Genomic DNA, 144,179 nt, shown 5'->3' on the forward strand with positions numbered 1-144,179 from the left:
GGGGAGGTATACCTGGGATATTGGTTGTGGGGAACATGCACTGGTTGAGGGATGGGTGTTTGATCATTGTGAGATTGTAACTCAAACATGAAAGCTTGTAACTATCTCACAGTGATTCAATAAAATTTAAAAAACTAAAAAAAAATCACTCTCCCTCCAGCCTGCCTCTATGGCAGGCGTCTTTCTTCTTTCTCTCTCTTTCTCTCTTTCTCTCTCTCTCTTTCAGGAATTGTGGTTTTCCAAACAGATTGGATAGTCATTTTAATAATGTTGATCTTCCAATTCACAATCCTGGGGTATTTTCCCATTTACTAAGGTTTTCTTCTCATCATTATGTGTTTTATTTATTCTTTTATAAAAATTATTGAATATCCATGATAGAGACCATTACAAAGCTGTTCATGATTGGGTTTCAGTCATACAATGATCCAACACCCATCCTTCCACCAGTGTAAATTACCCATCATTATTGTCCCCCATTTCCCCGCCACCATCCCCCCAACACCTCACCCCAGCCTTCCTCTATGGCAGGCACTTTACTTCGTTGTCTCTCTCTCCTTTTGTGAATTATGGTTTGAAATACAGATATTAAGAGGCCACCATGTTTTTTCAGGATGTTCAGTATTTTTATAGGGAAGATAAGTCTGGAGAAGCTTTTTAAACTGGTGCAGCTTTGGGATGTGTGTGTGTGTGTGACTGTTGAGGTTTATGGAAGTAAAGGGACATAGGGGGAGGTAGCCAAAGAAAGCCCAAAGATTTCAGTCACAAAATTCACATACCGAAATTTTAATCAAATTATATCTTGGTGCAGTTTATCCCGAGACATGGAATCCGTCCTGGGTAATGGTGGTAATTTTGTATTGTGGAAGTAAGTGACTGTCAGAAACTCTTCTTTTGCAGGGTACTGGCTGACCAAAGCCCCTCCAATTTACCTGTCTGTTCAGCTTTGTGGGGGTCCAAGATTTATTGCAGCTTTTGATCTCTTAGATGATTTATTTATGGGCCTTCGAAGCAGGGCTGATAAATGAGTCTCTCTCTTTCTGACTCATTTCACTCAGCATGAAACTTTTCATGCCCATCCACTTAACTACAAAATTCTTGACTTCCTTTTTTCTAACAGCTGCATAGTATTCCATTGTATAGATGTACCAAAGTTTCCTCAACCAGTCAAACCATTCATTCGGGGCTTTTTTTTAGGGGGGGTCACACCTGACGATGCACAGGGGCTACTCCTGGCTTTGCACTCAGGAATTACTCCTGGTGGTGCTTGGGGACCATATGGGATGCTGGGAATGCCCTGCCACAGTGGCAGGGTGGGTTGGGGGGGAGATGGGATTGGGGAGGGTGGGAGGGACGCTGGGTTTACGGGTGGTGGAGAATGGGCACTGGTGAAGGCATGGGTTCCCGAACTTTGTATGAGGGAAGTATAAGCACAAAAGTGTATAAATCTGTAACTGTACCCTCACGGTGATTCTCTAATTAAAAATAAATAAATTATTAAAAAAAAGAAAGTATAGACAGTCATTTTAGTTCGTCCCCGAGATTTTATCAGCCTCTCCTTCTCATCCTTCTTAAGGCTGCTGTATTGGGGGCTCTTTCTGTGTCAGGAGAATGAGGCCCATTATTGTTACTATTTTTGGCATATCAAATATGCCACGGGTAGCTTGCCAGGCTCTGCAGTGGGGGCAGGGTACTCTCGGTAGCTTGCTTGGCTCTCCGAAAGGGATGAGGCTTTTAAGGTGGCCTCCAATCGCCCTTACAGGTATCCCCATGGTTCACACCATATTTGATCCCCATCAAATATGGTGCAGAAATTATGGAAAATGGGTATTAAGTGTCTTATGTTATGTTGCGGCCATGCAGTCCGGAAAGTGTCCTGGAGGGTGGAGGTGGCTGGGTAGTGGAGGTAGTGGAGGTCGGCTTGTGAGGTATTTATCTGGAGCTGGCAGAGTGGGGCATGTGGGTTTGATCCCTGGGGCACCAGAAATTGGAAAAGTCAGTGGATCTTGTTTCCGGGTCTCGTTGAGCCTGGAATCCAAGGTCACAAATTTCTGTTTTACCTGGTTCTGTGGAGACATGCATGAGGTTCGGCCCGAGTGTCCAGAAAGCAGCTTGGAGTGTGGCAGTAGCTGGGTAGTGGAGATCAAACAGAGAAGAATCCTATAGAAAGTGAGTCATGCTGATGTTTAGTCTGTAAAAATTCTATTAGTCAGTTGCTATAGAACATTTAAATTATATTTTTGTTTGAATAAACTGGTTTTGAATCCAGCAATTAAAACTTGTGAGAGTTAAAGAACTGAGACAAAAAATTACTTATCTCTATCTAGTGTTATTGCCAGTAATCCATGATACAATTTCTCTTTTCAACTTCTCATTGAAAGGACATCAAGGAAAAATCAAATAATAATGATCATTTCCATTAATTTTCTTATTTCATATACCGAGCACTAGAAAATATTTTAGGCTCACACCTGACTGTGTTCATGGCTAATTCCCGGATATGCTCTTAAGGATCATTGCTGGTGGGGTATTGGGAATAAATTTTGGTGCCATGGATCAAATCTAGGTCCGTCTTATGCAAGGCAACCTGGATACTATCCTTCTAAACCCACAAATATTAGAACCCTATATATGAACAATCTCAATTATTTTCAATTTTCCTATTCAAATGCATTTGTCTCTTGATATGAGTGACTTCTCATAAGCTTTAATTTGAAATGAAAACTTCCTGAGGTTAAAATGATATACTTGCAAGATATTGCATTATCTCATTTACTGCTCATAATTCCCCTGAAAATCAGTAGTAAGTTCCTTTAAGATATAAGGAAAATATTAGGTTGTAATTGTGACACTGAATCTCAAATGATAGAATTTGCACTCAATTAAGTTGACTGTACAGGATGTGCTAATGCTATCATAACACTTTGCCCAACTGAGGGAATATAATTCTATAGATATCTTACAAGAGTTGCCTTAAATTAGAAATGATTAAAGAAAGATAATGGAAGTCTCAAAAATAAGACAAGAAAATTGATAAAGTGCTTATCTTTGAGAGCTTATTGTCATATCTACAAATCTAACTGAATGAATCAGAGGCGATTTTATTATGTTTTTCCTGTTAGTAACCATATACTTTTAATTAAAGACAATACCTTTCTAAGAAAAAATACAACGTGTTTATGATTATGGAGTATTTGGTAGATGATCATTACACAAATGAATAATGGCTTTGTCACAACATTGACCAAATCTGACTCTATGTCTTAAATTTGGCCTTGGCTCTCCATTGAAATGGTCATTGTAAAGAGTTTCTACCTATGGGCATAGCCCAAATTTCTTTTTTCTTTTTGTTATAGTTTACATAATCACATGTTTACAGTAGTGGTAACTTTTTTATTGCTTTTTATGGGGGGGGTCACACCCAGCAATGCATAGGGGTTACTTCTGACTCATGCACCCAGGAATTACTCCCGACAATGCTCTGGGGTCCATGTGGGATGCTGGGAATCAAACCCAGGTAGGCTGAGTGCATGGCAAATGCCATACCTGCTGTGCCATTGCTCCAGCCCCAGGGGTGATAACTTCTGTGATCCTGATATCTGCATCTTCATCACTACAAATATCTTGCACCACTGTTCTTATGTCCTTTTCCTATGACCTCTCCCCTCACTTCTTGTTAACCATAGTTTTGTAGTTAAAAGTCATAGTTTTTGATCATTTTGTATTATTACCTCATTTTACTTCTCTACAAACTGCAGAAGAATGAGATTGTTGATTGTTATTCCTCTATATATTTTACTTAATATGTTGTGTTCTAATTCCATCTAAGTTGCAACAAATTGAAAGATTTAATTTTTAAATTACTTTGATATCTCATTATATGTAAATATCACTTGTATCACTTGTCATCCCTTTGCTCATCAATTTGCTCAAGTGTGCGCCAATAACATCTCCATTCGTCCCTGTCACGTGCTAGTGTAGCCGAATGGCATCTGCTTGCTCCAGGAACACCAAGAGCCTTAAGCTATTCATTCAGGGTCTTGATGAAGAAGTCTGACCATGTCATAGGTGGGCAGTCAGGCGTTCTTTTGATGTCCTGTGCAATCCAGTCAGTGACGGCTCTAGTACAGCGGTCATCTCTAAATCACATTAAGTGTCCAGTCCATCTGATTTTCAACGCCTTGGCAAATGAGGCAGCATACTTGATCCTCAATCATACACAGAGGTGGGAATTCCAGATTCCTTCTCTCACTTGAGAGAAATGTGATGCTCCAAGCAGAGCTTTTTGATTCCTCTTTGGGAGACCCGAATAGCGTTCTCATCCTGTTTTTGTAGGGCCCAGGTCTCTGAGGCATCTGATAGTGCAGGAAGAACAGTGGAGTCAAAAATATGCGCCCAGAGCCGGAGATTCCTCGTCCTCTTAATAACTTCTTTAATGCTCTTGAAGGCATTCCACACCGCTCTCTTCCTCCTGCACAGTTCTGGTGCCAAGTTGTTAGTCATGTTGAGTTGTCAAATGAGGTATACAAAAATGCTGCATTTGAAGCTATTTGTTCCATTGAAAGCAAATGGTAAGTCAGAAACTAGTTCATTTTTCATTAACATTGTCTTCATGAGATTCAGCTGCAGTCCAACCTTCCCACAGTCACGGTCGAAGTCAGCCAGAATTCGTGCTGCTTGGCTGATATTTGATGTTATTTGAATTATGTCATCAGCAAAGCGGAGTTGGTGTCATTGCTGACTTTCTATCTTCACTTCCATTTCTTCCTATTCCAGTTGTCACATGACGTTCCCAAGAGTGACACTGAAGAGTTTCGACGAAATGGTATCATCCTGTTGAACCCCTCTTTTTACGTTGATGATCACTTCCTTGTATAATGGTGAGGTTGTAGTGGTGAATCCTGAAATACGTCTCATGGAGGATCCTGATGTACTGAGTTTGAACATCCTGTTTGGCTAGGGCTTCGATGACTACTTCAGTCTCAACAGAATCAAAGGCCTTCTTTAAATTGATGAACATTAGACAGATGGCATCTTTAACACTCAAGAAACCTCAATGATCTTGATCATCGTGTGGATATGGCTGATAGTGCTGAATTCTTTACGGAACCCAGTTTGCTCATATGGTTGTCCTTCGTCTAGTGTTCTGCCTATTCTATTCAGTATGGCTCAAGTGAACAACTTGTGACGATGGACAACAGGCAGATTGGGCTACAGTTGCCAGTGTCATGGATGTCTCACATCCTGCACAATCTGAATGGTCCTGCTGGTTTTCCATTGTGACAGAGCCTTGCATTCAGACAGGTAGTATGTGAAGAGGTGAGCCAGTGAATTGAAGAGTACTGGCAGCAGATTCTTCAGGTGTTCTTGTCTGACCTTATCTGGACCGGGTGCTGTACACTTCTTTACTCACGATTTTGAGGATTTTGGAATGGATAATGCTGGAAATGACATCTATCATTTGGAATTTGGTATGTGGCCAGGTGGATGTGGCTATCGAACGTGGCTTCTGTGCAAGCACAGATCAAGTACGATGTCATTGGACTGACCGAGATGAGAAGGCATCAATCACATCACACCGTTTTTGACACTGGAGAAGAAATGTTCCTCAGAACATGCGACAGTAGAGGCATTGGTGGTGTTGGTGTCCTCGTCAACAGGAACTTGGCCATGAACATCAATTCATTCGAATGCCTAACAACCCAAAATCGATGTTTACATTTGTATAGATGTGGCTCATTGCTTGCAGTTTCTTTCTTTGTTGTCTATGCACCAACATTCAACTATGACAAAGAAGAAACTTAGAAGTTCTACATGGAGCTAGAGAAATTCTATAAAGAAAACTATACCTTTTACAAGGTCATTGTCAGTGACTTTAATGCCAAGATAAGACCGAGAATGTTTCCTGAAGAACCTCACATGGGACCCACGGTCTAGAGTGAGAGACTGTCAGAGTTCATCATGTCGACCAATAACTTTCATGGTAACTTGCAGTTCCAGAAGGCCAAATCTAAACGTTGAACATGGGAGTTCCCCGATGGACAGTTCGACAATGAAATTGATCACATATATTCAATCAATAGTTTTTCCTGACTGATGTGCTATTGTCCCAAAATTCCAAATGGGATCAGGCCACTGTCTACTTCATACAAAGTTCTACTTCACAGAACAGAAAGAAAGGGCTGCAAAGTTTAAGAAAAGAACTCCCAGAACTGGGAACTCATTGGAACTATTGTGGCAAGATGGGAAGATGCCGTCATTGACAACATTGAGGAGGAATACGATCAACTGGAGGTTCAGTACCTCCATGACTGTGGGAGGAATGCCGAGAGTGAGAAAGCCACAAAAAGTCACCTGTCTTCTGAAACTCTTGAGCTCACTCGCCAACATGGTTTGGCACGAGCCTCAGGCAATCACAGGCTAATGTCCAAACTCGAAAAGCTGTGCAGAGAAGCGATAAAGGAAGACCTCAAAGAGAGAAGAACAACAGTGTTGGCTGATGCAGCAGAAGCTGGGAAAAGAATTCACAACACCTGCCTGTCCTTCACCAACTATAAGACCAAGATGATTGCCCTTTGACATCCTGATGGATGTCATCTTCCAGAAGGGCAATGGAGAAGTTTATCCATAACTTCTACTCAGATCTCTTCGATGTTTATATCTATGTATATAATATATATATATATATAACATCTTTATTCATATGTCACAGTACATGTGTTTCTACGCTTTAACTATCCTATTTAGAACTAGAATGGACATAGGTATGCGTATATCTTTTTGAGTTAATTTTTTTTATGTGTACTTTGTGTAGATGCCAAGAGATGGAGTTGCTGAGTCATATGGAAACTCTATTATTACTTTTTGAGGTATCATCAAACTGTTTTCCACAGATAAACCAGAAAACATTCCCTTAACAGTGAATGTGGGTTCCTTTTTCACAATGTATTTATGACCACTGTTTTTTTCACAGTTTTTTTTGTTTGGGTTTGTTGATTATTTTTTGGTTTTGTGGCTATATCTGGTGGTTTTCGGGGTTTTCTCCTAATTTTATGCTGAGGGGTGACTCAATTATATATTTTTTACTGTTCTAGGCACTGGGAATGAATATAACTGGTTGATTTTCTGCTGTTGCTCATGGGACCATATGGGGTACATACAGGGGATCAAACTCAGGCCAGTTGCATGCAAGTACTCTATCCACTATACAGTATTTTTAATATATATGTATATGCCATTCTAACAAGTGTGAGAAAATAACTCATTATCAATTATATTTGCATTTCCTTGGTAACAAATTAAGATGAACACTTTTTTTATATACCTACTTGCCAGCCATATGTAATTTTAAGGGAAATATCTCTTAATATCATATCCCATTTTTAGGAGGGGCCAAGGACAGACCTGGCTATACATAGGCTTTACTCCTGGCTCTGCACTCAGAGAATACTTCTGGTGGGCTTGCAGGACAATATGTGGTTCTGTGATTGTGCCCAGCTCAATCGATTGCTAGGCAAGACATCTTGAAGTTCCTTTGTGGGGACTAGTTTTATATATAGTAGTTTAGTGTCAGCTATTTTCCCAGAGGAATATAAAACATTTGGAATTTTTGACCACATAAAATTTTCAATGATTGTCAGGAAAATATAAATCAAAATAATTATTAGATTTGATCTCCCACCAGTGAAAGTGGCATATATAAAAAAGTCCAAAAACAATCCATGCTGGCCAGGAAATAGTGAAAAAGGAGGTCTCATTTATCATTTCAGGGCATTTTATATGGTAAAACCTCTATGATAAAAGAATTGAGACATCTAAAATTTAAAATAGACTACAATACTACCCATTAACTCTACTCCTTGATGTCTATCCCAAGAGCAAAAGAACACAAATTCAGAATATACGTTCATGGCTATGTTTCTTACTGCACTATTTACAATAGCCACTATATGTAAATAGTCCAAATATCCAATTGTAGGTGAGTAAAGTAATTGTAGCATATATACACAATCAAATGCTACCTCTTTCTAAAAAACAATAAATTGAAGCCTTTGGGTACAACTTGGATGAACTAAAGGGTGCTCTTAAGTAAAATTCATCAGAGAAGAACAAATACTGTATGAGCTCACATATGTTTAGTATAGAAAGAAAGCAGGGGGATGTATAGTGACTAATGAAAGTAAATGCATGGACTCTGCCAACAGAACTGAAGTTAACAAGTAGATACTGGGCGTTGGGGCCGGAGCGATAGCACAGCGGGTAGGGCGTTTGCCTTGCACGTGGCCGACCCGGGTTCGATCCCCGGCATCCCATATGGTCCCCCAAGCACTGCCAGGAGTAATTTCTGAGTGCAAAGCCAGGAGTAACCCCTGAGCATCGCTGGGTGTGACCCAAAAAGCAAAAAAAAAAAAAAAACCAAGTAGATACTGGGCGTGGGGAGGGATAAGATATACAAGAAGTGCATAAGGACATTAGTAGAGATGTTTAGGTGCTTTGTTCATTGTGGAGGTACAATAAATTTGTATGCCAAACAAACACACTATTTTGAGTCATTGTTAAGCCAGTTCGAAAGAAATAGATAGATAGAGTGATTTCAGTCATAAGTGGGACCTAAAGTTCCAAGCAAGGTAGCAATAAAGTGTCCAAAGGCAACAAAACAGAAGAACATATCCATAAAATCGATTTTGTGTGGGGTGTTGGAAAACAGGGCCACTTGGTTCCTTGCAGGAGAGAGAACAGTAACTAGCGATGGGTATGGTCTTGGAATTATATGAATGGAAACCACCAGTATTATAAATCACAATCCTATTGTACATCTCAAGAAAGAAAAACAAGAAGCATTTCCAAGAAACTTCAAAATATTCTACAAAGGTATAATAATCAGAATATTTTAGTTGGAGAATAAAAGAGACACTCAGGTCAATTGAATGAAATCAAGATCTCAGAATTAAATTGTCAGATATATGAGCAGCTAACATATGACAATGGAACAAAGAGAAAAACTGAAGTAAGTTTCTGAAATAAATGGTACTGATGAAACTCTATAGCCATTTGAAATAAATGAAATTTGATCACTACTATACACAATAGTAAAATGGATTTAAACATAATAGTAAAATAAATTACATAAATATTAAAAGCTAAACTCCTAAAATACAATTGAAGAAAATATATGAAGATATGCCATTATTTTGGCTTCCTTGATCTGTATGGAAACTTGAAACAAGGGAAACAAAAGCCAGAATAAGCAAACAGGATCAGATCAAATAAGAAAAAAGTCTTATGAAAATGTTTGCTTACAGTACATATGACAAAGGGCTGCTTTCTAAGATACAATGTGAAAACAAGAAGAAAAAACCTCATCAAAAATTGCAAGAATCACTGAAAAGAAACTTGACAGAACAAGATTTACAGATGGTTAATACCTGTACTAAAAGTGATCATCAGCATTGATATCTGGGAAATACTAATCAAGATTATAATAATGTCTATGACAAACATAAATAATGTTTTATGTATGTGAAGAAAAAGAAGCCTTTATTGTCTATTAGAACCTAAATTGGCTCATTCTCTGAAGGAAAATATGGATATTTTCCAAACTATTAAAAATATATTTACTGCATGATCTAGCAATTCTACTCCTATATATTTATCTAAAGAATCCCCAAATATCCAATTTGGAAAATATATGCATACCTATGTTCAATGTAGCACTATTTGAAGTAGTCAAGATACAAAAATAAACCTCATGCCCAACACCAGATGAATGAATAAGGAAAATATGCTGTATATTCACAACAAAATGCTACTCAGCTATAATAAAATATAAATGCTTGCCTTTTCTATGCCATGGATGAAACTGGAGTGGCTAATAATAAGTGAACTAAATCAGGAGACATAAAAGGTACCAGATGATCCCTCCTATAAGTGGAATATATCAAAAGCAAGGGAACAGACAAAACCAAACAAAAATGTACTCATGGAATCACACACAGAACAAAGGTTATAAGATAGAAAGGAGGTGATTACTCCGGAAGGCTGGAGGGGGCCCAATGAACTGCAGTGAATGAATCTGATACTTTGCTGTTAGGTATGCTATGGTAATACATATTTTGAAGATATGTGACATTGTATTCTTAAAAGATATAATTATGTAGTTACATCAATGCATAATTTTAAAAAGACAAATTAATAATAAATATTTCCGTAGTTTAGAGTTTATATTTATGTATGTTAATATCTGTTTTATTAGGTATTTTATACAGTTTCCAGATCCTGTTTTATATAAGTACTGATGGAATTGATAAATATGATCAATTCATTTTGTAATGTGTTTATTTCTAAAATAATGAAATTATTGAATTTGTGGAACATGGAAGTTAAGCAAAATCTGGTGAAAACTTCTATTCTTTACGTTCTTTCTCATCTTGCTAAGTGTGCTATTATTCACTGAAATTTTCTGCCTAAAGGCAGAAATAAAATACAATATATGAAAATGATTTACAAAGTGACTGATGATTCTAGCATTTGGATTTATAACATTTAGCTTTGTTGTAGAAACACTTTATATTTGTCAATGATGCTTCAAAAGAAAATTTAGCTATTTTAAATATTATTTAGGAAGACATTCTTCTGTAATCACACTTAAGCAGTTCCTTCAAAAAATAGAAAAGAAAGAAAAAAGCTCTGGATGAATAGAAACAGCTGTCTTTTTATACAAAGGCTGAAACAAAATCTTTATAAAAAAATTTACTTGGCATGTAATACCCCTCATATTAGGCTGCATAGTGTTTGAATTTCTTTGTGTATCTTCTGTGTGCTCGAAATAATTCATTTGCATGTAAATGAAAGAAAGTAAAATTATATTCTAAGGTTCATGAAAAGAAATCACTGATTTGCTCTTTAATTGGGCAAACACCATCTGAACTACTTTTTATTTAGTTTTTGCCTTGACATTAACTGAAACCTTCAGTAAAAATTGTGTTTGTGAATGTTTTCTGGTTCATTTTGGCTGACCCAGGTTCAATAGCCAGCACATAATATGTTGCTTGAGTCCCACCAGGACCAATCCCCATTCACCTAGAGTGGGCCCAGAAAACTATTGTGTATGGATACCCCAAAGGAAGTGTTGTATGTTCTAGTTAGTCTAAATATTATATCATGGTTTATAAAAGAAAATAATATCTTACCACTTGCTACTATGGTTATCCCTTTAAAGGGTGACCACTGCTCATCGATTTGTTCGAGCAGGCACCAGTAACATCTCTCATTGAGAGACTTATTGTTACTGTTTTTGGCATATCCGATATGCATGGGTAGCTTGCCAGGCTCTGCCATGTGGGCTCCATACTCTCAGTAGCTTGCCGGGCTCTCCGAGAGGGGCGGAGGAATCAAACATGGGTTGGCCGCGTGAAAGGCGAAAGCCCAACCGCTGTGCTATAGCATTACTAATTTCTGAAAGATTTTAAGTATCCTCATAAGGTCCTCACTTTAGTTCTTATTCACTCATCTTTTTCTAATTAACTGACTAGCCTCTTCCTTAATTTATAACTTCATTAGAAAACATACATGTATCTTCTTCCTTTGGTATGTAATATAAAATATTTATATTGTCTAGGAATCTAACATCAAGAAATATAATAAAAGGAAAAATAAGAACCTACTTATGGAGAGCAGTATGATAGCTACATTGACCTGTTATCTATATATCTAGTTTATATTTATTATCACCATCTATCTTACAAATTCCTAAGAAAAAAATATATAATACATCACCCTGATTCAAGTCAAATATATATATGTATATATATAAAATACATGACCATGATTCTCCTTCCTAGCAGACAATTTATAAAAATTCTGTTATGAGTTTGAGGTTGGGGAGGTGATGCCTCCCATTGCCTTTTTGCCAAGAATTGCTTTAGCTATTCATGGACATTTGTTGTTCCATATGAATTTCAGGAGTTCTTGATCCATTTCTGAGAAGAATTTCATGGGTATTTTTATAGGGATAGCGTTGAATCTGTATAATGCTTTGGAAAGTATTGCCATTCTGACAATGTTGATTCTCCTATCCATGAGAAGGCATATGTTTGCATTTAATCATGTCCTCTTATATTTTGTGGAGCAGCATTTTATAATTTACTTTGTAGAAGTCCTTTACCTCCTTAGTTAAGCTGATTCTGAGGTACTTGATTTTCTGGGGCATGATTGTGAACGGAATTGCTTGTTTCATGTCGCTTTCCTCTGTTTCACTATTTGCATATAGGAAGACAACTACAAATCAGTAACAATTAAAACAACATGGTACTGGAACAAAGGCAGACCCGCAGACCAATGGAACAGGGTAGAATATCCCTATACACAACACTATTTCACGGATAAACAACAGCTCACGAACTTCATAGACTCAAAACCAAACTTAAAACAGGGACTAAAGGGGCTACTGTAAGACAAGGAAAACCCCTACAAGAACAACAAACCCTATAGAAAAATGGCACAAAAACCTTTGACAATAATCTCTCTCAATGTCAATGGTCTAAATGCACCAGTCAAGAGACACAGAGTAGCAAAATGTTTAGAAACTAAAGCCAACATTCTGCTGCCTACAAGAAATACACCTGAAAAGTCAGGGCAAACACAGACTCAATGTCAAAGGATGGAAAACAATCATGCAAGCAAACAACTCCCTCAAAAAAGCTGGGGTGGCCATACTAGTATCCGACAACATAGATTTCAGGTTGAAAAAGATTACAAGGGATAGCAAAGGTCACTTTCTATTTATCAAGGGATATGTACAATAGGTAGAAATCACACACTTTAACGTATATGCACCTAATGTGTGACCAGCTAAATACTTAAAACAGCTGCTAAAAGACTTTAAGGAGGACGTTGCAAGCAGCACAATAATAGTCAGAGATTTCAACACCGCCTTATAACCTCTGAATAGATAAACAAGAACAACACTCAGCAAGGAAATACTGGCTCTGAAGGAAGAAATGGAAGAGAAAGTGCTAATAGACCTATACAGGGCTATACACCCCCAGAAGAAAGAATACACATTCTTTTCCAGTGCACATGGAACATATTCCAAAATAGACCATGTGCTGTGTCACAAAATATAACACAATAGAATTGAAAGATAGAAATTGTATCAACTAACTTTTCAGACCACAGTGTGATGAAGATAGAAGCTAATCACACACAGACACGGAGAACCAAATCAAACACCTGGAAATTAAACAACTCAGTGTTGAACAATGAGTGGGTCAGGAAGGAAATCAAGGAAGAAATCAAAAGATAACTCAAAATAAATGAGAATGAAGACATGAGCTACCAGAACCTATGGGACTCAGCTAAAGAGGTGTAGGGGAAAATTTATAGTTCTTCAAGCATTCCTCAGGAAGGAAGAAAGGGCCTACATAGATAGCTTGACATCACAGCTCAAGATCTTAGAAAAGGACCAGAAAAGGGAACCCAAACCAGATCCAAGGAAAGAAATAATAAAACTTAGAGCAGAAAATAACAACATGGAAACCTAAAAAATAATCCGAAATGTCAATGAAACCAAGAGCTGGTTCTTTGAGAAAATAAACAAGAATGATAATCTACTAGTACAAGTCACAAAGAAAGAGAGAGAACCCTAATAAACACAATCAGAAATGAAAAGGGGAGATCATAACAGAAACCAATGAAGTTCCAAATATCATCAGAGACTGCTTAGAAAGTCTGTATGCCATGAAACAAGAGAACCCAAAGAAATGGATAAATTCCTTGATTCCTACAATCTCCCAAGACTGAACCAAGAAGACTTAGAATACCTGAATAGACCCATTAATATCAAGGAAATTGAAACTGTAATCAAAAGTCTCCCGCAAAACAAAAGCCCAGGCTCAGAAGGATTCACTTGTGAATTCTTTCAAACATTTAAAGAGGACCTATTGCTAGTTCTTCTCAAGCTTTTTCATGAAATTGAAGAAACAGGAACTCTCCGAAACAGTTTCTATAAGGCACGTATCTCCCTAATACCAAAAGCAAACAAAAACACCACTAACACAGAAAATTATAAACTAATATCCCTGATGAACACTGATGCAAAGATCCTCAACACAATATTAGCAAATAGAATCCGAGGACTCATCATAAAGATCATATACCATGACCAAGTGGGATTCATCCCGGGGATGCAAGGATGGTTTAACATTCAGAAATCAATCAACATCATATGAACAAAAGTAAAGATAAAAATCATCTGATCATATCAATAGATGCAGAGAAAGCATTTGACAAGATCCAAAACTAGTTTATGATGAAAACTCTCACCAAAAAGGGTTTTGGAGGAACTTTCCTCAAGATAGTCAAAGCCATCTTCCACAAACCCATGCCAAGCATAATCCTCAATGGGGAAAAACTAAAGGCATTTACTCTAAGATAACAGACAAGACAAGGATGCCCACTCTCACCACTTCTCTTCAATATAATACTGGAAGTACATGCAATAGCAGTTAGGCAAGAAAAAGATATTAAGTGCATCCAGATAGAAAAGAAAGAAATCAAACTTTCACTATTCGTAGATGATATGATACTGTATCTAGAGAATCCTAAAGCCTCTACCAAGAAACTCTTAGAAACCATAGACTTGCGCAGTTAAGTCGCAGGCTACAAAATCAATACCCAAAAATCCATGGCCTTCCTATATGCAAATAATGAAACAGGGGAAAGCGATAGGAAAAGACAATACGGTTCACAATCGTTTTCCAGAAAATCTCACGTACCTCAGAATAAGATTAACTAAGGAAGTAAAGGACTTCTACAAAGTAAACTATAAAACAATACTCCACGAAATAAAAGAGGACATAAGAAATGGAAACATATCCCCTGCTCATGGATAGGGAGAATCAAAATTTTCAAAATGTCAATAATCCCCAAAGCATTATAAATATTCAATGTGATCCATATAAGGATACCCATGAAATTATTCAAAGAAATTGATCAAGCAATCCTGAAATTCATTTGGAAAAACAAAAACCCACAAATAGCTATAGCAATTATTGGAAAAAGATGATGGGAGTCATCACCCTCCCCAACCTTAAACTCTACTACATAGTAGTAATAATTAAAACAGCATGGTACTAGAACAAAGGTAGGACTTCAGTCCAATGGAACAGGGTGCAATATCCCTACACACAACCCCAAATGTATAATCATCTAATCTTTGATAAGGGAGTAAGTAATGTGAAGTGGGACAAAGAAAGCCTCTTTAACAAATGAAGCTGGCATAACTGAACAACCACATGCAAAAGAATGGTCTTAGACCTTGACCTAACACCATACACAAAAGTCAGATCAAAATGGATTTAAGACCTCAATATCAGACCAGAATCCACAAGTTACATTGAAGAGAAGGTTGGCAACCCCCCCCCCCCACGATACTGAAGCTAAAGGTATCTTCAAAGATGACACACAACTGACCAAACAAGTGGAACCAGAGAAAAACAAATGTGACTATATTAAACTTAGAAGCTTCTGAATAGCAAAAGATACAGTGACCAGAATATAAAGACAATCTACAGAATGGGAAAGGATATTCACCCAATACCCATCTGATAAGGGGTTGATATCAAGTGTATATAAGACACTGGTTGAACTCTACAAGAAGAAAACATCCAACCCCATCGGAAAATGTGGCAAAGAAGTGAACAGAAACTTTCTCAAAGAAGAAATACGAATGGCCAAAAGGCACATGAAAAAATGCTCTTCATCACTAAACATCAGGGAGATGCAGATCAAAACAACTATGAGATACCACCTCATGCCACAGAGACTGGCACACATCCAAAAGAACAAAGACAACCACTGTTGGCATGGATGTGGAGAGAAAGGGACCCTCCTACACTGCTGTTGGGAATGGTGACTGGTTCAGCACTTTTGGAAAACAATGCGTACGCTTCTCAAAAATTTAGAAATTCAGTTCCCATTTGACCCAGCAATATTACTTCTGGGAATATATCCTGGAGAGGCAAAAATGTATAGTCGAAATTACATCTGCACTTGTATGTTCATCACAGCACTGTTTACAATAGTCAGAATCTGGAAAAAACCCGAGTCCCCGAGAACAGATGACTAGTTAAAGAATCTTTGGTACATCTACACAATGGAATACTATGCAGCTGTTAGAAAAGATGAATTCATGACCTTTGCATTTAAGTGTATCAACATGGAAAGTATCATGCTAAGTGAAATGAGTTGGAAAGAGAGGGTCAGGGATAGAAAAATTGCACTCATCTTTGGAATATAAAATAACAGACTAGGAGACTAAAACCCAAGAATAGTAGAAATAAGTACCAGGAGGTTTCCTCCACAGCTTGAAAGCTGGCCTCACATGCTGGGACATAAGGTAGCTCAGATAGAGAAATTTACACCAAGTAAAGTGTGGATGCAGGACCCGCTCGGGACGGGAGATGCATGCTGAAAATATAGATTGAACACGATAGCCACTCAATACCTCTATTGCAAACCACAACACCCAAAAGGAGAAAGAGAACAAAATGGAATGTCCTGCCACAGAGACGGGATATAGTGGGGGGGTTGGGATGTTGGGTTGGAGGGATACTGTGATCATCAGTGGTGGAGAATGGGCACTGGTGGAGGGATGCGTACTCAAGAATTTTATGACTGAAACACAAGCACAAAATTATATAAATTTTTAACTGTACCTCATGGTGATTCATTAATAAAAACTTTAAAAAATTATTTTATGGACTACTGGTATGAGACACAAAGATCATCTAAAGCTACATGTAACGTAAAACTCCATCACTTATAACTACTGTGTAAAGGCTTTAACTCTACTTTGGGTAATATTTACTTATAAATACATTTTTGTTAAATTTAAGTCACGCCTTTATCATTACAAACTTTTTCAACTAAAGTTTTATAAGTTATATATGAACAAAATATTTATTATAAGGTAATAGTAGATTTTTGTTACTGCTCTAGGCACGGGGAAGGAACACAACTGGTTGCTTTTCCCAACATCCTTGCTGCAGCATGATAATTGTTATTAAGAGAGAGACGCTATGTAATGGTAAAAAAATAAGATATATAACTAACTTTCTTGGTTAAATAGAGCCTCTTCAATATTTAAATGACTATCTGTTCAGTAGATGTCTGAGAGGAGAGAGTAATGGAATAATATTCAGACCAGCTAATATATACTGGTGGGGGAGATATTTGAGAAAGTACTCCTTCTAATTCCTTATAAATAGAACGTTTATCATTTAGCATTTTAAAAGATGATACTTTGATTTAATTCTTTGACATCTATCTAGAGTTGTTTCTAAAATGAAATTCTCAAAAGATTCATAGATTCTTTTTGTATTACTTTCACTAGTGTCAAAAATTTCAATCATATAATTTGTTACTCAGAAAAAATACCTTGATAAATTCAGAGATAATTGTTTTGGTGGCAAGCTACTCAGGAGATATGTCTACTTCTTCTCATAATAGAGATGCTTACAATTAAGGGGCTAGGTTGAATAATATAACTTTGTATGAAACATAAGTAACTAAATGAAAGAAATCTAAGTGAAATTTTGACACGGTTCCAAATAAAAGTTAAATCTCTGAGAAATGTCAAAATTCCAGTTTACTGCAAGAGCAGATCACGCAGATGAAAGATAAGAGTACCCAGTAAACAAGAAGTTTTTTGTATAGCAATAAAAAATGATAAAATCAAAAGTCTTGACTGATGTATAGAAAGTAGTAGTCTACTTTTTCATTGATGTTACATTTTATGGGACGTTTGACAAAACTTACCCTGCCAATTCACTCAAGTGAGAACAAGTAAATTTACTGAAATTGTCTATTTGGAATTTGTTTATACAACTTTAAAGGAGATTTAGTATTATTTTCTGAGTCATTTGCAAAAGAACCCTACAATAGCGCTAAGATTAATATTTATTGGAGGTTAAAATGTGATAAATGTATCCTTAACAACCAGCAAGAGCTAGAGAATGTGCAAAAATAAAACTTGTCCTACCATTACATAAACAAAAGCCGTTGCAATTCACAAAGACCTCTGCAGAACAAAATCAATTTAATAACTATGATTGATTAATATTACTAAAATGTAACTATTGTATTAATACAGTATAGAGTTTACAGAAAATTATTATAAAAATCTATATTATCATATAAGATTTACTGAATTTTAATATAGGTTTTATTATTAAGTTAATCTCAAAGGTAGTTTTCTCTAAGTTGTTAGACGTGGGTATATTTCATTTTACCTCTCTTGCCATATCAGCTCTTTCAAAATTATACAGAAAATTTTTAATTGATTGAGGCAATATAATTTATAATGCTTTTAATAATGAGCTATTGTGTACATAATTACAAAACCTAACTCATTGGTACTATCACACTTCCTGCCCTAAAAGACCCTATGTCCCTCCTTTCAAACTCCCCTACTCAAAATTCAATTCTGTGGATCATTCTCCCAATGCTGCATTTGGTCTTGTAGTGTAAGATTGCAGTGTATAAATGAGATCGTTATGTATATGACTTAAATATTCATGATATCCTCTAGTTCTATTCATATCACAGCAATTCACATGAGTTTTTCTTTCTTCGAGCTGAATTCTATTGTGTGTATGTATTGAATCTTTTTTTTTTCTTTTTGGGTCACACCCAGCGATGCTCAGGGGTTACTCCTGGCTTTGCACTCAGGAACTACTCCTGGAGGTGCTTGGGGGACCATATGGGATGCAGGGGATTGAACCCGGGGCGGCTGCGTTCAAGGCAAACGCCCTACCCGCTGTGCTATCGCTCCGGCCCCACAAATCGTTTTTTTTAAAATTGATTCACTATGAGATATAGTTACAAATTTGTTCATGATTGAGTGTACCAACACCTATCACTTCACTACATAAAATTTCCTGCCATCCTAGAGACTGAGCACAGCGGCCACTCAACACCTTTATTGCAAACCACAACAGCTAATTAGAGAGAGAGAACAGAACAGAATGCCTTGCCACAGTGGCAGGGTGGGGTGGGGGGGAGATGGGATTGGGGAGGGTGGGAGGGACGCTGGGTTTACGGGTGGTGGAGAATGGGCACTGGTGAAGGGATGGGTTCCTGAACTTTGTATGAGGGAAGTATAAGCACAAAAGTGTATAAATCTGTAACTGTATCCTCACGGTGATTCTCTAATTAAAAATAAATAAATTTTAAAAAAAAATTTCCTGCCATCAACGTCCCAGTTTTCCTTGGACCTCCCTGCCCCACACGTGCAAACACTTTTTTCCTTTTCTCTCTCTCTCTTTCTTTCTTTCTTTCTTTCTTTCTTTCTTTCTTTCTTTCTTTCTTTCTTTCTTTCTTTCTTTCTTTCTTTCTCTCTTTCTTTCTTTCTCTCTTTCTCTCTCTCTTTCTCTCTTTCTTTCTTTCTTACTTTCTCTCTTTCTTTCTTTCTCTCTTTCTCTCTCTCTTTCTCTCTTTCTTTCTTTCTTTCTTTCTCTCTTTCTTTCTCTCTCTCTTTCTCTCTTTCTTTCTTTCTTTCTTTCTTTCTCTCTCTTTCTTTCTCTATCTCTCTTTCTTTCTTTCTTTCTCTCTCTTTCTTTCTCTCTCTTTCTTTCTCTCTCTTTCTTTCTTTCTTTCTTTCTTTCTTTCTTTCTTTCTTTCTTTCTCTCTCTCTTTCTTTCTTTCTTTCTCCCTTTCTTTCTTTCTTTCTCTCTTTCTCTCTCTTCCTTCCTTCCTTCCTTCCTTCCTTCCTTCCTTCCTTCCTTCCTTCCTTCCTTCCTTTCTTTCTTTCTTTCTCTCTCTTTCTTTCTTCCATGTGTTATTTCTTTCTTTCTTTCTTTCTCTCTTTTTCTCTTTCTTTCTTTCTCTCTTTCTCTCTCTTTCTTTCTTTTTTTCTTTCATTCTCTTTCTTTCTCTTTCTTTCTCTCTTTCTCTCTCTTTCTCTCTCTTTCTCTCTTTCCGTCTCTCTTTCTCTCTCTTTCTTTCTCTCTCTCTTTTTTCTTTCTTTCTCTCTATTTCTTTCTCTCTTTCTTTTGCTTTCTTTCTTTCTTTATCTCTTTCTCTCTCTTTCTTTCTTTCTTTCTTTCTTTCTTTCTTTCTTTCTTTCTTTCTTTCTTTCTCTCTTTCTTTCTTTCTCTCTCTTTCTTTCTTTATCTCTCTTTCTCTCTTCCTTCCTTCCTTCCTTCCTTCCTTCCTTCCTTCCTTCCTTCCTTCCTTCCTTCCTTCCTTCCTTCCTTCCTTCCTTCCTTCCTTCCTTCCTTCCTTCCTTCCTTCCTTTCTTTCTTTCTTTCTTTCTTTCTTTCTTTCTTTCTTTCTCTCTCTCTCTCTTATTTTCCTGTTAGATACTGTGTTTTGCAATACTGTTTCTGAAGGGGTACAATGACTATCATTTTACCTCCTCTCAGAACTCAGTTGTCCAGAGTGATCAAAGTTTCTTGATCCGTTTATCTATAGTTAGGCATTTGGGTACTTTCCACATCTTGACTATTAAACTAAATGCCATAATGTACACAGGAGTGCATATATATTCTGTCAAATTAATACTTCTATACTTGTTGGGTAGAAAATCAAGAAGTGATATGATATTTCTGGGTTTTATGGGAATTCTGTATCTATTTTTGAGATATCTCCATATTCCCTCATATCAAGGTTGAAACCGAAATTTCCATTAATAGTGGAAGAGAATTTCTTTCTCACCGCAACCCCACCAACAATGGCTATTTCCAGGCATTCTGATATATGCCATTCTTAAAGCCATAATATAATATCTCACTGTTGTTTCGCCCCAATCATGAATGACCATGAGCACGTTTTCATTTACCTGTTGGCCATCCATATGTCTTCTTTGGGAAAATGTTTATCCACTCTCACCTTCTTTTGGATAGGGTCATTGAATTTCAGTTTTTTTATTGAGTTTTGTGAGTACTGTATAGCTCTTGGATGTTAGAACTTTAATAATGGTATACGTATGTTTCATTCCATTTACTAGAGGGTCTTTTTACTATAGCTTTTATTTCTTTTGCTGTGAAGAAGTTATGAAATTTGATTTAGTTTAATTCATTTGTTTTAGTTTTTGTTGTCTTTGCCACCTCCTGTCTTGACCATGTCATCTCATTGAAGGCAGCTCAGTAGTCATTTTCTTCAAGAGTTCTGCTCATGTTTTCTTTAATATATTTTATGTGGTCTGGTTTAATTTTAAGGTTACTAATGCACTCTCACTTTACTTTTGTGAATGGTGTAAGGTACAATTCTAATTCCACACTTTCCTTTGTGGCTATTCAGTTTGCCCATCATCATTTGTTTAAATTATTTCCTTCATATGACAGTGATACAGTGTTCCAGTGATTTCCTTCATATATATTTAGCTTCTTTTACATAGTTGTCCATGAATCTGGGATTTAAGCTCAGAGTCCTCAATTAATTTTCATGATTTGCTGTTCTATTTTTAGTCCAGGACCACACAGTTTTGATTATTACAGCTTTGCAGTATACTTCAATATTGGGAAATGCAGTTTCTCCTATTTTATTAAGATTTCTTTGGCTATTTGGAAAGTTTTATGAATACAGGAAAATTTTAGTATAGTTACTACAAGTTTATTTTTAATGTCTTTGGAATTTTAATGGGTACTGTACTTAATAAGTATACCACATTGTTCAAAATCACCATTTTGAAAGTGTTGATTCTTCCAATCCATGGGTAGGGAATAACTTTCTATTTATTGGGCTCTTCTATTTATGTTAACAGTGACTTATAGTTTACAATGTAAAAATACTTCAGCTTGCTTGATAAGTTGATTTCTAGGTATTTGGTATTTTGGAAAATTATTTTGTAAAGGATATTCTTAATATTTTTATTATTTGTATAAAGAAATGCTTCATATTTTGTGTATTAATTTTGTATCTTGCTACTCTACTGTTTTGATTTATTATTGCTAAGATATTTCATGGAGTCATTAAAGCTTTCAATATATAGTATTATGTCATCTACCAATAGTGATAATTTTATCTCTTTTCCAATTTGGACTAGTTTGCTATTATATTCTTATTGCTGTGACACGGACTTCTAAAACTTTGTAGAATAAGAGTCTTGACAAAGAACTTTCTTTGTTTATTTCTGATCTCAGAGGAAGGCTTTCATTTTTTTTTACCATTGAGTATGACATTGGTTGTGAGTTTGTTGTAGATGGCCATTATTGTCCTGAGGTATATTCCTTCTACCCCTAATTTTTGTTTTTTTAAAATCATAAACGAACATGAACTATCAAGGGTATTTTATGAATATTTGATTTTACCATATGCTTTATCATTCATTTTTTGATATGGTATATTCATTAATTGGTTTGTGTATATTGGACCATTCTCAAATCCCTGGAATGAACCCACTTGATCATAGTGTATAGTTTTTTTGATGTATTGCTGGATTAGTTTGATAGGAATTTGTTGAAGATATTTTAATCTATGTTCATAAGGTACAGTGGTCTATAATATTTTTGGTAGTGTCTCTGTTTTATGAATCAGTGTGTTTAGGCTACATAGAACCTGTTAGGGAGGATTCTTATTTTCTCAATATTTAGAACAACTATGAGGGGTAAGCACATGAAATCTTCTTTAAAGTTTTGGAAGAACTCACTGGTGAATTATCTGGACCTAACCTTTGTTCTTGAGGAGAAGCCCTTTCTTCCTTGAGTGCTCGTAAGTAGCTATGAACATTGCCCTTAGCACTTCTTTTTCTTTTGCTGTAATTCAAGTTCCCCATTTGGGGTTCTTGCTTCTTTATTGACATTTTGCCTGGTTAATCTGTCAAATAATAAGAATGTTATATATATCTCCCACTAATAATGTGCTGTCATTGACATTTTTCCTTTGTTCTTTTAGCATTTGCTTTGTAAACTTCACTGCCATTTTATTTGATGTATGTGTACTGATGGGAGTTAAGTCATCATGATCTAACGATAGGGATGTAATTGGTATGTAATGCCCATCCTATCTTTAATCATCTTTAGTTTGAATGAAATTTGGCCTGAAACAAGTATAGCTGTCCTTGCATTTTGCATTTTTCTATTTTCTACTAACTTGTCTTCCAACCAATCACTCTGAGCCTGTGTTTACATGAGAATTTAAGTGTGTGTGTCTCCTTTAAGCAATAGGAAGTTGGTTTTAGTTTCTTGACCCATCCTGCTACTCTTGTTGTTTGATGGGGGGGGGGGGCTTAAGTCTGTTGATACTTTGAGGAAATATTGATGTAAAGGGATTTGTTGCTAGGTCTTTATGTGGAGTTGATTACGAATATTTCCTTTTTACATGTGTCTTTTCAGTGTCTGTAACAGGGCTGGATTAGTTACCAAACATGCCCTTAACTGCTGTTTGTTTGAGAATGCTTAGACCCTTCTGCTTTGAGTGAATATTACTGGGTAGAGGATTCTTGTTTGGAATTTCATTTCATTCAATAATTTGTATATGTCATTCCACTTTGTTGCTTGCTGAGTTTTGCTAGAGAAATGAGCTGTGAATATGATGCTTTTTAAATTTTTGATTTTTTAATTTAATTCTAATATTTTTAATGAATCACTGTGAGATACAGTTACAGACTTACAAACGTTCGTGATTACATTTCAGTCATACATTGATTGAGTACTCATCCCTCCATCAGTGCCCATTCTCTACCTCCAATGTTCCAAATATCCCTCCTGCCACCCCTACCCCATCCCCTGCCACCTCTGTGGCAGGCACATTCCCTTTTACTCTCTGTTTCTCTCTCTCTCCTTTAGGGTCTTATGGTTTGCAATACAGGTACTCAGTGGCCATCATGTTTGGTCCATAGTCTACTTTCTGCACATGACTCCTATCCCGAACATACCCTTCAAGCATCATTCATTTAGTGGCCCCTTTTCTATCCCAGATGCCTTTCACCTCAGGATGTGAAGCCAGCTTCCAAGTCGTTGATCAATCCTCCTGGCCCCTATCTCTACTATCCTTGGGTGTTAGTCCCATTATATTCTTTACTTTATATTCCACAAATGAGTGCAGTCATTCTATGTTTGTCCCTCTTTCTCTGACTCATTTCACTTAGCAGGATATGCTCCATGTTAATCCACTTATATGCAAATTTCATGACTTTATATTTTCTAACAACAGCTGCATAGTATTCCATTGTGTAGGTGTATCGAAGTTTCTTTAACCTGTCATTTCTTCTCAGTCACTATTTAGAATTTGAGGGTTTTTCTCTTATAGATGAGATTTACTTCTCTCTTTTGACTGTATAGAATCTACCTCTATCTTTCTTTCCATTTTGGTTGCAGAATGTCTTAGTGTAATTTTATTTGCATTTACTTTAGTTGGTACTCCTTAGTCTTTTAACTATGCTCCCATCTCACATGTTTAGACTTGGGAAATTATCACCGATTATTTCTTTTATTTTTGTTTCAATTTTTTATTAAGATAGTATGATTTACAAAGCTGTTCATAACAGAATTGCTTCAGGCATAACAGTGTCCCCAGTGTCCCTGCCATCGTCTATCCTGCCCCTTTGGCAGGCATATAACAATTTTATTTCATATCACTGACTCCAACAAAACTTAAATGGCAAAATGAATCATCAGGCGATAATTCAACAAAAGTCAGTTTTTAATTATTAATTATATATGATTTTAATCTGTGCAAATAAGGAAATTCAAATTATTTAATGCAAAATACTATACTTCCTGGGCTGGAGCGATAGCACAGCGGTTGGGCATTCGCCTTTCACACGGCCAACCAGAGTTCAATTCCTTCGCCCCTCTCAGAGAGCCTGGCAAGCTACTGAGAGTATTGAGCCCTCACGGCAGAGCTGGCAAGCTACCCGTACGTATTGGATATGCCGAAAACAGTAACAATAAGTCTTTCAATGAGAGATGTTACTGGTGCCCGCTCAAACAATTCGATGAGCAAGGGGATGACAGTGACTATACTTCCTAGTCTCATTTTCAAAATGAGATTCAACTCTGGCATCTAAAACATATTGTATTAAATTTTATGTTGTACTTGAAATTTATTGTGACAATCATCATCTTTCCTCTCATTAAATGGGATTTCTTTTGTAATTGTTTGCTCCCTTGGCAAGCATATAGCAAATTTATTTCACATACATGTTCCAAAAATTTAAAGGTATTTCAATTGTATTATTATAAAATAAATTAATGAAATTCAACTTGTGTTGATAATCACTAATTTTTTTTTCTTTTTGGGTCACACCCAGCGATGCTCAGGGGTTACTCCTGGCTTTGCACTCAGGAATTACTCCTGGCGGTGCTTGGGGGACCATATGGGATGCCGAGGATCGAACCCGGGTCAGCCGCGTGCAAGGCAAACGCCCTACCCGCTGTGCTATCGCTCCGGCCCCAATCACTAAATATTTTTAACCAGTAGAGGACAAACATACATTAGTGAGTACCATCTTCAATATCACATGATAGGTTGTTTATCCTGTTCTTTAAAGAAGCTTTTTTAGAGCTGAAATAATTGTGGAAAAACAGGTTCAAAGAGTAATGCTTCAATTAAAACATGAGTTTCTATAGTTATAAATTTGGTTGCAAAACGTATCCTACCAGTATTTTGATCTCTGAGACTTTTGGTAACTAAAATTTCTAGAGTTACTTAGCAAAGAATTATAGTAGATTAATCTTAGGTTTCAGCCTGATAGTCTGAAGCCATAGCATTGTGCCTTGGTTAAAGTTTGAGATAGGAATGGAGAATTTGATGGAAAATGTGGGAAATTTTACTAACTATTGTTAAATCAGTCTGACCAGTACAGGAAAATGCATGTTATTGTTTTGATAACTTTATTCCATGCAAAGCTTTTTCACCAGGTATCAGCCTGACCTTCAGAAACCTTCATACACAAGTGTGAAATCTTAATGTTTTATGGTGATCTATGACTGTTTTAATCTTTATATGTGTTTTTCTAGAAATCAGAATTCTAAGATGTCTCCTGGTTAATTTCTAATGTGAGGTGAACTTTTGCCAAGTGAATATATGTTGTAAGAACTTTAGTTGTGAGCATCATTAAAGTTTTTTGAATATCTATAGAACTGACCTAATGCTTTTGAAATAGCACTGCAAGTAGTTTTGTCATGTTAAATGAGAAGATTGGTAATTTGTGTTCAAACTTGGAAGATCGTGTTGTACTAAGTTCAGTAAAAATAAGAGTTTAAACTTGTGGGACTATAAAGAATATAGATGTATGTCTTAAGTCAGAAAGATAATGGATGCAGATATCATCATTTGGAAAAAGGAAAGGAATGCTGTTAAAGTGAGGTTAATTTTGAAATGAGTTGAAGGAAATTTACAGGACAGAATGAATATAAAGGAAAGTGTAGAAGGTTTGAGATTGTGTTTGAAGGAAAGAAACTGATAACTGTTATAAGAACTCTTTAAATCACATGCAGAATTGTTCTAGTACATTTTTTGGTAGGATCTATGGAAAAGATATTGGATGGATTGTCTGGACTCCTGTTACAGTGCTCTTAGATAATTGAATTCTTTTGCGGAAAATCAAGGGTTTTTCAAATGGGATTAAATGAATTAGACATGTTTAACTGTACACTGGACTCCCAGTACAGTGCTCCAATTAATGGGAAGTCAAGGTTTTCAACATGGGATTGAATGGGTTAAATATGATGTTAAATTGTACACTTTTTCTCTACAGATTTTAGCTTATTTGACTAGGACCCACAACAAATGGATTTGTTGCATTTGTTGTGAGTAAAGTGAAATATTTGCTTTTCTCTTCTTTTGTACCTTCAGTATGTTTTTGATGCTTCATGGCACTATGTTGGTTTGCATAAATCCAGATAAAAGTCTTTCCTCTCTGTAATAGGGTCCACCCCTCATGCAGACAGGAAAATCAGTTATGGGACCACAAAACCCTCTTCCAGGGAAACAGTCAAGGGTTTGGTCTAAATTACAGGAGCATGTATTTAACAGGTACTTTTTCAAGTGCCCTACAAACCTCAGGGAGACCCTAGAGGCAGGCCGGCTCAAGGGAAGAATGGAAATCATCACTGCTATGGAGAATGAGGAATCCGGAAATCTGTGTGACTGACACAGCCTGGCCTACTCTAAGCATCAAGAAAATCCCTGGAAACCAGGATCTCTCCCAGCCCTGAAGAATGGAGAGGATGGCCTCCTTTCTGCCAGGATGCCTCTACGGAAAATGAGGCCCAAGGCCACCTCCAGTTCAACCTGAAGGCTTGAGGCCATCCAGTTCATCGTGGGACATTTATGGCCAGGCCTGGGTAACTCTGACGTGCCACATAAGATTAATGTCATTATTGGTATGCCTCCTGTCTTTAGCCAACCTCCAGGATTTCTCAGTAAATAATGGGGTACCCCAAATGGAGAGTTCTCCAATCTTGCTGTGTTTATGCAAAAGATCAAGTCAGATTTCTTAAGCCATCAGGCAAATTTTTAAATGAAAGTGGAGAGAAAACCATGTTTCTGTAACTTGCTTTTTAAAGAATAAGATTCAAATTCTACAGAGTGATCTAGTAAATGTATTCTAATCTTGATCTAAAAGGTATCCCTTTTGGGTAATTCAGGTAAAATGTATTTTGCTGACTCTAAAGTAAGCAGCCTAGTCTTTGGGACTCAATGTTGAACATGCTATCACTAGTCGGACCAGGGTATTGGAAGCCAGAGCTATAGTGGGGGGGAACCTCAGCTCAAAGTGCAGAATTAATGCTTTCCCCCAACCTGTCATTTGGCTACAGTGCCAAGAGTGGACACCTAAGTATTCACTTTTAGTTCTATGAACACAGTCATTTGGAGAGAACTAGAATTTTAACAGCTCTTAATTCTTGTTCCATCATGGGATTAATACCCCATCCAGAGAATATTCATCTAAGATACTCTGCAAAAGAGGAACAATCGGCATTGGAACAAGGTTTTCAAAAGGAAGTTGAAAAAGGGTTACACCAAGCTTCCAACACTATTGAAAGCCATATTTCATGGGAAGGAACTCAGAACTGTGCTTTCTGTTTCATTAATGAATCGTGGGCCTCCATTCCTAACACTTGTAACTTCAAGAAACTTACCAAGGAGAGGATTGGCAGCTTGACATGCAAATGATCAAATGCTCATATTCAAGATATACATATCTACTGGTTCCAATTGATAGCTTCAGTGGATGTATAGCTTTTCCAGTCTGAGAAGTAGCTTGGTGTTTCTATGCCACTAGAAAAATCTGGACATAAGAAGTCATTTTCTATCAAACATGGGTGAAGCAGTTATTCCTTTTCATTGTTTTTATGATAGAAATGGGTATGGAAGTATGTTGCTTTGGTTTCTGTTGCTTTCACTCTTATGTTTTCTAAGATAACAAACTATTTTGTCCTTACTAGGTCAGAAAGGACCTTCCACATCTCCAGGGTCTAATCATTTCAAAGTGCCATCTCTCTGTCTAATTGATCTGATCTTTTCTTTCAGATAACTTCAGGAACCCAACAAAGTCATTGCCTGGGGCCCATAATGTAGCATGAGGTTTCACCCCTTACATAGGCAGGGTCTGCACCCATCTGTCTGTATGAAGCAGCTTCAGAAGATGGATCACGACCATTTTCCCCTTGTAGATTTAAGGTGGTGAAATATCTAGGGGGTAATATGATGTAGGTAGGTAGATAGGGAAAGGCCCTTGGCAATGAAAATTGAGATTTAACAGAGTCTCTGGGAAGGAGACTCTTTTTTAAATTTTTTTTTTTATTTAATCACCATGTTGAAAGTTACAAAGCTTTCAGGCTTAAGTCTCAGTTACATAATGCTCGAACACCCATCCCTTCACCAGTGTGTATATTCCACCAAAAGAACCACAGTAAACCTTCCTCCCACCCCACCTCTACCCAGCCCCCCACCCCGCCTGTGTAGTTGATAAATTTCACTTTACTTTTATTTACTTTGATTACATACAAACAAAAAAACTCACTTATTGTTTGTAGTTTCCGCCCCCCAGAGTCAGACCTGCTGGAAAGGAAGCATTTGATAATATGTTTTCCATTGCTGAGAATGAGGAGCTTTGAGGTCGTGTGGCCAAAGTAGTGGCCGTGAGGTTCTAGATTTTTGTATTTTAGTATTTTAGTGACTAAGTCCAGAGGGCTTTCTGCCAGAGGTTGCATCATTGCTAGCTCGTACCTCTCTGCTACTTTATATTCCACATATGAGTGCATTCTTTCTGTGTCTGTCTCTTTCTTTATGACTCATTTCACTCAACATGATACTTTCCATGTTGATCCACTATATGCAAATTTCATGACTTCATGCTTTCTAACAGCTGAAAAGTATTCCATTGTGTAGATGTACCAAAGTTTTTTTAGCTAGTCATCTGTTCTCGGTCATTCTCTTTTTTTCCAGATCTGTCTATTGTAAACTGTGCTAAGATAAACATACAGGTGCAGATGTCATTTTGACTATACTTTTTTGCATCTCTGGGGTATATTCCCAGGATTGGTATTGCTGGGTCAAATGGAAGCTCAATTTCTAATTTTTTGAGAATCGACCATATTGTTTTTCAAAAGTGCTGAACCAGTCGACATTCCCACCAGCAGTGTAGGAGGGTTCTTTTCTCCCCACATACACGCCAACAGAGGTTGTTTTTGTTCACTTGGATGTGAGCCACTCTCTGTGGTGTGAGGTGGTATCTCATAGTTGTTTTGATCTGTATCTCCCTAATGATTAGTGATGAAGAGCATTTTTTCATGTGCCTTTTAGCCGTTTGTATTTCTTCCTTGAGAAAGTTTCTGTTCATTTCTTTGCCCCATTTTTTGATGGGGTTGGATGATTTCTTTTTGTAGAGGTCAACCAGTGCTTCATATATCATTGATATCAATCCTTTATCGGATGGGTATTGGGTGAATATCCTTTCCCATTCTGTAGATTGCCTTTGAATTCTGGTCACTGTGTCTTTTGTGGTGCAGAATCTTTTTCGTTTAATATAGTCCCATTTGTTTATCTCTGTTTCTACTTGATTACTTAGTTCCGTGTCATCTTTGAAGATACCTTTAGCTTCAATATTGTGAAGGGTTTTGCCGACCTTGTCTTCAATGTACCTTATGGATTGTGGTCTGATGTTGAGGTCTTTAATCCATTTTGATCTTACTATTGTGCATGGTGTTAGGTTGATGTCTAAGCCCATTTTTTGCATGTGGTTCTCCAGTTATGTCAGCACCATTTGTTGAAGAGGCTTTCCTTGTTCCATTTCACATTTCTTGCCCCCTTATCAAGAATAAGATGATCATATATTTTGGGTTGCATGTAGGGATATTCCACCCTGTTCCATTGATCAGTGGCTCTGCCTTTGTTCCAGTACCATGCTGTTTTAATTGTTACTGCTTTGTAGTAAAGTTTGAAGTTGGGGAGGGTGATGCTTCCCATCGTCTTTTTCCCAAGAATTGCTTTAGCTATTTGTGGGTGTTTATTTTTCCATATGAATTTCACGAGTGTTTGATCAATTTCTTTGAATAATTTCATGGGTATCCTTATAGGGATCTCATTGAATCTGTATAGTGCTTTGGGGAGTATTGCCATTTTGACAATGTTAAGTCTTCCAATCCATGAACAGGAAATATGTTTCCATTTCCTCGTGTCCTCTTTTATTTCATTGAGTAGTGTTTTGTATTTTTCCTTGTAGAGATCCTTTACTTTTTTACTTTGGCTGATTCCTAGATACTTGATCTTCTGGGGCACAATTGTGAATGGGATTTTTTTTAATGTCACTTTCGTCTGACTTGCTATTTGCGTGTAGGAAGGCCATGGATTTTTGGGTATTAATTTTATAGCCTGCAAATTTGCTCTACAAGTGTATTGTTTCTAGGAGTTTCTTAGTGGAGGTTTTAGGGTTCTCTAGGTATAGAATCATGCCATCTGCAAATAGTGAGAGCTTGATTTCTTCCTTTCCTATCTGTATACACTTAATGTATTTTTCTTGCCTAATTGCTATTGCAAGTACTTCCAGTACAATGTTGAACAGAAGTGGTGAGAGTGGGCATCCTTGTCTTGTCCCTGATCTTATAGGGAAGGCCTTTAATGTTTCTCCATTGAGGATAATGCTTGCCATGGGTTTGTGGTAGATGGCTTCGACTATCTTGAAGAAAGTTCCTTCTAAGCCTATTTTGGTGAGAGTTTTCATCATAAATGGGTGTTGGATCTTGTCAAATGATTTCTATGCATCTATTGAAATGATTATATGGTTTTTATTTTTACTTTTTTGCTATGATGGATTATGTTGATTGATTTCCGAATGTTAAACCATCCTTGCATCCCCGGGATGAATCCTACTTGATCGTGATGTATGATTTTTTGAATGAGTTGTTGGATTCTATTTGCTAGTATTTTGTTGAGAATCTTCACATACCTGTTCATCAGGGATATTGGCCTGTAGTTTTCTTTGTTTGTGCTATCTTTGTTTTCCTTTGGTATTAGGGAGATATGAGCTTCATAGAAACTGTTTGGTAGAGTCCCTGTTTCTTCAATTTCCTTGAATAACTTGAAGAAAACTGGCAACAAGTCCTCTTTAAGTATTTGGAAGAATTCCCTAGTGAATCCATCTGGGCCTGGGCTTTTGTTTTTGGGTAGACATTTGATAACAGTTTCAATTTCCTTTATATTAATAGGTCTATTCCGGTATTCCAAGTCATCTTGATTCAGTTTTGGGAGACTGTAGGAATCAAGGATTTTGTCCATTTCTTTTAGGTTCTCTTGTTTCATGCCGTAGAGATTTTCAAAGTAGTCTCTGATGATCTTTTGAATTTCATTGGTTTCTGTTGTGATATCCTCCTTTTCATTTCTGATTCGGTTTATTAGGGTTCTCTCTCTTTTTTTCTTTATGAGTCTTGCTAGCGGTTTGTCAATCTTGTTTATTTTATCAAAGAACCAACTTTTTGTTTTATTGATCTTTCGGATTGTCTTTTGTGTTTCCCTATCGTTAATTTCTGCTCTAAGTTTTATTATTTCTTTCCTTCAGTTTGGCTTGGGTTCCTTTTGCTGATCCTTTTCTAAGATCTTGAGCTGTGAAGTCAAGCTCTCTATCTAGGCCCTTTCCTCCCTCCTGAGGAATGCTTGCAGGGCTATAAATTTTCCCCTTAATACAGCTTTAGCTGCGTCCCATAGGTTCTGGTAGCTTGTGTCTTCATTCTCATTTGTTTCCAGGTGTCTTTTGATCTCTTTCTTGATTTTCTTTTTGATCTACTCTTTGTTCAACAGGGAGTTGCTTAATTTCCAGGTGTTCAATTTGGTGCTCCGTGTCTGTGTGTGCTTAGCTTCTATTTTTAGTGCATCATGGTCTGAGAAGGTGGTTGATAAAATTTCTATCTTGCTGATTCTGTTGAGGTATGTTTTGTGATCCAGCACGTGGTCTATTTTGGAGAATGTTCCATGTGCACTGGAGAAAAATGTATATTCTTTCCTTTTGGGGTGTAAAGCCCTGTATAGGTCTACAAGCCTTCTCTCTTATATCTCTTCCTTCAGAGCCATTGTTTCCTTGCTGAGTTTTGTTCTTGTTGATCTATCCAGAAGTGATAAAGCGGTGTTGACGTCTCCTACTACTATCATGGTGCTAGTGATGTCCTCCTTAAAGTTTGTTAGGAGTTGCTTTAAATATTTAGCTGATCGCTTGTTAGTTGCGTATATGTTTAAGTGTGTGATTTCTTCCTATTGTACGTATCCCTTGATGAATAGAAAATGACCGTCACTGTCCCTTCTAATCTTTTTCAGCCTGAAATCTATGTTGTTAGATATTAGTATGGCCACCCCAGTTTTTTTTAGGGAGTTGTTTGCTTGTAGGATTCTTTTCCATCCTTTGACTTTGAGCCTGTGTTTGCTCTGAATGTTCAGGTGTCTTTCTTGTAGGCAGCAGAAAGTTGGGTTTAGTTTCCAAATCCATTTCTCTATTCTGTGTCTCTTGACTGGTGCATTTAGCCCATTGACATTGAGAGAGATTATTGTCGTGAGATTATGTGCTATCTTTCTGCAGGGTTTGTTGTTCTTGTTAGGATTTTTCTTTGTCTTACAGCAGCCCCTTTAGACCTTCTTTTAGGTTTGGTTTTGAGTCTATGAAGTTCTTGAGTTGTTGTTTATCTGAGAAATAGTGTATGGTTCCTTCGAGTTTAAGTGAGAGTTTAGCCGGATAGAGTAATCTTGGTGAGACGTTCATTTCGTTGAGCTTTTTCACTATATCCCACCATTGTCTTTGGGCTTGGAGGGTTTCCTCTGATAGGTCTGCTGTACATATAAGGGGTGATCCTTTGTATATGATTTCCTTCTTTGACCTTGCTGCTTGCAGTATTGTGTCTCCATCTGCGGCATCCATCATTGTGACTATGATATGACTTGGAGGTTTTTTGTTGGGGTACCTTTTAGTTGGCACCCTTCGGGCTCCTTGGATCTGGATGCCAGGATTTCCAGCTCTGGGAATTTCTTAGCAATGATGTCTTTAACTGTGTTTTTTTCATTGGGGTTAGTTCCCTGTGCTTCTGGTACTTCTACGATTCTTATGTTGTTCCTTTTGAGGTAGGCCCCTAGGACTCTGATTAACCCTAGAGCCATTTTTAGGTCTTTTGCCATTATTTGCTGTTGTTTGTAAGCTTTTTGCAGGTCATCTTCAAGCTCACTGATTCTCTCTTCTGCTGCTGTCATTCTACTGTTGAGGGCTACTACTGAGCTTTTTATTTCATCTACTGATTCCTTTAATTGTGTGACTTCTGTTCGTAGGTTTGAAATTTCTGCTCTCATTTCTTCCTGTATTTTGTTGGTGGTTCGTTCCAAGGCTGTGTTCATATCCTCCCTTAGTTGCTTTGAGTTCCTCGACCATCTTGACAATTTCTTCTCTGAATTCTTTATCTGAGAGGAGGTTGTATTTGTGGGTGACCTGTATTGAGGTTTCTGGAATCTCTTCATTTTCTGTTTGTGGTGGGTTTTTTTGGTGTTTCTTCATGTTGTTATGGAACAATAGAGGTGAAACCTCTCGATTCTATATCACTATTCCTCTTGCTCCAGGAGGGGATTGTGGGCAAGCTAAATCGATAATGGTAATCTCTTCCCCCTTCTAGAATAGTTCCTTACATTACTGCGATCTTCCTAGTTTATGTAGGGCTTCTAGTCAAGGCTTGAGGCTATGGTCTGTTTATGAGGGCTTTGTGTACCTAGTTGTATTCCTGACACTTTTTCTGGAATTAGGATGAGTTACTGGCTTATAGGCATATAGTGATTGAGATGGCCAGGTTGTTCTTCGAGAAAGTAGGTCATAGGGATTTGTGACCTAAGTGTGCAGTATAGGAGAGGGAGAAAAATAACTGCGGCCTCGTTAGAGGGCGCTACTCTGAAAATAGGCCACGCTCCCTTTTGAGGCCACGCCCCCTGACTTAGAGGGCACTTCCCCACCAGCCGGAAAAACCCCTGGCTGGGCGGAGCTGGCTTGAGAGTTCTTTCAGAGGGGCAGTATGATTGATCTGGAGTGGAAGTTACATGGCAATAGGGAGGGGCTCAGAAGGAGACTCTTAAGACATGCAGATTCAAGAAAACAAAAGCGGACCCTGAGGATAATGGACCCCTCCCCAGGAGGTTCCCCAAAGAAGGCCATCACCACTCCCAACTTCCCTGGTAACCTTAGCAACGAACTTTTACCTGGAAAGAAGCCCCACATGGGGGCGGGTTGAAGAAACCCTACAAAAGACACCTTGAACAAAGGAAGAGCGCGCATATGCTGCCTGAGCCCATGTGCTGCTTGCGCCCAAGTGGCCAAGCACATGTGTCGCCCGCATCTCCCCTCTTGAGATGTGTACTTTCATGCTTTCATACTTTTGTGTCTAAAGCTCGGTTATGTGTAGGGGCTTCCTCCACCTTGGAGAAGACCGCGTTATTTTCACTATTCTCTCTCCCACTTATCCCTTCCTCTTTCCCTCAGAAACCTCTAAATAAAATCTACTTACTTCAAAAAAAAAAAGAAGCCTTTTTAATACTTTTTGCAAAAATGGTTCGAAGACTATGGATTCACTTCATGGCCTTTCCATGAAGCTCTGTGTAGTTCTATAAATCTCAATAATAACCTAGCCAGGTATGATATTATTGGTGAGATGTTCACTTCATTGAATTTTTTTTACTATATCTTTTCATATTCTTCTGGCTTGTAGAGTCTCATTTGATAGATCTTTGAAGATAAATCTTATGGGATTTCTTTGTATGTACATTACTTTTATGATCTTACTAATATCAATATTCTGTCTTCATCTTTAGATTTTGTAATTTTGAGTATATGTGTCATATAGTTTAACTAATTGAGTATGTTTTCACTGGAACCCTTTGGGTCTCTTGGATCTTGGTGCCTGTAATCCTCAAATCTGGGAAGTTTTTATCAATGATTTCCTTAACTAGTGTTTCTTCATGTTTGCCTTCCTGTTCTTTGGGGATTCCAATAATTCTTATATTGTTCCTCTAGAACACTTCCCATAGTTCTCTAGTATGCTATTCATTTCTTTTCAGATTACTTTCCCCTTTATGCTGTTTTCTACCAGATCTTTCCTTTTATCTTGGAGTTCCTCAAACTTTTGCTCAGATTCGATTATTTTCTGTACAGATCTTTTATTGACTTTTTAATTTTTTATTTTTATTAAATATTGACTTTTTAATATCACCTAAATGTTCTTAATTTTTGCCATTTCTTGCTCTAATAGCTTTTTAATTATTACTCTCATACTTTGTGCTTTGTTTACTATTTGTGCCATTGTTTCTTTGAACTCATTGAACTTCTTCATCATAGTGTCATTAAATACACTGAGGATTTACTGGTGTTGTTTATTTCTTTAGTGGTATTGTTTTTGTTCATTGAGCTTTGTGTGTTTCTATGCTTGGTGTATTTTCCCCATAGGTTTTCTAGTGTTCTTATTGTGCTGGGGTGAGTTTTGCAGTTAACTCCCCAGGAAAGTGGTGAGGAATTACATCATGGAGCAACATGCAGGCCAGCCTGATTATTCCTTTTACTAGTCTTTTTTCTGTTTTCCTTTTTCTCTCCTTATTTAATTCCTATCACTCTAAATATATCTCTCTTGACATTGTCAACAATTTACCCTATACTCTGTTCATTATTTTTCATTCTATTTTCTATTTTCTCTTCTTTCTGGCTGTGTTTGCTTACTCTATTCTTTAATTATTGAAGTAAGCAGAGTTTCTCTCCCTCCCACGCATATCACGTTCTGAAATTTGTCTTTGTTTTTAATTTTTTTTTGGGGGGATACACCATGACAGTCAAGGCTTACTCCTGGTCTATACTCAAGGGTACGTTCTGGTGACAATCAGGACACCTTATGCAATTCCAAGAATAAAACCATGGTCTGCCACATCCAAAGCAATTGCCTTAATCCCTGAATATGTTTCTGGTCTCCAGAAGGTGTCTAAGATAACTTATCAGCAAAATGATGTAGCTTATATGGGATAAAATTACTCATAAAACAGTCAGTGTTTCAAAAATGCAAGGAGGCTCTTTGAGAGAGTGATGATATATTATGCATTATACTGACTCTAGCAGGGATAAAGAATTTATAACATAAAAAGGACTATGACTACCAAAATTTGAATTTAGGAATTATTGATGCAATAGAAAAATGATAATTTCCTCTGTTTTTGGGAAAGAACATAAATAATCGAATCTATTTTTGAATCCTCTGTAAATACATTGAAAACCATTAGGATAAATTTAGAACAGTTGTTAATCAGTAAACCAAATACTGAGCATAATGTTAGTCTGATTAAGCTCTCATCAGCAGTATATCTCTAAGATGTAAAGAATAACTATGTTCCTGTTCTCAAATCTATTCTATAAATATATGTTAGTTTGAAAACATGAGTCATGCATATATATAAATCAATAAATGAAGCAAAGTAAATATTTTAGGTACTTTACATTTCAAAATATCTAAGACTGGTGACTTATGTCCGAGATTCTTACCAAAGTTTCATGTAATACTATTTCATTCACATTGTGGTTTAAATGAGTTGATTCTTTTTAAAATATAGAATAAACAGAAAAATTAGATAAACTTTCCAAAGATAAGTTGACTTTAAGTAATGTGTGTTGGAAGAGGAAAAAAATACCAAAATATCCAATAATGGGATACTGAAGACAGTTGTTTTCTTTTTTGAAGGATACATAAACAATCCTTGAATAAACATCAGATAAAAATCTACAGATTCCTTAAAGATAAACTTTGGTTCATTAAAAATTTACTTATCTATATTCTCCAATATCCATCATTAAAACAATATTTGAAAAGAACCTAAGTGTCCAGAATTGATGTGTATATAAGAAAGATGTGAGGTGTTTGTGTGCTTGTGTGTATACATATATATACATATACATGTATGCATACACACACTGCTGAATACTACTGAGCTAGAAGGACAAAATATAAAATATCGTCTTTTAATACATGATGTCTAGAACTTACAGATTTATAGCAGGAAAATTAAGTTAGAAGGAGAAAGAGAAATACCAAATGATCTCTTTCATATGTAGTATACAGACAAAGTAAGAAGCAGACAATGAAAACAAATCCTTACACTGTCACCATAGAATTAGGTTACCAAGTGGGTAGATACAATTTAACTAAGTGAAAGGGCACTATGGACTTCAGTGGAGTAACATTGATACTTGAATGGCAGGGGTAGTGTTTTAACATTTTGTACCTAAATACTAAAAATCTGATATCTGTGAAAACAATATTGTTAATAAAATATTTTAATTAAAGGAAATAATATTACTTTCACCTTATGAATTAGTGAAACATTGTTGTAGCTTTATGCTGCTGCACGAGCACGATCCCGGAGGCCAACTGAACTACTTTGGACACGAGCAGCTCACAGAAATGCCTCCAGACTGTGAACTGAGCCATTCCCCTATGGGCGCCAGCGGGAAGGGTTTCTCTCTCTCAACCCTTCCTTCCTGGGCACAGCATGGAGATTGCCGCTTTTTGAGCACAAAATGGATGTACCAGCCTGGCTGCGGTGGGAAGCGCGGGAGATCCCAGGGGGTTGGGGGGGGGGTACCAGCCCAGCCCTCTGCCGATATTTAAGCGCAGCAGCCACACGTGTTATGCTGCTGCACGAGCACGATCCCGGAGGCCAACTGAAGTACTTTGGACATGAGCAGCTTGCAGAAATGCCTCCAGACTGTGAACTGAGCCACTGCCCCATGTGGCGCCAGCGGGGAAGGGTTTCTTTCTCCAGGCGTTTCCATCTTATGAGCACCACAAAAGGGAAGTAAAAGCTTGCAGTGATGCTATTTCTGTCAGAATTTTCCCTGGACTTTATACAGAAATCCAAAACCTAATATCTCTTAATTGTCAGCAATGTGAAACAGTTCCTTTTTAGCAGGTCTGACTTTGTGGGGAAACTCCAAACAATAATAGTGAGTTTTTTGTTGAAATATTGAAGGTAATCAAAGTAGCAGCCATTTCTCTAGACTGTGAACTAAGCCATAGCCCCACGCCGGCCGAGGAGAGGAAATATCCTTCTTTCTCGGTTCTTTTCCGGGAAAGAAGAGGAAAAACGCGGGGAAAAACATGGCGAAGTGTCCGCCATATTATGAGGTCTATTAAGCAGGCACAAACTTGGTAGCGCGGGAAGGGAAAAAAAAATTATGTACTTGGGCAGTCTCGGGCCGGGGCCAATACGCTCCACCGAGATTCGACCCGGGTGGCCACACTTTTGTGCGCCCGCTTTGCTTCTGATCGACCAGGATCCAGACGCCAACTAGACTACTTTGGGTTCCAGAAACTGCTTGCAGCTAAGTCTCTAGACTGTGAACTAAGCCATAGCCCCATACCGGCCGAGGAAGGGAAATATCCTTCTTTCTCGGTTTTATTCCCTTGTCGGGTGGCGTGGTGTCAGCCATATTATGAGGACTATTAAGCAGGCACGAACTTGGTGGCACAGGAAGGAGGAAAAAAAAGTTATGTACTTGGAACAGGGGACTTCATATCTCTTCTTTCTCAGCAATGGAAGACTAATTATCAAATGCTTCCTTGGCAGTAGGGCTCTTTTATTGGGGGAAACTCCAAAAACAATAGTGAGTTTTGTGTTGAAATTTGGAATGTAATCAAGGTAAAGACAAAATTAAGTGAAATTTATCAGTTACACAGGCGGGGGTGGGGGGCCCGGGGGTGGGAGGTATACTGGGGGTTTTGGTGGTGGAATATGGGCACTGATGAAGGGATGGGTGTTTGAGTATTGTATAACTGAGACATAAGCCTGAGAACTTTGTAACTTTCCACATGGTGATTCAATAAAATAAATTTTAAAAAAATATTGATTGTAAAGTATATATGGCATGCTGGGAACTTAATAAGTACTAAATGAATATTAATTGCTTGATTTTGATGAAAAGTTTGGGGGGTCACACCTGGCGATGTACAGGGGTCACTCCTGACTCTGAACTCAAGTATTACCCCTGGTGGTGCTCAGGAGACCATATAGGATGCTGGAAATCGAACCAGGGTTGGCCGTGTGCAAGGCAAACACTCTACCCGCTGTGCTATCTCTCCAGCCCCTGATTATAATTTTATATACTTAATATGTTACAGGCTTCATTTAAAGTATAAAATTTAATACTTTGGGGAAAAATTCAGAGTTGTATAACCATTATCACAATATAATTTTTAAAAAAAATATTGATTCACTGTGAGATAGTTACAAGCTTTAATGTTTAGGTTACAATCCTGCGATGATCAAACACCCATCCCTCCACCAGTGCACATTCCCCACCACCAATATCCCCATATACTCTCCCTTTCTCACCCTCCCCCTGCCTCCATGGCAGACAATATTCCCATACTCTCTTTTTACTTTTGAGCATTATGGCTTGCAACACAGACACTAAAAGGTCATCATGTTTGGTCCATTATCTACTTTCGGCACACAGCTCCCATCCCAACCTCCCATCCCATTCCTCCAGCCATCATCTTCTTAGTGATCCCTTCTCTATTCTATCTGCCTTCTCCCCTCCTCTTATGAAGCAGGCTTCCAGCTATGGGGCAATATTCTTAGCCCTTATATCTACTGTCCTTGGATGTCAGTCTCATGTGATGTTATTCTATACTCCACAAATGAGTGAAGTCCTTCTATGTCTGTCCTTCTCTTTCTGACTCATTTCACTTAGCATGATACTCTCCATGTCTATCCATTTATAAACAAATTTCATGACTTCATCTCTCCTAACTGCTGCATATTATTTCATTGTGTAGATTTACCAAAGTTTCCTTAACCAGTCAAAAAGTGGGGAGAAGAAATGAACAGAAAAGAAATACAAATGGCCTCAAAAAATTACAAATGGTCAAAAGGCACATGAAAAAAATGCTCAACATCGCTAGTCATCAGGGATATGCAAATAAAGACAACAATGAGATATCATCTCACACTACAGAGACTGGAACACATTCAAATGTACAAAAGCAGCCAGTGCTGGCGTGGATGTGGGGGAAAAGGGACGCTCTTTCACAATATACTTATCCCAAAATAAACTGATAATCTTTGACAATAGCTAACAATGTTAAATGTTTATCTATTAGAGTAGGTATCAATATACCTTTATTATTTAATAGAATTCCATTGTATCAGTATACCATTTATCAGTTGATAGACGTTGTGGTTTGTTATAATTTTGACTATTGTGAATAGTGCTCTATAAACAGTGCATTCATGTGTTGGAGGCTAATACATTATAGGAATAGAAGCTTTATTTATTCAGGATTTTTTCAGATCATGCCCGATGCCCGATGTGTTTCTTCCTCTGGTTAATCATCTGTATGAAGCTGGCTCTGCCACATGCAAGGAAAACACCTTACTTATTGTAATATATTTCTTATCAGAGAAGTAAAATGTTTCCCCCTTGTCCATTTAATATGTGCTATTTTCTCTGTAGTATTGTTACATGTTCATTATAGACAATTGTCTTATGCCATACATGATTTTCAATTTTCCTCATTCTTAGGATTGTCTTTTCACTTTATTAATTGTTCTTTTATTTATTTTTTTATTTTTATTAATTTAGGATTACTACTATTTATTCAGCGGTTGATTAAGCTGATCGAATTGGGCATGAACTCCACGTTACTTTAATTTTTTTTAATCGAATATCCATGAGATAGACCATTACTAAGCCGTCCATAATTGGGTTTCAGTCATACAGTGATCCAGCACCCATCCTTCCACCAGTGTACATTTCCCACCACCAATGTCCCCTGTTTCCTTACCACCATTCCCAACACACACCCTCACCCCCAGCTTCCCTCTATGGGAGGAACTTTCCTTTTTGTTTTCTCTCTCCTTTTCCTTTTGTGCATCATGGTTTGGAAAACAAGTGCTAAGAGGTCATGATGTTAGTTTAGGGCATTCAATATTTTTATCGGGACAGTAAGGCTGTAGTAGCTTTAAAATTGGGTGGCCACTTTGGGCTGTGAATGTGAATGCCGAGACTTCCAGAAGTACAGGGAGATGGAGGGAGGTATCTCATTCCAACCCTGAAAAAGCCTGGACTTTCATTCACAATACTCGCATACGAGAATTTTCAGCATATTATGTCTTGGTGAGATCCGTCGTGAGATGGCAGCCACTTGCCTGGGGTATGGAGGCGATTTTGGATTGTGGAAGCAAGTGGCTGCCAGGGGGTCTGCTTGGGCGAGCACCAGGATGATCCACACCCATCCGATTTACCCCGGTCTATCCAGCCATGTGTGGGTCTGAGATTAACCGAGGCATTCCATAAATAAATGATCTATTCCGATATTTATTTATGGGTCTATGAAGCAGGACTGGTAGTTGGTAAACTGGAGTTAGTTCATGGGGGTGACTGCCAATGCTACTAGGAGTATTGGGAAATGGGGGTGTAGGTAGCCCATCCCAACTTTGAGTAAGCCTGGAGATTTCAGTCACAAAATCTGCATACCCAAATTTTCAGTAGATTATATGTTGGTAAGGTCCATCCTGACATGGTGGAGTCAGGCTTGGGGTATGGCAGAGATTTTGGATTGTGTAAACAAGCAGTTTGCTGAGGTATCTGTTTGGGCAGGCATCAGACTAACTCACTCCTCTCTGATTTACCCTGGTCTGTTCAGCCATGTGCCGGTCTAAGATTAATTGCAGCTTTTTATCTCTTTCGAGATTTGTTTATTGGTCTCTGAAGCTGAGCCAGAGTGATTTATGAATGTGGCTTCCACATATCTAAATTTTGGCCATTTAATTTCTTAGTAAACTTGGCCCTGAGTTGCTAGGGTTTGGCCAAAAGCACAACAGCAATTGTGGGGTATCAGGAAGACTGAAAGCACCATCAGGCTGCTGATGTATTCGCCCCACAAGTACAAGTTGACTTGCTGGTGTCACCATACCTGCAGTGAATTGTGCTTTTAGACACAAAGAATTACTTTTTGTTTTATGCAATTTATCTATTTTTTTCTTTTTTGCTGTTGTGCATTTGGTGGTACATCTAAGAATAACTGCTAATCCAAGATTGTGAACTTCTATACATTATTGTATAACAATAGGTATTTTAATTATTTAGCATTTTCTCAATCTAATGTAATGATTTTTTTCTGAGAATTTTATAGGGCTTTTATACTTAGGTATCATATAAAAATTTATAAATTGAGAGACGTAGGTGTCCAAATTAATATTTTTGCAAGAAAATACTTATTTGTTTTAATGTCATTATTGATGATATTTTTTGTTCTTATTGATATATATCAGCATATTGTAAACAATCAGTATGTCATAGATGTTTAGGTTTATATTTGTGTCACATTCCCATTAATTAATCTACATATTATCCCTAGGCTAGGACCATATGCTCTTGATATTACTATAGTTTTGTAGTAATTTTGTTTTAGTAAAATAGGAATCCATTACATTTGTTATTTTGGCAATTCTGGGTTAGTTGCATTTCCTCATAAAATTTTAACTAAACTTTTCAATTTCTTCTAAAATTTCTAGATGATATTTTGATAGCTTTTAAGGTAAATAATTAGATCAATTTGGGTAGCACTGAGGTTAGAATAATGTTAAGTCTTCTGATCCTCAGTCAAAAATAGTTTCCCATTTGTTTGCCTATCCCTAAATATCTGCCAATGATATTTTAAAATTTATGGTATATAAGTACTGTCTTCACTCATAATATATACCTAAGCACTTATACTATTGTTCTTACACTACTTTAGTAAGTGTAACTAATTTTATAATATTATTTTCAATTTCATTGGTATAGTTTTATAGATTATTGATTCTGATAATTTATTAAAATTATTTATTTTTTCTAATAATTTTAATGGCCTTCTTAGGTTTTCTTTGTACACAGAGCATCATATATTTCATTTTCCTTCAATATATCAACCTTCATATTTTCTTGAAGGCTTAGCTTTCAAATATAATTTTAAATAGAAATGGTAAGAGCAGATACCATTGTCTTGCTTATATGTAGGAGAAAGATTGTCTTACACAATTAATTATTATGCTAATCATGATTTTTTTAAAATAAGGATGAAGTTCTCTTCTATTCTAAATTTTTGAGTTTCTTAAAATATTCTGAGTATTGGGACTTGTCAAGTGCTTTTTTGGTATCTGTTGAAGTGATGGTATGAGTTTTTACCATAATTCTTGCAATATAATATGTTATATTGACTTTTTAGATTTGAACAAACATTGTAATTCCAAGATAATTATCACATTTTCATGTTACATTATCCCTTTAAGTGATAGTGGATTTGGTTTACTAGCAGTTTCCTGAGAAACTTTATGGCAATATCTGTGGATATGATTTGGTATGTAATTTTTGTTGCTATATTTTCTGGTTTTGAGATAAGGTAAATACTAGTCTCATAGAATTAACTTGAAATTTCTTTTCTCATTTCTGTGTGTTCTTAAAAAGTTAATAGAGGGTTAGTATTAATTATTCTTTAAATGTTTAGTAGAATATACCAGTAATACCATCTGGTTTGAACTTTACATTATTATCTAATTTTTATGTGATTTTAAAAAAATGATAATTAAATCTATTCAATGAAAAATTCAACAAGTTAATTTCTACTTTCTGTTTATTTTATATGTTCCTCCCCAACTCGCAAGCCCGATGGTGCCAGGGACGAAGTTCAGTGCCTCAAACATGCATTAAAATTGTTCTACTGATGTGTTACAACTCTGCCTGTTCTATTTCCTTTTTTGAATGTTTTGGTAGTTTACGTATTCCTAAGAATTGATGCATTTTGTTGGTTAATTTTTTTTGTAAACAGTTGCGTAGTATTTCCTTATAATCCTTTTATATTTTTGTAATGTATGTCTTTTCTCATGATTAATCTAGCTAAAATTGAAACTGAGGGTCATTTCATTTTTTATTTTATTTTATTTTACTTTGCTTTTTGGGTCACACTGGCAATGTGCAGGGGTTACTCCTGGTTCTGCACTCAGGAATTAGCCCTGGTGGTGCTCAGGGAACCATATGGGATGCTGGAATTCCAACCTGGGTCACTGCATGCAAGGCAAACGCCCCACTGTGCTATTGCTTCAGCCCCTGAGGGTCATTTCAAAGAATCAGCTTTTGGTTTCATCGGTTATCCTCTATTTCATCCATTTCCTCTCTAAGCATAATTTCTTTTCTTCGCTATTTTAAGTTTAATTTGCTTTTCTTATGGTGGGATTATATTGATTTGAGCCATCAGTATGCTGTAGCTGGCTAATGAACATCAATTTAACAGAGTCAATTGTATACATATATTCTCAAATTTATATTCAGAAGTGTCACATTCATAACTTGAAATCAATATAGGTAGGGGGTTTATACTGCAGAAATTAGTGATAGTGAATTTTAAAAATAAAAGATATTGGGGGATCTATAAGCATAAAGCTGATGTGTTCAAAGTAACTGAACTTTGCTACTGGCTTTATTAAATAACTTTGGAACTACACTTCTATGTTTAATTGTAGTTAGTATTTTAATCACTGTTTCATTGGGAAACTTACAATTTTACTGACATGTTTCTGGAACTATTCAATTATTTAAGTTACATGCAAGTTGTTATATTCAATTTCAGGGTATGACAATTTAATTTACGTATTTTAGATCTATGTTCTTACCTCAATTTCTTTGGTATCTGTAATGTTTGTTTCATAATTTTAGCATAATACATATTTAGAAATTAAAATTAATGTTCAGAGCATCAATTAATATTAGTGTTTAGAGATAGGGCCATTTACTGAACTTGGTGTCCCTGTAATTTTTTTCCCTGCAGTTGGCTTATATTTTTCAGGTACAAAAAAACATCTTCTGGAAAGGTTAAAGCAAATACTTAAGTCTAACACATGACTATGAATTAAAATCAGATACAAAAATCAGCTTCTTTTCATGTGACTTTATCTTACTTCAATTGGCTAAAAAAGAGTTTTATTTTAAAATTACTCTTGAGTTATGACCTTTAATGACAAATCTCAGCCCAACATAGATTGATTATGGGTAAGTTACAAAGTATTCATACAGCATTTGGAATGAAATTGCTGACTGTGTGTACTTTCATTAGAGCCAGGACAGCAGGTGCAGCAGCATCGAAGTTCATAGAAAGGTTTACAAAGCCTTTGAAGCTGAATTATTTATTGAGAATCTTGTTATTTTAAGATTAATGTACAGAGAATTCACTTTATATTTGAAACTTAGTTCAGAAAAATGAGATGTTTTCTGAGATAATAAAATAGAAAATTGCTAATTTACTCAATCCTAGTTTTGTTGTTTATTAACTGTAAACAGCAGTTAAATTTTGAGCAAATTTATTAGGATATCTGGAGCCAAATTTACACTGATGTATATTGCGAACAGTGTAATGCATAATATCCATTAGTGTGGAACTCTGACTTGCAGTTTTATATATAATGGATGTGTAATAGTTATTATAATATACATCCTTTCTCTCTTTCTTTCTGTCTTTCTTTCTCTTTTTTCCCTTCCTTCCTTCCTTCCTTCCTTCCTTCCTTCCTTCCTTCCTTCCTTCCTTCCTTCCTTCCTTCCTTCCTTCCTTCCTGTCTTTCTCTTTCTTTCTTTCTTTCTTTCTTTCTTTCTTTCTTTCTTTCTTTCTTTCTTTCTTTCTTTCTTTCTTTCTTTCTTTCTTTCTTTCTTTCTTTCTTTCTTTCTTTCTTTCTTTCTTTCTTTCTTTCTTTCTCTACTTTCTTTCTTTCTTTCTCTACTTTCTTCCTGTCTTTCTTTCTTGTTTTTCGGTCACTGTTGTTTTATGTGACTTCCATTATTACCTGAGGTTTACTACTAGCTCCATGCTTGGGTGGTGCTATTAGCAGTACTTAGGAGACAATATGGTGCTGGGCATCAAAACTAGCCTCATGCACACTAAGCAGTCCAGATATCTGAGCTAGCTCCATGAAGCACTTTCTATTTTACTATTTGTCTTTTATCTTTGCCACATACCCAAAACACTATTTTTCAGAACATGTTTTACTTTGGTGGTTGAAAAAAGTTGGTTTTCTCTATTAGAGTAATTTTACTGTTGAAAAAAGTGTCACAATCTTTATCATAATAATTTTCTATGAGTATCACCATTTATGTAGGTCTTAAATTGTTTCAGCTAGTATTTATTTAATTTATTGTCCGTTTATTCTTCATTTGATACATTTATAGATATTTTTCAATATCACTTATTTCAATCTTTATGTTCAAATAGGTGTGAATATGATAATAAACATATGGGTAAGAACTTGACTTGCCCAATTCATATAGGTGTTAAGTAACAAACTGACCCATCTTAAAGACTTATTTTTAACTATATAAGGAAAGTAATATGATTTAACCTATTGGTTAAGTAATACTACTGTCTTCATACTCATCTTGGTCTATAAAAATTCTTGTATATAAATTTAGGCCTTTCTATATGCTATATTGGATGTGTACACTTCATAATATGCTGAATAAGTTCATCAATTTCTATAGAAAATGTTATTCTATATGTTATTCTATCATAGTCAAACTATATAGACGAGGTGAAATTTTAATTTATCAGCTTGCTTTTAGAGGTTATACATAATCTATTAATAAAATTTTAATTTATAAGTTTAGCCACATTTTTACAATACTGTTAACATTTATGGATTTGATGTCTAACAGTCAACAAAATGCACAAAACCTATATCACCATCTTGATGTTATATCAGTTCAACATTCCTGAAAGCTCATGCCTCTTCTTTCTTGTTATTACCAATTCTCTAATCTAGAACCAGGGTTTTGCTATCATTTTATATTGTCTATTCACTGTTTTGTTTCTATAAATACCACAGATGACTTAGATCACCTGGTATTTTTCTTTCTGCCTCTGACTTATTTCACTCAACATGATACCCCAGTTCTATATAACTGCATAGCTTCATCATTTCTTATTGCTACATAGTATTTCATTGAGTATATATACAACTTCCTTTCTCCCCATGTTATTACAGTATAGTGATCTATAATGCCATTAATTATATATTCATATATACATTTCCACCATTAATTATAGATTCATTTATACATCCTTCAAACATTACACCCACGACCAGAGTACCCATTTATTTCGTTTCATTGATATCCCTGGTATCCCTCCCATCCGACCCCTCACCTTATCCTGTAGACCAATTTCCCATTTCTGTTGACTTTGGTTACTCATTTAAGTGGACATAATCTTGACTATTTATTTGAAATTTTTTGTTTTCTTCTGGGACCATACCTGGCAGTGCTCAGGCTTATTCCTGACTCTGTGTTTAGGGATCATTCCTGATGGGCTCAGGGCACCAAAAGGAATGCTAGGGATTGAAACTGATGTGTTCAAATGCAAGGCAATACAAATCAGATTTCTTCTTTTCATTGTAGTTTTTGAGGATATCACAAATGATACTTAAAGTAAATCGGTTTGCAACTGTTTATTGCTAGCATATAGAAATAAAATTGAATTTTGCATATTGACTTGTATTTTGCAACCCAGCTAAACTCCCTTTTTACCTTTAATATATTTTTATAATTTGGGGGGAGGGATTTTAAGTAATGTCTGTGTTGAGGGCTTACTCCTGCTCTGTACTCAAGGACCACTCCTGTTTTTGTTCATGGGATCATAAGTGATTATGCAGACTATATCTGGTTTAGCTACATGCAAGTCAAGTGCATTAACCCCTTTACTATATCTTTGGCCCGTACATGATCCTTTTAAAATTTATATACAGCTGTATAATCTAAACAGGGAGAACTTTAATAGAAATGATATCACATACTTTTGTCATTGATGAGGTAAATGTACAATTTATACCATTTGAATGATTTTATTTATTATTATAATTATTAATTTTGGGGGATCAACCTGGCTATGTTCTGGTCTTACTCTTGGTTCTGCACTCAGGAATCATCCGTGGAGGTGCTTTGGGGACCATATTCAGTGCTGGGGATCTAACTAAAGTAGACTGTGTGTAGAGCAATCCTCTTACCAACTCTACTCTATCTACAGCCTCTGAATCAATTTCAATTTGTTGAGTATTTTCCTTAGGTTCAGAATATAATCTATCTTGCTTCGTGTCCTGTTATTATTGGGATGAATATTTATTATTCTATTATTAGTGGGCTTAGTGTTCTATAAATATCATTAGGTCAGTTGTTTCCAAATGGTGATTCAAGTCTTTTGCATCTTTCCTGACATTCTATTTTATCAATCATTCATTATTAGGATGGTATTTTAGTATCCACTTCCAAATTTGCTTTTGTCTTATTTTTCTAACTATTTCTGATCATCTTTAAAATAATAGAACAATTTTATGATTGTGTTCTCCTCTAGAATTTTTTCATTATTGAGAAATTGTCTTCAATTGCCAAGTAATATTTTAAAATTTTGCTAATACATGTGTATGATATAATATGACATAAATGGATATCAAAAATATTTGTAGAATGCTAATTATCTTAGTCATACTTATTTTGATTTTTATATTTACATTGTCATATAGTTTCACAACTTTGAACTAGCTTTCTCTTTATATTTGAAGCATTTTTCTTTATTTTTTGTTTTGTTGAAACATCCAGCAGTTCATGGGAGCAACTCTTGGCTCTGTGCTCAGGATTCATATCAGTGGTGCTTGGAGAAATGTGTAGTGATAAGGATAAGACAGGGGTCAGCTGCACGTAGGGCAAGTGCCTAAATCATTGATTTATTTTTCCAGCCCATAAAATGTGCTTCTTATAGGAATCATACAATTGAGTATTCTTTCATAGAATTTTATAATGTCTAACTTTAATTATAAAGTTCAGACAATTTACAATTAATTTTATCATTGAAAATAATAAGTTTAAGTATACATTTATATTTATTCTCTATTTCTGTAAGTTGTGCTTGTTCCATTTTCTATATATTCAAATATTATCTGAGTTGATGCCTTTTTTAGGTCTGTTTTCTATAATTACTCATTTTGATGTTCTTATAATTACTTTTACTTTTTTTAATATAAAACAGTAAACTCTCAGCTTTCAACTTTATAAAACAATTCATTTATACTTTCCTCAAATAATATCCATTTCCGCACACACACTGAATTTTGATCTATTTTATTTTGCTTTGACAGATTTTATATCTTATTGATATTCTTTAGCTTTAGCATGTTATTTTTCAAAAACTTGAATATAATGGAAAGGCGCCTTTTTGTTTATTTGTTTTTTGTTTTAGGGCCACACCCAGCCATACTAAAGGCTTGCTCCTAGCTTTGTGCTCAGAGATTGCCCTGAAAATTGCCTTCTATATTTATCCAAATATTTAAAGTTTTTCAGTTCATTTGCAGATACATATTTCTTAGAAAATATGCCTTTTTTTATAAAAAAGAATTACTTTAAACCATGTGGCAATGCAGACTATTATTGTTATTATTTTTTCTTTCTTTGGCGGGGGATCATATCTGGAGATGCGCAGAGGTTACTCCTCATTCTGGAATAATTCATTCAGGAATTATTCCTTGCAGTGCTCGGGGGACCTGGGTCAGCTACGTGCAAGGCAAACGCCATATTGGCTATATCACTCAAGACCTGGCAAAGTAGTTTTGATGGTACTTATTTCTTTTGCTTTTTAAAATTTAAGTTGTCCACCGGGGATCCGGACAGAGGAGGTGCAGCCACCACACCTTCTCCAGATGGAGCCCTGGCAACACTGAGCAGCAACTAACATGGCTCCGGGATGCGGGACTGGGACACATCCGAACCGCGTGGCCACTTTCTAAAAATTGAAAACATACAATCTTTTAATGGAAAACTAATTATCAAATGCTTCCTTAGTAGGGCTGTCTTTTTTTGGGGGGAACTCCCAGAACAATAGTGAGTTTAGTGTTGAAATATGGAACGTTATCAAGGTAAAGAGAAAATGAAGTGAAATTCATCAGTTATACAGTTGGGGGTGGGGGGCAGGGGATGGGGGTATACTGGGGATTTTGGTGGTGAAATATGGGCACTGGTGAAGGGATGGTGTTTGAATATTGTATAACTGAGACATAAACCTGAGAACTTTGTAACTTTCCACATGGTGATAAAATAAAAATTAAAAAAAAAATAAGTTGTCATTTTGTTTCTTTTTTTGGAGAGAGATTATACCACACCTAGGAGTGTTCATGGGTTATTCCTGATTCTATGCTCATAAAGCCATGTGCATTCTGGGCATATAACTAGTGTTGAATGCATACAAAACAAGTGCCTTAACCACTATGCTATCTGTCTATTCCTGTTTTGCCTTTCTAAAATTATAAATTAACATTGGATACATAATTCTTAGTTGACAAACTATTTCCTTTAAGATTATTTCTCTGCTTGGGGCTGGAGCAATAGCACAACAGGTAGGGCGTTTGCCTTGCACACGGCCGACCCGGGTTCGATTCCCAACATCCCATATGGTCCCCTGAGCACCACCAGGGGTGATTCCTGAGTACAGAGCCAGAAGTAACCCTGTGCATTGCCAGGTGTGACCCAAAAAGAAAAAAAAAGATTATTTCTCTGCTTTTTTTCTGACCTATACTAATGATATTTAAGTGAGGAATATCATGTTCTAGAAATAGTGATTGCAAATATATTTGTGAAGATATTTAATGTTACTGAATTCTACACTGTAGAAAATTGCTTAACTGTTAAATTTTATCTTAAAAACATTTTAATAATATTAAAAGTTGGGCAAAAGACATACATGCTTTAGCTGTATATGCATTATTGAGACTCAGATTATTAAATTTTGATATTATTAATAATCAACCTCACTCCCTTACTTCAATACTAGCGATGTATTTATAAAGAAATAGCCATGTATTTATAAAGAAAATCAGATACAATACTATTTGTAGTATAAATTTTCAGGGTTTGTTTCAGAATGATAAACTGTGTTCATGTGGCTATATGCTCACCTGTTTAGTTCACTGCTTTGAACTATTATTTAGTACTTTTAAGTTAGCACACTTCATTGTTTATTTTTTTCTATGCACCACTAATGAATACCTAGTATGTAATTAACCATTTTTACAAAATTTCTGTGAAGGTCAGTCCTGTACTTTTGTGCTTAGATACAACAGCAGTAATTCTTTAGGTCACATACCTCACAATGACTATGTAAGCTTTACTAGAAGATGTATAAAAGTTTTATTTTTAGGAAACTTCTTTCTCATATCATGTTTAGTGTTCTAAGTCAGAAGAAGGAAAACACAGAATGATCTTACTTATCTCTGGTATATAGAATACTGAATGAGGAAACGTACTGTAGTAAAAGGGAGATGCCTAGAACACCCTTTACCCAAGTGTTTAGAGAGAAAAAGGATAGAGAAGGAAAGAAATAAAAGTGGAAAGAAGAGAATAGGAAGCAATGGGTGGACAAACATCAATGCTTTAGTTATATTGGTGAGATGGGTGAGTGGTATAGCCATATGTTCAAAACACAGACTCAACAAAACTGAAAGCATGAGATCTAAGCTGCAACCACTGAAACTTGGTAACATGCATGTCAAGTTGACAGGTCGGGATGGGGTGATGGCTGGGGTGGAGGAGGAATATGGAAACTCTTGGAGAGAAGTTGACACTGGTGGTGGGATTGGTGCTAAAATATTATTTGCTTAAATTCAACTAGCAAGAACTTTGTAAATCACAGTTCTTTCATTTGAAAAACAAAATTTTTTCTGATAGTAAGTGAAATTAGTTACTAGAAAATATTGAAGAGGGTCCTTACCACAACTGCAGATGTTCGGTTTTTTTTATCATAATTCACATTGTCACATTTGTTTCAACATGTTTCTACCCTGAAATTTTTCTATGTGAATAAATTGATACAATTCATCATATAACAAATAGGCTACTGGAAATTTGTTTAGTAACCTTAAATGATCCTATATCAATGACCTGTGACCTAACTTCCCCCACATTTGTGTGTTATCCAGTCAAGTTTAATCTGTTTCCTTCTGACTCTTACCACTGACCTTCAATATAAGGTGTGAGGACTGTCTGGTCTTTTAAAATTTCTGTCAAAGGTCCCAGCTTCAAATTCTTTATTTTTTGAATTATTATTCATTTAGTTTTAGTTTTACATCATATGTCTATTTTTCTATAATTCCCAAATCAGTATAACTATTGTTTACTGTGTGCCTATATATTCTCTATGTAATACTGACACGTGTTAATTGAATAGAGATGCTTTGAATGTTTTCTCTAAAACTGTGGTGTTTTTTCTGAAACAGAATACAGTTATAAAGAGAAATAAATGAAAGAGATTATCAGTGAATATGATACTCTTGTTTTGAGGAAGTCTTGTAAACTAAGACAGATCTATAACAGTTTGTTTTAATAATAACCTAGGACAATCCAAAGGGGAAAAATGGCAGAGGGAAGTGTAGTCCTCAATAGAGAGAGGAATTAAAAAGAAAGCCCAAGATGTCTTCCAAAATTTTGAAGAGAAGTACTGGAGGAATGATAGATGATTCTTACTTCTAATGAAATTTAACATGAGACTGGCCTGTGGTTTATGTTAATCCAATTGTAAGTCACGAGTGTTACATATCATCGTCAATGTGTTAATATATGTGTTATGTTGGAGAAATTATAGAAAAGGTATACAAACTGATAGCTTTTGGTGAAGGATGGGAGACAATGAATTAGAGATGCAGGGTTTTCCATGAGAAATGACTTCAAGAAAATGCCCTCTTCTTGTCATGTATACTAGCAAATACAAATATTGAAAGATAAAACATAATGGGAGGATGTTTATTAATATTATTAGAGGTTCTACGAAAATGTCACCTGTTTGTAACCAGAGCTCATTATTTCAATATTCCTACTCTTTACCTAGTTGTCAGAGTGGGGATTATAAGTTACAAAACTACCAGAGCTACTATTGGCTGAGTGGAGTGCCTTGATGACTAAACCAACATGAAAGGGTGTAGTATTGTCCCCTACTTTTATGTTAGAAGATGTATATCAAAACATGACAAAATTAACATAGGAAAAAAGGAACAACAAGTAGTAGAGGAGGACTAAGACAAAGGCCTTATTTAAACTCAAATCTAAGAATTGTGTTTGGCTCCTTCATAGAATTTATGGTTAATTGCAGCAGAGAGCAAATGAAGCATAACCAACACTATTAGGAAATATCCAGAGATGATTCATTTGTATACAAAATAGGGAACATTTTTTTGGGTCTATTCTTCAGGAATATTCTTTAATACCTCCCCATTTGTAATGAGGTACTGTAATTTGCAATACTGTTAATGAAAGTTTATTGCAGACATCATCTGAACACCAACCCTGACATCAGAGTGCCTGCTTCTCTTCACTAGAGTCTCAAAAGGCCTCTCTTATTCATTCCTCTAACTACCTAATGTAAACTCAGTTATGTGGACCAACTCTAGAGAGTTCAGTTGTCTTTGCCTATTTACTGTTTCCTTACTATGTATCTTGCATTTATTTGATAACATTTGTCACTTAACATTTCTATTTGATTTTTTTTCTCAATCTCTCTATATACTAGATATGTTTTAAAATATTTTTCCTGCTCAACGTTTGTTAATTTATGGAATTTATTTCTGTGATGTCTTAAATGTTTTTTCCCATTTTTAATTTTAGTTTTTTTTCGAATTGTATTTCCTATATTTCTATTGCCTCATTTATATTGCTGTATTTCTTTCTGGAATATTTTAAAAATTCCCATTAGATTTCCAATTTTATCTCCAAACATAGAGACTTAAAATGAACATACCCACATTAAGAGTAAGAAAATATTACACAAACATAAAATATATGACTTTCCATTGAATAGGTATATACTGAGCCTGTAAAGGAAATAAGCAGAGACACAAGTATATAGTCATAGTCAAGCTTTTTCTTCTTGGATTATAAACCACTGGAATCACTATCTATTACTAATAGAATAGTTAGTAAAATGAATATTTTGATGAGATGATGGAATTTATTGTTCATATATTGAGAATAAAATTTTCTGAAGTCTTCTGTCTTAGGGGAGTCTCCCATAATTTACGTGCTTAACCTAAGAACTCTACAGGTTTTCAAGGTGTTTATCCAAAAAAAAAATTTTGTAGGTTTGGAGAAAAATCGTGATATATCAGGAGTCTTCTCCATTAGAAAAGTCTACTCTCTAGGGTTAAAGATTTTACTCACAGCATTAGTAAGCAGAGTAAAATAAATTAATTTTATTTAATTCTGCATAATCCTAACTGATTCACCTAAATTATAGTCAGCACAGTTCAAACATTCATGGGTGTAATCACTGAAAATTATTTTGTGAATATCAACAAATTGATTTTAATGTTTATATGGAAAACAAAAGATCCAAATAACAATGCTAAATATATACAAAAATATCAATTTTAAAGTATGCACCCATGTAATTATTATCAATTGAAATCTGACAAAAGAGAACTACAAACCAGAGAAAGGAGTCTTTCAGCAAACTGTATTGGTATATTGAATAGCCACATTATGTCTAAAATATAGGCACAAAATTTAAGCATTTCAAACATTAACTCAAATGCATCATAGACCCAACTAAAATGAAAATTCACAAATTTCCAGAGAATAGCATAGGATAGAAAGTGTGTGATTTAAAATTTGATAATTTATTTTCAGTAATAACACCTTTGAAACATAATTCCATTAACCTAAAACTAGATACACAGGACTTTATTAAAATTATAATCTTCTATAAAATACATAGAAATAATGAGATAGAGGGATAAAAATACAAGTAATGCCAATATTGAAAGACTTGTATTTATGTATATAAAGCACATAAAGCCTGCTCAGATCAGTACTGGGCCCCCTCTACCCATATCCCCTGTTTTCCAGTAGCTTAGCAGTCACACCCACAAACTGCCCCCAGTGCTATGTAATCTCACCAATGGCCAAGATCCAGAGACTATAAAACAAAGCTCCCAGAAGAGATCAATGCAGAATCTTGCACGGCAGAGCCTAGGAGCTACCTATGGCATATTCGATATGCCAAAAACAATAACAATAATAGACCTCATTCTCCTGACCCCGAACATGACAGGGACAGAAATTGATGAGCAACGGGACGACAGTGATAAAGTGAAAGCACATAAAGAGGCCTCCACCCACTTACAAACCCATCCCAGTTCACCTGAGAATTGACAGGTAGCTCCCCTAGCTGGATTTTCCACAGGATCTTACTCCAAGTCATTTCAGAATGAGCTTTGGCCCCCCCCCCAAAAAAAAAACCTGTGCAAAGCTCCAGTCTCTGTCTGGACCATATAACTCAAGCGCTCAAAGTCGTACTAAAAATCCATATGGACTTAATGTAGACTGAAAATCCATATATGCTTAATGTAAACTCCCTGCCATTAAAATGTGGAAATTAGTATACCCAGGTTCCATAAACCATCTCTCCGTTACAAGCACCAGCATGATAGTCCTGTTTGGGCATAGACAGACACCTACCCAACCCAAGAAAAATATATCCAAACAGAGCAATACCAAGGCATATATATACACACATATACATATATATATATATATATATCAAGCTGACAAAATCCAAAGAGAGACAGACTTATTAAAGTTTCAAGAGATAAGAGCACAAGTTTCTGTTCATTTCATCTCTACATTTTTTGATGAAGTTGGATATTTTTTATAAAGTTCTACCAATGCCTTATATGTCTTAGTTATTAACCCCTTATGAGATGGGTATTGGGTAATAATTTTTCCCATTCCATGAGCTGTCTTTGTATCTTGGTCACCATTTCTTTTGAGGTACAGGAGCTTGTTAGTTTAATGTAGTTGCCTTTGTTTATCTTTGCTTCCACTTGTTTGGTCAATTTATTTCATCTTTAAAGACTCCTTTAGCTTCAATATAATGGAGGGTTCTGCTTATATTTTCTTCTATGTAACGAATGGACAGCTCTGATATTGAGGTCTTTTTTCTATTCTTATATGATTTTTGCATCTGACATTGCAAAGAGGTCTGTTTTCAATTTTTGCATGTAGCCGAGCAGTCATTCCAGTACCACTTCTTGGAAAGACTTTCCTTGCTCCACTTCATATTTCTTGCTCCTTTATAAAAAATAAGATGACCATCTATTTGAGAGTCAATGTCAGGATATTCAACTCTGTTCCACTTATCTGCAGGTCTGTCTTTATTCCATTATCAATGCTGTTTAAGTATTAATGCTTTGTAATACAGCTTGGGGTAGGGGTAATTGATGCCTCTCATCTTCATTTTACCCAGGATTGCTTTAGATATTCATGTGGGGCATATCAAAAATGCTTTACATAGCTAATCATCATGGAGATTAAAATAAAATCAAAAATGAGATGTTATTTCATACCACAGATACTGGCACATATCCAAAAGAACCAGAAGATACAGTGCTGGTATGGATTCAGGAAGAAAGGGTTTCTCCTCCATGATTGGTGGTAATGCTAACTGATCCAGTCTTTGGGAAAACAATATGGACATTCCCCCAAAAGCTAGAAATTGAGCTTCCATATGACCCAATAATAGGACTTCTGTGAATATACCCCAGAGGCCCAAAAACACACTGCTGAAAATCCATTTGCACTTCTATGTTCATTGCAGTACTATTTACAATACCAGAATCTGAAAAAATATGAGTGTCCTAAAACAGATTACTAGACAAAGAATCTATGGTACACAATGAAATACAGCAACCATGAAAAATTATGCGATGAATCTTGCATATTAATGACTGGACTTGGAGAGTATCATGCTGTGTGAGATGACTCAGAGAGAGAGGGACGGACATAGGATGATTGGACTAATTATGGGATATTAAAAATAGTGTTGACTAATACCCAAGAACTATGTAAATAAGGGCCAGTAGGAATGCTCCATGTTTGGAAGATTGCTACAAGTAGTAATGGAGGGAGGGCAGCTAGAATAGAGAATGGACAACTCTGCAAAAGTAGTTGGAAATGATAACTCTGTAAAAGAGCTGCTTGCTGAAAGTAGGTAAAGGGACAAATGTTATGACCTTTCAGTACTTTTATTGCGAACAAGAATGCCCAAAACAAAGGTAGATAGACAGAGACAGAGAAATACAGAGACAGAGATAGGAGACAGAGTCAGAGAGAAAAAATGAAAAATTCCTGCCCTAGAGGTAGCTGGAGGGAGGTGTGGTGCAAGAAAAACTCGAACATTGGTGATTGGAAATGTGAACTTGTAAGGGATGGGTGATGGAACACTTTGTGACTGAAACCCAAGCATGAACACATTTGTAACAGTGTGTCTCGCGGTAATTATATATATATATGTGTGTATATATACACATATATATACATATATGTATATGTGTATGTATGTGTATATGTGTATACAAATATGCATATTGTGCATATTATTAGAGAAGAGAAGCCTTAAATATTGGAGAAATATCATGAGAATCACAACAGATCTCTCCTGTGAAATGATAAAAAAGATAAAAGAGTGGAGCTCTCTTTCTTTCTCTAAAAAGTGGTGGAATAGCATTTTCAAATTGCTTATTGAAAAACCTTTCAACCTAGATTCCACTACCCTGCAAAGTTCTCAGATAGGAGGAAAGATACAAACACTCTCAGATAAACAAGAGATGAGAAGATTTTCTGTAATTAAACAAGCCCTGAAGAAGCAACAACTCCACACAGTAAAACTGCAACACAGCCATTTATATTGATAATTTTCCAGAATTGTCAATGGAATAGAAACTCCCATCAAAATACAGAGTGGCAGAATGGATCAGGAAACAAATTCTGCCCATTTACTACTTATAAGAAACACATCTAAAATCATAGGATAAGCACATGCTTAGTGTGAAAGGATAGAAAACAAATCATACAAGCCAACAAATAGAAAAAATCCTGCGGTAGCCTTCCTTATATAAGTATGTAAGTAAAATAATTACTGATAGGGGTGGGTACTAATTAGTAGTTAAGGGGAAATTAACTCAATAATTTGACTTAGTAATTAACTTTATTTTTGATCCAATCATACAGAGATGGACAATTGAGTTCTTTCCATACATTTTTATCTGTTAGTTGATATATGTACCAATGTAGGATCAGCAAAGTTTTTGAGACTTTTGCTCACATACCAAAAGAAACATATATATATATATATATATATATATATACACACACACATATGTTATCATGTTTCCGTTTTCATATTTATATATACATATCATGGCAGAGTGTGGCACGCTCCCTGTGGCATATTTGATATGCCAAAAACAGTAACAATAACAGGTCTCATTCCCCTGACCCTGAAACAAGCCTTCAATCATTGGGAAATGCAAGTAAGGAGAGGCTGCTAACATCTCAGGGCTGGGACCAATGGAGACGTTACTAGTGCCTGCTTGAGTAAATCGATGAACAACTGGATGACAGTGATACAGTGATATATACATAAGGAAATGGAAACACAATAGTAGTGGGGAACTTCAACACTCCACTATCATCAATGGATAGACCAATTATACAGAATGTCAATAAAGACATAAGATCAATAAGAGATGAACTAAAAGAGCTAGAACTAGTTGATATATACAGGGCCTTTCATCCTCAAGTGCCAAATAAACATCCATTGCTAATGCTTGCGGAACATCCCCCAGAATAGATCATCTATTAGGGCAAATGGGCTGGAGTGATAGCACAGCAGTAGGGCGTTCGCCTTTCACGCAGCCGATCCATGTTCGATTCCTCCGCCCCTCTCGGAGAGCCCACCAAGCTACAGAGAGTATCACGCTGGCAAGGCAAAGCCTGGCAAGCTCCCCGTGGCATATTGGATATGCCAAAAACAGTAACAATAAGTCTCATTGAGAGACGTTACTGGTGCCTGTTCAAACAAATCGATGAACAACGAGATGACAGTGGCAGTGACAGTGATTAGGGCAAACAACTAGGCTATATAAATCAAAAACATAAAAATCATACTTAGAATTATTTCAGAGAACAATGTCACAGATAGAAATTAATCGTAACAAGAAGAAGAGAAGAAAAACTGAGATTTGAAGACAGAACTATATGTAACAAAATAACAGCTGGTTCAAAGAAGAAATCAAGGAAGAGATGAAAATGTTCCTTGAGACAAATGATAATGAAGAAGCAAATTATCAAAACCTTTGAGACACAATAAAAACCATACTTATAGGAAAATTCATAGCATTACATTTCTACATTAGGATAAAATTTAAAAAAATGAAATCAACATCTTGAATGCACATCTCAAACATCCGGAGGATGAATAATAAAGGAATTCAAGACAAGCAGAAACAAATGATAAAAAAGAACAAAAATCAATATTTACAAACCAAGAAAGCAATATAACAACCAAAGTAACCCAATAAAACCAGAAGCTGGTTCTTTTAAAGAATAAATGAGATAGATAAAGCACTGGCTAGACTTAAGTTGAAAAAAGAGATAGAACTAAAATAAATAAGATCAAAATTGAAAGGAGATCAATTACAGCAGACCCTCAAAAATCCATAATATCAGGAGAGCTTGTTATACAGAACTACTCTGTTAAGCTGGAGAACCTAGAAGAAATGGGAAAATTTCTAGAAATATGTAATATCCCAAAGCTGAATGAGGAGAGAGTAAAAAACTGGAACAGGACAAATGCAGGCAAAATTTAAATAGTAATTAAGAATCTCCCTTAAAACAAAAGTCCTGGTTCAGATGGGTATACTGGTGAGTTGTATCAACCTTCAGAAGAGACTTACTGACCTTGATTTTTAAGCAATTGCAAAATATCAAAGAAATGGCAATCATTCCTATGATCTTCTCAACAGTATACTTATACCTAAAACAGAGAGACATTTATAAAATCAAAAACTACCATGATGAACCTCGATGTAAAAGTTCTTATCAAGACAATCTCAAAGGACAAGCAGGCATGGCATCAGGGGATCTGCAGTGGACTCAGACGTGTCATTCTTCTCTGTAGTATGAAGGAACCCAGACTATAGAGGGGTGTGGAGGTGCAGATAACCATCCTGGCTTGATCCTACCTAGCTACTGGAGCTGGAAACTAAAATCACCGGCAGGTTTGGCATCAGAATCTCTGCATTGACCTAAGAGTGTGATTTTGCTTTGCAGGTATGAGTCAACCCCATGTGAGAAGAACTTGGCTATTCCACTTCGCTCTGTGGCCTTGCATTTCTTCACCTCTCCATAACTCACCATAAATGTGCAAATACATCCTAACTGCAGCCATCTAACAACACAGCACACACAAGGAACAGCTGCAAACTGCAAAGATCCCCATGGTAAATAAACACAGAATCCCACCAGGTTTCATGAGTGAAGATTAGCCAAGATTACCCAAACAGTAATAATGAGGTATATAAACTCACTGATAAGGAACTTAGAATGGAATTTTTCAGAATGCATAAGGAGCTCAAAGAAATAATGGAATTCACCACCAATACAGCACAAGCAATGATGAGAGCAGGAATGAGGAAACTACAAGTAAAATTCAAAGAGAAATGAGAGATATGAAAAACCTAGTAGATCAAGTGAAAATCTCACAGAAGACCTCAGCAACAGAGTAACATCTGCTGAGGACAGAATCAGTGAGCTCCTATATGAGATGCAGAAAATCTCCAGAAAATAGCAGAAAATGGAAAAGAGACTTAATAAAGAAAAACCAACAGATGAGATGTGATATTTGGGATGAATTCAACAGGAACAACATAAAACTAATTTTAGTCCCTGAGGGAAAGGAAAAAAAAACTTTGATGAAGAAGCAGCTGTCAAAGCAATCATTGCTGAGACATTGTCAGAGTGGGAGAGTTCATGCTGCCAGATTCAAAAGAACCAAAGTGTACCATCTAAAAGAAATTCAAATAAAAATACTTCAAGACACATCATAATCAGAATGATAGAATATGTATATAGAGATAGAGTACTGAAAGCAGCAAGATCAAAGGAAACAATATAAGAAGGAGAGTCCTGAAGATTTACAGCAGACCTATCAGATGAAAATTTCTGGGGATCCCAAGGCAGTGGTGACATATAGTTAACATATAGTGAAAAAAATCAATGAAAAGAAAACCTCACTAAGAATACTTTACCGAGTCAAACTCATTCAGATTTGAAGAAACAATACATAACTTCACAGATAAACAACAACTCCGGAAATTCTTAGACTCCTTACTCTTCTACAAGAATAAAATGGGTGACATTAGATAAGACAAGTTCCACAAACACACCAAATTCATGCAGAAAGACAAGAAAACTCCGTATCAATACAAACTCTCAAGCAATGGGCCAAATGCACCAATTAAGAGACACAGTGCAGTAGGATGGATTAGAAAATTGAATCCAACACCAGGCTGCAAGTAAGAAATACATTTTAATTTTTAGAGCAAACACAGACTTAGAGTTAAAGGTTGGAAGAGAGATTTTCAGGAAAACAACACACCTAAGAATGATATCAGGGCCAAATAGGATATGAAATTTTGTTAAATTCTGCCAGTTGGAGATTCATTGGCAGACCAATGATCTCATGATATGCATGTATTCCTGTAGTACACTTGTTGACACTAGATTTCATGGCAAATATATTGTGTTTCAGGCAACACTGACATTGTTTTCTCCTGGAATCAAAAAAAAAACCTTCAACTGACTGTTTTGACCAAATTACATGTTAAATTTCATTAAGAAATAAGGATGCTTATGGTTGTATATGGATTTTCACCAAATCGCCAGCACTTTAGAGCCTCTTGTCCTATAGAGGTCAAAGTCCTTCTGGTGTGAGGGGGGCGCGTCCCCTTTAAGTTTGAGCACCCACCTGCAACCATAGCAGCAGGGCTCATAGCAGCATGTTTAGTGATGTCACAGTAACATACCTTAGGTGCCATGGTGAGGAGGCTGACTGAGACTTGAGTCTGAAAGGCCAGTGAGGCCTCCTGGATAGGGCAGTATTTCAAGGACACAGAGGACAATACGACACCCTGAGAAGAAGACAGGAGCTGGAAATCATTGAGGAACACACAGGTACAGCTGTCGACTGAGGCCAATTGAGTATGTGTGCAGATAGGGGTTAGAAAAAGAGACAGAAAGAAGTATCGTTAGAGTTTGGATGGCTGTGAAGTCATGCACAGAGATACACAGCAAAGGATCAGAGAAACAGAGACCTTCAGGTCCAGACTAGTCAGTGAGAGAGGGAAGGAAGTGGTCTGGTGTGTGTAGGAGAGAAACCAGAGCTGGCCTCATGAGTCTGTGCTCTACAACATCTTCCCTTTTCAGGGACTGAGCCCAGTGCTCCGTCCTCCTTGCTCTTGCTCTCCACCCTGGCTTCTTTCCCTCTAAATTTTCCAGGTTCCCATAACTCTATGAAAGTAAAAGTGGGAAGAGGCTGTGTTGAGACAGATAACACAGAGCTCTTATGGAAAGAAACTGACTTATTGGGTATTTATTTATTACCCATTGGATTCATCTGTGAGGGAAACAACGTATCCTTTTTTTAAAAAATATTTTTTAAATTTTGTTGAATCACCTTGAGATAGTTGCAAGCTTTCATCTTTGGCTTACAATCTCACAATGATCAAGCACCCATCCCTCAACCAGTGCACATTCCCCAACAACGATATCCCAGGTATACTCCCCCTTTCCCACCCTCCCCCTTCCCTCATGGCAGACAATATTCCCCATACTCTCTCTCTACTTTTGTGCATTATAACTTGCAACACAGACAGAGAGGTCATCATGTTTGGTCCATTATCTACTTTCAGCATGCATCTCCCATCCCAACTGGTTCCTCCAGCCATCATTTTCTTAGTGATCCCTTCTCTATTCCATCTGCCTTCTCCTCTCCGATCATGAAGCAGTCAACCAGCTATGAGGCAATCCCCCTGGCCCTTGTATCTACCGTCCTTGGGTGTTAGCTTCATGTGATGCTACCCTACACTCCACAAATGAGTGCAGTCCCTCTATGCCTGTCCCTCTCTTTCTGACTCATTTCACTTAGCCTGATAATCTCCATGTTTACCTATTTATAAGCAAATTTCATTACTTCATCTCTCCTGGGGCCAATCCCAATTTTTTTAAATCTATTTTATTATGTGAAATTAGTCTTTTCTTCTATTGTAAAAATAAACTTCATACAATTGTTTGAAAAAATTAATCTCTCACATACTATCATTAAGAAAGGAAATTTACAACTTCTTAAGATATATTTTGAACAGATAAATTAAAATTTTAACATTTACATAAATTCAAACAACAAATTTTATTTCTAAGTTTTAACATAGAGAAATCATCACGAAATATAACAAATACTTAACTAAAACATATATATGTACATATATATATATTCTTCCAATAGTTTGTTACTTGACTTCAGTTTTGCATCTTGAAGTTTACTCCTATTAAACTGCTATAGTAAATTTTTCCAAGTAACAAATAGACACACTACTTTTCTGCCTCAAATCTTTAACTAACTGGGGCTGGAGCAATAGCACAGCGGGTAGGGCATTTGCCTTGCACACAGCCAACCCAGGTTTGATTCCCAGCATCCCATTTGTTGCCCTGAGCACTGCCAGGGGTAATGCCTGAGTTCAGAACCAGGAGTAACCTCTGTGAATCTCTGGGTGTGACCCAAAAATAAAAAAAAAAGCTTTAACTGACTTCTTGAGAAAATATTCAGACCTTTTATGGCTGATATAATCTCTGATTACCCTTCAACTTCATCTCTTTTTATTTATCTTTCCATTCTATATTCTAACTTTGAAGTTAATCAAGAATTACAAAAAAATTTAATCACTTGGAGTTCCTAGCCTCACACTTGCATGGCATAAAGTACTTGAGAAACTTTCCACCTTGCTCCTCTAGCAGGTTTGCCCACATGCCCCTGTAAAGCTTGTCTTATCATGACTCAAGCTCTCAGCCTTCTGTTTATCCATTAGATACTGCTTGAGCTCCCATTATCTTGATACTCACGTACTTCTATCTATCCACATACTCAAACAAGTGCACTGGCTTACTGCATTCATCACCTAATGGTCTTTGACTCAAACTCCTCTTCCTACCTACTAGTCTTCTACCACTTGCCAGCTATACCCCTCATTCATTACAGACTCAATACCATCGCCCTCCATTGCTATGACCCTTCCTTATAGTCCTGTGGACCAGTTTCCCTTGATTCCTGTTTGGTCAGAACTTGAGTCTTACCTCTGTTCCATCATCCTACCTCCAATTATGAGAGAAATACTCACAAGGCAGCAGCAACTTACAGAAATCAGTAAAGTTATAAACAAGAGCCTGATGTTATATAAACAGAAGTACCAAGTCACTGCTCAGACCACCCTAAACTCAGAGTTACACCTTACCATCCATGAAGCAATAGATATAATAACATCAAAGGAATCCAGTTATTTAATAGATGGGAACAGAAGCCCAAGAGAGACCTCACGAACTCAGACCCTGGGGCCAGAACAAGTACATAGAGTAGTGTGTCTACCTTAGTGTCACTTAAACTCGATTTGATCCCTGGCACCACATATGATCCACTGAGTCCATTAGGAGTGAACCCTGACCACAGAGCCAGGAGTAAGTTCTGAGTACAGTTGGATGTGGCCCTTAAAACAAAAAACAAAGGAGTATCAGATTCCTTATCATTGTTCAAGGATGATTTTAGAGCAACAATCCGTTCGATGTGCACTGAAACAAAGAAATTATTAGTAGAAACTGAATAAACTTGAAGAAAACTTCATTGAAATTTAAGAATCTCAGTAAGGAAGTAGAGTCAGCAGAATTAAGGAAGCCAGATATTGAATAGGTAACCTTGAAGACAAAGCACACATCATTATCAATAAAGAAAGGTAATAAGAAAATGATTGCAAAAGTTGAAAAAACTTTGAGATATTTGACTGACAAGAGCATTAAAATAATCTCAATAGAAAAGAAAAGAAAAGAGAGAGAAGGAAAAATTACGGAAAAACAATAGTTGGTAATTTACTCAGTCTGATGGTGACCTGTGCACAGATACAGGATGAGCAAAGAGTGATAACAAAATTAATATAAACAGAGAAACATAAAAACATTTCAGAAAAGAATAGAGACAGACTACTTAAAATGTCAAGGTAGAATAAAAGTCTCAAACATAAGAGGAATATAAATCATGTCAGATTTCTCAAGTGAAACTCTGCAAGCGAGAAGGGAAAGAAATGACATATTCATAGTAGTGAATGAAAAGACTCTTCAGTCTGCTGCCCTCCAAGGCTGTTACTCAAATTCATGGGAGTTATATAAACATTCTATATGTAAAAAGACGGATGCATTATTGCATACAAACTAGTATTGCAAGGTTTACTGAATGGCCTTCTAAAAGAGACAAATGTCAAATAAGAACAATTTAAATTATATGAGAAAATGGCAATGACTCCTTCACATAAATAATCTCACAAAACATCATTTGACAGAATGTTCCTATCAAAAAGCAAAGAGTACAGTTGTGGATTAGTAAAGCAAATCCAAGCTTCTGTTTCTTACAGGAAATAAAACTTAAATATGTATGATAAACACTAGCTCAGAGTGAAATGATAGAAAATAATCTTACAATATAAAGATAGATTAAAAAGACAGGAATTCCCATACTTATATCAGGAATATAGCATTCAATCTAAAGGAAATTAATAGATAGTGATTACATGCTGATAAAAGTATCAGTAGACACAGATATTTAACTCATATCAACACATAAGCACCAAATGAAGTCACAACTAACTTTTAAAATAAACTGTTAAGAGAAGTAAGGAGATTTTTTAACACCTGAGACTTTTTATTAGACAGATAAAGAAGACAAAATACTGTTAAGGAAAAAATGTAAATGAGGAATTAGAAGACTGGGATTAATAGACATTGAAGAATTGGAAGAACTTGGATTAATAGACATATATAGGACCCTCTCCCCCAAAAAGTATTTCATTTGCTGGTGCATGTATACTAACTATAATTCATATAGAATATTTATCATAGTAATACTGTTATCTAGAAAATTAACACAAAAATACAGTAAGTGAAAACTCCAACGATACAGTGAGGGGTAAACTACAAAGACATAGATAGGGAAATGAACAACATACTATTAAATCTCTATTCACTAAAAGAAGGAAATAAGAAAGACAAAAATCCTCAAATTGAATGATAATAAATGTATAAACTCTCAGAACATATGGAGCATAGCAAAAGCAGTGCTAAAGGGTGGGATGTACAGATCAATACTGCATTATATTGGGAAAGAAGGAAAAGTTCATATCAATAATCTAACCTCCCACTTTGAGAAACCAAAAGAACAACAATTAAATTCAAAATTCAGCATAAAGAAGAAAATAATACAAACAGGAACAGAAATCAATGACAAAGATCTCAAGAAAATAAATGGTCTCATAAATCCAGGCGCTGTTTTGTAACAGTAAACAAGATTAAAAACCATTAGAAAAACTATTTAAAAAGTCAGATTAGAGATTAAAGGAAATTACAGCAGAAAAAAAAAGAAATACCTAACATCAAAGGGGTTTACTGCAAACAACTATGCACAAAAGCAGACAACCTGGAAGTAATGTTTGACCTCTGAGATTCAAAGAAACGTCCAATACTGAATCAGGAGGAAGTGTAAATGCTGAATAAACTAATCACAAGTAAATAAATTGAACCGTAATTCATAACCTCCTGAAGAACAAAAGCATACGTCCAGACAGAATCAATACCGAGATCAACCAAAACATTAAGAATTATTACCTATACTTCGCAAACAGTTCCAAACTGTTCAAGAAACATCTATCACTCCAAGCATCTTCTAGAAAGTCAACATTACCATAATACTGAAAGCAGACAGAGATATTACTGAGAGGTTAAAAATTTAAAACACCGAAAACTTGTAAATCATTATTGACAGAAACAGAAGAGGACACCTGGAAATGGGGGTAAATTTCGTTAATGAATACAAAGATGTAGAGAGGTTCATAAATAACACTCAAAAGATTTCAACTGGCTGCAGAAACTTCTCCGACCCATGTTCCAGGTGGAGACCCCTAGAGCACTCTCAGAAGAGGGCAAGCCAGCACGCGCCCAAAGTCTCACCAGCCATTCGCTCCCACACTCCAAAATCACTGATGTGCATCCTGCGGACTCCACCGACGCAGGACTGAGCTTCACAGAGAAAGTAATCTGCATAAAACTCATGTGTCCTTGTACTAAAATTTTCAGGCCTTCTCAGAGTTGGGATGGGCTACTCCTCCCCCCACCTCTCTGTACTTCCAAGCCCCAGAAGTCACATCCACACACTAAAACCACCACCCAGTTTAAAATTTAACTCCAACTATAACACACAGTTAAATTTTCTGGATTTCATGACATCTCTAAATGTGACAATACTAATAGCTCAGTATGAGTTCAACAGATTGGAATGGAATGTAGAATCCAACTAAGCTTTACCAAAAAATGCACTAACCTAGAAAGCTTAACTAGCACCAACAACTTAATAAACCTCAAAAAATAAATTAATGCTTCCGTGGTGAAACACAACAATTTTCTCAAATTTTCTTTTACGAAAGTATTTTTTGAACATTCCATTAGCAATTTAAGGGTAACAAGTAGTAGAAAATAAATTGCTATGGTCCTCCTCCAGGGGCAGGCTTGTGGATGGTTGTGAAAATGGAGACAATGGTGGAGGAAAAGTTACAGTAGTGGTGGGGTCAGTGTTGGAATATTGAGTGCCTAAAATAAACCATCATAAACAATTTTGTAAACCATGGTGTTTCAAATATAGTTGGGAATTTTTTTTAAATGTTAACTGAATCACAGTTACAAAGTTGTTTAATGTTTCAAAACCCATCCCATCACTTGTGTACATTTCCTGCTACCAATTACCCTAGTTTCATTTCTTTTTTTTTGTTTCTATTTTTGGCTTCCTGGGTCACGCCTGGCGATACACAGGGGTTACTCCTGGATTTGCATCCAGAAATTACTCCTGGAAGTGCTCGGGAGTCCCTATGGGATACTAGGAATCAAACCCGGGTCGACCGCGTGCAAGGCAAATGCCCTGCTTGCCTACCCACTGTGCTATCACTCCAGCCCCCTAGTTTCATTTAAATTTTTTTTCCTTCCTTTCCTTTTTAGGCACTGTGGTGAGCAAGTGATAGCATGCATATCACTTGAACTCCTTTCACCACCTAGTTCTTGTTCAGAGTCATCATTTCCAACTCTCATTGTCATAGTGGTCCATTCTCTGTCATAATTGCACTTCCCACCTGTTCTGACAAAATCCTTACCTGGCTCTTCTTTATATTTCCTTTGGGTACTATTCTCACACCATATTTTACATATGCTGTACTTGACTGTAGTCATTCTATGTCTCTCTCCGACTCATTTCACTAATGTGAACTCATTGCATGTGGCTGGTCTGGGTTTGATTTTTCTTACTCCAAAAGCAATCCCAAAGTATTGTACCAAAGGTAGTTCTTGTGCACTATTGTCTATGGCCCAATTGCTCCACCTCAGCAATAAATGAGAGAAATTTTATTTTACAACAAATGCTAAGTCAACAATTGCAATGAGACTTCAATAATTATGCTTTTTCCAAATTGCATTGAACAATTAGGCAGAACATCAACTGTAAACTATTTGAGCAATAATATAAACCATTTAGACTTAACATCTATATGGCAATTATATGATAGTAGTCAGGTTTATATTTCATAAGGGTACCTAGAATATGGCTCAGTACAGATATTCTTGGTCATAAAAATAACCAATATTCTTAAATAATGTAAAAAAGTAAAGACTATTACCTGAGTATAATGCATTAAAGTTAGAAAACAATGAAAAGTGAAAATTGGGAAACATATATGAAAATTCAGCAGAATACTCTGGAAAAGGTAACAGGATAGACCCTCACACCCATGAAGTGCAGAGGAAGGAGAAGGCTGCTTAGTCACCGTGGTTTGGCTCTGCCCAGCCCTGGGCTCAGAACATTGCTCAGGAGTCCATGGCACTGCATTTTATGGAGGAATAACATTTAGCACCTCAGGTCAGGACTTCCCCCTCCTCCCACCACAGCAAGCTTGCTGGTACCACTGCACAACACAGTCATGCATTTATCACCTCTCCATAACTCACAACAAATATACAAAGATATCCGAACAGTAACCACCTAATCAGACAACAAGAGCCAATAAACTACTCCAAACTCAAAGTTCACAAGAGTGAATCAATGCAAAATAACCCAGACTAAGTGAAGATCTTACCCTAGATGATTCAACCAGTAATAATGAGCTATTTAACCTCTCTGGATTTTATTCAACTCATTGTAGATGCATAAGGAGCTCAAAGAAACAATAGAATGCACTGTCAATTAAAAAATGAGAGGATATGAGAGCAGAAATAAGGAAAATGCATACAGAAATAACCTATCTTAAAAGTGTGGTAGGTGGAATGAAAAACTCACTGAAAGGCCAGAGCAGCAGCAAAATAGCTACTGAGGACAGATTCAGTGAGCTCCAAAAAGAGGTGCCGAAAATCTTCAGACAACAGCAGAAGATGGGGGAAAAGCCTAAAAATAAATCAATATATGGCAAGAGAATTATGAATTGAAGAGGAACAGCATAAGAATCATTGTGATTACAGAGGGACAGAAGCCAACCATAATGAAGAGAAGTAGTCAAAGGCATCATTGCTGAGAAGTTCCCAGAACTGGTGAGTGCATGCACCAGATCCAGGAGGCATGAGGGTAACAGGTATATGAAAGCCAAACAAAATTACTCCAAGCAACATCCTAATGAGAAAGACAACCATAGAGAGAATACAGAAAGTAGAAAGACAACAGAAGGAAACAACAGGAAAAGCAGTGCCCTGAAGATTTACAGCATCTTATAAGACAAAATCCTCCAGGCCCAAAGTCAGTGGAGGGATAGAGTTAATAAAATATTCAATGAAAAGAATGCCTCACTAAGAATTATTTTTTATCCCCCACCCTTTTTTGTTGAATCACCTTCAGATACAATTAAAAGCTTTCATAAGCTTTTATGACTGAGTTTCAGTCTTACTATGATTGAACTGAGTTTCAGTCTTACAATAATCGAACACCCATCATGCCACCAGTGTACATTTTCCACAACCAATGTCCAAGCATCCCTCGTATCACCCCTACTACACTCTACCCCCTGCCTCTATGGCATACAATTTTGTTTTTACTCTCTAATTACTTTGGGGTATTATGGTTTGTGATACAGATTGTGAAGACATAATGTTTGGTTCTTTATCTACTTTCAGCACACATCTCTCACCCCGAGCAAGCCCTCCAACCATCATTAACTTAGTGGTCCCTTCTTTATCCCAGCTTCCTTCTTCCATAGCTCATGAGGCAAGTTTCCAGCCATGGAGCAATCTTTCTGGCATGTGTCGCTACTGTCCTTGGGTATTAGCCTCACATTATGTTATTTTATTTTCCACAAATGAGTGCAGTCATACTATGTCTATCCCTCTCTTTCTGACTGATTTCACTTGATATGATACTCTCCATGTCTATCCACTTATAGGAAATTTTATGACTTCATCTTTCCTAACATAATATTCCTTTGTGTAGGTATACAATAGTCACCAAGAATTCTTTACCAAGTTGGTCCTTCATTCAAATTTGAAGGACCAACACACAACTTACAGATAAACAACAACTCTGGAACTTCATAGAGTCATAAACATTCTTATAATAAGAACTAATGGACAACTTTAGACAAGTCCCACAAACATACCGAACTGCTGCAGAAAGATGGCACAAAGCACCACAAAAATATCTCTCTTAATGTAAATGGGCTAAATTTATCAATGAAGAGGCACAGAGTAGCAGGATGAATAAGCAAATTGAAATCAACGCCCTGTTGCATGCAAGAAATACATTGGAACAATCAGAGCAAAGATTGGCTCAGAGGCAAAGGTTGGAAGGCAATTCTTCAGTTAAAAATTCCCCCGCAGAAAGATATCAGGGCCAAATAGATCTCAAATTTCATTAGATTCTGCTAGTTGAAGATCAGATGGCAGGCCAATGATCTCTCAACGTGCTTGTATTCATGTAGTGCACTGGATAACACTAGATTTCACGGCAAAACTATTGTATTTCAGGCAATACTGACATCATTTCCTTATTGGAATTTTAAAGAAATGAGTCTTTTGCCCAAATTTCATGTTGAATTCCATTAAGACCTAAGGGCATTTATGGTTGATTATGGGTTTTGACCAAATCTGCAGGACTTTAGAGCCTCTTGTTCTACAGAGGACAAAGTCCTTCTGGTAGGAGAGGGAGTGTCCCCTATAATCTTGAGAAGCCACCTGGAACCATAGCAGCAGGGCTCATGGCAATATGTCTAACGATGTCACAGTGACATACCTTGGGTGTCATGGTGAGGAGGCTGTCTGAAGTTTGAATTTGTAAAGCCAGTGAGGCTTCCTGAATGGGGCAGAATTTCGAGGACACAGAGGACAACAAAACATCCTGAGAAGACAGGAGCTTTAAAACATTGAGGAGCACTCAGGTACAGCTGACTACAGAGGCCTCGTGGGTATGTGTTCAGAGTTATAAGAAGAGGAAGTTTGTGTGGCTGTGGAGTCAGAACACAGAAATACATAGTGAGGGATCACAGGAGCAGAGGCCCTCAGGTCTAGATTAGGCAGTGAGAGAGGGAAGGAAGTGATCTGGAGTGTGGAGGAGAGAATCCAGGGCTGGTCTCATGGGTCTGTGCTCTACTTCCTCTTCCGTTTTCAGGGACTGAGCCCACTGCTCCATGATCCTTGCTCTTTCCCTCCATCTTTCCTCCTTTCCCTCTAAATATTTCGGTCTCCCATTACTCTATGGAGGCAAAGTTGGGAAGAGTATTTGATGATATGGAGGGCACAGAGCTTTCATGGATAGAAACTGACTCATTCGGTAACACTTGATAACACTTTGAATTCCTTTGTGAGGAAAACAATGTATCCTCTTTGAAATCCTATCAGTGGCTTACTGAAATCCTATCAGTGGCATCCATGAACTGAGGTGTTTTGTTTTACCAATAAGGGAACTAGTAGTTCATCACATAAGCTAACACTTCAGGCAAAATGGCACTGACCCCCAGACAATGAGGAGAACTCAATAGAGTCACAGGCTTTCAAAAAGCATATTCCATTTTGAAAACTGAGGCTGAAGTGGATATGAATCAAACATTGCAAAACAAATATGGGAGACTTTTGAAAAAGAAATGCACATCTGTTATTAGATTAGAAACAAAGGATAAAGATTTAGAATTAAAACTAAATGAAGCCAAAGAACACCCAAAAGGAAATTTAATCTTTGGAAAAAATCAAGACCTGACAGAAATTGCTCCCCTTGTTACTGAAAAACATGCATTGAATGGACACAAGAGTCTGGTTACTAAAGTTATTTTCCATCCCATATTCACTATTTCTTTCATTTCATATTCACTGTTTCTTCCTCAGAAGATGCTACAATTAATCCCTGGGATTATGAAACTGGAGTTTGACACAAACATTGAAAGGTTATAAAAAATCAGTTTAGGATATTATATTTGACCAGAGCAAGAAATTGCTCGTGTCTTACTCTGTAGATACAGCCATCAAACTGTGGGATTTGATGAATTCTCTCTGCGCTGGAACCTTGTTTGGTCAGAAGCACATGCTTCTTTAGTGGCCCAAGTACACAATGGAGATTATATTGTATTCGCCTCACAGGATACAACCTTTAAGATGTAAGATACACACACAGGCCTCTGTCTGAAGAAATTAACTGGCCTTACACTGTGGATACATATAGTGTGACCCTATCAGGATGGAATGCTGAGAGCAATCTGTTTGCATGACCACATTGTGTGTGTCTGGGATAGAGCCACTATCCAATACAAGAACGAGTTTTGGTAAATAAGCACATCATGAAATGTATTTCCTGGATTTCAGAAAGTTTACACATTCCATTGTGAAAGCAATGAGTGCTAATATAAAACAATGGGGCCAGCCTGGACCTTATTTACTCCCTTTCCTAGATGTAAAATGAGTAAGTTGTGGGACATCACCACTGACAAGAGCCTTATAACCCTAGTGGGTAATGATAACTGGGTGCACGGGGTACTAGTACATCCTCTAGGGCCCTTCATTATAAGCTGTGCAGATGATAAGACCTTATGTGTATGAAATTATAAGAACAGCTGACCTCCAAGTGCATAATCAAGCTCTCAAAAGTGCATAATCATTTCATGTCCACCTTGGATGTCCATAAGATGACCCACTGTGTGGTGCCTGGCAGCTTTGATCAAACTATCAAGGTGTGGGAGTGCCAGAGACCTCAGTAAGTCTCATTTGGGTGTCCCTTATTTCTCTGGATACACACTTACCACATCACAGATAACATATTGGGTTCTAATGAAATAAAAACTGGCCTGGAATATAAATTATTCTGGATGCAGATTGAGCTTCTAAACATTATAATCAGAATGTTCGTTTACATACTTTTTCTAGGCTTCAACAACCTTGGTAGCAAAGAGCAGGAGAACTGGGCTTTAGGAGGACACTTGCACTAGGGCAGGGGGTGGGGGGAGGTGGGAGTGTTCAGGAAATAGATCACTACAGTACCAGTAGAGGGTAGGTGTCATTCTAGACCAGGACTGGGCCTTAAATGAGGTAAAGTCACATGCAGGTTAATGCCCTATCAATGATATTAAAATTTAAAATAGCACAAAAATAATGGGAGAGGGGGAAATTAAAAAAATGCCTGCTAAAGAAGGATGCTTGGAAACATGCGGGAAACTGTGGACATTGCTGGAGGAAATGGACAACGGTGATGTGATTGCTATTGGAATATTGTATGCCTGACTCTCAACTGTGAAGAGCTTTTTACCTTTGTTATTCATGGCGATTCAATAAGTATATATTGTTCAAAAATTTAAAAGAAGACATGTGGTGCTTTGGTGTGCCAGCTTATAAAGGTCGTCGTTAAACTAATTGAACTAGAGCACTAAACTGAATAGTTGGCAGTGTCTTTTTACACTGAATGAATAATTGCTGTTTTCCTTATGTTATCGTTGCATATGACTGATGGCCTCTTGTGGGTGAAGTGAGGGGTCTCAAGACCCTTTTCTGAAAATTGTATCTATGCAACATCACTTAAATCTATTTATAAATCATCTTTAAAGTTGTGTGATAGTGTCTACAATACAATAATCTTCTGGGTGGGGTGAGCTCTGGGATGCACTTGAGTTCTTCATGGACTTCATCGGTTTCAACCTGACATCCCATATTGTCCTCCCAGCACTACCAGGAGTGATCACTGACAGCAGAACCTGAAGAAAAAGCAGATCACTGTTTACTCTGACCCAAGATTAAAAACTTAAACAAAAAAAAAATCTCTGCAACCATCTCTGTAATTATTCTGGATTACACATTGGAGGTTTCGCCATGAAACTTTTGACAAATTAATAGGAAATATTTCTTTGGTAAGACTATTAAGGCAAGGCTCAGTTGTATATTTTTGTGAGAAAATGAATTAATATCTCAGATGCAAATAGCCTATCATTTTCCACATTATATATGTATCTCATTTTATACTTCTTATATTAGCACAGCGGTAGGGCATTTTCCTTGCACACGGCCAAGTGGGTTTGATTCCTACATTCCTCTCGGAGAGCCCGGGAAGCTACCAAGAGTATCCCACCCACATGGCAGAGCCTGGCAAGCTACCTGTGGCGTATTCAATATGCCCAAAACAGTAACAACATGTCTCACAATGGTGCTCGATCAAGCAAATCCATTAACAACCAGAGGACAGTGCTACAGTGCTACATTCGACTACACAGTAATGTAACCTTGAAGCTGAATTTGTATCTTACATCAAGGTTGTCATGGTACAAACCACTATTAATCTTTGATGACACTTAGGGTACGCAGTGCATATTTCAAAATGACAAACATTGAAGAAGTTTTGTCTGTCTTTTCTAAGAAAATGAATAAATGTAAGATTGATTTTCCAACATGAATGTAAGAGCATTTTAAACTATATTTACAAGTTAAAAAGACAAGGGTTTATGGAGCATTTATAACAATGTCATCCAGTCTTTTAATTTATATAAAAATGCTTGTAAGTTTTTGGGCCTGTTTGTAAATGAGTAATTCCATGTGCATTTTCACATGCCACACAAACACATATATGCACACAATCATATACATACACAATACATTTTATGACTTTGTGCTCTGTTTTTTTTTGGTAAAGGGCTGAAGCATAGAAGCAAAATATTTTTCCATGCTTTAGAAAAATGATTTTGATGATATAATGAACCATGTTTGATAAGGTGCTAAAAGTATCAATTAATTTCACTCTTCTTACCAAAAGTGGCTTGAATAATATCATAAAGCAAGAGCACAGAAATTCTAAGCCATCATCACTCAAGTATCCTTAATCTTTTCTGCTGTTCTTTATAATGTCTTGTTTAAATATATTTAAATTACTGTTTGTGGATCTTTCATTTAAAAAGATATATTAGGGCATATTTAATAACTAACATAAACATTTAAGTTTGTAATATGTTGTTGGTGAATCATACTTTGTCATTAACCACTAACTTTCCTCCTTTCCTCAGGCTCTGATTATATTTTTATTGAATGAGATAGAGTTACAAAGCTTTCATGTTTTAATTTCAGTCATACAATGATCAAACTCCCATCGTTCCACCAGTGCACATTCTCCACCACCAATGTCCACATATTAACCCCCTTTTCAAGCCCTTCCCCTGTCTCTATGGCAGACAATTTCCCCCATACTCTCTCTCTACTTTGGGGCATTATGGTTTGCAATATAGATAATGCAAGTCTATCACATTTAACCCTTTAACTACTCTCAGCCCATATCTCCCATCTTGAGTGATTCCTCCAACGGTCATTGACTTAGTGATCTTCATGAGACAGGCTTCCAGCTATGGGCCAATATTCCTGACCCTTGTGTCTACTTTCCTTGGGCGTCAGTCTCATGTTATTTTATACTCCACAAATGAGTGCAGTCATTATATGTCTGTCCCACTATTTTTTACTCATTTCATTTAACATGATACTCTCCATGACCATCAGTTATAAGAAACTTTCATAACTTCATCTTTCCTAACAGCTGCATAATATTTCATTGTGTAGATGTACCAAAGTTTCTTTAACCAATCATCTGTTTTAGGGCACTCAAGTTGTTTCCAGAGTTAGCTATTATGAACAGTGCTGCAATGAACATACAGGTGCAGATGTCATTTCTACTGTCCTTTTCTGCACCCTCTGGACATATTCCCAGAAGTGGTATTGAGAGGTGATATGGAAGCTCAATTTCTAGTTTGTTAAGAAATGCCCATATTGTTTTCCAAAAAGGCTGGACAAGTTGGCATTCCCACGAACATTGAAAGAGTGTCCTGTTCTACCCATATTCACGCCAATAATGGTTGCTTTTGTTCTTTTGAATATGTGCTAGTCTCTGTAGTATGAGGTGATATCTCATTGTTGTTTTGATTTGCATATCCCTGATGATTTGCGATGTGGTGCATTTTTTCATGTGCATTTTGGCCATTTGTATTTCTTTTCTGAGGAAACTTCTGTTCATTTCTTCTCCCCATTTTTCGATTGGGTTGAAGGTTTTTTTTTGTACAATTCAACTAGTGTCTTGTATATAATGGATATTAACCCCTTGTCAGATGTGTATTGGGTAAATATTCTCTCCCTTTCCGTGGGTTCTCTCTGTATTTTGGTCACTGTTTCTTTTGGGGTGCAGAAGCTTCTTAGTTTAATATAGTCCCATTTGTTTGTGTTTGTTTCCACTTGCTTTGTCGGTGGTGTTTCATTCTTAAGATGCTTTTGGCTTCAATGTCATGGAGAGTTCTGCCTACATTTTCCTCCATATACCTTATGGATTCAGGTCTGATATTGAGGTCTTTTTTTTCTTTTTGGGTCACACCTGGCAATGCACAGGGGTTACTCCTGGCTTTTTACTCAGGAATTACTCCTTGAAGTGCTCAAGGGACCATATGGGATGCTGGGAATCGAACCTGGGTTGGCTGCGTGGGTAAGGCAAACACCCTACCCACTGTGCTATCTCTCCAGCCCCGAAATCTTTAATCCTCTTTGAACTGACTTTTGTGCCTGGCATTAGATAAAGGTAAGAGTTCATTTTTTTTGTAGGTAACTGTCCAGTTTTTGCAGCACCATTGTTGAAGTGTTGAAGAGGTTTTCCTTGTTCCACTTCACATTTCTTGATCCTTTATCAAAAATTAAGTGGTCATATATTTGAGAGACCTCTGGAACCCAGCAGTAGCCATGCATAAGGCCACTCTCCACACATTCGGACAAGCCTCACGCATGAAGGAACCAGCAGAGAAAACCAGATGTGCGGGACCCTGGGCTAAGATCTCCAAGGCTCCTCGGATCGGGACTAGGCCTCTTCCACCCAGATTCCCCATTTCCAGTAGCTAGCCAGTCACACCCAGAAACTGTCCAGAAACTTACATATCCAGAGACTGTAAAACCAAGCTTCTGGCTGTAATGAGGCCGCACAACATCTAATAGCCTAGTTTTCCCTCTTGGAGAACCTAGCAAGCTACTGAGAGTTTACTGCCCACACGGGAGAGCCTGGCAAGCTCGCTATTTCATATTCATATGCCAAATACAGAAACAATGATGGGTCTCAATCCCCTGATCCTGAAGAGACCCTGAAGAGCCTCTAATATGGCACCATTGGGAAGAACGAGTAAAGAGAGGCTGCTAAAATCTCAGGGCTATGATGAATGGAGACATTACTGGGCCCACTTGAGCAAATCGATGATCAACAGGATGACAGTGATACCATGATACATATATATATAGTGAAAATCTTTATATCTAGTTTGTGTCTTTTTCTTGCTAGTTCTTAATGATTCCTACAACATGGCTCTGGTCAGAAAACCGTTTTGAGATTCAAAACTTTTTTTGAAGAAAATAACCACAACCTTCCATTATTTCTTAAATATAGTTAAATCACTTTCAGGACAATATTGCCAAAATAATCCTGATCACATTGAGAGTCTGTGACAGAATATACAACTCTGTTCCATTGGTCTTTGGGTCTGTTTCTAGTCCAATACCATGTTGCTTTAATTACCACTGCTTTGTAGTACAGTTTGAAGTTGTGGAAGGTGATGCCACCCATCTTCTTTTCCCCAAGGAATGCTTTAGCGATTTGTGAGGGTTTATTGTTCCATATGAATTTCAGGAGCTCCTAGAAACAATAGTTTATATAGTAAAGTGACAGACTACAAAATCAACTCCCAAAAGTCTTATATAAAAATAATGAAAGAAAAGAGATATTACAAAAAGAATCTCATTAACAATAGTACCTCAGAAAATCAAGTACCTCAGAATCAGCTTAACAAAAGAGATGAAGAATCTATACAAGGAAAATTAAACACTATACAAGGAAAATTACAAAACACTACTTTAAGAAATTAAAGAGGGCACTAAGAAACGGAGACACATCCCCAGCTCATGGATATGGAGGATTAATATTATCAAAATGACAATGCTTCCCAAAGAATTATACAGATTTTGTGTGGTCCCTATCAGGATACTCATGACATTTTTCAAAGAAATAAATAAAACACCCTCTGATTATATTCTTTGACTTAAAAGTTTTCCCTAATATTAAAAAGTATTTTAGAAAGAAAATTAAACAATCATATTTTCCCATCCTAAACAGGTTGAAAACTCTTTATGATTCTGGCAAAATTTTTCTGCTAAAGGAAAAGTACTTTCAAGCCTCAGCTTGCCCCCATAATGTGGATTTTCAGCAGTCGACACATCCCTATATATTGTGATCCAGAGTTGCTAAAAGTAGGTCTGTAGAATTTCTTTACCTAAGACAGTGGAGAAAGGTTTTTTTTTAGATTATCAATAAATAATTTCATTCTTTGGTAACCAACAATGTTTCATTGTTGTTTGGGGACCACACCTGGTAGTAGCCAGGCAATATTCTCAGTACTATGTTCAGGGAGAGACTCTTGCTGCTGCTTGGAGAACCATGTGCAGTGCCAGGATTCCAACTGTGTGTACCCACATGCAAGGCACATGCCTTAATCACTGTAGTGTTTCTCTGGCCATAACAACAGGTGTTTTTATTTATTTATGTTTTTAATTTATTTTATTGAATCACCATGTGGAAAGTTACAAAGTTCTCAGGCTTATGTCTCAGTTATACAATGCTCAAACACCCATCCCTTCACCAGTGCCCATATTCCACCACCAAAAAAAAAAGTACACCTCCCACCTTCCCACCTCCCACCCCCACCCCCATAACTGATAAAATTCACTTCATTTTCTCTTTACCTTGATCACATTTCATATTTCAACCCAAAACTCACTATTGTTGTTGGGGTTTCAACACTGAACTCACTATTCTTCTTGGAGTTTATCCCCCCCAAAATACGGCCCTATTGACAAGGAAACATTTGATAGTTAGTTCTCCAGGAATGAGAATAAGGAGGTAAAAGGTCACGCGGCCACGGTAGCTGCGGTTTAGGATTTTAGTAATTAAGTACATGGAGATTTAAGTGGGAAATTTAATCATTTCCCTTCCTGGGGCAGCATAAAGCAAAAGCTTAGTTCACGGTCTGGGGACATGGTTGTGAGCACTTGCTGGGTTTAGAAGTCATCTAGCTGGCTCTGGATGTTGGTCGTTCAGCAGCAGAGCGGCCTTGCAAACGCATGGCCACCCGGTTCGAATTCCGGCGGAGCACGAGCCAGAGCCGGTACCAGCCCCAGCCTGAGACTTCCCAAGCGATCCGCTGTTTCAAGTTCAAAACACATTTTTTTCCCCCGCGCCACCAAGTTCATCAACAGGTGTTTTGTTTAAAGGAGATTGTTTTAAATGTTGCTACAAATGAAAACACAAATCTTAACAAAGACATTTATTCTAGATTGCATTTCATTCATATGAGTAGTAGTGATTTTTACAATATCCCTTTTGGTACGTAATGGACTTTCAGCTCTGGAAATAGGCAAAGGGTTTGAGTTATGTCCTGTATATATACACACAGATATCAAGTCATATATATATATATATATATATATATATACATATGTATATATATACATACCGAAAGTGTCCCGCCCACACAGCAGGGCTTGGCAAGCCACCTGTGCATACTCAATATGCCAAAAACAATAACAACGAGAGTCCTCATTCCCCTGACCCTGAAAGAACCCCCAATATGCCATTGGGCTACAGTAGCACACCACAGGGACAAATGGAAATGTTACTGGCATCCGATTGAGCAAATCAATGAACAACGGGATGACAGTGATACAGTGATACATATATAGTGAAAATCTTTATATCTAGTTTGTGTCTTTTTCTTGCTAGTTTTTAATGATTCCTACAACATGGCTCTGGTCAGAAAACTGTTTTGAGATTCAAAACTTTTTTTGCAGAAAAAAATCACAACCTTCTATTATTTTTTAAATATAGTCGAATCACTTTCAGGACAATATTGCCAAAATAATCCTGATCACATTGAAACGTCCATTTTTGTTTCCCTTTAGCTGTTTTGACATAATATTTTTATAAAACTTTTGAAAAATATCTTTTTCTTACCTGCTTCTATGTACTGTTTTGCTTAGTCAAAAAAACAGTGCAATTTGACATCTCTTTCTACCTTGATAATTGCCTTAGAGTCACTTCATATTTAACATGTTAACAACAAAAACTGTGTTTGTGTAAGCCAAAACACCTAGAAATCATTCATAGATATGAACAAACATGGGGACAAATTGTACTGCTGTCCACTAGATGTTTTTTATCTCTGCAGTGTACAGTGACTTGTTGACCAAGTAGTAAGAAACTTGCATTCTAAACTCAGTAAAACATGAGCCTTATGTGGGAAATTTTCTGAGTTGGTGGCCTTAGTTCTGCTGCCAGACTTGTCCTACATTGAGTAGCAATGACTATTGAATCTCAGGGATCATTTGCAACATGGATCTTCATATATTGAACCAAGAATTGAAGAATAAAGATGTTTGTGATGAATGAGTCTTCAATTACCTGCTCTCAGATTTGAAGAAGTTTCCTACAATGTTGTTTAGTACTGCCCTATTAATGGCCCCTCCCTCATGTTTAATCTGCTTTCTCTGTCTGTTGCTTAACCCTGTGTTTGCCTGGCAATCCAAATATGAGGTTACTAGTTTCCATTGTAAACAGATGAAACTACTCTTTGGTGGAGAGGTTCACTTCTAATTTGTCAGATTTTCAACCAATTTGATTATTAATTTCAGAACTAAACACTTCAAATTACATGAAGAAAACTATTAATATTTTATTTTAGGAACAATGATTTATAGCATGTTAATTGTAGGGTGAAATGTGTAAACAATATTTCAACATCACATCCTCCACCAAAGTGTCCCCATTGAGGTGGGATATGGAGGGATTTTCAGGACATGACAATCTGGTAGAAGGTGTGGTGTTAGAATATCGTAGGCATGAAAAGACATTCTTAATAATATTATATATTATGGTGTCTAACATTAAAACCGCTCCTGAGTTAATTATAATGTCATAATTTACTAACATTTATAGTCAATGAAAAGATTAAACACCATTTTCCTAAGCAAATCTATCTTAATCTTTAAGATCCCCTTAGTAAGAGGAACTAAGCTTGCTAAAATTCTCAGAGTACTAACAGATTTGGGGGTATAATAAAGGGATGTGGTGTGGCTTAAGCACTGAAAGGAGCCTCATTATTGGATATTGATTGGGTCTGGGGAGCTATCTCGTTTTCCAGTTTTGCTGTTCAGTGATATGTAACAAAGATATTATGGATTCATTGTGATAAACCAGAAGTCCCTAAAGAAATTTCCCAACAAAGTAAGTAAAAAGGGTCTACTTTAAGATAAGACAAGTCACACAAAATCACCAAACTCCTGCAGAAAGATGGCACAAAGCCCCATAAGAATGATTACTCTCAATGTCAATGGAGTCTATGAGTGACATTAGATACACTGAGAGGCAGGATGGATTAGAAAATTGAACTCAACAGTCTGCTGCCTGTAAAAAACACATCTGAACAGTAAGTGCAAACACAGACTCAAAGTCAAAAGCTGCAAACAATTATTCAAGTAAACAACTCCTTCAAAATAACAGGGAGAGGCTCTACTAGTATCATTCGACAAACAATTTTCTCTGAATGGGTGTTGGATTTTGTCAAATGCTTTTACTGCATCTATTGATATTATCATATGGTTTTTATCTTTTCTTTTCTGATATGGTATATTATGTTGATTGACTTAAAAATGCTAAACGGATCCAGGTATCTACCAGTGTCAGGTTACTTCCTGGTGCCGTGACTCTAACCAGTCCCCAGGAAAGCCAGTTTCCATCCTTGGTCTGAGGGGAATGGGAATTGAGGAACATGGCTCAGACCCAAAGCTGCAATGTTCCGGGCACTCTCTGCTCATCCCATCCAGGTATCAGCCCGTGTCGGGGCTCCTTCCTGGAGCCACAGCCACTAACACTGCCTCTAGTTATTCTCCCCACCTCCATATCCCATAAGAATTGTAAGTTGCCTTCTTAGTTGGAACTTTCACTAGGTTAGATTAACCACCAGAAACACATTAGCCAATAATTCATTAAGCCCACCTCAATTAATCCTGCATCATAATCTGAATAGTAACAGTGAGTGTGAAGGGCTAAGCCATATAGGTCACATTGATAAAACAACACAGGACCCCACCAAGCTTACTTATTTAAGAGGCTAGCCCCAAAGACCCCAACAACAATGAAGTGCTAGATAACCTCTCTGACAAGGAATTTAGAAGGGAGATACTGAGGATTCTTAGGGAGCTAAAAAAAACAATGGAAAGCAATGCCAATAAAATACAAGAGGATTTGAACATAGAAATGCAGAAAATGCAAACAAAATTACAAACGGAGATGTCAGAACTGAAAAACCTGGTAGGCGAATTAAAAAACTCAGTGGAAGGCCTCAGCAGCAGAGTAACAGCTCCTGAGCACAAAATCAGTGAGCTTGAGGATGAAGTCCAGAAACTCTCTAGAAAAGAACAGAAAATGGGAAAGAGACTGACAAACCGGGAACAGATGGCAAGAGAAGATCCTGATGAAGCCAGGAGAGTAATATAAGGATTATTGGAGTCCCAGAGGGACAAAAAGAAAACCATGATGAAGAAGATACTGTCAAAGACATCATTGCTACAATGTTTCCAGAGCTGAAGAAAACATGCGACCACATTCAGGAGCCCTGAAGGGTACCAGCTAGATGAAATCCAAACAGACATACCCCAAGACACATCCTGATCAAAATGACCAAAACTTTAGATAGAGACAAAAATCCTGAAAGCAGCAAGATTAAAGAAAGAAATTGCCTATAAAGGAGCATCCTTAAGATTCACAGCCGACTCGTCTGATGAAACCCTCACGGCCCAAAAGTAGTGGTGGGATATAGTGAAAAAACTCAATTCAATAAATGCCTCACCAAAAATACTTTACCCACGTAGACTCTCATTCATAACAAAAGGAACAACACACAGTTTCACAGATAAAAACCATCTCAAGAAGGTCATTTATTATTGATAAAGGGATCATAGACTCAAAACCATGGTTACAAGAACAACTGAATGGGCTACTTTAAGACAAAACAGCCCCTCAAATACACCAAATTTCAGCAGAAAAACGGGACAAAACCCATAACAACAATCTCTTTCATCGACAATGTGCTAAATGCACCAATTAAAAGACACAGAGTGGCAAGATGGATTAGAAAATTGAACCTAATATTCTGCTGCCTGCAAGAAACATCTCAACAGTCAGAGCAAACACAGGCTCAAAGACAAAGGCTGGAAAACAATCCTACAGGTGAACAACTCACATAAAAATGCTGGGATAGCCATCCTAGTATCAGACCACATTGATTTCAGCTGAAGAAGGTCACAAGAGTCAGTGAAGGTCATTTATTATTGATAAAGGGATCTGTACAACAGGAAAATCTAACAATACTAAATATATATGCACCTAATGAGGGACAAGAAAAGAAGCCCAATCCAAACAGGAGGAAGGGAAAATAAAATTCAGAGCAGAAATTAAGAGATGGAAACCTGTAGGATAACATAGCCTCAGGTAGTTTAGGTTTATTGGGTTACTTCCTTTACAGTGCTCCCATTCCTCTTTGTTTATTTGTAGCTTCTTTCTTAGTGTTCTGTTGACTTGTAAATAATGTTTTTCTCTTCTCCTTGAATCCTTTGTATAGTTTATTCAGAGCAATGTCCTTTGTATAGTTTATTCAGAGCAATGTCCTTTTTGTATGGACACAGGATGACTTAGCAAATGTTATGCTTTTATGACCTGGGAGTCATTTGACTCTACATGATATTTTCCTCCTGGTCATCTGTTCTCTTGACCTAAGCCTCAGCTGCCCTTACTTCCTAGCACGCCCAAAAGCAGGGTCCCGAAGAGGGATGAGAGGGACCCAGGGCAAGTAGTGAGTTGTGTGCTACCTGGGCATCGAGATGGGCCTGGCCAAAGTGCCTAATGCTTAACTATAAGTTAAGAGCTTGATCATGGACAAATGTTGTCATGATCCAAACAGTGATAACTAGATTCGGACCCTGCTAGGGTCAGGAATAATTAATCTGGCTTGAGTGCTGTGGTCTGAGCCTGTGGCAAGATGTTGCCAGGAGAGCTGCCTTGCAAGCCTCAATGTATCTCTTGCTATGTTCATACAAAAATAACTAGTATTAAGATGTTAATAAGTGTTTGAACTAAGGAAAGGAAAAAAACCTTAAGAGTCAGGAAGGGCTTTGGAATGCCCTGCCCTCAGGAAGGGCTTTCTTATGTTGATTTTGATACCTGGCTGGGTGTAGCCTAGAGGGCAAGGTGGGAGAGAGAAGTAGGAGGAGAGACTAGAGAAGAGAGGGGCGAGATCCAGAGATCCAGAGCCGGGAGAGAAGCAGAGCGAGAGAATGAAATAAACTGTTCGGGCAACCAGTTTGGCCTTCTTCCTTCCGTTGCCTGCCCTTGACCGACAGCACACATAGCCGTTCCAGGGCACTGAACACGGGCGGTGAGACAAAGCTGCGTGGAGAACCCGCGAGTGCACACGCCCTTCGGCGAGCCTTAGTATTTTACAGAAACCAAAAAAAAAAAAATCCGAAAGATCAATGAATCCAAGATCTAGCTCTTTGAGAAAGTAAACAAGATCGATAAACCCTAGCAAGACTCACAAAATAAAGGGAGAAAGAAAACCCTAATCAACCGAATCAGAAATGAAAAGGGGGACATTACAACAGATACTACAGAAATTCAAAGGATCCTGAGAGATTACTTTGAGAATCTTTATGCCACAAAACACGAAAATCTCGAGGAAATGGATAAATTCCTAGACTCCTATAGCCTTCCAAGGCTGAACCAAGAAGACCTAGAATACATGAACAGACCTATCACCATCAACGAAATTGAAACGGTAATGAAAAGCCTCCCCAAGCACAAAAGTCCTGGCCCAGATGGATTCACTAGGGAATTCTTCCAAACCTTTAAAGAGGACATATTCCAAATCCTATCTAAGCTTTTCCAGGAAATTGTAGTATCAAAAACACTTCCAAACAGATTCTGTGAAGCAAATATAATCCTGGTAACAAAGTCAGACAAAGATAGCACAAAGAAAGAGAATTACAAACCAATATCCCTAATGAACGTAGACATAAAGATCCTCAACAAAATATTAGCCAATGATCAAAAAGATCATACACCATGACAAAGCAAGATTCATCTCAGGGATGCAAGGATGGTTAAACATTTGCAAGTCAATCAACATAATTCATCGTATCAATAATAAAAACCATATGATCATATCAATGGATGCAGAGAAAGCATTTAACAAGATACAGCACCTGTTTATGATGAAAACCCTCAGCAAAATGGGCATCGAAGGAACTTTCCTCAATATAGTCAAAGTAATCTGCCACAAGCCCATGGCAAGCATCATTCTTTATGGGGAAAAACTAAAAGCCTTCCCTCTAAGATCGGGCACAAGAGAAGGTTGCTCACTTTTGCCACTTTTATGCAATATAGTACTGGAAGTCCTGGTCATACCAATTAGAAAAGAAAAAGATATCAAGGGCATACAAATAGGAAAGGAAGAGGTCAAGTTATCACTATTTACAGACGATATAATACTATACTTCATATCATCATCATCATCATCCCGATGATCGTCGAATTTCTCTAGTGTTCTCAGTAACATCTCCATTTGTCCTAGCCATGAGATTTTAGAAGCCTCCCCTTACTCGTCCTTCGCAACGATGCCTCATTGGAGCCTCGTTCAGGGTCAGAGGAATTAGACCCCACATTATTACTGTTTCTGGCATACGAATACACCATGGGGAGTTTGCAAGGCTCTCCCACATGGGCAAGAAACTCACGGTAGCCTGCCAGTTCTCGCAGAGGGAGAAGTAGGCTATAAGATGTCACGAGGCCGCTTCTGGGAGTTTGCTTTTAAGTGTCTGGATGTTGGCAGTTGATGGGATTCCAGGATCCAGGGGATGTCCCTGGGTGTGATGCCTAGCTACTGGAAAATGGGAAATCTGGGAGGAAGAGGCGAAGTCCTGATCCGAGCAGGCTTGGATGTCCCAGCCGCGGGTCCCACACACCTGGGTTCCTCTGCCGGTACCTTCATGCTTGAGGCTCATTCGAACGTGTGGAGAGAGGCCTTGGGTATGGCTGTGGCTAAGGCTCCGAAGGTCTTCGGCCGTGGGAGCTCTGCTCAAGGCAGAGAGAGAAGCTGAAGCCCATCCCCAACTAGGGGCCCCGGGGAAGACAGTCAAATGCGCAGGCCAGAGACTCTCTGTGCCGCTCTCTTCCAGGAGCTTTTAAGTCTCTGGATGTTAGCTGTTGATGGGATTCCAGGGTGCCAGGGGCAGTCCCTGGGTGTGAACCCCTAGCTAGTGGAAAATGAGAAATCTCGGCAGAAGAGGCCCAGTACCGATCTGAGCAAATGTGGAGGTATCAGCTCCGGGTCCCACACACCTGGGTTCCTCTGCCGGTAACTTTATACATGATACTATACTTAGAAAACCCTAAAGACTAAAGAAAAGCTCTTAGAAACAATAGGTTGATATAGTAAAGTGGCAGGCTACAAAATCAACACCCAAAAGTCCATGGCTTTCTTATATACAAATAATGAAAGAGAAGAAAGAGACATTTAAAAAAATCCCGTTCACAATCTTACCTTAGAAAATCAAGTACCTAGGAATCAGTTAAACCAAAAAGCTGAAGGACCTATACAAAGAAAATTACAAAACACGACTTCAAGAAATAAAAGAGGACTAGGAAATGGAGATACATCCCCTGCTCATGGATAGGAAGAATTTTTTTTTTAATTTAAATTTTAATGAATCACCATGTGGAGGGTTACATAGTTCTCAGGATTATGTTAGTTATACAATACTCAAACACCCTTCCCTTCACCAGTGCCCATATTCCATCACCAACCACCCCATTTTACCTCCCGCCCCCTCCCGCCCCCCCAGTCCCCGCCCTTGTAAGAGATAAGTTTCACTTCATTTACGCTTTATCTTGGTTACAGTCCATGTTTCAACACATAACTCACTATTGTTGCTAGGGTTTCCCCCCAAAAAGAAAAGACAGTCCCACTGTCAAGGAAGCATTTGATGGCTCTCCATTGCTGAGAATGTAGAGATATTAAGTCCTGTTGTTTGTTACATAACTTTTCTATTTTTTTCCCCCGTCGTCCCGCGCCACCGAGATCATGCCTGTTTAGTAATCACCACGCTGCCTGACAAAGGGAAAACAAAACAAAAAAGATGGTTATTTCCTGTCATCAGCCGGCGTGGGGCTCTGGCTTAGTTGATAGCCTGGTAGAATGTCTGCAAGCAGTTTCTGGAACCAAAAGTAATACGCTGGTATCGGCCCCGGCTCGAGATTCCACCAGCGTCCCGCTGTTCCAAGTACATAATAATTTATTCCCTTGTATCCCATTCCCATGCCACCAGGTCCGTGTCAGCTTAATGGACATCATACTATGGTTAACACCACGCCGCGTTTCTTCCCGAGAAAGAAGGATATTTCTTCTCAGCCGGCGTGGGGATATGGCTTAGTTCAGTCTATAGAGATGGCTACCACTTTGGTAGCCTTCAATACTTCAGCAAAAGACTTACTATTCTTGTTAGGATTTCCCACCAAAGTCCGACCCGTTAAAAGGGAACCATTTCATATTGGTGATGATTAAATGACAATAGGTTGCACAGCCATGGCAGCGGCCTCACGGCTTTGAATTTCTGTATAATGTCCAGGGAAAGTACAGCCAGAAATTACACGTCGCTACAAACTTTAACCCTATTATGGTCCCCCCAAAGTCCAACCCATTACAAAGGAACCATTTCATATTGCTGATGATTAGATGACATTAGGCTGCCGCGGCCGCGCGGTTTTGGGTTTCTATATAAAGTCCAGGGAAAATTCTGCCTAAAATTCTATCGCTACAATCTTTTACCCTTCAACAAAAAACTTAGTACTATTGTTTGGAGTTTCCCCCCAAGGTAAGCCCTGCCAAAAAGAAACATTTACACGTTGCTGACAATCAAAAGCTATTAGGTCGCGCGGCTGCAATAGCAGCCGCGCGGTTTTGGATTTCTATATGAAGTCCAGGGAAAATTCTTTTGGTAATTGCATCACTTGCTGGCAGCGCCTGGGCCAGAAGCTCCGAGCACACAGTTTGGAGGCATTTTGGGGGCGCCGCTCGTGTCCAAAGTGGTTCAGTTGCCTCCGGGGTCAATCTCGCGCGGGGCCGGAAAGGGATAGGAAGAATTAAGATGATCAAAATGGCAATATTTCCCAAAGCACTAAATAAATTTAATGTGGTCCCTAGCAGGACACCCATGACATTTTTCAATGAAAAGACAAAACACTCCTGAAATTCATATGGAACAATAAACCCCCACACATAGCTAAAGCAATCCTTGGGAAAAAGAAGACGGGTGGCATCAACGTCCCAAATTCAAAATCTACTACAAAGCAGTAGTAATTAAAACAGCATGGTATTGGGCTAAAAAACAGACCTGCAGACCAATGGAACAGGGTTGAATATCCTGTCACAAACCCACAATTATGGATACTTAATCTTTGACAAAGGATCAAGAAATGTGAAGTGGAAGAAGGAAAGTCTCTTCAACGTGGCGCTGGGAAAATTGGATAGATACCTGGAAAAAAATGAACTCTGACCTCTGTCTAATGCCAGGCACAAAAGGCAGATCAAAGTGGATTAAAGACCTCAACATCAGACATGAATCTATAAGTTACATAGGGGAAAATGTAGGCAGAACTCTCTATGACATTGAAGCTAAAAGCATCTTTAAGGGTGAAACACCACTGATCATGCAAGTGGAAGCAAACATAAACAAATGGGACTACATCAAAAATAAGAAGCACTTCAAAAGAAACAGTGACCAAAATACAGAAAGAGACAACAGAATGGGAAAGAATATTTACACAATACCCATCTTATAAGGGATTAATATCCAGTATATACAAGACATTACTTGAACTGTACAAGAAAAAAACCTCCAACCCCATCAAAAAATGGGAAGAAGAATTGAACAGAATTTTTCTAAAAAAAGAAAACATATGGTGAAAAGGAATATGAAAAAATGTTCCACATTGTTAGTCATCAAGGAGATGGAAGTCAAAACAACAATGAGATATCTCACACCACAGAGACTGGCACACATTCAAAAAACAAAATCAACCAGTGTTCCGTGGATGTGGGGAGAAAGGGGTGCTCTTTTATTGTTGGTGGGAATGCCAACTGGTCCAGCCTTTCTGGAAAACAATATGGGCAGTCCTTCAAAAATTTGAAATTGAGCTTCCTGCTATATCACTTCTGGGAATATATACTGAAAATGCAAAAAAAAGCACAGTAAAAATGACATCAGTACCTATATTTTCATTGCAGTACTGTTCATAATAACCAAAATCTGGAAACAACCCAATGCTCTAGAACAGAAGACTGGTTAAAGAAACTTTGGTACATCTACACAATGGAATACTATGCAGTTGTAAAGAGAGATGAATTCATGAAATTTGCTTATAAATGGATAGACATGGAGAGTAACATGCTAAGTGAAATGAGTCAGAAAGAGAGGGAGGACAGACATAGAAGGACTGCACTCATTTGTGGAGTATAGAATAACATCACATGAAGCTGACACCCAAGGACAGTAGAGAAAAGTGCCAGGAGGATTACCCCATAGCTGGAAGACTGCTTCATGAGTAGAGTGGAGAAGACAGATGGAATAGAGAAGAGATCACTAAGAAAACGATGGCTGGAGGAATCAGTCCAGATGGGAGATGCATGCCGAAAGTAGATAATGGACCAAACATGATGACCTCTCAGTGTCTGTGTTGCAAGCTATAATGCCCAAAAGTAGAGAGAACGTATGGGGAATATTGTCTGCCATGAGGGAAGGGGGAGGGTGGGAAAGGGAGAGTATACCTGGGATATCGTTGTTGGGGAATGTGCACTGGTGGAGGGATGGGCATTTGATCATTGTGTAATTGTTAACTCAAATATAAAAGCTTGTATCTATCTCGCAGCGATTAAATAAAATTTAAAAAATATTTAAAAAATGCTAAACTATGTTGTATTCCCGGGAGGAATTCTCTTTGATCATGGTGCATGATCTTTTCATGAGTTGTTTTTATTATATTTGCTAGTAGTTTGTTGAGGATCTTTACATTTGTATAAATCTTTTAGGAAATACCGTCTACTCTCATAGTTCCAATCATGGTGAATATATTAAGTACTTCAATATATTTTCTCTATGCACATTCTTTCTCCTTAATTTTTAATATATTTTTAAGCTTTATAAAATGCATCATTATTTGGAAGCAGAATAAATAGCTCACCACATATCCAGAAACACAAGTCCCTGTTTTATATCCTATAAGAAACCTCATTCTTGATCCAGAGAGATAGTTCAGGGGATAAGGCATTTGTCTTGCAATTGGCCAAACCAAGTTCAATCCCTATTATTCCATATAGTCCTCAGAGCTCAGCCAGGAATTTTCCCTAAGCAGAGATACAGGAATAAGTCCTAAGAACTGCCAGGTGGAACCCCCCAAAAACCCAAAAAACAACTAAAAATTCATCTTATATTTGTAGTGCTCATTTTGTTCATTTACAGATTTAAATATGTTAGCATAACCTCGCAGTTAACATATAACAACTTTTGATCCTTTCCCAACACTTTTGACTTTTTCATTTCATATAAAATGAATATATATACATTCATAAGATTGCTTATGTTATTGTTTTGCTTACACAGTAATTCATCGAATATACAGATTTCACCCTCAATTTCTTTCCATCCACACCCTCCTTGAAAAACAGAAGTAGCACATTCAAATATGTGAGGAACAATGAACAGATAGAATTAGATAGAAACTCAAATCACAAATAAAAAAAGACAAATTCCAGTATTTAGAGAGAGGAAAGTATTTAAACAAACTACCTGCTGAGGAAACCAAAGTAATGCTTCTGAAAATGTTATTTTTATCTGGGAGGAAAATATACTCTTTTAGCATATTTCCTGGGAGGAAGTTACTATTTCATAAAGATATACTACTAAAAAACTTAAAGAAGAAAACCACACCTTAAAATGTTATAATAACACTGGAATACAATCGAATAGCTTGATAGCAGACTGAAGAAGAGTAAGTTCAGGCCAAAGAACACATTCATTGAATCAGTGCCAGAAGCTACACACAATTATACAGGAACATCTATCTGGAAGGGAATATACTTGACAGGGAAAGAAGAGACCACCACCCCTTGAGATCCTCCAGTGAACTCTGGCCTTGAGGGGAGACACTGATAATCTTTTGAAAATAACCACCTGCAGGTTACCACAGGTACAATGGAGAAACAGCTCAGAATCCTACCTTGAGGGGTGTATGAAGAAAAAGACAGAGGCCCTGAGGCCTAAATAAGGAATACCCACATACATAATCTCTCTGATAAATAATTCAGAGATGGAATGGTGAGGATATATAATAAGCTTGAAGAAACAGTGGAACAGATATCCAATAAAACACAGGAGTATATTAGAGAAAAAATAAGGAAACCAAAAGCAGAAATGTCATTAATAAAATATTTGGTAGATTAAATGAAAAATTCAATGAAAGCCCTCAATAGTAGAATAACAGTAACCGAAGACAGAATCAGTTATGAGATGCAGAAAACCTTAGAGCAACATAAGATGGAAATTATCAAAATAAATCAATGACAGACAAGAAAACTATGAGAAGAATTCAAGTGGAACAATATAAGAATCATCAAAGTCCCAGAGGGAAAGGAAGGCAACCCCAACAAGGAAGTAACATAGATATCATTGTGAAAAGTTCCCATAGCTGGAAAATGCAGGGATCCAGATTTATGAAGCCTGCAGGGTACCAGCTAAAAGAGACCCTAATTAAAAAAAAGAATCCAAGACACATCCTAATCACAATGACCAAATCTATAGATAAATCTACATTACTGAAAGCAGAAAGATCAAATTAAGATTTACATACAAAGGAGCATCCCTTAGATTTACAGCAGACCTATCCAATGAGACCCTCCAGGTCCAAGGAGAATGGTGGAATACAGGAAAAAAATTCAATGAAATGAAGGGCTCAGCAGGAATACTTTACCCATTCAGACTTAAATTCAGATTTGAAGGAATGATAGACAACTTCACAGATAAACAATAGCTCAGGAACTTCAAAAACTCAAAACCAATTTTGAAAGAACTGAGGGAGCTACTTGAAAGCAAGACAAATCCCACAGCAACACCAAACTTCTACAGAAAGGTGACACAAAACCACATTACAATAATATCTCTCAATGTCAGTGGTCTAAGTGTGCCAATAAAGAGACCCAGAGTGGCAAATGAATTTTGAAAAATACACTGGAACAACAGCACAGCTGGTAGGTCATTTGCCTTGCATGCGGTCGACACAGGTTCAATTCTTCTGCCCTTCTCAGAGAGCCCGGCAAGCTACCGAGAGTATTCCGCCCTCACGACAGAGCCTGACAAGCTACCCATGGCATATTCAATAGGCCAAAATCAGTAATAACAAGTCTCACAATGGAGACATTACTGGTGCCCATTCGAGCAAATCGATAAGCGACAGGATGAAGGTGATACAGTGATACAGTGATACATAGAATGTGAATAATAGCCAATGACAGTAGAAACAAGGATTAAGGGAACTGGCACCTTGTAGAAAGCTTGCCACCCAGGGGAAGGAGGAGTGCATTTAGTACAGAGAAGGGACCACTAACCACTATGACAATGATAGTTCTAAATGATCACTATTGACACAAACTGATTGCTGAAAGAAGGTAAAATGATATGCATAATACATTTTCAGTTACAGTATTAAAAACAACAGTGCCAAAAAGGAAAATGAGAGAGACATAGGGAGAATAGTTTCTGCCTTAGATTCATGCTCTGGGGGTGTGTGGAGGGGATGTAGATGGGAGTAAAACTGGGGATTCTTGAGGATCAAATATGCCCTGGTGGAAGGATTGGTGCTGGAATCGTATATGACTGGAACTCAAACATGAACAACTTTGAAACTGTATATATCACAATGATTTAATAAAAAAAATTGAATCCAATATTCTGCTGCCTAGATGAAACACTTTTTAATAATCTGAGAAAACAAACACTCAAAGTCAAAGGCTTAAAAACAATTCTTGGAGAGAGTTGGAGGAGTTGGGAGAGAGCAGTGAACAAGATGGAGCTTGGAGAGATGAGCGGAAGAGACAGAAGGAGACAGAAATGAGGGGCAGTGTGAGACTATAATAGGGGGCTTAGAGAGATTGGAACAGGTACGTGGGGATAATGAAATAAATGGCAACTGATCAACCAACCGGCTTGGCCCTCATTTCCTCCTCCGTCTGCCCCATGACTGGGGCCACCCTGGCTGGACAAGCGTCCGAGGACCCTCCCCAACCCCAGGCAACCAGGGGTATAGCCGTTGGGGCCTCCCCTGACCATCCCAGAAATTATACAGGATTCATCCTGGAGTTGCTCCTGAGACCATATGCAGTGCTGGAGATTGAACTTGTGCCATCCATGTGCAAGATAGATGCCCTACTTGCTGTATTCCTCTTTAGCCCAAATTTTTATTTATAAGGCCTTCGTTGGGCTACACGAGCACGTGACAGGACGAATGGAGACATTACTGGCACCCGCTCGAGCAAATCGAAGATCAACGGGATAACAAGTGATACAAGTGATATCGGTATAAAACTTTACAACAGTCCTGCTGTACAAGAAGGGAGACATTCACGATATCGCCAATTATCACCCGATCTGCCTGTTGTCCGTTGTCTACAAGTTATTCACTCAAGTCATCCTGAATAAGATTGGTAGAACACTAGATGATGGACAACCATGATGGAGCAAGCCGAGTTCCAAAAAGGATTCAGCACAATCGACCATATCCACACAGTGACCAAGCTCATTGAGGTTTTGTGAGAGTACAAGATTCTGCTCTGCCTAACATTCATTGATATAAAGAAGTCCTTTGATTCTGTTGAGACTGAAGTGGTCATGGAAGCCCTAGCCAAACAGGGTATTCAAACTCAATACATCAGTATCCTCCTTGAACTGTATTACGGATTCACCACAGGATCTCACCATTCCACAAAGAAGTGATCATCGACGTAAAGAGAGGGGTTCGACAGGGCGACACCATTTCACCAGAACTCTTCAGTCCCACCCTCGAGAACATCATGCAACAACTAGAATGGGAACGAACGGGAGTGAAGATAGATGGACGGCAACTATACCACCTGGGCTTTCTGATGACATCATTTTCATAACACCAAATGTCAGCCAAACGACACGAATGCTGGCCGACTTTGACTGTGAGTATGAAAGGTCGGACTGCAGCTAAATCTCAGGAAGACAATGTTCATGAGAAATGGACTAGTTACTGATGTTCCATTTGCCCTCAACAGAAAGAACATCTCTGAATACAGCAGTTATGTGGTCCTAGGTCGAGCACTCAACATGACAAATGACCTGGCACCTGAACTGTGCAGGAAGAAGATAGCAGCATAGAACGCCTCAAAGAGCGTTGAAGCAGTGGTTAAGAGGATGAAGAACCTCCAGCTCTGGGCACATCTTTTCGACTCCACCATTCTTCTTGCACTAACATATGCCTCAGAGACCTGGGATTTATGAAAACAGGATGAGAACACTATTTGGGTTTACCAAAGAGGAATTGAAAGAGCTCTGCTTCGAGTATCACGTTTCACTCAAGTTAGAGAAGGAATCCGGAGTTCTGACCTCCATCGACGGTCAAGAATCAGGGACGCTCTTGGGTGTTAGTCTCCCATTCTGCTACTTTATATTCCACAGATGAGTGTGATCTTTCTATGTCTGTCTCTTTCTGACTCATTTCACTCAACATGATACGTTCCATGTTGATCCACTTATATGCAAATGTCATGAGGTCTTCCCCACAGCTTGGAAACTGGCCTCACATGCTGGAGGAAAAGGCAGCTGAGATAGAGAAGGGGACACCTAGTAGAGAATGTTGGGAGGACCCCCTCAGGTTAAAAGCTGCGTGCCGAAAGTAGACTATAGGCCGAACATAATGGCCACTCAATACCTATATTGCAAACTACAACATCCAACAGGAGAGAAAACAAAAGGGAATGCTCTGCCGCAGAGGCAGGGTGTGGTGGTGGGGGTTGGGATGGGGGTCGTGGGAGGGATACTGGGAACATTGGTGGAGGAGAATGGGCACTGGTGGAGGGATGTAAACGAAATGGAAACATGAAAGTTCATAAGTTTGTAATTGTATCTCGTGGTGATTCACTAATAAAAAGTAAAAAAAAATTCTTTACGCAAACAACTTCAAAAAAGCCATTGTGGCAGTACGAGTACAGAGAGTCATAGATTTCAGATTGATAAAGGTTATAAAAGACAGTGAAGGTCGTTTCTTAATAATTAATTTGCACATACATAGGTTAGAAATTACACAAACATATATGCAAGATGAAAGATCAGCAAAATACTTATTACAAGTATTAGACTTCATGGAGAACATTGGAGCAACACGATTCTAGTTGATGATTTCAATACCACTTTGTCACCCCATGATAGACCAATGAGACAAAAACTCAGCAAGAAGATACTAGCTTTGAAGGAGTAAATTGAAGAGAGGGGCATAGTGGATATATACAGGGTTTTCCATTCTCCAAAAACCGAAAATGCATTCTTCTTGAGTACATGTGGGACACTCTCCAAGACAGACCACTTGCTGGGCCACAAAATATACCTCCATAAAATTAACAGGGTAGAAATTGTAATAATTATCATTAAAGACTATGACACATTAAAAGTAAAAGTTAATCTCACAGAGAAACAGGAATCAAATCAAACTCCTGGAAATTAAACAGATCACTACTAAACAACCAGTTAGTTAGAAAGAAAATGAAAGTAAGATTTCAAAGATTCCTGGAAACAAATAAGAACGAGTACATTAGCCACCAAAACTTGTAGGACATGGCAAAAGTCATGTTAAGAGGAAAGTTTATATCTCTGAAAGCATTAAATTGGAAGGAAGAATGTGTAAACATAAATAACTTGATTTCACAGCTAAGGTTTTGGAAACTTACCAACAAAAGAAGCTTAAACAAGGCATCAGGAAGGAAATAATAAAATGTAGAGTAGGAATTAACAAACTCAAAACACAATCCAAAAGACTAAACTAAAATCTGATTCTTTAAACAAATAGACAAGATCAATAAACCACTAGCAAGAGTCGAAAAAGATAGATAGCCCTAATAAACAAAAGCAAAAACAAAAGCAGGACATCACAACAGAAACCTCAGAAATTCCAAGTTTCATGAGCTATTACTTTGGAAAGTATTATGCCATGAAATAAAAGAACCTAAAAGAAATAGACAAAGTCCTCAATTCCTATAACCTCTCAAGGCTAAAGTAAAAAGACTTGAAATACTCGAATAGACCTATCTCTATGGAGGAGATTGATATAGTAATCAAGTATATTCCCAGAACAAAAGCCAAGGCTCAAATGGGTTTACTAGCGAATTCTTTCAAACCTTAGAAGAAGATCTGCTGCCAATCCTTTTCCAGCTTTTACACAAACAAAAACAGTTACGAACAGTTTCTTATTATTTAAATTTTATTGAATCTCCAGCATTCCAGAAATCAAACCCAGATGCCCCACCCTACTGGAGCAGATAAATACCTCACCGGCAGACCTCCACTACCTCAACTATCCAGTCACTGCAAGGCTCCAGGCCGCTTTCCGGACACACTGGCCAAACCTCACGCATGAGTGAAGCCCCACAGAACCAGGTAAAGCAAAACTTTACGATTTTGGACTCCAGGCTCAACGGGACCCGGAAACAAGATCCTCTATCTGCCTCCTCCAATCTCCGGTGGCCCAGAGATCAAGCCCAGATGCCCCACCCTACCGGAGCAAGATAAATACCTCACCAGCAGACTTCCACTACCTCCACTTCCCAGGCTCCACCATGATCCAGGCCAGTTTCCTGACCATACGGCCGCAATGTGGTCTCATGATACACCATATAACAGTTAATACTTATTTTCTATAATTTTCCCAACATATTTGATGAGGTTCAAGTAGGTTTTGAACCATGGGAGCACCTTTAAGGGTGATTGGAGGCCGCCCTAAAAGCCTGCATCACTCTCGGAGAGCCTGGCAAGCTACCGAGAGTACCCCCCCACACGGCAGAGCCTGGCAAGCTACCTGTGACGTATTCAATATGCCCAAAACAGTAACAATAATGTGTCTCATCCACCTGACACCAATACGGCAGCGTTAAGAAGGATGAGAAGGAGAAGCTGATAACATCTCAGGGACAAACTAGAATGCCAAAATGTAGAAAGACTAAAATGACTGTCTATACTTTCAATGCTCATAAGCTGGCATCAGAAGCTTCCATTGAGGAACTGTTGCTGAGCATGCAGAAGATCAAGTATGACATCATTGGTCTGACCAAAACGAGAAGGCATCAATCACATCACGCCATTTTCGACAACAGAGAAGAACTGTTCTTTGGAACATGCAAGAACAGAGGCATTGGTGGCGTCAGTGTCCTTGTCAACACAAACTTGGCCATGAGCATTGATTCATTCAAGTGCCCAACAACCTAAGTTGGATGAGTACGTTTGAATACATGGGGCTCACTGCCAGCAGTTTCTATCTTCATCATCTACACAACAACATCCAACGATGATGAAGAAGAAATTGAGATTTTCTACATGGAGCTGGAGAAGTTCTATAAAGATGATCACACCTTCTACAAGATCATTGTCGGTGATTTTAATGCCAACATAGGACTGAGAAGTTCCCCCCAAAGAACTCCACATTGGGAAATATGGCCTAGAGTGGAACGAACAGGGTGCGAGACTGAGTTCATCATGTCAACCAAGAATATCCATGGTAACTCATAGTTTCAGAAGGATGAATCTAAATGTTGCACATGGGAGTCTCCCGGTGGACAGTTCCACAATCAAATTGACCACATCTTATTCAATCGAAGGTTTTGCCTGACCAATGTTACTGTTGTCCCAAAATCCTGAACAGGATCGGACCACCATCTCCTTCAAGCAAAATTTTACTTCACAAATTGGGGAGAAAGGTCTGCAAAGATTAAGTTTAAGAAGACAACTCTGAGAATGACCACCAACTGGGAGCTCTTAGGCACTATTGGGGCAACATGGGAAGATGCCGTCATTGCCAACATTGACGAGGAATACGATCGACTGGTTCAGCACTTCCATGACTACACAAAGAATGCCAAGAGTGGGAAAGCCACAAACAGATGCCTATTTTTGGAAACTCTCAAGCCCATTCACCAACGTGATTTGGCACAAGTTTCAGCAACCAGAAGCTAACTTCTGAGCTCACAAAGGTGTGCAGAAAAGTGATAAAGGAAGACCTCAAAGAGAGAAGAGCAGCAGTGTTGGCCGATGCGGCAGAAGCAGGGAAAAGTATTTGCAATGCTCGCCTGTCCTTCGCCAACTACAAGACCAAGATGATTGCCCTCCAACATCCTGATAGATCTATCACATCTTCCAGAAGGGCAATGGAGAGGATTATACACGACTTCTACTCGGATCTCTTTGACAACCACATCCACCTGCCCACATACCAAATTCCACAAGATATATATATCGTACCCAACATCCTCCCTTCAGAAATCTGACACATCATTTTGTTGGTAAAGACGCAAACAGAATCTGCTCCAGACATGGTCAGACACAAACACCTAAAGAATCCACTGCCAGTACTCATCAATACACCGGCTCAGCTCTTCACAAGCTACCTGTCTGAACGCAAGGATCTATCCCAATTGAAAACCAGCAGGATTGTTCTGTGGTACAAGAAGAAAGACATCCACGACATCAGCAACTATCACCCAATCTATCTGTTGGCATCTTCTACAAGTTGTTCACTCGAGTCATCCTGAATAGAATCGGCAGAACACTAGACGAAGTACAACCATGTGAGCAAGCCTGGTTTTGAAAAGGATTCAGCAGGATCTACCGTATCCACACAGTGACCAAGCTCATTGAAGATTTACAAGAGTTCAAGATGCCGCTCTGTCTAATGTTCATCGATTTAAAGAAGGCCTTTGATTCTGTTGAGACTGAAGCAGTTATCGAAGCCCTAGTCAAACAGGGCATTCAAACTCATAAATAAAGATAAATAAAATAAAGGATGAGAACACTATTCATTTATCCCAAAGAGGAATCAAAAAACATTATGCTTGGAGTATCACATTTCACTCAATTGAGAGAAAGAATCCAGAGTTCCCACCTCCATAGACAATCAAGAATCAAGGATGCTGTCTCGTTTGCCAAGGTGTCAAAAATAAGATGGGCTGGACACAAAATGCAATTCAGAGATGACCGCCGGACTAGAGCTGTTACGAACTGGATTCCACCAGATGTCAAAAGACCTCTGGCCGCCCACTTATGAGATGGTCAGACTTCTTCATCAGAACACTGAATGAACGGTTTGAGGCTCTTTCTGTTCCTGGAGTGAGCAGATGCCGTTGGGCTACACTAGTACGTGACAGGGACAAATGGAGATGTTTTTGGCGCCCACTTGAGCAAATTGAAGATCAACGGTATGACAAGTGTTATAACTGATACAAGTGAATCACTTTGAGATAGTTACAAGCTTTCATGTTTGGATTACAATCACAAAATGATCAAACACCCATCCCTCCACCAATGCACATTCCCCACCACCAATATCCCCAACATACCTCCACTTTCCCACCCTCCTCCTGCCACTATGGCAGATATTATTCCCCATATTCTCTCTCTACTTTTGGGCATTATGGCTTGCAACACAGATAATGAGAGGTCATCATGTTTGGTCCATTGTCTACTTTAGTCACACATCTCCCATCCCACTGATTCCTCCAGCCATCATTTTCTTAGTGATCCCTTCTCTATTCCATCTGCCTTCTCCCCTCCGCTCATGATGCAGGCTTCAAGCTATTGGACAGTCCACCTGGCCCTTATATCTACTGTCCTTGGGTGTCAGCCTCATGTTATGTTATTCTATACTCCACAAATGAGTGCAGTCCTTCTAGGTCTGTCCCTCTTTTTCACCTGAACAATTTCTATGAGGCAAATATCACCATGATACAAAGTGGAGAGATACATACCATCCAAAAGGAGAATTACAGGCTGATACCCATGATCACCTCAAGTGGAAAGATTCTCAACAAAATAGCAAACAGAATAAAGCAACTCATCTAAAGATCATGCACTATGACCAAATAGGATTAATCCCAGGGATCTAGCATGGTTTAACATACTCAATTCAATCAACATAATAAACCATATAAAAAAGATGAAAACCAAATAATCATATCAGTGGATGCAGAGGAAAACTGGGAAGTGACGTGGAAAGTATTGAACTCAGACCTCTTTCAAATACCATGTACAAAAGTCAAATCTAAATGGATGAGAGATGTCAGTATTAAACCTGAATTCATAAGGTACACAGAGAAAAATGTAAGCAGAGTTTTCTAGGACGTTGAAGCTAATGGCATTTTCAAAGATGAAAGACCACTGACCAAGAAATTTGAAGCAAAGCTTAACAAATTGGACATTAAACTGACAAGCTTCTGCACCCCCAGAGAAACAGTGACCAAGATACAAATACAGCCCATGGAATGGGAGAAAAATATTTACCCAAGCTCCATCTGATAATGAATTAATATTAAGAAATATAAGGCACTGGTAGAATTTTACAAGAAAAATACCTCCAACTCCATCAAAAATGTAAAGAGGAATGGACAGAATCTTCCACAAAACAGAAATACAAATAACTAAAAAACACATGAAAATATACTCTACATCACTAATTGTCAAGGAGATGCAAATCAAAACAGCTCACACCACAGAGATTGGCACACATCTAAAAGAGCAAGAACAATCAGCAGTGGCATGTATGTTGTGAGAAAAGGACTCTTATTCATTATTGGTGGGAATGCCAACTGGTCCAGCCTCTTGCTGAAGAGGCTTTCCTTGCTCCACTACATATTTCTTGCTCATTTATCAAAGATTAAATATTATGTATTTTAGGGTCAATGTCAGGATATTCAACCCAATTCCATTGATCTGAGTGTTTCTCTATCCCAATTCCATGTTGTTTTAATTAATACCTCATCGTAGTATAGTTTGAATTAGGCATGATGATGTCTCAAATCTTACTTACCCAAGGATATTTTAGCTATTTGGGTGGTTTATTGTTAATATGAGTTTCAGGAGTATTTTATCTTTGTCTTTGAAAAATGTCCTGGGTATCCTCATAGAGCACTGTAACACTGTCGTCCCATTGTTTTGCTCAAGCGGGCACCAGTAATGTCTCCATTTGTCCCTGTCACGTGCTAGTGTAGCCCAATGGCGTCTGCTCGCTCCAGGAACACAAAGTGAAACTTGTTACTGTTTTTGCCATGTTGAATATGCCACAGATAGTTTGCCAGGCTCTGCTGTGCAGGCGGGATACTCTTGTTAGCTTGCCGGGCTCTTGGAGAGGGACAGAAGAATCGAACCCAGGTCAGCCATGTGTAAGGCAAATGTCCTATGTATAATATTTTAAGCCAATGTTATGTCAATAAAATTAACAGATACTTATAGAATCCAAAACAGAATTATTTTAAGGTTATTAAAGGATCTAGGTTGAGTATAATCAAAGTTGGTAAATTGATTTTCCTATGAACTAGAAGAAGTTTTGTAGCTATTGCTGAGAAGACCTGTAATAGACAACATCTGCTCCACTAAGAATAGGGCTTATGTTTATTTTCAGACTATACTTTCTCAAAAACACCTGATGACCCTCTGATTATGATTAAGTGGAGACATTTTACTGTTTTCATTATAAAAACTTAAGAGAAGTTTTATTTCATATTTCCTTTCTCTAGGCACTCTTTTGTCATTTTTGTCTTTGTTAAAAATCACTAACTGGCAGAGTTTGAGGTTGGGGAGGATGATGCCTCCCATCATCTTTTTCCCAAGAATTGCTTTAGCTATTCATGGGCGTTTGTTGTTCCATATGAATTTCAGAAAGATTGTATTCATCTGTGGAATATAAAGTAACAGAATGGGAGACTAGCACCCAAGAATAGAAGAGATAAGTACTAGGAGTTTGGCTCCACGGCCTGGAAGCTGGCTTCACATGCTGGAGGAAAAGGCAGCTCACATAGAGAAGGGAACACCAGGTAAAGTGTGGTTCGAGGACCCGCTGGAGATGGGAGATGCATGCTGAAAGTAGACTATAGATCAAACACGATGGCCACTCAATACCTCTATTGCAAACCACAACACCAAAAAGGAGAGAGTTAACAAAAGGGGATGCCCTGCCACAGAAGTGGGGTAGGATGCGGAGGATGGGGTGGGGGGCAAAATTATACTAGGATCATCAGTGGTGGAGAATGGACACTGGTGTAAAGATGGATACTCGAGCATTGTATGACTGAAACACAAGCACGAAAAGTTGTAAGTCTGTAACTGTACCTCACCGTGATTCACTAGTAAAATAAATAAATAAATAAATAAATAAATAAAATAAAAATCACTAAATAGTTAAAATTCAGATACTATAAAACAACACACTCATGGCCATGCGACCTCTTATAGACTCGTCCTCCCACTTGGAGAATCTGCAAGCTACCGAGAGCATCCTGCCCACATGGCAGAGCATGGCAATCTCTCCATGATGTATTTGATATATCAAATACAGTAACAACAATGGGTCTCATTCCCCTTACCCTGAAAGAGCTTCCAATGCGGAACTGCTGGGAAGAAGGAGTAAAGAGAGGCTGCTAAAATCTCAGAGCTAGGACAAACGTAGACATCACTGGCGCCCGCTCGAGCAAATCATGATCACGGGATGACAGTGATACATACAGTGAAATGATTAAAATAGCTTCCATAAAATGTGACTCAATTACTCAGATGTGCTTTGTGATGTTTTCAGTTTTAGTGCTGGACAAAATACCCAGAAAACATACATGTCTTTAGAAGTGCTTCTAATATGATATTAATTTAGTTGATGCATTTAAATTCATTAGTAATTAGTAAAACCTAGTGGATCAAAAGATTTTATATATTGTATGTGAATTATACTTGCCACTCGCAACATTGTGAATGTGGAACATATAAGCTCCTCAAAAACACATATTTTTCCTGTTCAATGCAGAATAGCTAGAATTTAATAATTGCAATATTGTGTGCAGGCAAGTAGCCATAATGCCGGATTAAAAGCCTCAAATCCTCTCAGGCTCCTGACTGAAGTAACTGCAATCAGCTACCAGCTTTGCACATAGGGAACAATTTGGTGATTTTCCCTGATTGATGCATTTCCGGACTTTAGTAAAAGCCAGGAATTGGTATATGTCTGAATAAGGAAAATCTGACAGAAAACTGTACATGCCAGGAAAAATGAATTAGCACAAACGATGCACGAGGATCATCTGAAATTCAAAATAAAAGGGAAGGCAAAAGATGAACTCCTATGACTTTTGTGCACATTAAATGAATATTAATTAGGTATACTTTTGGCAAATTGCCTCATAGCCACTGCCATCTGGAATCATAAATGTAGTTTTCGGTTTAAGCAAAGAATAATACACAATATTATTCAAATCATAAAATCTAAAGTTCTAGCATCCTCTTTAATGTATAATTTTTTTCAATTGACACGTTTTTATTAAAGCACCATGATATACAAAGTTAATCAGAGTTGAGTTTTAGACATACAATATAACAGCACTGATCCCACCACCAGTTTCAACTTCCTTCCACCAATGTTCTCAGGTTCTCTCCCATAACCCTCTCCCCCAGCATGTCCTCATGATAGGAACCTTTCTAAGTTTGGTTGTTAAAGTTTGGTTCTCTTTATTTTGGTGTTATCTCTGTGGTTTAGATATTTGACTCTATCATACCTTAAAATCATATTTGTATTTAACTCCCCTAACCTGGCTTACTGACTTTATACCTGACTCTCCTAACCTGATGTTTTTCCTCTATCTTTTCTCCCTCTTCCCTCAACTCTTTCTTTCCTCCCCTCCTTATGTTCTGGGGTCAAGTTTGATTAGGAAATCCCTCTTTAAAACATTGCATTCCCTTATTCAGTTATTTTAAATGTCAAAAATAAGTGATATTATCTTGTGTTTATCATTTTTTATTTACTTCATTTAGCATGATGTCTTCCAGTTACATCCAGGTTGCCATGATTGCATGACTTCATCGTTTCGTACAGCTGTGTACTTCATTAAGTATGTGTGTGTATACCACATCTTCATGATCCACTTATCTGTCATAGGACATTTAGTTTGATTCCTACTATTAGCTATTGCACTAAGTGCTGCAATGAATAATGCCCAACTCTGAGTACATGCCACACTTTTTCTATGGGGATTGGACCAGACAACACCGCTACCAGCAGTGGGTAAGAGTTCCTTTTTTACAACATTTCAGCCAACAGAGTTTATTCCCAGTATTTTTGATATGTGTCATTCTCACCGGTGTAACATGATATCTCATTGTCATGATTTGGATTTCCCTAATAATAAGTGATGATAAGTATTTTTTCATGTGCCTGTTGGTCATATGTTGGTCTTCATCAGAAAAACCGTTTGTTTATTTCCTCTCCCCATTTTTGATGGGTTTTTTAGATTTTTTTTTGTTGATCTTTGTGAGTACTTTGTAGATTCTGGATAATGTATAGTTGATAAATGAGTGGCATATTGAAAAATCATAAAGGTAACTTAAAAATCACCTTTTTAGAAAATTTAATTTCTTTGTAACTTTTTCTGTTGTACCGACCATGTACAACCTACATCCCCCCACAAACTAGTCAATTCATTAAAATCAAATTTCACAATACTTTAAAGCCACCTTTAAATGCCAGTTTTAGATATTATTCTGTGGATTTTCAATGGGAAAATCTATATGTTTTTATAATTTGGGGGGAGTTGTGTTACTTCAAATGCTTCACTGGTTCTATGACACTTCTTAACTGTAATTAAACTGTGTCTCAAATCATACTACACCTGGAAATTGAACTATTCATGCTGCAAATTGAATTCCTCAAAGTAAATCCTTTATAAATAATGCACATTAACATAAAAACTAAATTAAATGAAACCATTTATATTTTTTCAAGAAGTTTGATTTGCAACTCCACGAACTCTAGTAAGACATATAAGAATAAGCAAATAACAAGTTGAACCAAAGTCCTATGAAAACCAAAACCCAGGTTTAATTAAGGGAAAGAATATTGTCCATCACTATTTACTAAAATTTAGAGCCATGTAAGATTTTAGAAGTCACATTTATGACACTAGTATATCTTTTAAAGTTCACAAATCAAAGAACTGAGACAAAAGATACTAAGAAAAGCGTATGTACATATATACATACATACATACATAGTCCTCATTTAATCTTGTTTATAGGTTCTTAGAAACCACTGTTTTAGTAAAGAGATATCACAAAACCAGATCCTTGAACAAAATCATTTTATTGAACATAACCCGGGATTCTACTTTTATAATAAATATTAGAATGAATTAGCATTGAACGTTATGTTAGGACCTTTTGTATATACTATTTCCTTCCTACGCCCTATACAAATAAAAAAAATAAGGACACTAGCAATACTACTGAAAAGAGAGTCACAAACATGTAATACTTTATATCAAAAATGGAGTAAGATATGCAACAATTTGTGAAAGCATATCGGGAATATACACACAAATCTCATATTTAGAATCACACTTATGCATATGCAAGATGAACACCTAACTTGTCTAGGTTGGCCCTCAAGGAAAAAAAGGCAAAATAAAATGAGAGGAATTACAAAGGGCTACTGAACTAACAAATACCATGGCAGCTGAAGATAAATGGAACTATTGTGTAAGATCTTTTTAAAAATTAAGCGTTTATGCATGAAGAAGAAAAATATTCTTAGCTGTAAAACCAATAAGCAGAACTTAAAATAGCAGTTAATCTCTGAGCATAAATTTTGGCAGCCTAGACTAAGTGTTCTTCAGTCTTTTTATTTTTCTATTGACCACCAATTATATTCAAGGCAGTTGGCCAGTGGTTTTTCAACCTTTCTATACTTGTAGAGTGTCACCTGTTCGTGATGATTGAAGGTCACTGGAATAGAGAGTTAGCTTTTTGTTTATAGGTCTTAGGGTTTAGTGCTATAATGCTTAGAAAGATACAACATAAAAATTTTTCCCAGTGGTATGAAAATTAGAATGTGGTAGCAATACCTTCTGAATTAAATATGAATAGAAAAATTCTTTCAACTGTGGAAAAAAAATTGCAATCTGATTAAATAGGTTCAGGGTAGGGGGAAAGTATCTATGAGACATCAATTTTCCCATTTTACTGAGGTACTATTATTGACTATAATGTCAATGTTAAAAATTTCATGCATATAATGTTCAAACACCACACAAACCAAGAGTGTCCACTTCCTTCCACCAATATGACAAGGAACCCTTCATCTGCAAATTTCCTCCACTCCAAGGTAAGTAAGTAATGTAGAAGAACTCTAAGGGTCCATTGCATTCGGTTATGTTTCCCTTACTATGATTCTTTATATACTATGTATGAGAAAGATCATTCTGTATCTGTCCCTCTCCTCTGACAGTCTTCATTCAGGACAACACCCTCTAGTTCAAGTCACATCTGTCAATATTTAATTTACAGTATTCCATTGTGCATATATCTCACAAATTCTTTATCCAGTTTTGGGCACTTGGGTCGTTTCTAGATATTTACTATTGTGAATTGTACTGCAATGAACATAGGGGCACAATAGTCTTTCCAAATAGTTGTTTTGGGCCCTTGGGCTAGATCCCAAGAAATGGGATTGCTAGGTAATTATGAAAGCTCAATTTTAGAGAGGTGTCCATATAATTTTCTACAGAGGTTGAACCAATCCAACAACAGGGGATGAGGGCTCCTTTTCCCAAAGTCTGCACAACACTGATTGCTTCTGTTTAATGTGTGCATGCATCACTGATGTTAGGTTATATCTTGTTTTTTTGATTCACTTCATTAATGGTAAGTATTAAAGGGCATTTTTAAATATACAAATTGATAATATTCTTTAAGTAAGTATCTGATAATCTCTTCTCTCCAATTTTGTTGCAGACATTTATTTTTGTTGTTGTTGTTAAGTTTTACAAGTGAATTATACGATTTGGATACTAACTTTTTGTCAGACAAGTGTGGGCAAATATTTTCTCCAGTATATGTAATGTGATTTTTATTTTAGTTATAATTTTTGTTTAGTTTTTATGATACAGAAGCTTCGTTTTGTTTTTGGTTTTGTTTGGGGGCCACATTTGAAAGTGTCCAGGTGGTTACTCCTGGATTTGTGTGCAGGGATCATTTCTGGCAGTGCTTAGGAGGCTATATGAGGCACTGGGGATTCGATCTGGATCAACTGCATGTAAGGCAAGTGCCTTACTTTCTGTACTATCTCTTGAGCCTGGCAGAAAGCTCTTAATTTGATGTAGTCCATATATTCACATTTGCTAGGTATTGGCCTATGGCATTGAATAATTTGTGATGCCCCTAGATTTGGTATAATGAAGGGTTCACCTATATTTTCTTTAATATAATTTATGGATTGAGGTCTCATATTAAGGTCTACTTGTGTTTAATTGATTTTTGTAAAACATGTTATTCAGGGATCTGAGTCCATTTCTGTTAGTTATTGGAAGTTTTTCTTTTTTTAATTTCTAAGCCTATCTCCTTTTACAGATTATCTGTCCATATGCCCAAGAGCATGTCTCTGTATTCACAATTTTTTCCACTTGGGGACATCAAATTGGTATTAGAGGTAGTTATGAGTTATGGAGATTACTGTGCAAATCATTTAAAAAATTTTATTAGTGAATCACCGTGCGGTACAGTTACATACTTACAAACCTTCGTGTTTGCATTTCAGTCATACAATGATTGAGTAACCATCCCTCCACCAGTTTCCAAAGTATTTATAAACAGAGAAACTCTTGGTTCTTTCAGAAAAAAAGCAAATATAAAATAACTCTGCTATGAAACTTTTAAAACCAGAGATAGATGGAATTTAATGCCTTTCAACCTACTCCTCCAAATAAATCATAGATGAGCTCCAAATCAAATTAAAACAATACCTATAAGGAAACAATTATGAGACTGACCTCAATCAAAAACACTAATAGGTGGGTGGTGCTAAGAGATGCAACAATTTGCATGGAACCTATAGTTGCTAACAAATAATGGGATCTTTGGTGGAAGGGAAAGAAATTTAGATCAGAAATGACATAGGGATAGGTGTGGAAGATCATGGGCACTTCATCAACTGTGCTGTGCAGTAACTTTGTATATAAATATCAAATGCAGCATTATTGTAATCCTAAATACTGTAATCCTAATATTACCTAGGTTATAATAATTTTAAAGGATTAGTGTCATTAATTATTGAAAGGGACTTGAAATCTTTAGCTATATGAGATAACACCTAAAACAAAAATATTTAACATAATTCAAGAAAGTTAAAGATTAGGGGGCTGGAGTGATGATAGCATAGTGGGTAGGGCATTTGCCTTGCAAGCGGCCAACCCTAGTTCGATTCCCAGCATCCTATATGGTCCTCTCAGCACCCGCCAGGGGTGATTCCTGAGTGCAGAGCCAGGAGTAACCCCTGTGCATTGCCAGGTGTGACCCAAGAGAAAAACAAAAGAACGTTAAAGATTGTATGGTACATGAAATGGCATTAACAAAAGAACTGTTCACTAAAAACAACAAATATTACTTAGTCATAAGAGAAGATAAATTCATGAAGTTTGCTGATACATGGAGGTGCCCGGAAACTGTCATGCTAAGTGAAGTTAGGCAGAGGAAGAAAGAGACCAATGATCTCTCTCCTATGTGGCGTATAAGGAAGCATAATGGGGGGATAATAAATAACCAAAAACAATGGAAACGAAGATCAGAACTGGTAAAGCATTGGAAACATACAACCTGAAGAGGCTGGGAGATATGACAGGGAGTGGGCAATGACTGTGGTGGAGGGAAGATCAACTGGGAGGAGGAGGAGGTGGTGCTTATGGGTTATGGTAAACCATAAGGCAAAAATATATATGATTTTTATAAATTGCCCCTCATTGATGCAGGCTGGTGGATGGGAGGCAAATAGGGTGGGGAGATTGGTCAAGGGAAGTTGACACTGGCAAAGGAATTGGCGTTGAAACAATGTATGTCTGAAAATCAATCATGAATAACTTTGTAATTTCATGGTGACAAAAAAAGAATTCCATAGCAATTAAAACCCATTAGTAGATTGAATAACAAATGTGGAAGAAATGAAATGAATTGCAATTTTCTCACTTTATTTTTATTTAGTTTAGACACTGTGATTTACAAAGTTGTTTACAATAGGATTTCAAGCAATGTTCCCACCTCAGTCAAGGTCTTTAATGAAAAATAATAGAATTATACATCCCAGTAATCCTGCATGCATGTCCTTATTTGTACTTTAATAAATTGCTGGGTTTGGTTTGTTAAAAATAATTGGAATCTGAATCCTAGACTAGAAAAATATCCAGACAATGGAGAGATAGTATAGCAGGTAGGGCACTTGCCTGCATGCAGCCAACCTGGGTTAAACTTCCAGCATTGCATAGTGTGATTCCTGAGCACACATCCAGGAGTTAATCCTAAGCAAAGCCAGGTACAAATGAAAAAAAAGAAAGAAAGAAATAATAGAGAGTTTGAAATATTTTAATGTGAAAGAAAATAGTAGGTTCAATATGAGTTCTGAGCTATGTGAATAAAGAGTCAATATTTGAACATATAACACTGGTTAATTTTCCAAAATTGAGTGGAACCATATTTGATACCAAAAAAATACTGAATAGGAGAAACAAAAATAAATATGGGGGCATTTGTTATTAAAGCCATTTACAGGGGGGAAATACTTACTTAGCTATTGATTGACCCTTAACATAAAAATATTAAGTAATGCAATTCAGTAAAAAAGGAATGAGCCAAAGTGATAAGACACAAAAGACAAAGGTGAACAAATAGTGGTAAACAGAGTAAGTATAAGTAAAATAAGTTATAAATAATTAATTTGCATTACAACCAATAAAAGTAAAGTGAAACTAAATTATTTTATAACTAGAAACACAAGCATTTAGAAGAGCTGATTTGAGTTACTATCATAAGCTCCTTGAAATTTCAGCAGGTGGGACACTTGCCTTGCATGTGGTCAATTAGGATTTGACACTGGCATCCTATCTGGTTTCCCAAGCACCACCAGGAGTAGTTGTTTAGTGTACAGTAACCCCTGAGTATAGTCAAGCATGTACCCCCCCAAAAAAACAAAAAATAAGCTTCTGAGATTGTTGAGGAAGAAAGTATATATGTATTAATAAATGATAAATGAAAGTTGTATAATAATAATTGATGGGGACATTTAATACCATTATGCTATATATTATGCTATATATATTTCTTAAAATGATCTATAAAATTAATATTATTTTAATTTATATCATCCCTGGCATCAAATCCCTCAGCACTACCAGAAGTGATCCCTGTGCACAGTCAGGGGCAATATGTACGCACAGTTAGGTGTGCCACTACCCCCTTCAAGTTCTAAATAGAATCTCTTCTGGAACTTGTGAAATTGACTTTACAGATCATATAGAAAAAGGAAGATCATTTTGAAGAACAAGGAGTAAATACAAAGCTCTGTAGTATAGTTTTACTTACTCTATAAACCTTCCTGTATCAATGTGATAATGGGTCAGGGTAGACAGATTGAAGAGACAAAATAGGCAGAGTTTAAGTCATTTCAAGTACATTTTAAAATATGGTTTATGCGGCTGGAGAGATAGTACAGTGGGTAAAGCAGTTGTCTTGCATTTAATGACCTGGGATTGATCACTGGCACCCTATTTGGTCCCTATTTGGTTCCCAAGCCTGCAAAGAGTGACCCCTGACTGCAGAGCCACTCAGCCCAGCCACGTATAGCTTTCACAAGAGAAAAATATGGCTTATGATAAAATAGGTATCACAAATCAATGTTGAAATTAGACTTTTTATTAAAGTAGTACAAACCTTCTGTTTTTTAAAAGAATCTACAATGAACATTTTATATATATGTGCAGTGCTTCCAGGGTCTATATGTAGAAATGAAAGAGTTGAGTCATAGTGCATGCATATCCTCAACTAGTGGTTGGTATTCAAATGGAAAATAAAATCTGAATTTAGTAAACTCCATCAAAGAAAAAAACTGCGATAGGACAGTTTTTATATTATTTCAAGTAATAATTTTTTTTCAAAATATTCAAATATCTAGGAAATAATTTTTAAGTAGCAATTTCTTAAATGAGACAAAAATTAATGTTAAAATACAAAACCATAAAACAGGTATTGGTGATGATATGTAGAAAAATTAACATTTTCAGCCTTATCTATTGCTCTCTTTCCCTGTGTAGCTACAACTAGGAAAATTAAGTATATGCATACACTATGACTCAACTCTTTCATTTCTACATATAGATCCTGGAAACACTGCACATATATAAAAATGTCATTGTAGATTCTTTTAAAAAATAGAAGGTTTGAAAACAATCAAAATGCCCATCAATAAGAATTTATATGCATCAATACATTATTAAATCCCTACATTTGCCAAATATGACAGTAAATAATTGATGTGAACAGGACATATAACATTAATTTATATTTATTTTTCAACCACTTCAATAGAAAATAGATAAAATGCATTTTATTTGCTTTCCAATATAACATTGGGAATTTAGGAGGAACATGTTACTTGGGAAACAGTAAACATAGATCTGATCTTGGGCAAACTGTCAAATAAATGTATATGTATATGCTTCACACTATCAATGTGGGCTGGAGCGAATGCACAGCGGGTAGGGCATTTGCCTTGCATGTGGAAGGCCCAGATTCGATTCCTCCGCCCCTCTAGAGAGCCTGGCAAGCTACCGAGAGTATCTCGCCCACATGGCAGAGCCTGGCAAGCTACCTGTGGCGTATTCGATATGCCTAAAACAGTAACAAGTCTCACAATTGAGGCATTACTGGTGCCCACTCGAGCAAATCGATGAGCAATGGGATGACAGTGATTATCAATGCACTGGGAGGAAATTATGAAGAAACGCTATAAGAAATAAAGACAACTATATCCTATATCAGATCTACTCTTTGGGAGACTCAGCAAATGATACTATAAAAACATTAAGTCACACCATTTAACTACTTAGCATATAAATCTTATATTTTGATACATTCAGTATAATTTCAAATTTACAGACTGAATTGTATAGGCCTTGAATTACCAAAATGTTTCCATTTGTACTACTCTCTTGTTTTAAAACTGTTTTTTAGCCCTATGAAGGGCTTGCTTTTACCTAGTTCGAATAAAAAGTATCAAAGTGAAGTTATTTTCTTGTAAATAAACAACTACTTGGTGACACTCTTACAAAGAATTCAGTAATACTCAATTTAACCTTTTATACACCTATTTGTTTAACAAGCACTCACTGAATGCTTTCTCATATATCAACTTCTATATTAAGTACTGACTTTTTTTTACTATTATTTCTGTACTATTTCGCTTTTTTCACTGGGTAAAATTTCGTGACATATTTCTCTTTTTGGTCAATCAGAGGAGGAACAAACTGCACATAGATCCCCTAACATAGAGCACCCAATACCAGACAAAACTGCATGAGATACTTTAGAATGCATACCAAAGTAGGAATTTTTTTCACTGTGACTAGCAATAAAAAATAAACATCAACATAGATATCTAATATTTATCTTGCTTCTCCACCAGATTCTTTAAATGTTTATATCATAGAAAAATATGCTGTCTGTACTATCATCTAAACAGAATTTATAAGTTACATTTGTAAGGTAATCATGGGCAATCCAAAAATAAATATAAGTAGTATCTGGAATAGAGTGAGCTGGAAAAATATAAACTCCAGTTCTTAGGTTTGGGAAGTAAACAAAATATTCCAAACAAAATATTCCACTCTTCTTGGGGAAAGTAGCAGAAAATTTGTGCCAAGCTCTTCCAGGGAACTTAAATATTTTGATACAAGTAAAAAAGACTGCATACTTCCTAAGGTAATTAATTATCAATTCAATTTCATCCAGTTTCAAAGCAAGTGCATCTTAAATTTATGTACTTCAATAAGCAGAAATGCAATAAAAATGCATGTGTCAACAGATATAAGGCTAATATGCCTTATGCTTAAACAGGTAGCATCAGCACTTTCTTATATATGAGTACATCAGTTATAGAGCATATTTCCATCTTTTAGCCTTCTTGATCTCTAGCTTCCTAGGCATGATGAAAGATTTGATATGGTTTGCCTCTTTAGAGTAGAACAGTAATTTAACAGTAGTGCATGGTGCAACACTATTTCAGGAGAAGGGGAGGTTATGCTCAATACTACCTCAGCTGGTTATAAGGCTGAATACCAAAAAATGAAAAGTTTTTATGAAATCCTTATTAACCTTAATATTTACATTATCAGTTAATATAATTAGAAACATCATAATCTAACATTACATTAAAGTCTTCCCTGATAGTTGAACTTAATAATAATCTCTGTCATCCCTTTCAACTCCAAGTCTAAGTTTTCCCATGAGATTCAGATATTTTTAGGGCCAAACTCAATATTTTAGACAGTTCTGAGGATTTAATTGGCTCAATTCCAAAGAGACCCTCAAAAAGCTAAAATCAAAGTCATCTTATGTTATCTCAAGAGGAGGAAAATGCTTATTTTTGAACAATCCTGAAGTATAAGGGACATTCACCAAGAATAATGCAGGGCCAAATTTATTTCCTATTATTTATCAGAGAGCTTTAATTATTCTTGTAATTAATGGACAGAAATTAGAAATGTAAGTGAAATTGTGGGTTCACTTCCCTATAACAAGCACTTAAAAAGGGGAAATAGACACTAAAATGAATATTAGGGGACTAAAAAAAAGTCTTTCACCTTTTCCAGTGCTGTTTTGAGTTCAAAACAAAGAGACACAAAATAGGACTACTTCCAAAGACTCTTGCTGTTAGTATTAACTATGCCCAAGAGAAATGCAGAGAAATTGAAGCATTAATAGAAAGGGAAGAACATAAAACAAAGCTAGTCAGCAAGATATGAGAGTCAAAATGAGAACCCATATTATTAAAACCTCCATAGGAAACCGCACCTTACCATACATACCCTATGCTAATCTCACTTGTTACACTTAATATTATTAATTAGTACAATGTAAGTTGACATATATTATGCCGAGTATGTATTGTGGTGGGGCACTCGTAATCAGTGTTCAGGGGTCCTGAGGCAAAGGCCAATGGTTCAATGCTTAGTAATACTCTGACACAATAGTGATATAGGCAAATAAAGCTATACCTGTTGGTATTCTGGTGTCACCAGGTATATACCTGACCTTGCTTGGGGATTGTATGGTTCTCAAGATCAAACACATGGTCTCTGCAAGCAAGGGATGTTCTCTGTGTCTTTGAGTTATGTCCAGGATTTCTTATAGCATGTTTTTAAAATAAGAAGTACTTCTTGTTCTAACACATGCAGGATTCCCTTAGAACATTTAACATATTTTTATTTCCCTTCCATTATGCATTAATTAATTTAGTATTTATTGAATGCCTACTACATTCTAAGAACTGTTCTAGGTGCTGGCAATAGAACATGTGGAAAAATATTCCTACCATATAGAGTTTGCATGCTCTTGATTGAGTGATAAAAGATAAAAATAAAGGGCCAGAGAAATAGGACAAATAACTGGAGCACATTTAGAGAGCTAAAATGACTGTGTGCTTTGCATGCAGGAGACCCATGTTAAACCTTTGGCACTGCAAAATACTTGAGCACGAATAGGAACAATCCCCAAGAACCTCTGACAGTAACCGCTAAGCATCATTGGGTGTGGCCCCCAAACAACAAAAATAGGATACATATAAATTACCTGGTAGATTAGAAACTGAAAAAATAACATGGAAATATAAAATTCAAGTAAATTAGGAGGTAAATAAAAGTGTGGGAAGTAAAGGGGGAAGTTCAAAAATATAGCCAAGTATAATGCATGAAACACGATTGGCAATAATACCGTAAACCACAGTATCAAAAGTTTTCAAAAAGTGACTCTTATTATGTCAGGTGGTTGTGTTGGAGGGGTTTAGCCAGAGAAAAAAGTATACTAGTGTTGAAATATTGTATTTCTGAAACCTAATTGTGGAAAATTTTATAATTCACGGTGGCAAAATTAAAGGGGAGTGTGGTATACAGTGAATTACAATAATAAATTAAGTTAAATATCATAAATAAGATATTTGGGAAGGAATAGACCAGGAAGGTATACAGAAAGAGAGCACACAAATTAAGGCACTTACCCTGCATTTGGTTGGTTTGAACCCCAGTACCACATATGATCCACGTTCCACTAGAAGTTAGCCCTTAACAAAAGCCTGGAGTAAGCTCTGATCACTGCACAGACCTCACCCTCCAACTCCAAAGAATAAAATAGTATGGGGAAAAGGATAAGTGAATGCTAAAGTGACTGGAGTGTTCAAAGTAAAGCAGGGATTCTGAAGTGTTTCAAAGATTAGTGATAAGAAGTAGAAATTAATTTTAAAAGATGAAAATATATCAAAAGGCACCTTATGAGCCATTATAAACACTAAAGTGTTACATTGAGAGGAGCAATGTACTAAAGTGGTATTATTAGAAAAGTGATATTTTCTGACGATAATATTAGCAGTGTGATTGTTGTTTTGATAATACTGTGTGAGGTGACAAGAATTAATGGAAGCACAAAGATCAATGAAAAGTGAAAGAACTAATCAAGCCAGAGATGATAATGACTCAAGCAATAATCATACAAGATGAAAAGGAGTGGTTAGATTCTGGATTCACTTTGAGCATAAGACCACAGGGTTTCAGGAAGGGTTAAATGCAGTATGTTTTTTAAAAAGGAGCACTGTCTTGCCCCCAGTATACCAGACAGGGCAGTTAACCCCTGCTTGCAAGGCTGGGAACACATCTCTGGTTTAGAAAAAGGTCTGAGTTATTTTTATTTTTTGCATGTATCTATTCAAATTCCCCAGCACCACTTGAAGAGGCTTTCCTTGCTCTACTTCAAATTCCTTTATCAAAGATTAAATGCTCATAAATTTGGGGTTCTGTGTTAGGATATTCAACTCCATTCCATTGATCTATGGGTTTGTATTTATTCTAATACCATGGTATTTTAGTTATTATCACTTTGTAGTACAGTTTGAAGTTGGGGAAGGTAATACCTTCTAGGATTGCTCTAGTTATTCTTGGGGGTTTATTGTTTCATATGAATTCCCTTCCTCCTTCCTTGTTTGGACTCATTTTGTTTGTCATTTTCCAAGATCTTAAGCTGTGAAGTCAAGTTTTTTTATATGGGTCCTTTCTCCTTGATGATGCCTTCAAAGCTAAAAACCTTCCTTTTAATACTGCTTTTTCGGTGTCCCACAAGTTCTGGTGGCTAGAGTACTGATACTTGTTTGTTTCCTGGAATCTTTGATTTCCTCTTTGATTTCCTCTGTAAGCCACTGGTTGTTCAGTAGCAAACTGTTTTAATTTCAAAGAGTCTGGTTATATTCTCTATTTCTGTGTATAAATAACTTCCATTTTCAATGTATCATGGTCTGCAATGAGAGTTGTTACAATTTCTATGCTCTTAGTTTTACAAAGGTAAGTTTTGTGGCCCAGCATGTGGTCTGTCGTTAATACTCTCCCATATGCACTATAGAAAAATGTTTTCAGATTTGTGGGTATAGATAGTTATGTAAAATATAGATATAGATATAGATATATCAATAGAAATATATATAGTAACTCCTCTCTTCCATATATTCCCTCAGAAAAATTCTTTGATGAAAATTTAGACTAACTGATGTATCAAGTGGTAACAAAGTTATGTTGAAATACCCAACTACTATTGTGTTGCAGCAATGTCTGTCTTCATGTCTATGAAAAGAGGTTTGAGTACTTTAACGGTCTCATTAGATGCATATAGCTTTAGGAGTGTTTGTGCTTCCTTATGTACAGATCCTTTGATCATAAAGAAATGACCTTCACTGTTTTTCATAATCTTCTGCAGCCTGATGTCTATGTCCTCTAATACTAGTAAGATCACCTAAGAATTATGAGAGGGTTGTTTGACTGAAAACTTGCTTTCCAGTCTTTGTCTCTAAATATGTGTTTACTCTGACTATACAAATGTGTTTCTTGTAGGCAGTAGAGTCTTGGGTTTAATTTTCTAATCCTTTCTGCCACTGTGCTCTTACTTGGTGCATTTAGCCCATTGACTTTGGAATACATTAATGTTAGGGGTTTTATGCCATCTTTCTGTCTGCAGGAGTTTGGTGTGATGAGGGTTTTTTATTGTCATAAAGTAACTAATTTCATTCTTCTTTTAACAATGATTTTGAGTCCATGAAGTTTCTGAGTTGTTATCTGTCAAGTTGTATATCATTTCTTTAAATATAAATAAGAACCTGGGTGAGTAAAGTATCCTTGAAGCATTAATATCATTGAGTTTCTTCACTAAATCCCACCATTATCTTTGGGTTTCTGAGAGTTTTTATTTTATTTTATTTTAATTTCATTTTATTGAATCACCAAGAGATTGTTACAAGCTTTCATGTTTGGGTTACAATTTCACAATGATCAAACACCCATCCCTCCACCAGTACACATTCCCCACCACCGATATCCCAGGTATAACCCCCCTTTCCCACCCTCCCCCTGCCTCTATGGCAGACAATATTCCCCATACACTCTCTCTACTTTTGGGTATTATAGTTTGCAACACAGACACTGAGAGGTCATCATGCTTGGTCCATCATCTACTTTCGGCATGAATCTCCCATCCCAACTGGTTCCTCCAGACATCATTTTCTTAGTGATCCCTTCTCTATTCCATATGCCTTCTCCCCTCTGCTCATGAAGCAGGCTTCCAGCTATGGGGCAATCCTCCTGGCCGTTGTATCTTCTGTTCTTGGGTGTCAGCCTCATGTGATGTTATTCTATACTCCACAAATGAGTGCAGTCCTTCTATGTCTGTCCCTCTCTTTCTGACTCATTTCACTTAGCATGATACTCTCCATGTCTATCCATTTATAAGCAAATTTCATGACTTCGTCTCTGAGAGTTTCCTCTGATAAGTATGCTGTAAATCTTTTTTTTAATTTTATTTGTTTATTTATTTTTGCTTTTTGGGTCACACCCGGCGATGCTCAGGGATTACTCCTGGCTTTGCACTCAGGAATCATTCCTGGCGGTGCTCGGGAGACCATATGTGATGCTGGGAATTGAACCCGGGTCTGTCACATGTAAGGCAAATGCCCTACCCGCTGTGCTATCACTCCAGCCCCCTATGCTGTAAATCTTAAGGATGCTCCATCGTAAATAATTCCCTTCTTTGATCCTACTGCTTTTGATATTCTACTGCTTTTGATATTATATCTTCATCTATGGTTTTGATTATTCTGTTTAGGATGGGCCTAAGATTATTTTTATTTTCATTTCTTTTTTGGTACCCTTTGGGCCTTCTACCTGTATGCACTCTTCAAATCTGAGTATTCTAAGCAATGATGACTTTTACAGTAGTTTCTTTATCATGGTTTTCTTCCTTGTCCTCAGGTACCAAAATGATTCTTATAGTTTTCCTCTGGAATTCATCTCAAAATTCTCTTGTCATCTGTTGGTTTATTTCAAGACACTTTTCCATAATCTGCTGTTGTCTGTCTGTATATTTTCTGAACCTCATCTTAGAGTTCATTGGTTCTGTCATTAGCAGCTGTTACTCTGCTGATGAAGCCTTTTAGTGAGTTTTTCATTTTACCTCCCAGGTTTTACAGATTTGTCATTTCTGCTTGTATTTTCATTCCATTTCCTCATTTCTGCTCTCTTGTTCTCTTGTGTTTTATTGGCAGTGCAATCCATTGTTTATTTGAGGTCCTTATGTATCGTAAATAATAACATTCAAATTCTTTATCAGAGGGTTACCTAGTTCATTATTATTGGTGGAATATTGGAGCTACCTTCTTTACTCACTAAGCCTGGTGGGTTTCTGAGTTGCTTTATGGTGGTGACTTTCACGAGTCATATTTGTTTCTTGTGTGTTGTGTGGTTAGAAAACTACAGTTAAGATGTCTTTGTATGCTTAGGATGAGTCATGGAGCTATGGAGAAATTCAGGGTTCTCTCCTAACACAGAGCCAAATGGTGCTCCAACAACTGATTGGCGGGTCATGATGATTTAATGTAATATAACAGTTCAATGTAGAGCCCATGATGTCACGCCTGCCTGCCCTCTCTTTAATTTTCAGGTACTGTAGTCACAAATAATATCTTTTTGATTTTTTATTTTAATGAATCATTGTGATATACATTTTCAGACTTACATACTTTTATCCCCCTCAATGGTTCACCACCTCATTGTGGCGAGGGACTGGCAAGGGTGCCAACAGGTGAAGAGTGAACCAACAGGTGCTGACAAGAGAGTCAGGCAGGTTCAGGGCTGGACTCCTTGTATCAACAGTGTCTATCTGGCAAGTACTTTCTGTATGTGAGCAGCACATCCATGCACAAGGTGTGTGGCATGTTTGTAGCATGCAGATTGTTAAAACATGCCACCCCATATAGCAGAATCTGGCAAGCTACCAGTGGTGTATTTCATATGTCAAATACAGTAACAAAAATGGGCCTCTTGCAAACCACAACACCCAATTGGAGAGTGAGAGAGATCAAAAGGGAATACCCTGCCACAGAGGCAGGGTGGGGTGGGGGGGAGATGGGATTGGTGGGGGGAGGGATACTGGGTTTATTGGTGGTGGAGAATGGACACTGGTGGAGGGATGTGCTTGTGAACATTGTATGAGGGAAAACAAGTTCTAAAATGTGTGAATCTGTATCTGTACCCTCATGGTGATTCAATAATTAAAGAATAACATATAAAATTTAAATAAATAAATAAATGAAATGCAATCACAAGTAAAAGATGAAAAAAAAATGGGCCTCATTCCCTTGACCCTGGAAGAGCCCCCAATAAGGCAGTGTTGAGAAGGACGAGCAAGAAAAGGCTGCTAAAATCTCAGGGCTGAATTAGGCTGCCAAAACAAAGGAGGACTAAAATGACTGTCTGCACTTTCAATGCACATATGCTTGCATCAGAAGCATCTATCAAGGAACTGATGGTGCAGGAACAGATGATCAACTATAATGTAATTGGACTGACCAAAATGAGAAGGCATCAATTACAACATGCTGTTTTTGACACTGGACAAAAACTGTTCCTTGGAACATGTGACAGTAGAGGCGTCGGTGGTATCGGTGTCCTTGTCAACATGAACTTGGCCAAGGGCATTGATTCATTTGAATGACTAACAACCTGAATCGGATGCTTATATTTGAATAGATGCGGATCATTGGCAGTAGTTTCTAACTATGTCGTTTACACACCAACATACAACTATGATGAAGAAAAAATTGAGAAGTTCTACATGGAGCTGGAGAAGTTCTATAAAGAAGACCACACCTTCTACAAGGTCATTGTTGGTCATTTTAATGCCAAGATAGGAGCAAGAAAGTCACCCAAAGAACTCCACATTGGGACCCATGGCCTAGGATGGAACGAACAGGGTGAGAGATTGTCTGAGTTCATTATGTCGACCAAGACCATCCATGGTAACTCACAGTTCCAGAAAGATGAATCTAAACATTGGACATTGGAGTCTCCTAGTGGACAGTTCCACAAAGAAATTGACCACATCATATTCAATCAACGGTTTTGCCTGACCCATGTCGCTGTTGTCCCAAATTTCCAAACAGGATCAGACCACCATCTCCTTCGTGTGAAATTTTACTTCAGGAAGCATGGAGAAAGGGCTGCAAAGTTTAAGAAGAGACTCCCAGAATGACCAACAACTGGGAGCTCTTTGGCACTATTGTGGCAATATGGAACGATGCCCTCATTGACAACATTGACGAGGAGTATGATCGACTGGTTCAGCACCTCCATGATTATGAGAGGAATGCTGAGAGAGAGAAAGCCATAAAAAGGTGCCAGTCTTCGGAAACTTCCGAACTCATTTGCCAATGGGGTTTGGTGCGAGCCTCAGGCAAATACAAGCTGTGCAGAGAAGTGATAAAGGAAGACCTTAAAGAGAGGAGAGCAGCAGTGTTGGCTGATGTGGCAGAAGCCGGGAAAAGTATTTGGAACTCCCACATTTCCTTCGCCAACTATAAGACCAAGATGACTGCTCTCCGATGTCCTGATGGATCTATCACATCTTCCAATAGAAGATGTGCAATAGAAAATGTTATCAATGACTTCTACTCAGATCTCTTCAATAGCCCCGTCCATCTGCCCACATACCAAATTCCTCAGTATGTCGTTCCCAGTATTCTCCCTTCTGAAGTCTGACATGCCATTTTTTCGGTAAAGAAGCATAGAGCACCCACACGAGGCATGGTCAGATCCGAACATCCGAAGAATATGCCACCAGTACTCATCAATACACTGGCTCGACTCTTCACACACTACCTGTCTGAATGCACGGTTCCGTCCCAATGGAAAATCAGCAGGACTGTTGTACAAGAAGGGAGACATCTATGACATCGGCAACTATTGCTCAATCTTCCTGTTGTCCATTGTCTACAACTTATTCACTTGAGTTATCCTGAATACAATTGGCAGAACACTAGACAGAGAACAACCATGCGAGCAAGCTGGGTTCTGAAAAGGATTCAGCAAAATCGACCATATCCACATGGTGATCAGCTCATTGAGGTTTTGTAAGAGTTCAAGATGCCGCTCTGTCTAACGTTCATTGATTTAAGAAGGCCTTTGATTTTGTTGAGACTGAAGAGAACATTGAAGGCCTAGACAAACAGGGCATACAAGCTCAGGATCCTCTATGAGCTCTATTACAGATTCACCACCAGGATCTCACCATTCTATAAGGAAGTGATCATTAACATAAAGAGAGGGGTTCGGCATGGCCGATATGATTTCACCTATACTCTTCAGTGTCACCCTCAAGAACGTCATGCAACAACTGGAATAGGAAGGAATGGGAGTGCAGATGGACAGTAGGCAACTACACCACCTCTGCTTCATTGGTGAAATCATTCTAATAACACCAAACATTAGCCAAGTCGCACAAATGCTACCTGACTTTGATCATGAACATATTCATAAGTGTCGAAGAAGTTGTTAAGAGGACGAAGAGCCTTTGTCTCCAGGCACATCTTCTCCGCCATTCTTCCTGCACTACCATACTCCTCAGAGACCTGGGCCCTACAAAAACAGGATCAGAATGCCACTCAGTTCTCCCAAAGAGGAATGAAAGAGCTATGATTGGAATATCACATTTCACTCAAGTAAGAGACGAAATCCGGAGTCCCAACCTCCATCAACGATGAAGAATTAGGAACTCTGTCTTGTTTCCCAAGGCATCAAAAATTAGATGGGCCAGACAAGTAATGCAATTTGGAGATGACCACTTGACTGGAGTTGTTATCAACTGGATTCTACAGGACATCAAAAGAACACCTTACTACCACCTACAAGATGGTCAGACTTCTTCTTCAAGACCTTGAATGAACGGTTTGAGGCTTTTCATGTTCTGGTAGTGAGCAGATGACATTGGGCTACAGTAGCACTCGGCAGGGACAATTGCAGACATTACTGGAACCCCCTTGAGCGAATCGATGAACAACAGGATGAAAAGTCATACAAGTGATACAGACTTTCATGAATGTGTTTCAGTCAAACAATGTTCATGTACCCATCCCTCTACCAGTGACCATTCTCCACCCCGAATGTCCCCAGTATCCCTTCCCTCACCTTCACGCACTCCCACCTCCTGCCACTGTAGCAGGTAAATAGCCTCTTTCCCTCTTACTCTCTCTGTCCTTTTGGGTATTATGGCTTGCAATACAGGTAACAAGCTGCCATCATGTTTGGTCTAAAGTCTACTTTCAACATGCATCTACTACCCCAAGTGATCTTTCCAAACATCATTTATTTAGTGCTCCTCTCTCCATCCCAGCTACCCTTTCCCCAGTGCATAAGATCAGCTCTCAAGCCATGGGGCAGACACATGAAAAAAGGCCCTTCATCACTAATCATCAGGGAGATGCAGATCAAAACAACTATAAGATATCATCTCACACCAGAAACTGGAACACATCAAAAAAAAACCCCACAAAAACAATGGGGGTTGGAGTGGGTAGGGTGTTTGCCTTGCACACGGCTGACCCAAGTTCGATTCCCAACATCCCATGTGGTCTCCTGAGCAAACGCCAGGGGTAATTCATGAGTGCAGAGCCAGGTGTGACCCAAAAAGAAAAATAAACTGGTGTTGCATGGATGCGGGGAGAAAGGGACCTCATTCACTGCTGGTGGGAATACTGACTGGTTCAGCCTTTTGGAAAACAATATGAACGTTTCTCAAGAAACTAGAAATCAAGCTCACATTTGACCCAGCAATAGCACTTCTGGGATTATATCCTGGAGATGCAAAAAAGTACAGTAGAAATGATATATGTACTTTTATGTTTATTCCAGCACTATTTACAATAGCTAGAATCTGGTTAGACCTGAGTGCCCTAGAACAGACGACTAGTTAAGGAAACTTTGATATATCTACACAATGGAATACTACGCAACTGTTAGAAAAAATGAAGTCATAAAATTTGCATATAAGTGGATCAACATGGAGAGTATCATGATAAGTGAAATGAGTCAGAAAGAAAGGGACAGACATGAAAGGGCTGCACTCATTTTAGAATTTAAAGTAACATACTAGGAGACTAACACCTAAGAACCGTTAAAATAAGGGTCAGAAGGACCACAAATTATATCTTAATAGTGTAAAGTATAAGTATTTCTACTGAGATCAGGTAGACATCAAGGATTTCCACAATGTGCAACATTATTCAACATTGTATCACAAGTCCTATCAATAGCAGTCATGCAAGAAATGTAGATCAAAGTGGTCCAAATTGGAAAATAAATTAAATTACCTTTATTCTCAAGTGATGTGATATTATATATAGAGGAAAGAAAACAGTCCACAAATAAATTTCTAGAGACAATGAAATAATACAGTGAAGTGTCTGGCTACAATTTTAATACACAAAAATTGTAACATTCTAATTTATAAATGAATCAGAGGAGAAAGAAATGAAAGGTAATATACCATTCAAAAGGGTGCATAAGAAAACCTTTAAGAATGGAAAAATATTCCATGCTCTTGAATTGAAATAACCAATACTGTCAAAATGACCATTCTTCCTAAACTTCCATATATATTTAATGCAATTCCTATTCAAATTCAGACAATATTCTTTAAGGACGTAGTAAAATTTGTGTGGAACCATTAAAAATCCCCAATAGCCAAAATGGTAGTGAAAAATATGAAACTTGGAGTTATATCATTACCTAACTCAACACTGTACTATAAAGCCATAGTGATAAAACAGTATTGCCCTGTAGCACTGTCATCCCATCGTTCATCAATTTGCTCGAGTGGGCACCAGTAATGTCTCCATTGTGAAGCTTGTTATTACTGTTTTTGGCATATAGAATATGCCACAGGTAGCTTTCCAGGCACTGCTATGTGAGCGGGATACTCTTGGTAGCTTGCCGGTCTCTCCAAGAGGGACAGAGAAATCGAACCCAGGTTAGCCATGTGCAAGGCAAACACCCTACCCTCTGTGTTATAAAACAGTATTAGATTAAGGAAAATCTCTCTGACAAATGGGCAAGAGCAACAGAATAAAAAAGTAAACAAATCAAACTACATCAAATTAAATAGTTTCTATATGGAAAGAGCAATACTGCCTAAAACTAAAAGACAGATAACTTAGTGGAAGAAAATATTTGTTGTCAACACATTAGATAAAAGGCTCATATCCAGGATATGAAAAATATTCACAGTGATCACCAACAAAAGAATCCAAGCCCCATCAAAACTGGAAGAGTGACAGAAAGGGCACTTCTCTGAGCAAGACCAATGGATGGCCAACAGGCATATGAAAAAAATGCTTATCAACACTTATAGGGAAATCCAGACCAAGATAACATTGAGATATAATCTTACATCAGTGAAAATAATACATATCAGAAATAATGGGAATGATCTTTGTTGGTGTCAGGATGTAGTGGAAAAAGTACACTCATCCACTTTGCTTCAACCCATATGAAGGGTTCTTGGTAAACTTAAAATTAAGCAGCACACAGCCCAGCAATTCCACATTTGGGCATTTATCCCCAGAACAGAAAAAAAAACATTCATTCAAAAGCACATGTGTACACCATTATTCACTGCAGCAATCAGTAGAATAGCTAAGATTTAGAAACAACTTAGATATCTAACAACAGATCAGTGGCTCATAAAGATGTAGTATCTGTGTATAATGGAATACTACTATGTATATATATATACTGCATAGTATATATATATATACTGTGTATATATATCATCATCATTCCTTACTGCTGCACAGTATACAATGGAATACTGTGCAGCAGTAAGGAATGATGAAATCATGCAGTTTGCTACAACATTGATGGAACTATAAGATACCATGTTAAATGAAGTAAGCCAAAGAAGAATAAACACAGGATATCCCTTACACATGCTATTTATAGTAACTAGATGAGGAAATGCAATTGTTTAAAAGATATATTCCTACATCATCCCTGATTTCAATGTATAGGAAGAAGAAGGAAAGACACCGAAGGAGTGTGGAGGTGGAGAGGAGAGACAGACAAGTGGCAAGGTTCATGGTATATTGGTGTTGTTAAGGAATAATAGAGCTAAATAGCCAAAACAGAATAAACAAAAATGAAATCATGGGACTCAAATTTAAATAAACTTTAAAAGTTGCCTGTAGAGGAGGGAGGCTAGGGTTGAGATGGGGTGCTAACAGAGGGAACTTGGGAACCTGGTGGAGTGAAGATGAAATTGGTACCAAGATTGGTGATGGAACATTGTATGTCTAAATCCCAATTAATATTTATAACTTTGTAAATCACAGCACTTTCATAAAATAAAATTTGGGAGTGAAAAGAAGAGAACTTAGAGTTTTCATAAGTTGTTCAGATAAATAAATAAATGAAATTGTGTTTTTAGGTAAATAAATTTGAGATGCCTAGGTAATATCAAAGTATAAAATTAAGTAGGAAATTCAATATAAAAACATGGAATTTGGAGAAAGGCTTTGAGCAAATGAGGAAGTAGGTGTATCATTGACCTATTGATGGCAATTAAAGTTGTGAGACTAAATAAGATTCCCCAAGAGAATGCAAGTAAATAAAGAAAAGAACCTAGGAGAAAATCTCAAAGAACTCCAACATTGAGGACATGAATAATAATATAGATAAGATAAGCAAAGATCACACACATGGATAACAAACAAAATAGTGAAGAAAGACAAAGAGATTGTAGTTTACTGGAATTCAAAGAGTAGATAAATATATATAGTATAAATAATAACCTTTGCAAAAATTATATCAGTAGAGTTATGCAGGAAAACATTTGAGTGGAATGGATTCATAGACAATGGAGGAAGAATATTTATTTGCCAATCATTGACAGATTTAAGGAGCTTTATAGCAAAGGATAACAGAAATGTTGTATGGATGATGGCAGAAGATGGCGGAGAAGATTAAAATTTTTATGTTTTTAAAATGAGAGAAAGAGCAAATGTCTATTCTAAGAAAGAAAAACAAAATAAAAAGTAAAATTTAAATTTATTTACATATAACATTTATAAGCTTTCACTGATATATCTTGATAAAAGTACCACTATAAGCGCAAGGGCCAGCATTGCCTATGGAACAATGCTTAGTCTAAATTCAATCTCCCCAGTGCAAAATTCATATCTTTTAACATTGATTCTCTGACTTCTGTTTTAGAGCCAGTTGCTGTTCATACCTATAGATAGCATAGGGGAATGTTTCAGTCTCCAAATGACATAATGATTGCACTATTTCCCTGTCACATAAAATAATAAAATACAGCAACTTTTTAACTACTTCTTATCTGGTCCTTTATTAGATTCTATTAGATTCTATTGCAGTATATTTCAACTGCTACTACTATGATAAATTTCCTAACAAACTGTCACTCTCTTCTTTGTAACCTATCCCTATTCTCTACCATGCCCTCACTTTGAAAGTTTTTTTCTCTTTTTTTGGCAGTGTTCTCTGGATAAAAGATATCTTTTATCTTTCTATATAAATAAATTTATTTTGGAATTGTCAAATCAAAAGTCATGTCTTGGACTTTTTATTTTTACTACTGACTTGTTTATAAATAATAAGTATATAACCAGTGCAACTTCAGTAACTCAGCGCTGAAGCTACAGTTCTAATTCTAATTCTGATTCTGCTACTTGTGTGACTTTGGGAAGTTTAGTTAATTCACCTGCATCTCAGAATTTTTCTGGAATGACTATGATAATGATAGTAACAATAGTTATCACATACTGCACATTGTAATACCTATGTACTACTTAAATTCCCTTATATTAAAATATCACTTGTGTTATGAGGCTATAGTAAGATTTAAATAAGATTATATCATTAGAGTACATATAATATCTTCAATAATATATTAAATGATGAATGCACATTTTCAATAATAGTCATAATTATTTTTGTTACCATAAATTCATGAAATGCTTGTGTACTATGTGGTAAACACTAGGAAGAAAACATGCTTTAAAAATCTCAAGAATTTTGCTATGAGAATAATATACAAGCAAAATTCATTTTCCATCTTTATTTAGACATAATTAAAACATGTAACTTTAAGGTGTATAATGGAATGATTTAATATGCACATATTGTAACATATTGTAAAATTATCACAATAAGAGCAGTTAAAAAATCCATCACTGTAGACAGTTTCTATTTTGTCTTTTACATGAAATACTGCAATCCTTTTTCTCAGCAACTTCCAAATATAGTGAAGTTGGAGAGAAAGCTCAAAGAATTTACATGCAGGATACCTAGGTTCAATCTCCAGCCACACATTGTCTCCAAAGCACCAATAACCTGTAATATCTGTGCCTGGAATAGCCCCAGAGTATTGTTGAGTGTTACCCAAAAGCCAAAAAATCATATAGGCAAGAAGAACCATAATGGGCCAGTGATATGAATTCATATTTTTGCATATTGGAACCTGGGTTTAATCCCCAGCAGCACATTATGCCCTGAGCACTGTCAGGAGCAATCCATGAGCACAGATCAAGTAATAGCCCCTGAGCATCATCAAGTGTTGTCTAACTCTTCACCAAAATAAATATATAATACAATGCTGTTAACTATAATCACTGAGCTAAATGAACATAACTGTCATTCATTTTATAGCAAAAAATATGTACCTCTTTGCCATTAATGTCATCTATGGAACAAATATTTGTTCAAACAGTTCCTTTTTCCAACATTTGATCAGATAATTAAATTTTTAAGGGTTACTTGTATTTTTTTGCATTAACCATTTATCAGAGAAGTGGTTTAAAATATTTTCTCCCATCACACAAACTCTACTTTTTTAATTTCTTTTGCTGTAAAGAACATTTTAGTTTGATATAGTCCCACTTTTTTTTGCTTATATTCCTTTTGTTTTTAGCATCCTATCTAGTACATTGTTCCAAGTCTGAAGCTACAATGCAATTCAAAACCACGATGGGATATTTCTTCCTATGATTTCTAATGACTTATATGGTGAAACAAGCAGAAACAAGTATTGTTTAGAATGTGGGAGTATAAGGAATTCTCTGATAGTCTTGGTAGGAATGTAAATTGGTAAAACAACAAAGTAGTATTATTTATTCTGCATAATCAGAAAAATTGATATGCATATTAGCCTGGTGTACCACATTCCTTGAACTTTATCTCAATATTAAAACACTAAATAGTGGACTGGAGCAATAGTACAATGGGTAAGTCAGGTCCTTTCATTGCATGTGGTTGCCAAAATTGATCCTTGTCATCACATATAGTCCTCTAAGCCCCACTAGGAGTGACCCTGATTGGAAAGCCATGTGTAAGCCCTGAGCACCGCCAGTAATAGCCCCAAACTGAAAGGAAAAAGAAAGAAAACACTAAGTATAGTGGCTTTTTGCAACCTGTTCACAACAGAATTATTTGCAAAAGTCAAAATATGAAATCAACCTAAATGCACATCAGTAGATGATTGAATTTAAAAAAGTGCATATATATTCAACAGTGTACAATGTGTATAACTGCTATTTTAAAATATAAAATTGTGTATTTTTGTATGAAAAAATGGAATTTGAGGTCATTGTCTTAAGTAAAGTAAGTTAAAGTCAATTACTAAATGTTTCTACCAATATATAGACTCTTGGTAGGAATGTAAATAATAAAACAAATCAACTGGTAAGATGCATCTAATCAAATTCCTCAAAAAACATAATACTAGGTTGTGGGAGAGAATGATAAAAATAGGTTGGTGTGTGTATAAAGAGATCTTTTGGTGCTGAGAAATAATACTGGAACTTTCGTGTTAAGTGTGGTATGGCTTACATATATAGATGTATAAAGTGATACCCCTGAAATGCTATCAGCATTTGGAAATCATCAATAAAAAATTTAAAAATAAGAAGATTTTTGAAAACATAAAAATTGTGTTTACACTCATTAGATAATAAAGAAAATCACAAGCATATATCTATAATTGTATTTTCTTTAAAACAACACAAATTCTATATTTATTTTACTCCAAGAAATTAATTGTTTAGATGTCTGGATTAGCAGGTCACATTTATTCTAAGAACATTCTTGAAAGTGAAATGTTTTGTAGTAAATGGGTGATCCTTAGATCACCCACTAGCCACAGTGTTTAGAGAGGAGACAGTCAGAGAAGAAAGAAATCAATGGGGAAGTGGACAGAAATTGTGGGTTAACAGGCATCAAGGCTTCAAATTATGCCAATGCTATGAGCGAGGGGTATAGTCACATCCCAAACACAGATTCAACAGAAACCGAAACATGAGATCTAAGCAGCAACTACTGAAACATTGTAACATGCCTCTCAAATTGACAGATTGGGGATGGAGTGGAGGTTGGGATAGGGAGGCTATTTGGGGACACTGGTGGAGGGAAATTGACACTGGTGAAGGGATTAGTGTTGAATATATCGTCAGTATGCCTAAAATATATTGTCAGCATGCCTAAAATATATTGTCAGTTTGCCTAAATTCCCTTTGAACTCTCAGTAACCGTATAAATCATGGCTCTTTAATAAAATTTAATAAAATAATCTCACACACAAAATGAAATGCTTAAAATGGACATTTACACAGAATTATCAGCACTGGGATACTTCTTTAATAAGTAATTTAAACTATCACACACAAAGTGAAATGCTTAAAATGGACATTTAAACAGAGTTATCAGCACTGGAATGCTTCTTTAATAAGTAATTTAAACATTTAGTGCAACATTTCAGTTATGAGGCTCAGAATAAGAAACATCTGCTAAGCCACTGGTTGCAATCTATAAGCAATTTCTTTTAACAGACATTTTAAATTTTAAATAAATGAAGAACTTCAGGATATTAGGCATGTCCCTATGAGTCCCTCCATAAAAATACTCCAAATTTGGTCTCACAATGAATCTTGGAAGAGAGCACTATGATGCAGAGACAACTCCCAACGCCATGCCAGGCTGATTTTATCTGAACACCTCGGAGAGAGGCAGGTGTGTCCCTCCACCTGCCCCAAAAGAACTCCAGAAGCTGCAAACAAACCTCCAGAAGTCAATCGCTGCCACACTCAGAACTTTCACTGCCCTGAGCCCCACACGCATGAGATTGAATCTGATGAAAAATTCAGGTGTGTGGGACTTGTGAGTGAAATCTCCAGGCTTATCCGAGTTGGAAATGAGCCCCTTCTACGATCTCTCTGTGCTTCCTGTTTCCTGGAGTCACATCCACAAACTGACTCTGAGTGCCCTTTAAGCACATTAACAGCCATGATCCAGAGACACACAAATGAATCTCAGAAGAGAGCAACATGCTGCAGAGATGCCTCCGGACCCCAAAATCATCATACAACATGTTAGTTATCTCTAGTACAGGGGCTTAATAGCTCCAAGATGAGATACAATTTTCACACACTTTCCTCTAAGGAAATAATTTTGAATTACTTTTAGTCAATTATTCATAACAGCAATACAAAGTAAATTACTTAGCATATGACTGGGGCAGGCTTGGATGGTAATGGAAAAATTCAAAATAATTGTTGAGGGAGGTGTAATGGTGGTGAAATTTGTGTTGAAATATTGAGTGTAATCAATTACTGTGAACAACTCAATGAAAATACATTTAAAAAATATTCCAAATTTATATTTAAATCTAAAAGTTGCTTTAAGTTATGAATACATTCATCAATTAAGGAAGCTATCTGAGGAATATTAAAACAAATTAGAAAGAATAAAACATTTCATATAGTATTATTCATACAAGATGACCTACAGGGCTTGATAGTTGGCATATGGACATTCTTTAATATCCAAGATGATGTAAAATATATATAATTGTGTGAGAAATAAAGAGATGAGTCTAGAACTTTAGGTATCATTTTATTTAATCCTTACAAGTTCCAACATCATCATGATGATAATCAATTATCATATTTTACCATATTAAAAATAACAGGCTCACAATGATTTATTCATTTATAAAACATTTTAGCTCAGCTATAAATTAAATATTAAGAAATATATTACAATTGACATCTTCTCTTTCTGCCTGATTAGACTCAATTTTCTTTTCACAATAGAACTATTGTTCTATAGAGGTTCACTCTCAACTATCACCTACTCTCAGCCTACTCTCTAACTACTCTTTCTAATATAGTAATACCACCCATTTTCTGTTTTAACACAGGGCAAGTAAGTCCTGGATAAGTTAATTATTTATTGCCTCCAATTTCAGAGATTCATTCAGTGATGGAAATTTAGCTCAATTATACTCAGTTAAATGCAACTTTATGTAACTTCTAGCAATGAAAACTATACTCTGGAACTGCTACCTCTGAGGTCATAAATATGAAGGGTGAGGAATGATAAGTCTATGTAAAGTCAATTGGAATATAACACCCATAAGGGGCATAGACACTACAGTCAGGTAATGGATTAAAAGAGTGGAAAGAGTATCTTACTTTCCTCATTTGAACTCCTAGATCAAGCTAAACATGAAGGAATCTTAAATTTGTATTTTATACCTAAGGAATACACTAAATTCCCCTTTTTTAAAATTGTTTTAATTTTATTGAATCACCGTGAGAGAGTTACAAGCTTTCATGTTTGGGTTACAATCTCACAATGATCAAACACCCATCCTTCACCAGTGCACATTCCCCACCACCAATATCCCAGGTATAACTCCCCTTTCCCACCCTCCCCCTGCCTCTATGGCAGACAATACTCCCCATATGCTCTCTCTACTTTTGGGCATGCAACACAGACACTGAGAGGTCATCATGCTTGATCCATCATCTATTTTCGGCATGCATCTCCCATCCCAACTGGTTCCTCCAGCCATCATTTTCTTACTGATCCCTTCTCTATTCCATCTGCCTTCTCACCTCCATTCATGAAACAGTCTTCCAGCTATGGGGCAATCCCCCTGGCCCTTGAATCTACTGTCCTTGGGTGTCAGCCTCATGTGATGCTACCATACACTCCACAGATGAGTGCAGTCCCTCTATGTCTGTCCCTCTCTTTCTGACGCATTTCACTTAGCATGATACCCTCCATGTCTATCCAACTAAATTCCCTTTTAACTTAACCTCTTTTGTTGTTCTTTCGGCCACTCCGCTCTCAGTGCTCAGAGCATACTCCTGGGTCTATGTTCAGATACCACTGTCTGTGAGCTCAGAGAGCCTACGGGTTGCCAGGTATCAAAGCCAGTATTGCCTCACCTACTGTACTTTCTCTCAATGCCCCACCTCTTATTTAACCATATTGAAGATTGGTTGTTTCTAGAAGTAAAATGAATTATAAATTATTAGAGCTGCTTCAGTATAAAACTGTAACAGACTCGATAGGAACTAAATCTCTGGCTTTAAATTTTGCACATTATTTCATTTTAGAAAATGGAATTTTCTAACATACTTCTTAATATATATTTCCAGTTAGTTATTTAAATTCAAGTTAAACATTGTATTCAATTCTGTATTTGTTTAATGCAAGTTTCCCCTCTCAAGAGAACAGCCTTTTAGTTTTTATCTAAGCATATGTCCTTTGCCTTAAGGATATTTTGGATATGTGGTTAAAATGTACAAAAAAGTAACACAAATTTAGAAAATGGGAAAAGTTAAGAATAACATAGCAACAAAATGATGTATAATAAAATAATGGAATAAATATTGAGCATGGAGTCCATTGTCAATAAAATCAGATGTCAAAGGGACAGCCAGTTAATGTTATAAAGTTCAGACCAGACTTCAATAAAAATGGAAAGTAACTGTCATCTGCAGTCTCATGTGATATTAGCATGATAGCACATTGTCTGTTTCATTTGAGTGATATTTTCTGTAAAATCTCTACTACATAAACAAGGTTCTGTTATTGGTTATGCCCAAATTGTAAGTCACTTCCCTAGAAGTAAAACTATTACCTTATAACTCAGTAGCTTCTTTTATAGTTTATTATACATTTAACATTTTCTTTAAAAAATAATTCCTTCAGGGGATCATATGGGATGCTGGGAATTGAACCTGGGTCGGCCGTGTGCAAGAGTGCAGAGCCAGGAGTGACCCCCGTGCGTCACCAGGTATGACCCAAAAAAAAAAAAATATTTCCTTCACTTGTGAGCTTATAAATCAATAAATCACTTTTGATTTCTCGCTATTTGCATATAAGCCTTTTTTTGGTAATTGTATGCACACAAAACTAAGTAAAATAATTGGCATAATAAACTAAAAGTTATCTAACTTTGCATTTTATTAAAATGTGAATTATTGTGCAACATTATTTAGGAAGAGCTGATATTCATATACATTTATTAGTACTTAATTATTAATTTTTATTATTAGTTAAATATTAGTCTTAATATTAAGCTGAATGGGCCAGAAAGTTAATACAGAGGGTAAGGAGCTTGTCTTGCAAGTAGCTGAACAGGGTTTGATCTGCTTATAATCTATTGAGCGCCCCCAGAAGTGATGTCTGAGAATAGGGCCAGGAGTAACCTCTGGGTACAGCTGGGTTTCGTCAAAAATACAACTCAACAGAAAAACCCAACCAAACAAAAAACTAAGGTAACTGTAAAGAAAAGCTATAAATGGCTTTAAGAGGGAAAGTATGTTATAACTGAGCAACTGTAGTGAACTGATTTTAATAATCTTTAAAACACAATGAACCTTTTGTAATTGTTTACTCTGCCTGGAATTATCTTCCCCAAGGAGAATTACGCTTTCTTCCTAAAATATATTCAAATATGTGCTCAGACGTCACTCCTCATAGGATCCATCTCTGATCACTCTAACCAAAATAGAGAGCACTCACCACTCTTTTAATTTGCCTCATATTTGCCTTAATTTGCCTCATATTTCTTCTAACTAGTTATAATTAAGAGTTCTTATATTATTTTCTAATTTTTTTTGCAAGGAATAAAGATCAGGAACTTTATCTTCTATGAAACATTTAAAAGAGTGACTGGCTTAGGGATGAAGAGATAATATTATGGATATGCTTCTAATATGTTGCTAACCCAAGTTTTATTCCTTGGAACACCTTATGATCCATAGACCTAACACTGAACCTTAAGCACACAGTCAGGACTAGGACTTGAGCAGAGTTGGGTGTTGCACCAAATTTTTAAAATTGACAAGGCCTGACTGATAATACAGGGCAAGGTGCATGCTTTGCATGCAGCCAATCTTGATCTCCAGCAATGTATAATCCCTGAGCATCACCAGAGATTGCCCAGGAGAGCTGTAATACCACCATTTGTGGCTCTAGAGGGCATTAAGAACTGCCAGGGTGAGATCCTGCCCCACAGTTCTGTGCCATCTACCACCCCATTCTGGGTCCCCTGGCCCCATGGAACCCCTCCTGGAGTGTTCTGGAAACCTGGGCACGCACCCAAGGATCCAAACTGATGCAGGCCTTTATTATCACTCAGGTGTGTGAAAGGCTCCAGTTTGCATCCTGCCCCGAAGTTTCTGCATTCTTGGCTACCCCATTCTAGGTCCCCTGGACCCACGAAGCTCCTCTCAGAGCCCTCTGGAACCCCAAATTGCTTGAACACTAATGAATCTGTGACAATACCCTTTCATCCCACAAACCTCAAGTGGTCTTGGGTTTTATAGACTTCATCAAATATGTTTCTTTTAGCATTTCAGTACAAGTGGATATATTGGAGACTAAACTGCGTGATCAGTGAAATACTAACAGGTTATAAAGAGTATTACTTGCTGAAGAGTCACAAATTAAGTCAGACCTCAAATATGTGAAATCTTTAAATCAAATTATAGCACCCACAAATCTTTAGGAGTGATGATGAAACAAAAGATTTTACCTGCTTCTGACTTTAGGGGAGAGACTCTCCAAACAATAATAGTGAGTTTTGTTGAAATATTGTATGCAATCAAAGTGAAAGTAAAGTGAAATTTATTAGTTACACAGGCGGGGGGGGGCTTTGGGTGGGGGGGCTAGGGGCGTGGGGGGGTTTGGGGTGTGAGGGGGCGGGGTGGAGCTATACTGGGATTCTTGGTGGTGGAATATGAGCACTGGTGAAGGGATGGGTATTCGAACATTGTATAACTGAGATTTAAACCTGAAAACTTTGTAACTTTGTAACTTTCCACAATAAAAAATTAAAAAATAAATAAATTTAAAAAAAAAGATTTTACCTGCTTTCTCAGACCAGGACAGAAGTCCTGACAAAAATAGAGCTCAATGATCTCCTGAGCATCACCAGGAGTGATTCCTGAGAGCAGAAACAGGAGTAATGCCTGATTATCACATGGTGTGACCCCCCCCAATGAAAAGGAAAATATAAAAAAAGAGCTCGAATAAACCCTAAAGCCTAATAGATGAGGAATTCGGGGCAATGTTTCATACAACAGTTATAGAACTAAGCAATCACTGGAAGAAAAATTCAGTGGACTTAAAGAGAAACTTATCCAGGGTATCAAATTGTTCATACCAATGGAATTGAAGGAATCATAAAACATAATATCAAGTCACAGCAATAGATTGCAGCATGCAGAGAACTGTATCAGTGATATTAGGGACACAGTATTAGCGAATAACAAAGTGAAAAAAGGACAGTAAACAAATAGAAGAGATTCTTGATAGATATAGCAAGATAAATAGCCTTCAAATCATAGAAATTCCAGAAGGAGAGGAAAATTGAATGGAAAGAACAGCTGGTTAAAGAAATAATAACTTAGAAATTTCCTGATATCTTGAGAGAGGCTCCTGCACAGATCAAGAGGCCCAAGGAATTCCAAACAAGATAGTCTCAAACAAAAGAATCCAAAACACATAGTAATCAAAATGGTAAAATTAAAAGACAAAGGCTACTTAAGGCAGCAAAAGTGAAGAAGACCCTTAAATACAAGGGAAAAAATACAATCACAACAGACCTTCTATATGACATTTTATAAGCCAGGATAAAGTAGAATGATATATTCAAAGTACTGGCTGAGAAAAACTTTCAGCCTAGAGTTTACTACCCTGAAAGTCTATCATTTAAACTTGAGGAGGGAAAGAAAGTTTTAAGACAAACAAGAGCTTGCAGAATTTGCAACAACTAAACCAATCTTGCAAGAGTTATGAAAGTCCACCTATCACAAAAGATTCCTCAAAACAACTGGTTCTCTCTCTCTTTCTCTCTCTCTCTCACACACACGTACACACACACGCACACACATGCGTGCACACACAGCAATATTTCCCTTGGTTTCAATAATATCTGAATATCAATGGACTAATCTCCTTTTTAGAAGGGTATAGAGTATCTGTATGGATCAAGAAAGAAAATCCATCCTTTTGCTGAGTACGAGAAACACTCCTGAACTCACAGGATAAATACAGACTTAGAGTTAAGAGATGGAAAATAATCATATAAGCCAATGGAATACATAAAAAAAATCTGGGCAGCCATACCTTTATCAGACCAAATTTTGTTTAATATAAAGAAGGTAATCAGAGGCAATGATGGACTCCATCTATTGGTCAAGGGAACAATTGATCATGAAATACTATCATCAACAACTTTGCACCAAATGAAGGTTTAGCAAAGTTCATAAAGCTTCTTCTCACAAACCTAAAGAAACAAATTAAGAGAAACACAATAGTAGTGGAAAACTTCAACACACCGTTTTCCACATTAGACATATCAATTAGACAAAACTTCAGTCAAGAGACAAGAGCCTTAAATGAGGAACTGAAGGAACTGGGGTTGTATACAGGAATTTCCATCCCCCCAAAAGAACATACATCCTTTTCTAATGCACATGGGACACTCTCAATGATAGATCACGTATTTGGGCACAACTCAATATACATAAATTTATAAATTGTACAAAATACCTTCTCTCACTACAATTCCATAAAATGTACAAATGAATCACAGAAAGAAGATGGAGAAAATTCCCAGCACTTTAAAGCTGAAAAGAACACTACTAAACAGCAAATGGGTCAAAGGAGAAATCAAGGATATAATAAAAATATTCTTTGAAACTAATGAGAATAAAGACGCATGCTATCAATATCTATGAAATAAAGTAAAATCTGTACTAAGGGGGAAATTCATAGCAATGCAGTATTCATTAAGAAAAAATACAAAGCTCAAATAAAAACAGTGAACATACACCTCAAAAATCTGGAGAAAGAAAAACAAACAGATCAAAAAAGTAGCAGAAAGAGGGAAATAATAACAGGTAGAGCAGAAATTAACAACATAGAAACCAAAAAAATCAATTCAAAAAGTCAGTGAAACCAGAAGCTTGTTCTTCAGAAAATAAACAAGATAAATACAACTTTAGATACATTCAGGTGAGAAAAATAAAATGTTCAAATAAATCAGATTATGGATGAAAGGGGATAAATTATAACAGATCTTTTAGAAATTTGAAATATAATGAGCTTTCTATGAACCTCTTTATGCTCTTAAGCTGGAAAACATAGATGAAATGGTTATATTCTTAGATCATGTAATCTCCCAAAGCTGAATGACAAGAAAGTAGAAAGCCTAAATAGGCCAACCATAAGTAAGAAAATTGAAACCGTGATTAAGAATCTCCCCAAGAACAAAAGCCCCATTCCACCTGGATTCACTGGTAAGTTATATCAAACCTTCAACAAAGATCTATTTCCAATACTCTTTAAGCTCCTCCAAAATATTAAAAACACAGGAATTCTTCCTAATACCTTCTATGAAGTTAACATTAGACTAATAGTCAATGAAGTCAGAGACATTTACAGAAAAGAAGATTTTGGATCAATATCCCTGATGAATATTGATGGAAAAATCCTTAATAAAATCTTAGCTAATTGATTCCAACAATATATTACAAAAATCATACACCCTTATCAAGTGGCCTTCATCCTAGGGATGCAAGAATTATTCCAAATATGGAAATCAATAAATATAATATACCACATTAATAAAAGGAAAGAAAAAATCATATGATCATATCAATTTATGCAAATAAAGTCTTTGACAAGGTCCAACATCCCTTCATGATAAAAGATCCTCAGCAAACAGGGATGAAAGGACATTCCCTCAAGATAATAATGAACATCTTTAACAAACCTATAGTTAGCATCATACATAAAGGTGAAAGACTGAAAGAATTTTTGTTGAATTTAACAGATGGCTGGTTAAAGAAACTTTAACCAGTTTCTTTACACAACGGAATACTATGCAACTGTTAAGAAAGATGAATTCATGAAATTTGCTCATAACTGGATGAACATGGAGAGTATCATGCTAAGTAAATGAGTCAGAAATAGAGGGACAGACGTAGAATGACTGAACTTATTTGTGGAATATAAAGTAGCATATTATGAGACTAACACGTAAGGAACAGTAGAGATAAGGGCCAGGATGATAATGCCATTGCTTGGAAGCTGGCCCCATGTGCTGGGGGAAAAGGCAGTTGGGATGGAGAAAGAACCATTAAGTAAATGATGATTAGAGGGATCACCCAGGATGGGAGATGTGTGCTGAAAGTAGACCAAGGACCAAACATGATGGACTCTAAGTATCTTTATTGAAAATCATAATGCCAAAAATTATAGAGTAAGAAGGATTGTACCTGCCACAGAAGCAGGGAGTGGGATAGGGCAGGGGGTGGCAACTGGGACACTGGGAACAATGGTGGTGGAAAATGTGCACTGGTGGAGGGATGGGTGCTCAAGCATTGTATGACTGAAACATAATCATGCAAGATTGTAACTGTATCTCACGGTGATCCAATAAAACTTATTACAAAATAAAATAAGTCAACAAAATATAAAATAAACAAATGAGGCTGCATAAATTTAAAGAACTTCTGCTCAGAAAAAAAAAACACATGTTAAAACTAAAAGACAGCTAACTAAATGGGGAAAATATATGCATTCAACACATCAGATGAAACAAAAACAATGAAACACCCTACCAAAAAATGGGAAGAGGAAATGAATAGATAATTCCCAGAAAAAGACAAGTAGATGGTTAGTAGGCATATGAAAAATTCTCAGCGTGACTTACCAGAGAAATTCAAATCAAGATGACAATGAGGTACCATCTCACACTAGTGGGAATGGCACATATCAAAAATAATAGGAACAATCTGAGTTGGTGGGCATGTGGTAAAAAATGAATCTTTGTCTTCTGTTTGTTGGAATGTTGTCTGGTATCACCCCTGTGAAAAACAGTATAGATAGTTTTCAGTGAACTTAGAATTAAACTGACATATGACCCAGCAATTCCACTTTGGGGCATCAACAGAACATTAGACACTTCCAACAAGACATATGCACACCAGCATTCAGTAATGTAGTCTGTATAATATCTAAGATATGGAGTCATCCTAGGTATCCATGACAGATGAATGGATTATGTAGATGTGGTATATATACATAATGGAATGCTATGCAGCAGAAAAAATGAAATCATGCATTTTGCTGCAACCTAGTTCAAAGTAAAAGATATCATGTTGCATGAAGTAAGCTAGGAGAAGAAAGACAAGCACAGGATGATCTCACTTATTTGTGAAATATTGTATGCTGAATGATAAAGTGTAGTAAAAGGGGAAGTTTAAATCATTCTTGAGCCCAGTCTTTACAGAGGAGACAGACAAAGAAGAAAATAAATCAATTGGGGAAGAAGGGAACAAAAGTAATGGGTTAACAGGCATCAGGGCTTCAATTATGCCAGCTAGTCACGTATCCAAAACAGATTCAACAGAACTGAAAGCAGGAGATCTAAGTTGTAAGTGGCAACCACTGAAACATTGTAATGTGCCCATCAAGCTGATAGGCAGGAATGGGGTCGGGGTTGGAATGTGGAGAGAATTTGGGAACACTGGTAGAGGGAAGTTGACACTGGTGAAGTGAATGATGTTTGAATTATGGTATGCTTAAAATTCAACTATCAGTAACTTTGTAAATCATGGCTCTTTAAAAAAATTAAAAATTAAAAAAGAACTGCCAGGGTGGGATAAGTCATCCCTACCACTTCAATGTAGCAAAATACCCTTTTATTCTTTTTTTAAAATTTTATATTATAATTATTTTATTTTTTACTATTGTAGTTAAGGTAACATATTTACACAAATATTACCATTTAGGGTCTTAACATATAGTTACTGCACCTCACCCCCATCAATGTACCCAGTACACCCCCTATATCCTTACATTACTTCTTTTTTAAAATTATTTTACTTTGTTAATGAATACCATGAAACAAAGTTACAGACTTACAGGTTTTCATGCTTATGTTTCAGTCATACAATGATTGAGTGCCCATCCCTCCACCAGTACCTTCTTGTACTGAACTACAACCCAAGTTGACCAAAAGCAATGAGAGGGGATTCCAGGTTTCCTGAACTCTGCTTGGAAGGCCTTCACTAAAATAGACTGGCAGATATAAAGTACTCAATGACTATTGAATGAATATATAAATTTAGAAACCTAATTTATGGATTACACAACACTATAGCATATTTTTATGGTGCATGGGAGCAAACATATAACCCCACACATACAAAGCAAGGCTACCTACTCAGTCTTTCAATAGTTTTATCTAACCTTATTAATAGCCCACTTGGGCTAAGAAATTAAAATTAAAGAAGCTCATTTTCAGGAATATTGAAAGAAACTCATTTTCAGGAGTATGAAATCAATTTGATTACAGAGTAATCAAATTCCAGAGAAAGATGAACATCTTAAAGCAACCAGAGAGAAGATAAACCTTACATATGAAGAAAATAGCATAAGAATAACAATGAATTTTCCTTACAAAATGGTAGAGGTGAATGGAATAACATATTCAAATTTATGAATGAAAGAAACACTTTTTTTAATTTTTGTGTCACACCCGGTGATGCACAGGGGTAACTCCTGGCTCTGCACTCAGGAATTGCTCCTGATGGTGCAAAGGGGACCATATGGGATGCTGGGATTCGAACCTGGGTCGGCCACGTGCAAGGCAAATGTCCTACCCACTGTGCTATCGTTCCAGCCAAGAATTAAAGAAACTTTAAAAAAAATTTACTGAATCACCGTGAGAGAGTTACAAGCTTTCATGTTTGGGTTACAATCTCACAACGATCAAAAACCCATCCCACCACCAGTGCTCATTCCCCACCATCAATATCCCGGGTATATCTCCCATTACCCACCCTCCCCCTGCCTCCATGGCAGACAATATTCCCCATACTCTCTCTCTACTTTTGGGCCTTATAACTTGCAACACAGACACTGAGAAGTCATCATGTTTGTTCCATTATCTACTTTCGGCATGTATCTCCCATCCCAACTGGTTCCTCCAGCCATCATTTTCTTAGTGATCCCTTCTCTATTCCATCTGCCTTCTCCCCTTCGCTCATGTATCAGACTTCCAGCTATGGGGCATCCTCCTGGCCCAAGCTTAAAAAAAGATCTACTTATAATTCTTCTCAGTCTCTTCATGAGAGCTAAAGTAACAGTTTCTAGAAAAAACATTACTCTGATACCAAAATTACAAAAATAAATCACTAAAAATTAAATTATATACCAATTTTACTAATTAACATAGATGTGAAGATCCTCAAATATATCAGCAAGTCAAATCCAACAATAAACTAAAATGATCCAATGCCATGATGAAGTAGGATATTTCCCAAGGATGCAATGATGATATAATATACACAAATTAATCAACAACCATATCAATACAAGTAAAATTTATATGAACACATTAATAGACTCAGAGAAAGAATTTAACAAAACCAGTTCATTACAAAAAATAAATAAGTGGGAATAGAAGGAACTTTATACGATATAGTTAAACCACTTACCCAAAACCCACAGCTAATACACTCAATAGTGAAAAACTAAAAACCTTCCTTCTAAGATCAGTTATAGGGAAGATTGTCCACACTGATAACATTACTTCAACATAGTCTTGGAAGTACCTGCCATAGTAATTAGTGCTAGAAAGAAGGAAAAGAAGTCAGACCATGATTATTTTCAGATGGCATTATAGTATAGTTAGAAAATGTACAAAAAAAATCCTAGAAACAATTAACTTGTAGCAGAAAATGACAAGCTACAAAATCAACACACAAAAATCCAAGGCATTTCTATATGCAAACAATGAAATAGAAGATAGGACA

The sequence above is a fragment of the Sorex araneus genome, chromosome X (genome assembly GCF_027595985.1).
Source record: "Sorex araneus isolate mSorAra2 chromosome X, mSorAra2.pri, whole genome shotgun sequence".
In the NCBI taxonomy this organism is placed as follows: domain Eukaryota; kingdom Metazoa; phylum Chordata; class Mammalia; order Eulipotyphla; family Soricidae; genus Sorex; species Sorex araneus.